The sequence below is a fragment of the Mustela putorius genome, unplaced genomic scaffold, assembly GCF_011764305.1.
Source record: "Mustela putorius furo isolate JIRA1106 unplaced genomic scaffold, ASM1176430v1.1 tig00003901_pilon_pilon_pilon, whole genome shotgun sequence".
Lineage (NCBI taxonomy): Eukaryota > Metazoa > Chordata > Mammalia > Carnivora > Mustelidae > Mustela > Mustela putorius.
The window spans coordinates 17,951,560-18,063,174 of NW_025422049.1; the positions used below are offsets into that span (position 1 = coordinate 17,951,560).

The 111,615-nt window shown below is 42.7% G+C and overlaps 1 protein-coding gene across 5 annotated transcripts; it reads right to left on the bottom strand.

The window, feature by feature from the left end:
• Positions 1–2,128: 2,128 nt before the first annotated feature.
• Positions 2,129–101,125, bottom strand: MID2 (midline 2). Of its 5 annotated transcripts, none has more exons than XM_004769017.3 (10): positions 100,823–101,125; positions 86,979–87,694; positions 73,604–73,699; positions 30,668–30,775; positions 29,118–29,266; positions 17,200–17,327; positions 16,148–16,381; positions 9,138–9,299; positions 7,434–7,641; positions 2,129–7,059 (listed from the first exon to the last, which is right to left on the bottom strand). In XM_004769017.3, exons 2-10 carry the CDS (start codon positions 87,636–87,638, stop codon positions 6,657–6,659), a joined length of 2,148 nt encoding a protein of 715 aa, XP_004769074.1. In that variant the 5' UTR covers positions 87,639–87,694; positions 100,823–101,125; the 3' UTR covers positions 2,129–6,656. The 5 variants fall into 5 exon arrangements, with proteins under 5 accessions (XP_004769074.1, XP_004769076.1, XP_044924170.1 ...); XM_004769019.3 differs by lacking the exon at positions 100,823–101,125 and adding an exon at positions 100,677–100,776; XM_045068235.1 differs by lacking the exon at positions 100,823–101,125 and adding an exon at positions 100,201–100,670 and having other exon boundaries at positions 16,238–16,381.
• Between the last annotated feature and the right edge of the window lie 10,490 nt (positions 101,126–111,615).

A 111,615-nucleotide genomic window follows, 5' to 3' on the forward strand; every position in this document is an offset into this window, starting at 1 on the left:
CTCCTGGGATCTGAGGAGATGAGAAACTTCCTGACTCATCCCTCTCAGAATAAAGCTACATACTATAAACCCACTTAGCTGCAGTATAAAATTGGCTTCTTAGCAAAGGGATGTCCCACAACTACCACTGCAGTCCTCTGGCCCCTTTTTCAGTGTCATCCTTTTTGGTGTTTGGGACAAGGACCACTAGGAGTGGGAACCTTTGACTACTTTTTCTTTCGTTGTGTAAATAATAAACTTAGAATTTTTTTTTTTTAATGATCCATTGTACCTGCTGAATAAGTCAGGCCTTGGATTTGTGTGCTTGACAGCTGCTTGCTGTGAATTTCACATTTCTGGCATAACACAACACCCTCCCTTATCACCAAGGGAGTTAAGCTGGGCCAAAAAATGTGTAGATCATAATGGCTTTTTCCTACCACTGGACATGAAAGAGAAACCAGCCCAAATTCAATTTTCTGGGACTCTAATCTGGCTGGAGAAGTAGCAGATCCTCTGCATCCTGTGGACAAGGCTAACCCAACAGGAAGTAAGCATCTATATTCCATTATTTGAAAGACACCTCTTGGCCCCAAATATGTCCCAAACAAGCCTGCCAGAGCATTACTGGCTGACCTTTTCAAACCTGTTAAGTCTATAGCTTGCCCCCCCCACTTGTCAAACCCCCAGGTTGGACAACTAAAGTACTGTCTCTAGGAGGTTATTGCTCACATTTTCTTGTTTTCTGAGAAGAAAGGAAGAGGTAGAGTGAGGAGCTGGAAGAGGTTTGAATTTTCCCCATCCTCCTCCATTAGCACATTAACGATGGCTAATCTATTAATTATTCTAATTATTCCCTTTGAAGAAGACCAGCCTTAAAGAACAGTTGCCTGTTACAAAGAGGCAGTTGTGGGAATGCTGGACCAGAGATATGTGCCTGAGAGGGATTACACAAGTGGTGCTGTGAAGTTCACCTAAGACAAAATTACAGTGTACAAGGTGGCCTGTTTGTCATTCTGTTTATCAGGTTCTATTTCTCTTCAATCAGCATTTACTATGTATGTCCTATGTCCAAGTCTGGTAAGAGCTTCTACTCTCACCCCCTGTGTCTTCTGTAAAGGCTTCCTTTTTTCAGCTACCTGAGTACTCTTGAGTTTAGAGGTTAAAAACTATCTGGGGATGAATTATTGAATTGGATGCCCCACTAGATTATAAATGTTAGGAATACTATTTTCATCTTAGTATGCCCCCCAGAGAAATGAGAGGAATACTGGGAACACAATGAATGCCTTGTGAATGACCCATCCAGGCCAGTCACAATTGTAATTTGCATATTGTGCCCAACAGTTACAGGAAGTCCACCTTGATCCTCCACCCCTGAAAATTCACAGTGGAGGAGAGCCATTCTCATTAGCTATCATGCTGTATACACTTCCATTGTCCATGTAACAACCCACTTGGCAGATTCTGTTACTCCTAATCTTTATAAACCTCACCCCCAGTTACAGGCTCACTTTCATTGAGACTCCAGGAGCAACCCTATTCCCAGGTAGGAGAACATGAAGAACCCCATATCTTCTCTGGCCTGGCCTATCAAATAGAGTCAGACTTTCCAAACGTCACATCCCAAAACACACACAATCTTACCTGTGGGTAATAGCCCCATATTTGGCCTTTGCCTAGGTTGCTCTCCAGGTAGACCAGTAAGCCCCTGATATTCCAAATTTGTCTCTCTTATATTTTAATCTTCTTGTGTTGTGGCCATCATTTCTATAGGCCCTTGGTCTGACAATCTGTTTCAAGTCACTTCTGGCCCTACTGTGACCTTAACCAATAAGTTCCAGCAATGGGATTTTCTTTGTTCTTCCTTAATTCCCTCCTTCTGCCTCAATCCCTGAAACATAATGTGCATGTCTTCTTGGGTCTTACACCTTCATTTCTTTAGTCTTCCTGACTATTGCCTGTTCCTGAAACCAGTCTCCGTGATTGGATCCCGATTTCTAGACTCCCTGGATCTTCTCTGCCCAAATCTCTACCTTTTAAATGATAACTTATTTCCCCCAAGTCATTTAGACAACTCTGGTAACCTACAGCCGTCTTCCTTTTCAGTTTCCCCCAATTTAAACTCCAGTGAGAGACAATCGAGAACTCATGAATACATATATATTTATTTAATTCATAATATAGCATTTTGGATGGCTGGGATATTTTAGAAGGATGAGGCTGTGTAATCCACAGATGCTCAGATTTCCGTCACTAGGAGAGACACTATTGGTCCAGAGCTCTCAGTACAAACAAGTCTGGGATAAAATATTTGATAAAAAATAGTCCGACAATAGTCTAATAAATATTCTAGCCAACAACAATAACACAGTATATGTCTGAAGCTGGCAGACCAGACCGTAAAAGGCAGTTTCACCTGCCCTGATGGCAGTCAACCTGGCCAACCTGTAATACACAGCCAAATACAGCCAATGGCTCCAAGGCTGCAACTGGCTTCAGGAATGGAAATAAGCATGGGAGTGGTTCTTATCTGTCAGCCTCACATTCTCCATTCTGTAGAGGAAATGGTATCAAATATTTGAGCTTATCAAAAAGTCCATCCATGGATTGCTCCATCCAGGTAGTCATATATAAATATGTAAACCATGGAAGCTTAGAAAATTCACCTAGTGTATTTAAGCTGAAAAGAACACATAAGTGATGTTGCTGGAATCTGAATTTCACTGCATCCAAAGTTACACAATGGAATTACATGATAAAAACACATACAGATGCAGCAATTCTTACTTACAAGTAGTCACAACTCTGACGTGGCATTAAAATTTCTTTCATATTCTCAAAACAGTTTTAACTCTATTTTGATTAGTTTTGTGCTTTCTTCAATAAGACAATATAAAAAAGTGGAAACAAGCATAAATTGCAGACAGAAAGAATAATTTGCTAGCAGAAAGGATCGTAGGAGAATAGATTGAGTAGGGCAACAACAATGAAAACTGAGAGCGTCGCCTTCCTTGAAGATGTTAAATACAGGTCTTATTCCCTTTGTCCAACTGGGTTTATCTAGCTAGAGCCAGTCAATGGCTTCACTTAAGGTCTCTGGGGTTGCCACTATAGAGAAAGCCTTGAAGTCTCCGGGACTAACCACACCGCCACAGGAGAGTACTTTGCCACCATGTTGTTTCGTGGAAAGCACTTTTCATTATTTGGCTGAGAGACGTCACTGTTTACCCCAAACCCAATTTAATTTCCTACATTATTCAGTAGATTAAACTATGAGCAATTTTTGGCTGTAGCCCAAACTTAAATTCACCTTCAGAGGACAAAGTTTGAAAAGATTGGAAAGTTCTTGAAAAGAATAGTGCCACATGCTCTAGACAATTCCCCAAGTTAACTTCCAAAGAGCTTCTGAGGCAGACAATAGTCATTTATATGTATGAGTCCTGGGACATCTGAAAAATAATATTAACACAGCCCAAATGAAGAAGTAACCAAGCTTTCCTGCCCAGGAAATAACAAACACCGGTATGGATATCAGAGTACAACAGGGAAACTTTGCTTATTCATTCATTCATTCATACATCCGTTCAATAAACATTAGTCAGGCAACTACTCTCTTCCACGCACCATGCCAAGTATTAAAAAGTACAACAACAAAAGACACAGTCCCTGCCCTCAAGGTATTCACAGTCTAGTAGGGAAGATGATTATTATACATTAAACTTTTGTGTGCATCAGAATTACCCGGGAACTTGTTCAAAATGTAAAATTCCACTTATGTGCCCAGATAGTCCAATTAAGTACATCAGGAGTGGGGTCTAAGATCATTGTTTTTACAAACACCAAAGGTGACTCTACCAGGCGGTCTGAGGACCACACTTTGAGAAAAACACTGCTATACAAGGTGATTATTGCTGAGAAGGGGGTGGGGGGAACTCTCAGGGTGCCATGAGAGCTCAGAAGAGAACATACCCCAGTCTAGGGGGTGGTCAGGAGTTAATCTGGTTGAGAGGGTGGGGGTGGGGAAAGGTAGTCTAGGCTAGGCTCAAATGTAAGGTGGGGAAATTGAAGCTTTGTCCCAGGCCACTAAAAGGTAAAGGGCAGAAAAAAATGAATAGCTGCGGAGACCCAAAGATAAGGTAAAAGGAATTGGACTGGGGTGGAGGGGGCGTGTTCTGCATTTATAGCATTTTCACACTATTCCCTCAATGCAAGAACAATTCCTGTCCCCTCTGGGCATCAGAACTGTTAGTAATGTCTCTATTCCAGGACCAAAGAACAACTTGTATGAAGAGTTGACCTTGTCTCACGCGACAAGTGGAAGGAGGAAAGTGGCAAAAGCTGAAGCTGGGAAAGCTAACAAGGGTCCTGAAAAGCCAAACCCAAAGTAAATGGGACCTTCTACTGAACGCTATGGGAGCCAGTGAGAGGTTTTCTGAAGGGGGAGTGGGGAAATTTTTTTTTTTTTAACTGAGGGCCGACCCCTAGAGGAGAGACCAGAGTAACTGAGAAATGAAAGGCATCCATTTTAAAGCACCACTACACTGTACTGGGGCTGGGGCCGGGAGGGGGGGGTGAATGTTTCTTGTGCACTTCACTACGTGCCAGGTGCTGTGCTAGGCAGTTTACATGTGCTATCTTTTGAAATCTTTACAACAGCCTTGTGAGGTAGGTATTCTTTTACAGAAGAGGAAACAGAGGCTCAGAGAAGTGAAGTGCTTACCCTAGGTCACACCACTAGGAAATGGCAGAAGAACTAGGATTTAGTCCAAAGACTACGAGCTGTCCATGGCAGCAAGCTAGCTCCCCGCACCGCTCGATCTGACTGAGGTTGCTCCTTTCCTAATTAGCAGAAATGACATACGGTTTATTTCAACCAAAAAGCCGATGTTGCTGCTAGATAACTTAAGTCTGAGCCTGCCATCTGTGTGCGCATCAGTCCTGCTTTCCCTGTTAAGTGAATAAACAATACAAAGCTGTTATTTAGGGGATTTTTATAGCTACTTTGTCTCTCCTACAGAATAGTAAGGCATTTGACAGCAAGGGACTGTGTTTTTATCAATACATCAGCAGCAGAATGGTACCCAGCATCTAGTAGTTTGTTGAATGAATGAATGAATGAATGAAAGAACAAACGAATGAACATACGTCCACTGAGGCTGTCGGAAGGAAGAGGGGAGACATTTTGGCATTGTTCCAAGTCTCCAGTCTGGTGGCTTGTAACAGCTACCACTTTGTACAGAAATAATATTTTTGCAACTCCCAAGAAGTAGAGTCCTCAAGGCGGACTTAATCTCTCCTGGGAAGGAGAAAGCTCTGGTTCTGACAACCTGAGTCCCTGCAGCGAGACTGACAAAAATCACAGACCATAAAACTTGATGCCCTTCAACAACAGTGAGGAAGACTGGGATGAAAGTTACATTTGCACTTGCCACGGAAGGGTCCGATAAGCAGATGACTAGTGTAAACAAGATCGCAAGAGGAACAATTCTTTAACCTGTTTAGGCAGACTGTTCTCGGGCACTCTGAAGCACTTCAGAAGTGTTTTATCTGAAAACACAAGTACATTTATATGCAAATTGTTGTTGCATCTAGAAAACTCCATTCTTACTGATTAAGTAAATAAAGTTCCTAAAGAACATCCATTATGCAACTCTTTTTTTCTTTTCTTTTTTTTAAGCCTAATTCTAGTAACTGTGCGTACTTGAGAGTAATGAAACGTTATTTCTTTGGGACATCCCGTGATGGAATTTTTAACAATTCAAATGAACCTCCTCCATTAGGCAGCCTCAGTGAAACTGTGCTTCTACTTGGATCAATTTTCTATCCGGCAATAGCATCTCTTGTGCAGTCTTGTCCCCCAATCTCTCCTAATCCAATTTAGAGCTCTTCCCAGCATCTATGTCATTATTGCACATGTACCTGTGTGTGTGACAGGAGGGAGAATGGGAGGGATGAATGGAGTGGGGGAAGAAATGTTGCCTGATTTTGATGATGTTCCCTTTAGGGGACAAAAATGGATGATATAACTCATTTTCCCTTCCAGTACATTTCTCACTCAAATGAGCAAATCAAAAAATTTATTAGGTATATATAATTATAAAATGAATATATAACATATATTATTTATTCATTTTATATATATATTATATATACACATACATGTTCTTTGTATAATAAATCCTCGATTGTAGGCTTTTTATCAAAAACTACATATAATATGTGATCCTTTGACTCCTCAAAATTCTACTTGGCCAAACTGGCCAGTGCTAGGAAAGGCTGACACCCCCACCCACGCACACCTTTCCGGCTGGCTAGCCCCTTGTTCAGAGCATCTTTCTACATTATTTACTTAGAATTATCCTAATTCCTTCCAATATCATTTATACTCCTAAATCACTGGGAATTTTTAATTCTCCAATGATAAGAGAGGTATTCTCTAAATTTCTCCTCCAATGGCTTGAACCCAGACTACTCAGATAATTCATTCTGAGAGACTCAATACATTAATTCAAATACAAGCGTTAATGCACAGAAATTAAATCTATAGTATCTAGTTATTTTGGATACTTCAGATGAACTTTATTTTGTATTTTGTATATTGGACACTAACTGAGGTTTAGGAGGGGAAGACCTGCTGGACTGGAGAGCCAGTGAATTATAGGCTCTCTGAAAACTTAATGGCAAGCTTTCATCCCAGAAACATAAGGGGATTCTTGAGGCCTGCAGTTGCATTCCTGCCGCTCAGGGTAATCAATAAAATCTGGGGCAGGCAAGCCAGACAGGATCATTAGGGATTTGTTCCAGATTGTGAATGTTGGACAAACTGGAAGAATGAAGGTCACGTCAAAAGTATGAAGATGGAGAGAGTTAGCTGGGTCATAGAAAGACAGCATGTTGTTGTCATAATCCAGAAGGACACCCAGACGTTTCAACTGTGGGGGCACATCCACCAGCATTTCCTTGTTGTTATGTCTCACTACAAAGTTACTATTGCATCGAGAGAAGACCCATGAGGAGGCGTTCTTGCCAATCCATTCATTCTTGGGCGCTGATTTGTAAGCGATACCAATTGCATACCTGTGAGACAGTGGAAAGGAGAGAGAAATAAACATGCATTAATGATCTCAGTGGTGCCAGGCACCATATGGGATATATAAGAAATCTAAAGCATGCCTTGTCCTTTACTAAATAGTATACTTTTATACCCATAATGTTAATAGCACAAGAGTTTTAGGAAGTCAGCAATTAGAGTGCTGCAGTAATTTCCAACCCCTAGCTCAGGGTATTTCCCAAGATTTTATATTTTTGCTTTTGTAAAAGCTGGCCAATTTTTCTAGGAGTGGTTTTCCTCACATGCCTTTTAACCTTGACTTACTGGTACTATGTTCAGGCTATGGAACTGAATCTCGCAGAAAAAAGGAAGAGAAAAACTACAAGTGGGATCCACTCACCAGGTGGAGGAACCCATGACCACTTCCCAGTAGTGGCAGCCACTGTCAATGAATATATTCCCTGCTGCCCCGTAGCACCCAGCTCCGCTAAACCTCTCCGGGGTATGGCTCTTCTTCAGAGAGCTTTCATCCTTCTCCATCTGCAACCCGTCATTGGAGATCTTCAACTTCTTGTGAGTCATTTTGGGATCCAGTTTAAAGGGTTGGCCTGAAAAACAAAAGAAAGAAAAAACAAAACGCATGATAAAGTATTTAAGAATGCCATCCCTGTCCTCCAGGACTATCGCTACCAGGGGATTCTTTATAGGATGATCTTTCTTGGGCCAGTGCAAGTTGGCTGCTATTTTGATTATATTAAGAAAGTAGGGCCGGAAGCCACCATTTTCAATAAAAGAAGCAGCAGCTGCCCCCTGGATAGGTTATCAAATTACAAGGAGGCTCTCAGGCTCTCTTGCTTTCAGATACGTTTTGTACTCTGCTTTATTTCAGTGGGTAGCTTGGGATTTGAGTAGGTCCTAGGGGAAGGAGTGTTTGAGGTGAGACAACGTGAGGGGAGCTGATGAGTTAATTGCTGGTTGGTGGCAGAACAAAAAAAAATGTAAGAAGAACTCAGTGAAGACCATCTTTCTACCCTCTTACTATGGGGATGTAAAGAACATATGATTAGGTACATTCATTAGAGTGACAGATGCATCAGGAATGATCAGAGATGGAATTTGTTGTGTAGGACCATTCACAACCTAGAATTTCTTATAACCATATGATAAAACAAATGACTAGAAGCCAATTGCTGGGTACGGCAAGAGCTGTGTTATACAAAATGGGTCTGTGACAGACACTGTTGGCAAACATAACGCCCCTTCCCTACTTTTTTCTCTTTTCCCCATTTTCACCACAGAGGGCAGAAGAGCTAAATATTCCAGCTCCAAGCCTCTCTTGCTGCTAGGGGTGGCTAATAAGATGGAAGTAGATGGAAACAGAAGTCAGACAGGGTTGGGGACACTTCTAGAAACGTGCCAGGCTTTCTCAATAGAAGAGACAGCCATCCTATGCACCGACTCTCTCCCCCTCTTCCTATCTTAAAAAAGGAAATATGACATCTGGAAGCCACAAGGGCCGTATTGTGGCCATATGACAATAAGTCACTATGCAAGGGGAGAAGAAGCTTAGGTCTTTTACAACATCACAGAACTAGCTGTTGCACTAGCCCTATCCCGAACTGCCTACCTTCAATCTTCGTGCTATGGGAGACAGAGAAAAAACTGTTTTAGCTACTCACAAATACTATTTGTTAAGCTGAGTTAGCTGGAAGTCTGGGAAGTCCCCTTAGGTCAGAAGCATTCCTAAAAGGTATTGCTTCTCTGCAGAAGGATTCTACCAGATTATCCCAAATAGTCGTATCTTACAAAACTGTTCCCCTAGCACGGGATGGGGTGCAGAGAAAAACCCTTTACTAACACCCTCCCCAAACACCAGCTACTACTACATGCACTTTGCATGTATCTCTGGGTTCATATATTTCCCAAGGGCACCAGTAAACCCTGTGCCCAAAGCATAAACTATTAAAGCTATATAAAACTATTAAAGCCCCTCTCCTCAGTGCCTCCACTATGTTGCACTACTGTGGTTCCCCGCTCAGGCTAAAGGTATTCCCTGGCACAGAGGGAAAAACGGAGCTCTCCTTTTGGAATCACCACAACGTACTATTTGTTTTTAGTCGGGTGGGTTCACTGTTCCGGCTGCCTGCCTGGTTTATGGCTTTAACAATGAAGATGTAGCGGGTCCCGCTCTGAAGTCCGTGTACTGTGTAATGGTTCTGTTTAATATTGGGCACAATCATCCAGCTATCCACTGAATTGTACAGGCCTGTAAGGGGGGGAAAGAAAGGACATTAACCAGCAGGTAATACAAACAGGATGAGAAGCACACTGAAAATTCATCAAAAGCTCACCCCTCCCCCAACCTGCTACCACCAAAAAAAAAAAAAAAAAAAAAAAAAAGAAAGAAAGAAAGAAAGAAAAAAGAAAAAAGAAAAAAGAAAAAAAAAGAATTTCATCTTGTTTTCTTTTGAGTCCCAGGAGACAGAGTGAGATATCTTCTGCCTCTTTTCTCCCATGGAGCTAGGCTCATGCCAGGCTCCTTATGGCCACTCTACAAAAGTCATAGAATCATCCCTATTTTATGGAATCCCTGGATCTTGACACCCAAGGCCCAGTCCTCTGACAGCTGAGCCTGGCCTGGTATGGATGGAGTGGCACTGGGCAGAGCACAGGAACATAGAATCTCAGAGCCAACAGGACACCCACACATCCTATTTCCCTCATTTTACAAAAGGGAAACTAAGACTGAGAGAAAAAAAGTGACTTGCCCAAGGCCACAGACAGATGGTGATGTGCTGAGTGTAACCCTCGTCTCTCACCCTAGTCCTGTTCTCTCCACTGTGTGACAATGCATGAGGTGGACAGCAATGTGGCTTTGTCCCTGCAAGGTAGCGAAGCTGTCAGGGCTAATGGCTCATCTCTCCCACCCCCTCCCCACCCTTCCTCTCAAAACTAACTGCGCTCCGAGGTAGCATATAGGGAAGCCAAGGAGATGGCATGCAAATCAAAGCAAACATTACCATCTCCTCACTTGACACTACCCATTTTTTGCTCCTTCTAATACCCATTCTAAAACCCATTTGAAGTTGGGTGGTCCAGGAACACATTGTGGCCTGGAACCTTCTTCCCTCCCAAGCTCAGAGATCTAGGTTTTTGCTTTTGAAACTCTTTGGATCATAAACACTGACTTAAACAGAGAAAAATGTGCATAATCAAAAACATGTATTTGGCTAACTGTGAGTAAAAGAGGGGTTGACATTCTGGTTTGTGAATTATCGAGGCTCCTCTCTTCTGTTATCTGCTTTTCAATCCGTTTATTGCTTTTTAATCACCATTCTACCAAAGAGTGCGAAGGAATGAGCAAGGAAAACGAGCAGTAAATGTCGTCCCTTCTATGCAGCACTTGTAAAGGATTTAGTGAGGCTGAAAATTAAAAATAAGCATGAGTGTTTTAGAAAAAAAATAATCATGGGTGTTTTGAAACAGATCTGAGCATGAGGGCTTTATAATGAATTTGGTAGGAAGTTGAAAAAGTCTCAAATAAAACCAGAAAAAGAAGCACAATGGAGGGCAAACAGAGATGTTCGAGAAAGAATAACTGGTGAAGATGCTCAGTCGTGCTCATGAAAAGAGAAGGATATAATATAATATAATAATTCCAGGAATAATGTTGGAGGGCTTGGTTATCCACATACCAATTCACAGTATGAATCATAAATTGCACTTTGAATTTTAATACAAAGAGGGAAATAAATGGTCTTCCAGATATTCTTCTAACAATACAAAACAAAAAACTGAACTTCATAATGAAGTACTATGTAGCTATGAAAAAGAATGAGGAAGATCTCTATTAACCAATATGGAGTGATTTTCAGGGTATACTGTTAGCTGAAGAAAGCAAATTGCAAAAGAGCATGGATAGTACGCTAATTTTTTTTTGCAAGAAATAAAGGCAAATAAGAGAACAATACATATGTTTGAAGTCAGCAGGTAAAGGGCTAGGGATAGGATTAAAAAAGGGATAGGGATAGGCATGGGATTAAAAAGACATGGGAAAGAAAGACACTTCTCTGAATACACCTTTTTTGTCTTGTTTTTCCTTTTGGAAACACATTGTCTTACAAATTCAGAAAAGCACAATTAAATCAATACGAATGAAAAAGTGGGGACAAAAACTGAAGACAAGCTGAAACAAATGAACCCTACTGCATTTCAGATGAAAAACAACACACCAAAGGGAAGGGGGCAGGAGGAGGACTGAATCTGTTCGATACATTACAGGATTAAGCAAATGAGCACATGTGTTGATGTCATTGGGAGCCAGGGTTCTCACTATGGAGGTTGGTACGTACAAATATGGAGTGGGGGAAGGCAAGAAAGAACCTGTGGGGATGGACTGGGATTGGAGGTACTGGTATGAACTCGTGATTTCTATTCGTGTGTGTGTGTGCGTGCACGCGTGTGCACACACACGTGCATCCATATACACACGTATGTTAGGTATGTGTCTCTGTATATTATGCGTGTGCATAGGTATATGTACATGGGTATATGGGTATGTTCCTAGTACCCAGATCTTGTTCTCCAATAACATCCTCCCATTAAAACAAACCAGGGTTCCTTAGAAAAATGACTGATTTCAAGGCTGGGGCAGGATAAGGTCAGTATGAGCCTAGAATCTTCTGTTCTGCTAGAAATAAAGAAGTCCTCAGAAAATGATGGGAAAATGTAAGAACCCAGGAGTCAGCTTAAATGGCCCTTACTGGCTAAATCTGGACAATCTGAGCATCAAAATAAGCAAGGGCAGTGAAGAATTATAAACGACTGAAGAAAGAGAATTCACGAGTCTACACTGAGAAGTAGATAAATAAACAGAAGGTGGGGCTTTTGCTTATAGTAGAATGCAGAGTGCCAACTAGTAAATGGGGGAAGGAGTGTTCATTTGGAAAATCATCATTCTGCAATCATCAGGGTAAAGACTGGAACATGCAAGAATTTTTGACTGATGCTAAAACAGGAGTGGGGTGTGATGAGTTTGATGAGGAAGCAGGACATTTTCATTGTCTCAAAGTATCACCACAGGGATTGCTTATTAGTTGCAAAAAGAAAAATAGTAACTATATGGTGAAGAAATCCGGCAATGTCTTTGACCAGCTGAACAAAATTAGTATCACCAACGAAGGGCAAGTGGACATCACATGCCTCCAGATGTGATGTCCTCAGGAGGACACAACATCTCCAATGCAGTATTCCAGCCATGAATGCATAATTTGAATGTAAATTGTGAGGAAACATCAGAGGAACCCAAAAATAAGGGACAGTATAATAAAGAAATAAAAGGGCATTTTTAAAAAGAGGTCAATGTCGTTAAAGACAAAGAAAGGCTGAGGAAGCGTTCTAGATTAAAGGGGACTAGGGATAATGACAATTGAATGCAATACCTGATCCTTGACTCTAAGGGACAATATCAGGTCCTTTATATGTTAGAAAGGAGGTTATTGGGTCAACTGTCAAAACTGGAATATGAATGGTGGGATCAGAAGAAAAGTATTATATTAAATCTCTTCAAGTTGATAACCACACTGTCGTTATATAAGAGTTTCCTTATTAAAAAACCTACGTTGAAGAATTTAGTGGTCAGAGGTGATGATGTATGCAAGTTACTCTCAAATGGTTCAGAAATAGATGGGGAATGCTAGCAAATGATAAAGGAAATGGGACAAAAATATTAACAACAGATGAATCTGGGTAAAGAGTATACGGGCATTCTTGTGCTACTCTTACAACTTTTTTGTGACTTTGAAACCATTTCTAAATTTCGAAAAGGCAACTATAGAATTCTCTAGGTGTCACTGAGACTTGGCGAGATGGGGTTAACGAGTGAATTCTGGTAATGGAAGTATACACCTGGCTCAAATGGGAAAGACCACAACATGGAAATCCATGAACCTGAGTGTAAATGTGTGGTGGAGAACATTTGCATGGAAATAAAAAGGAGAGGAAATAGAAGTTTTATGTTTGTGGCAGTATGTTATTGTCGGCCTGCTCAGACAGAAGGTATGGCCAGTGCTTGCATAATGCAAAACACAAAATTGAAATAGACTAAAGATAGACAGTAATGGGGAAGACAATTGGCCAAACATCCGTTTGAATCCAGCTAATAGCATCATCGGAAACACTATTGGCTTGTGACCATTTCAAATCTTAGATGAGGTGGGGAGATAGTTACAGATGAAGAATAGAAAAGGGAAAAGGAAAAGGAAAAGAGAGAAAGAAAGAAAAGCAAAAAGACTAAGGGGAAAAGGAAAGCAACTCTCAGAGCCAAGGTTCAATCAACAGTGGCAGAACAGAGGTAGGCCAGACCAATGAAAAGATTAGGCCCTTGAATTTTCATGAATATGTATTCCCAATAAAATAGTTTCATCTTTTTCAAGATTTTATTTATTTATTTACTGAGGGGGAGAGGTGGGACAAACAGATTTCCTGGTGAGGAGAGAGCCCAACATGGGACTCGATCACAGGACCCTGAGATCATGATGTGAGCCACAGTCAAGGGTTGGAGGCTCAATCTACTGAGCCACCCAGGCACCCCCTAAAATATTTTCGTCTCATCTGCCCATTGCCAGGCAGAATTTTGCTCAGGGCTCTTCTCCTGTCACTGTCCTATTCCACTAGACTGGAAGATGACATGGAAGACAGGCTGGGAGGACAGAAACTGGATTTGAAAGGATTTGGGCAAGCTAGAATGTGAAGTCAAAGCTAACCAGACAAAATGGAAGCGGGATGAATTTAAGGTGTTGCATTTCAGTTTATACAATCAAGAACTTGAAAGACCTAGGGATTTCAAGTGACTACATGCTCAGTAATCAACACTCAGTAGTCAGTGTGACTACTCGAATAAAGAGGTTCAGGGCTAGGGGGGGTCAGACCACTTTTGTAGTACTGTATTCACTTTTTTGAGAGCACTTTTTGAAAAGATGTTATGCATTTATTTTAGAGAGAGAGTGAGCACAAGCGGAAGAGGGAGAGGGTGAGAGACTCTCAGACTCCATGATGAGTGCAGAGCCCGATGCGGAACTCGATCCCGGGCCCCTGAGATCACGATCTGAGCCATAACCAAGAGTCAAGTGCTTAACCAACTGAGCCACCCAGGCACCCCTAGACAGTGCATTTTATAATGCACTTTGACACACAGCAGTGTGTTCCTGAAAAGGATACCATGACAGTAAGGGGCCTGAAACCATCTCACATGAGGAGCGATTCAAAGAATTAAGGGCGTTTAGCCTGGAAAAGAGAAAATTTAGAAGGGATGTACATGAGAGCTACCTAAAATTATCTGAAGAACTGTCATGGGAGAGATGGATCAGGTTTGTTAGTGAGGCACAAAAGGCTAGGATGAGGACTAATTAGTAGCTGTGGGTTTCATTCAAGAAACATTAAACTTGAAGTCTGACAGGCTTGTGTTCAAACCTTGACTCCATCAGTTTGTATCTCTGTGACTTTGGGCAACTCATTTCACATGAACCTCAGCTTCTTCATCCATAAAACAGAATTAGTATCATCTATGCCATAAGGCTAGGGAAGAAGCCATGAGGACTCAGCGTGATGATCAATGTGGGAGCGTTTATAAATGACAAAGTGGAATGCACGTTATCAATTCCTATCGTCATTGTTATTTACTAGGAGGAAGGGTTAGGCCCTCCGTATGGAAGCCCTGACAATTATTTACAACAACAACAGAATGAGTTATTTTGTTAGAAGTGAGCTACCTATCACCAGAACTGGAAATGTTCCAGTAGAGGCAGGACAATCATCCACTGGGTATCTAGTAGAAGGGAAGAAGATTAGCCTAAAGGACTTCTAAGGTTCCTTCCAATCTGAAGGCGCTATGATCCTATCGCCATTAAGAATCATCTAAGTTCTTCTTTACAAAGGGCTATATATCTTTGAAAATGGAGAGCAGAGCCTTCAGATCTTTGTCGCTTGGACTTATGGCTCAGCTCCCAGCAGACCTCTGCTCTATCCCTCTCAGGAAGGAGAAGCTCAGTTGCTGGCTTTAAGACTCACCAGAGCAAGGGAGAGAGAGACAAGTGCAGGAAAGCATGTCAGGGAGGCCTCAGGGTTTGTGACTCCTCAAGCTGAATAAAACACCTAGGAGCACAGCTACCCAGGCCAGGTGGCTTAGGTGGGAGCTGCACGAGGCAAGTGTTTTTCGAGTGTGACCCACAATGTCCTGTCACCTCCCCAGCCCACCATGTGGCCCAGCATGGGCACCAAACAGGAAAAGGAAGCCTATTGGGCTGGTGTCATGGGGAAAATTCCTCTCATGTGGGCCTGTGTGCGAAGTGAGACACAGATGCACACACACGTACAAAGGTAAAAGAAAATACTAATTTGCAGCTCTGCGGACTAGGGCGAGAGCCCCAGGGTGAACCTTAGGGTGGGAATCAGCTCTGGTCTTGAATCCAGTTTTAATTCTGCTTTCCAGTTCTCCCCGGCACAGGGAGGGGAACTCGCAACTGGGTCTCTCTCATCTGGCCATCGATGAGTCAAGTTTCTATTCTGCCTGGTCTTGCTCTAATTCACCAGAAGGTGAAACCATAACATGTGAGCTCAGTGACTGCTTTTTAAACATCTTTCATTTCATGGCCCACTGCCACATTTTTGTATTTGGTGTCATTCTCAGAGGAGGGGGAGAAGGGGGACAGTGACAGAGGCAGAAGGCTTATCACTATCATCGCAGACACAAATAGGTCCGGGAAAGGAAGCAGTTGTCCTCCAATGTGATGTATTTTATCATGTTAATGAAGTGGAAGAAGAGCCGAGGAGAGAGATGTTCACACACACAGAATCAGCAATGACAGTGGCGTGGCTGCCCAGGAATGAATCCTGCACTGGGTTCTGACTCAGGATGAGCAGAATGACATGGATTAACTGAGGAAAGGCTAGGGATTACAAAAACAAATGGGAGTGGTCCCCATGACTCCCCCAGCAAGGAAATACACACCTTGCTTGTCCACCCAGCAATACGGTCTTTGCAATGCCCTGGGGGAGCTTACACTGTCTACGAGAAACACTATACTCAACAACCTAACATGTCTTACAAACACTTGCCTCGTGGCGCCCCGGCCAATCTTGAGCAGCTTACTGCTTCCTTACATTTCCTTATCTCTGGCCACAGGCCCCAACTACACCATGACTTACTGATGAAGTTAGCCTGGCCAGTGAATATGGTGTACTGAAGCTCATAGGAGCTGATGCTGAACTCATCATCTGAGATCCAGTGGACTGTAATGGTGTCGTGGGAAGCAGTACAGAGCTCCTCTCGGATAGATGGTGGGTTTGGGGCTGTAAGGAAAGGTGGAAAAGAAGGTGAGGAAGGCACACTCTCTCTGTTCTGGAATTTTAGCAGTTGTCACTCTTGCTTCCCAACTCAACACCACGTGGCAAGGAGGTTCTCTTCATCAACGAGATGCATTCGATGGAAGCCAAGTGCCAAGACCTCCAGTGGTCATGTGGTTTTCTTATTGCATGACCTTCGACCTGTTTCTTTTTATTTTAAAATAAGTTTTATCATATATTCTGGGCAGGATGTCCAAGAGCCAATTATACGAGTTTTCTTATCTATGAAATAAGGGATGACCAATACCTGACAGATTTGTGGTAGATACTTACACTACAAAATGAATACACAGTGTCTGGCACAAAGTAGTTGTTCAGTAAATGACAGTTATTTTAATATGTTAACAAAAATAATGACCAGTGACAAATTATTGTACGTGTGTATTTTTCTCGGGAAGTGGCCATTCAATAATCCTGAAGGTAACAAGAATTTTCACAGGCTGGATGCATCCCTCATTTCCTAAAATTGTCTGCAAGCCAGACAGTTCTTACATTTTTTCATCCTAATCTGCTAGTTTCTCAAATTTCCTTAAAATCATTTGAACAGTACGCATATCCAAGCGGGACATGCCTTAATATTCCATAACTGCCACCTGAGTTCTAACCCCTTTAACAACAAGCAACAATATATTACTGACATGTATTATCTTAAAAGTTATAAAAGCATTTTCATTGCAAATATGGTCCTTTTCTGATTACCTTAAAGTAAGAGAACACCAAAAGACAAGCATTAAAATGGGAAGGAAACCAGAGTATTTTCACACCTGTTAAATAATCTAGCCCCTCCAGCAGTTTCTTTTCTCTGGAAAAATCTAAAGCAAAGTTTTCAAAGGCATCATTAAAATTGATGTCTGGAATCAGAACTTGAGAAGATGCTGTTGCCATAGCGACCCTGGAAAAGAGAAAAAGTGCATCAATATACATCAAAATTAGTTTGCAACTTTTATCCAATGTTTGATTCCTGGTTCAACAAGGCAAAAATATATGAGTCGGGGGGCTTGATTCATTAAATGGAAAATATCATATCTGTGATTTTCCAATGGAAACCAGTTAAAATTTTATCATCAGGAACAAATTAAGAGATATACCATATTTATTCACATATGTTCACCCCGCAAACACACTCCCCCATCCTGTCTTAATTTTGAGAAGTAAATACAGGATTTTTTCCCCTCTGCATCATTTTCCATCTGGCAGGCAGCATCAAAACTAGACCTCTGAAGGCTTGGTTAGAGCAGTTTGAGAGATATTTTTTCTTCCCCTCTATTTTTTTTATGCTAATCAACAAGCCAGCATGCTGGGGCTGAGCTGAGTTCAAGCCTTCACCTAAATACTGTACTTGATTTGTTCTTTTATAACATTTGCATTTAATTTTATTACTATTTACCATGATTATATAATGCTCTGCTACTTTTACCTCCCCTGTTAGTTCTAAGTATCTCAAGAGCAGGTTTTGTATTTTGTACCTCTCATAGCTTCCATGGTCCGAAACACAGTGTTGGACACATGGCGAATAAAAAATTGTTAAATGAATAATGAATGACTAAAAACAACACAGCTGCTAACATTTATTGAGCATTTAGTAGACAGAAGAGACCACGCATGCACTTTACATTCATGATTTAATTTACCTCTTGCCATAATCCTGTGTAGTAGATGTTATTTCCATTTTGTAAATGACGATAAGATATAACATAAACAAGAAATGATACATAGAAAGCTTAAGTAACTTGCCTAAGGTCACACAACCAGTAAGGGTCAGAAAAAAAAAGTCTATGAATCTATGTTCATTAGATTCTAAGCTCTATACCCTGAACCAATTTAGATAGCTCTTTAAAAAAATTAAGGTAAATTCTTCTGTGCTTCAGCAATTCTTAACCATAACACATCAGAATTCTCTTGGGCAGTTTTGACCAAAGCACACATGTTGAGGCCCTATGACAGACCTCTGAATCACAGCCAATGAAGATCCTTGAACATGCAAATGACAGAATGGAAAAAAAAACATTAATCTGGCAAAAATACACAGGTAGAATAAGGGGAAGAGGCACTGAATGTAGAAGACTAGAGAGGAAACTTCTAAGGTGAATTAGTTGTAAGGGGTTGAGAAGTTAACAAACATTCACCCACGTAAACCCAGCTACACATCCACCAACAAGAGCTCTTGGCTGTTTGTGAAAATAGAGATGACTTAGGAATAAGCTGTAGGCCAGGATAAACATATGAAAGACTAACACTATAATCTTCAGGTCTTACATAGAATGGCCAGTCTTCAGGATTCAATGAGTAAGAAGACAACAACCCCTATAGGGCAAGAGTTAAGGCAGAAAATTGGCTCATAAAATTTCTTCCTGGCCTCCCCAATCTTCTTTCTTCCATTCATCCACCCATCTGTCCATCAGCCCATCCATACATCTATCCATCCACCCATCCAATACTCACCGAGCACAAATAATGTGCCAGGCATTGTGCCAGGCACACTGGAGACACACAGTTGTGGTCTTTGCCCTCACAAAATTCAATTTGTGGAGGAGAAAGATATTAAATAGGCAATAAAAATGCCACTACAAAGGGACTGTACCATACACAAGACCCCCCTGGCAGGGACTTGGGCACTAAGGGAAATCTCCCGGGAGGAAGTTCATTTTACGCAGTGACCTACACAATGCGTAGGAGTTAGGTAAGCTGAGACTATGTGGCTCTGTGTGTTCTCTCTAGCCTGAAGGTTGCAGAATTAGCAAAACCACACAGGGCCTTGTGGGCCACGTTACAAGGTTTGCACTTTATCCAAAGAGCAGTGAAGGCCACCGAACCGAGGAGTGATGCTCAAATTTATGTTTTAGGAAGCGTGTTCTGCCTGTACGGATGGGCTGGAAGGGGTCAAAATTGGAGGCAAAACAGATTTTAAGGTGTCTACACATGAGCAAAAAGGAAGGTAGTGACAGGAACATAGACAAATAAAACAAAATTAATTCACACAACATGAAAACAAATAGGCAACAAATATATTTCAAAGCCCAGGGTGCCTGGGTGGCTCAGTCAGTAAAGCATCTGCCTTTGGCTCAGGTCATGATCCCAGCATCCTGGGATCAGGATCCCTACTCAGCGGGGAGCCTGCTTCTCTCTCTCTCTCTTTCTCTCTCTCCTTCTGCCTCTCCCCGGGCTTGTGCTCTCTCTCTCTCTCTCTCTCTCACTCACTCTCTCTCGCAAACAAATAAATAAAATATTAAAAAATATATTTAAAAGCCAACTATATGAGGAATCAAATAAATGTAAATTAAAGTGAGTTTGCATTGAAGATTATAAATAATGACAATTATAGGAGCTTTTTATGCTGGTATGAGATAATGTCTACATATTTTATTAGGACTGAAACTGATAACGAACTTTGGGGATAAGTTTGGCATTAAATACCAACATAGATTAAAATGCAAATATTCTTTGACATCACAGTTCTATTTCATAAATTTATTGCTAAGGAAACAACTGAGGTGTAAGAGCATTCAACATACCATATGTACCCTAACTCTCTAACCATGGGGACTGAGCTAAGTAAATGTAATACATCAAAAGATGAAAATCAGTTCAATGACAGGGACAAGTTCATGATATATTGCTAAGTTTCAAACATAGGGTATAATGAAGTATATACAGCATGACCCTCTGTTTGTGAAATATTTATTAAATCTAGAGGTGCCCAGGCAGCTGAGTCAGGTAAGCATCTGACTCTTGGTTTCAGCTCAGGTCATGATCTCATGGTTGTGGGATCGAGCCCCACCGCGGGCTCCATGCTCAATGGGGAGTCTGCTTGAGATTCCTTCTCCTTTCCCCTCTGCCCCTCTCCAGTCACACACTGTCTTTATCTCTCTTAAATAAATAAAAATCTTATAAAAAATAAAAATCTAAATATTGGGATACTATATTCCCAAATGTTAGCAGTGGCTGAAAGTTAAGGATGAGTAAAAATGGCATTGGGGTATATGTAAGTGTGTGTGTGTGTGTGTGTGTCTATGTTTAATATGTTTAAGCAAAACAACATTAGTTATCTCTCAAGGACAATATGATAAGTGTCATTTGTAAGGGGGGAAGGAATACTCTCCCAGCTAGAATTTCATTTTAACCGAGGTCTTGGCCCATAATAGATTATTACAATTATTATTGGTGGGGAAGAATTTCAGACCCTGTGAGAAACCACTGATGAAGATATTGAGGTTGGGCAGATGATTCTCAAGAGAAAAGAGAATAGCCTAAAACAGAATCATAAAGACAAGAGCTTTAAAGGAATAGGTCAAAGGTGATGTGCTCCCAAAGGCAAAAAGAAAATCAGTAGGTAGGAAGAAAAGCAGAAGTGTTCACCGAAGCTAAGGGCAGAGAAATTTCAAGTACGAATCATTGTCAGTAGGAACAAAGGTTATCGAGTGATTTTTTAAAAAAGATTTTATTAATTTATTTATTTGACAGAGACACAGCAAGAGAGGGAACAGAGCAGAGGGAGTAGGAGAGGGAGAAGCAGGCTTTCCTCGGAGGAGGGAGCATGATGTGGGGCTCCATCCCAGGACCCTGGGATCATGACCTGAGCGGAAGGCAGACGTTTAAGGACTGAGCCACCCAGGCGCCCCTATTGAGTGATTAAGGAAGACAAAACAGTAAGATAAAACAAAGGAGGGTATGTGCTATGGTGAGTGCTGTGAAGTGTGTAAACCTGGCGATTCACAGACCCGTACCCCTGGGGATAAAAATATATATTTATAAAAAATTAAAAAATATGGGGCGCCTGGGTGGCTCAGTGGGTTAAGCTGCTGCCTTCGGCTCAGGTCATGATCTCAGGGTCCTGGGATCGAGTCCTGCATCGGGCTCTCTGCTCAGCAGGGAGCCTGCTTCCCTCTCTCTCTCTCTCTACCTGCCTCTCCATCTACTTGTGATCTCTCTCTGTCAAATAAATAAATAAAATCTTTAAAAAAAAAATTAAAAATAATAAAAAATCTTTAAAAAAAATAAACAAAAAACAAAGGAACGTCTATTAGATTTGGCAACAGGGTATCCATTTGGTGACCTCAGAAAGAACACTGGGAATAGTGTGGTAGAGGCAGAAGACATTTCAGAGACTTGAGTGAGTGGGGAGGATTGAATAATGTGGTTTAAATTTATGTTTTATCTCTGCTCTCATGAAATACCATTGAAATGACAGTCAAAGAATAAAATGTCATAAACCCACAAAGACAAAGAGAATGGAAAAAGACATGCCGGCAAGTAAGAGATTGTCAGCAAATGTTTGGAAGCTAGAAAGGGATGCATGAGCGGTAACCAACAACAGACCAGAGAAAGCTGGGTCAGGAAGCCAACAACGTCAAGCTGATTTTGTGCCGCCGACAGTTGAAAGTTTATAGGAAGAACAGCTAGACCCCAGATCCACTCGACCAGAGAGACTACTCCTCCCTCGTCCTGGCAGGAGATGTGAGGTTCAGTTTCTGCAGAGCTTTGACGCTGCATCAAAAGCAGTCTTTTTTTTTTTTTTTAAAGATTTTTATTTATTTATTTGATAGACAGAGAGAGATCATAAGTAGGCAGAGAGGCAGACGGGGGGGGGGGGAGCAGGCTCCCCACTGAGCAGAGAGCCCAATGTGGGGCTCAATCCCAGGACCCTGAGATCATGACCTGAGCTGAAGGCAGAGGCTTAAACCACTGAGCCACCCAGGCGCCCCGCATCAAAAGCAGTCTTAAAACCCTCAGCCACCTTTTCTTGCTTGGATCCCAGAATCGTGGCAGCCAGCCTAGTCCCCCTCATCCCCCATCAGAAGCAGGAGATTGGTAGATTCTTTCTAGGGGAAACTGACTGAAGAGAAAACACCTACATAACTGACATTTGGGTCCCCTCAGTTAAAATCTGGCATTCCACCTTATCCTATAGTGACATTCCCCAAGGAACAAACTGTTCCCATCACCTCAGATCTTCCAGTCACCCTCTAGTGGTCAATTCAAACAGTCAGCTGAAAGCTTACCAAACATGTAGGGGAAGATAGCAACTTAAACAAATGAATGGAGAAAAGGAACTTGGAGGAGACCAAAACAATGCAGAGCTTAGAAGTTTTTAAATCATCGTCCAGATCTTCAAGAAGATAAACAAATAGTTTGTATCCACAAAGCAAGGACAGAATGCTAAAAAAAAATAAAAGCAAAGATCAAGAAAGAGCTCTTATAAATAAAAATAAGAATGCTGAAATTAAAATTTTAATAGAAGGACTGGATAAAAACTTAAGGAAACATCTCAGATAACAGAACAAGTAGACAGTGTCATGAAAACTAGGAAATGAAAGATTTTAAACATCAGAGAGAAAATCTAGAATGTTCAACCTCTGACTAATTAGCGTCCTGGAAAGAGAGAAGAGGGGAAATAAATGGGAGGAAATTATTAGTGAAAAATATAAGAGAACTTCCCAGAATGAAAAGTCACTAGCCTCCAGATTGGAAAGACCTACTTAGTGCCCAACAAAAATGAATGATAAAAGACCCATACCAAGGCATATCTTGGGAAATTTTAAGAAAAATGGGATTAAAGATAAGACCTTAAAACCTTCAAATGTTAAAATATAGGTCACATTCAAAAGATCAGGGATCAAAATAGCAGTGGGCTTCTCAGCCCAACACTAGAAGTCAGGAGAAGTCTAGGAGACTAGAAGTCAGAGCCATGCTTTCAAAATTATAAGGGAAATCTATTTCCAACTTACCAAATGTGAAAATAAATTTCAAATATTTTTTAAACAAAAAGTTTTTGAAAATTTACTTCCCATGCATTCTTTCTTGGAAGACCACGGGAAAAATTGTTCCAACAAAATTAAGAGAGTGAAATAGTACATGAAGGGAAAATCAGGCAGATCTTGATGATGTCTCTAATTAAGAACACTGAGACTCTAAGAGACTAAGTTGGCTGGAGTTCACAAGGCAGAGTATCAGAGAGAAGGCTGCACAGAGAGAATTCTGGAGACCTCTGGAAGGTTCCCCTCTAAGTATTCAAGAAAATACTGATCAATACATACATGTGAGGAAACTGCCCAAGGCCAAGAAAAGAGCTCCCTTAAAAGATGAGAGGAAAGTGTGCGTGGGTGGCTCAGTTGGTTAAAAGTCTGCCTTAGGCTCAGGTCATGTCCCCAGGGTCCCAGGATCAAGCCCCATGCCAGGCTCCCTGCTCAGCAATGGAGTCTGCTTCTTGCTTTTCCCTCTCCCTTTGACCCTCTCCCACTGCTTGTGCTCTCGCTCTCTTTCAAATCAATAAATTTCAAAAAGTTTTTTAAAAACGGTTGAGAGGGAAAAAATCCCTGGTCCTCACAAAGGGCCAGGAATAGAGTCTGTTCCCAAAAGCCAGACTGGAATAAGTCTCATCTCATGATGCATAGAGCACCTAGGAGAGTACTCAGAAATGTCTTGCCTCGCTAGTACAGAAAATGTGACTCAGACTAAACACTGCTCTGATTCCACCTGACATGTCTTAAAAACAAGACCCAAAAGGATCAAGTTATTTTCAAGAAACCAAACCATGTCCTAGAACAAAGCTTAAGAATATTTATAGAAATACAAAAATATACAGCACCCAATAAGATAAATTTCATTATGTCTGACATCCAGGAAAAAAAAAAAGATCAGATATGCAAAGAAGGAAAAAAAAAACACAACCCATAATGAGGAGAAAAAGCAATCAATTAAAACTGACCCAGAACTGACACAGATGTTAGAATTAGACATTCTGACAATTTTGATAACTGTATGCCATGCTCTGCCCAAGATCTGATTTTAATTTTCTTTTGAGTATAGTTGACATACAATGTTACATGAGTTTGAGGTATACAACACAATGATTCCACAAGTCTGTATGTTATGCTCTGCTCACCGCATGTGTAACTACCATCTGCCACCATTCAACCCGATTACACTACCATTGACTATATTCCCTATACTGTACCTATTATTCCCATGACTTATTCATTCCATATCTGGAAGCCTGTATTTCCCTCTGCCCATCACCCATTTTTCCCATCACCCACCCACTTTCCCTTGGCAACAATCAGTGTGTTCTCCATATTTGTAGGTCTGATTTTGCTTTTTGTTTGTTCATTTGTTTTGGTTTTGTTTGTTTTGTTTTGATTTAGATTCCATATGAGTGAAATCATACAGTATTTGTCTTTCTCAGTCTGCCTTATTTCACTTTGCATGGTCCATCCATGGTGTTGCAAATGGCAAGATTGCATCCTTTTTTATGGATGTGTAATATTCCTCTCTCTGTGTGTGTGTGTGTGTGTGTGTGTGTGTGTCTGTGATCTTCTTTTTTTAATATTTTATTTATTTATTTGACAGAGAGAGATCACAGGTAGGTAGAGAGGCTGGCAGAGAGAGAGAGAGAGAGAGAGGGAAGCAGGCTCCCCACGGAGCAGAGAGCCCGATGCGGGACTCGATCCCAGGACCCTGAGATCACGACCTGAGCCGAAGGCATCAGCTTAACCCACTGAGCCACCCAGGCGCCCTGTGTCTGTGATCTTCTTTATCCATTCATCTATCAAAGGACATGTAGGTTTCTTGGCTATTATACATAATGCAATAAAAATAGGGGTACATACATCTTTTTTGAATTAGTGTTGCGTGCCATATATTCAAAAGCTAGAGGAAAGGCTAAATATGTTTAAGTAGAAATATGGATATTATAGAAATAACTAAACTGAACTTCTAGAGATGAAAACTACAATGTCTGAGATGAAAAATACACTGGAGAGATTAATGGCAGAGTAGACATTACAGAAGAAAAGGTTAGTGAATGCCAAGATATATTAGAAACTATCAAAATGAGGGGCAGGTGAGTGATTCAGTCTATTAAGCATCTGCCTTTGGCTCAGATCATGATCTCTGAGTCCCGGGATCGAGCTTGGGGTCAGGCTGCCTGCTCAGTGGGGAGTCTGCTTCTCCCTCTGCCCCTCCTCCGTTCTGTCTCTCTGTCTCTCTCTTTCTCTTTCTCTCTCTCTCTCAAATAAATAAAATCTTTAAAAAAAAAAAAGAAAAGAATATTATGGCTCCATCAGAAAGGATGAATACCCAACTTTTGCATCAACATGGACAGGACTGGAGGAGATTATGCTGAGTGAACTAAGTCAAGCAGAGAGAGTCAATTATATGGTTTCACTTACTTGTGGACCATAAGGAATAACACAGAGGACATTGGGATTTGGAGAGGAGAAGTGAGTTGGGGGACATTGGAGGGGGAGATGAACCATGAGAGACTATGGACTCTGAGACACAAACTGAGGGTTTTAGAGGGAAGGAAGGTGGGGGGTTGGGTGAGCCTGGTGGTGGGTATTAAGGAGGGCACGGATTGCATGGGACACTGGGTGTGGTGCATAAATGAGCCTTGGAACATTGAAAAAAATTAAATTTAAAAAACATACCATTTTATGTGTCAATTATATCTCACAAAGATAATTTTTTTAAAAAAGAAAAAAAAAGTAGTTCAGAAACTACTGAAATGAAACACACAGAGAAAAAATAGCTAAAAAAGGAACAGAGCATCAGAGGGCTGAGACAAACTTCAATGAGCGTAACATACATGTAATAGGAGTCTACATAAGAAGGGAAGGAGGTGGCGTAAAGAATACTCAAGGGGGTGCGTCTGGGCAGCTCAGTCAATTAAGCATCCAGCTCTTGGTTTCAGCTCAGATCAGGATTTCAGGGTGGTGAGATCAAGCTCCGCATCAGGCTCGGTGCTCAGTGCACAGTCTGCTTGAGATTCTCTCCCTCCCTCTGCCCCTCACCCTGCATGGGTGCGCTTGCTCTCTCGCACGCTCTCTCTCTCTCTCTCATAAAGAAAAATTCTAAAAACTATTTGAGGAAATGATGGCTAAAAAATTTCCAGGTTTGTAGAAGTCAATTGTTAATGTCTAAAATGGCGGGGGGGATAGCAATATAAGAATGTTATTTAGAAATGTAAAGGCCATGCCAACAGAAATACCTAATAGAGCTGAAACTTCGTGGCTTTGCTAGGAAGGTGTAGACTGTGGCACTAAACTCCCTAGGTTTGATTCCTGTCTCTATCCTTTACTAGTTGGGTCATGTTAGGCAAGTCACATAAACTCTCTGAGCCTCATTCTCTCACTTGTAAAATGGGGATAATAATAGCATCTATCTCATAAGGGGTTTTTCTTGTGAGGATTAAATGAGTTAACACTTGCAGGGGCTTAGACTAATGCTCAACACAGAATCAATGCTCAGTATTATTCTTATTGGAGAACAGAAACCAGCAGTGAGGAGATTGCTCTTTCTTATAATATGACTATTAGTAATATTTGATTTTTTAAACTATGCACAAGTATTACTTTAGTATAAATAACTTCTAATGTTGGAGAAGAGTAATTCAGAGGTGAGGACATGGCACTGTCTTTGAAAAAGTTTGCTATGCGGGAAAGAGATGGATACAGCAATAGCCAGAGGGGGTGTAAGATTAGAGAAAGTTGTGGGTGTTATATTTTTTAGATAGGAGAGACATGAGTGGGTTTAAAGGTGGATATGAAGTCAACTAGAGAAATGGAAAAACTGAAGCTATGGGAAAAAAGAGAAGCATGTGGCCAAAACACAAATAATACAATGTAATCAAAAGGGAGGGGTGCCTAGGTGGCCCAGTCGGTTCATTGTCAGACTCTTAATTTCAGCAGGTCTTGATCTCAGGATTGTGAGTTCAAGCCCCACCTTGGGCTCCACAATGGGCATGGAGCCTACTTTAAAAAAAAAGGGGGGGGGAGTGGGGAGGCAAAAGTGATGGATTTGGATGTAAATATGCCCAGCAGTTTGGTTTGAGAAGCTGAGAACTTTGTCCTTTGTCCTTTCATACCTGCCACTCTTTAAAAAAGGATGTGAAGTCATTTGCTGAGCATGAGGGGGAAGGTGGCAGGGTTGGAATTTTTTAGTTGAATGCAGAACACTTGAAATAGTCTTTAGGGAGACAAAGCAAAAAGAAAGCTGATCAAGGTGACGCAGAAGGATTTCAGGGCCCCAGTGAGATTAGAAGCCATAAATGTGTACTGTGATAATACCAACCTCTTTGGTTATGTGGTTTTCTCTAGCTGGGTTCTGCAACTCAAATACAGACATGGAAAAGGTGGGAAGAGGGGGACCTGGGTGGCTCAGTCAGTTAAGCATCTGTCTTCAGCTTAGGTCATGATTCCCGGGTCCTGGGATTGAGTCCTGCATTGAGCTCCCTGCTCAGTGGGAAGCCCCTCTCCTCCCTGCTCATGCTCTCTCTCACTATCTGTGTCTCCCAAATAAATAAATAAAATATTTTAAAAAAGAAAACAGAAAGAACTGGGCTGGTTCGGGGTTGGGGATTCGATCAGGTTGGTGTGATAAAAAGACCAGGGAAGTGGGTACATTGCAACAAGAGTGAGCAGCTGACATGAGAAATCACAGAGCCTCAACAGACCAAAGAAAGAAGTAAAGACAGTAGGTAGCTGGTAGGTAGCAGTCGGGTCTTAGGGATCCCGATGAAGTTGAAGAATAGAGACTCTGGAAGAAAACCAATCAACTTTAAGTATAGCGGTTGTAGCTAGAACAGAGCGGGGATGTTAATTTATGATTTCAGTGTAATTCTGACTGATGGCAAGGTTCAGCATGGGAGCCATGGAAGCAGGTAGATAAAGGGGAGCAGAGGTGAGGGTCACTGGAGGAGGGGATGGCAAGGAGCCATGTGGAAGCCAGGGTCACCCGGAATGCTGGCAGAAGCAGGAAGAAGGAATACTGTGTACGTGGAGCCAAAGCCTTAGTAAATGGGAGACAGAGAAGGAGGCCAAGTTTGCCTAATACGTCTCTGTAGCCCCTTAAAGCCTCTGTGAATCTACTGAGCAATGTGCCACTTTAGACTTCAGATTCTTTGCACATGGTGTATAGATGGCCTTCAAAGGACCCATGAGTCCTCTAGAATCACATGCAAAATTCTACATGTACGCATCTAACATGCATTTCCCCCTCAGGAGAAGGCTCAGGACATTCATCACATTTTCAAGGGGATGACTGATTAAAAACAAAAGCCCAAGAATTACTGCTCTATCCATCTGTGTGAGAGATAACTAAATGAAAGGAATAAAAATTGCACAAAGACTCAGAGAGGGCACACACCTGTCCCTGTGGCCAAAAGTCTCTCTGCCCCTATGCTAACACCAACCTAGAAAGCCCCAGCACATTGGGACACCTGGGTGGCTCAGTCAGTTGGGCATCTGCCTTTGGCTCAGGTCATGATCCCAGGGTCCTGGGATCGAGCTCTGCATGGGATCCCTGCTCAGTGGGGAGTCTGCTTCTCCCCTTGCCTCTTCCCCTGCCTGTGTTCCCTCCCCCACCCCTTCTCTCTGACAAGGAAATAAAATCTTTAAAAAAAAACCCAAAATCAAAACAAAAAAAGAAAACTCCAACACTGAATGGGCAGCAGAGAGCTGGGGCAGAGCCCTAGCTAGTTCCCTAGTTCCCTAGGGAATGTGGCTTGCTGTGCACTGGCAGAAGGGGTGAAGCTACCTAGAGGTTACCACTGAGTCTTTAGTAAAAAAGTATCTGGTAAGATCTTCGGGCAGCAGCTGCTATGTAGGTGCCCAAACAGAATTCAGTGACTTCCAGCTGCACCCTTTTCCTAAGAGCAGGCCTAGAGAAAAGAAGAGAAGTTGCTCACCTCTCGGCAATATTTTTTGCAGACTGGAGAAACCGGGCCTGGTCATTTTCTTTCAGGATATGTTCAGCCTGGTTGATGAGGACTGTTGAGCGCTCAAGACACTGACGGCAATTAGCAACCTGCTGTGCCAACTTTCTCAGTTTCATAACCTTAAAGGAATGAGCAGAAGAAAAATGAGCTTCAACATCCAGGGCTTAATTAAAAACGATAAAACAACACGAAGGAGATCTGCTGCAGCAATGCTAAAAATAAGGCCTATTAATATCCCATGGACCCCGTACTAACCACTCACCTTCTCACCCCACCGTCTCTGTCTTGCCAGCCCCTCCTCCCACCTACAGCCCGCTTACTTAGGCTGCAACGCACTCATTCATACACTCTCAGTCATCTGCCTCCTCTTTTTCATGGACAAAAACGTTAATTTTTCTGATTAGAACAAGAGTGCATGCTCACAGTTGAGTATTTAGAAAATAAAAAGTATCAAAGGAAGCCCTGCCACCCAGGGATCTCCATCGACCCATTTTTATGGTTGATATATTTTCAGAGCCGAGTTTAATAAAAAGTACTTCCTTGTTCTTTATGGCACTCTACCTTCCAACGAGTATCTTTCTCTCTGTATTCTTATGAGCACCTGCACATTCACAGATCTGTGTTCTCGGGAATTTCAGTTCCTGCATTGGCTGGAACCACCCAGCATGGCACAAAGTATTGATCATCACCTCAGACTCTCATAATCCTCACACTGTATACCTGGCATGAACTTATTATCACTATGCTGACTGGCTGACCAATATGCCTACAACCATATGGATGCATGGAGGCTCACACCTGACCTTGACCCTACTTCTTCAGTTCCTAGGCTAAAAACCTGGAAATCTTCTCTTTCCCTTCATCTTTTACAGTGGAGCAGTCGAGGATTCCCATCATTTCCTTTCTAGTAATTCCTGTTCTGTCCTTTCCTTCCACTTGTGCTGACATTTCCCCTGTGTAGGTCTTCATCGACTCCTATCAAGAATCATTCCATAAGCCTCTTAGATTGCTTCCCTGACTTCAGTGTCATCCTGTTCAGATACACCCTGGTTACTTCTGCCATATCGATCACTCTCTCCCTTCCTAAGAAACTAGGATGGCTTCCCAATGCCTTTGTGGGTGAGCCCAAAGTCCTCATAATAGCACGCATGGTCCTTCCGTAATTCTGGCCCACATTTCTACCATCACTTTTTTTTCTTTTTGGATTGACTTATAAGATACCTACAGTAAAGCACCCACCTCTGAGTGGACAACTCAATGACTTTTTTTTTTTTGCATATACATACACCGATGTAACCATCAACCCAGTCAAGGTATAGAGCATTTCCAATACCCCAGAAATCATCATTTCTACCAGGTTTATAGCACTAGGCCAAACATCGCTTCTTCTTTGCCTCCCTCCCTCTAACCCCATTTCTTCTTACTTTCACGATCCAAGTTCAAACTGGAATCATCAGGATGAAACTCTGACATTTGTAAAGTCAACTCTGCCTTGGCCTCACTGAAGCTCCATGCTTTACCTTTGTCTCTTTGATTTTGACAGCGATCATTTGCTTCCTCTGCTGGATGATCTCTACCAGCTCGTCACATTCTTCCATGAGTTTTGCCTCATGCATAGCAGTATTCACCTGCCAAGAAAGTCCAGAATATTACACAGTGATTGCTGCCTTTTTCCCTTGCTGGTTCTCAAAGGTTGGGATTGACGCTAAGCATGCAGAACTTCTTCCATACCTCCCTCATTAGATCCACTCCTAGAAGAAGGGTAGAGATGATGATATTAATGATGCAAGGGCATTGAAGCACCACAGACAGGAAGCTCTCCGGCCTCTGGTAGATCATGATGGTTAATGGAAGGCTGGGCAGAAGGACAGATGAGATGGGGGCATGTTATTTCCACTGTATAATTCCCTTTACTCCAGGACCCTTTCCTCCTGTTGTTCTTTTGAAAAGAGGGTAAGGAGAATTAAGTATGTCAGGAAAAGAGGATCCCTCTCCACAGGCACAACAATATTAAGGTAACATTACAACAATCTAGTTCTACCATGCTAAAAATGAAATGTTTTCAATTTTCCTAGTTCCCGTCTCATCCTAAAACATACGAATGCACAGCCATGAGTTCAGAGTAAATATACACATGCGTAGATACATTTTCGTAGAGTTGTCACGATGTCTTAGCAGATACTTCTCACCTTCAGCCATCCAGAATCTGAATACCTTTCCCATTTGGGAATACTGGCTACATCAAAATATCTTTACCACAAAGTCAGATTTGGGGGGACAGGAGTTGAAAAAAGAGCCACCATTTTTCACCGTCTTTCCATATACTGATTTCTCCTTCTTCCCATCTCTACTACTCTGGACATTAGACAGGAGGAAGCCCCCAGAAGGGCTAAAATGAGAGCAGGGATCTTTGGGTGACCTAAGTATAAAGGCAAAAGAAGGGAGATGAACTTACAACTCTTAAGCACTCAGTGTTCCAAGCGCTTTCTAGATAAATTCTTTCATGTAATTACCATAAGCCCTTCATAATAGAGGAGCCATTTTTGTTCCCGTTTCACAGATGGAGAAACTGAAGCTCAGACAATTTGAGTGACTCACTCAAGATCACACAGCTATTGGTGGTAAGCCCAGCATTCACACCCAGTTCTGTCAAGTGAAACCCCAGGGCCAGCTGTGTGGGTGGACGGGGTTCAGTTCCATTTTGCAGTCACACGGGGAAGTACAATCATTCCAAGAGTCTATTCCAGGAGTGCTGGAGCAGAGCTCTAGAAAGCCGAGGAAGAGACAATGGGTTCCTTGAGAGCATCCAAACTCCTGGGGTGAGATAGGCTTCATTAGCAAGGTAGGTCTGCATTTCCGATTGCTAGCCCCTTTCAGAGGATTCCTTTACATATTCTGAGCCAAGCAAAGTACTCCTCACTGGACCCTGCTGCCTGTTCGCTCATCCTCTGCCGGCCAATTTTCTGTTTCTTACTCAACTGAAATAAAATACGCGTGTGGTGTCACTGCCTGATTTCGTTTGATTTCCACTTGCTGGAGGGAATACCATAATGAGAGCTCCCATTTATTGTGAGTCAACAGTCCCACTCTGGCCATTAGAGTTTTCCCCCACTGAGGCTGTTCACACTTTTCCTAAATTGGATCTACATTTCTAAGGCAGAGAACCTCACCCTCTCTAGAAACTCCCACTCCTGTGAGAAGAAATTCACCTAGTGTTCCCTGAATGTGTGCTTAGAGTATCTGGAGACTTGGTTCCCGTAGTTTCCTTTTGAAGCTGTGGATGGTGTAGTACACAATGGTGTAGTGGTCTGTTTCTTGCCATTTCGCCCTTGGGCTGACCTTTACATATCCTCACTATATGCCAGGCAGGACCCTAATCAGTTTACACATAGCCCTCTCAACCATCAAAGCAATCCTACGAGGCAGGTACCATCAACCCCATTTTACAGATGGGAAAACTGAGCACAGAGGGACTAATGGATTCACTCAGAACTAGTAAGTGGCAGAGATGGGATTTTGACCCGGGAGTCTGACACTGGCGTCTACACCTCTAACCATTGCACTAAACCGCCTCCACAGGCTAGTGTAACAAAGTTCCTCCAGTCTCCGACACCAGTTACTTCTTTTGCTCCATCCATCTTTATTCTGTCATCCCATTCTCTTTAGTCATTTCAGATCACTAGAATGCCCCACACTTCTGTGACCTGTGCCTTGGCTTGAGACTTCTTTCACTTGGAAAGCCATTTCCCTATTTGTTTATTGAACAAACGTCTACTTTTTCTTTCCAGGCCTTGCTCAAAACTCTTCACTTCTGTAACTTTTTCTCACCCACTCGGATGCAATTTGTCCCCTATTTATACCTTCACTGCACTTTCAATTTCATATTCAATTTCATATTTCAATTATACCATTTACTACCTTATGCCAGAGGAATTTACTAGTCTGTCTTCCCCACTCAAACATGAGTTCTGGAGGACAGGGCTTGTGTCGTCTTTGACTGTCTCTCCAACATGGTGACTGGCATATGGCAGATGTTCAGTAAATATTTGTTGCATGGAATTGAATAGAGGTAGAGAGTATCTCACTGCTTGCTACACGTGTCCACTTGGTTACTCAAGTTACCCTAAACTCAGTATATCTGAAAACAAACTCACTGGGCACCTGGGTGGCTCAGAGAGTTAAGCGCCTGCCTTTGGCTCAGGTCATGATCCCAGGGTCCTGGGATCGAATCCCACATTGGGCTCTGTGCTCTGTGGGGAGCCTCCTTCTCCCTCTGCCTGCTGCTCCCCCTGCTTGTGCTTGTTCTGTGTGTGTGTGTGTGTGTGTGTGTGTGAGAGAGAGAGAGAGAGAGAGATACAAATAAAAATCTTTTTAAAAACTTAAATCATCATCTCCCCTCTAAATCTGGTTTCCACCTCTGATTTCCTTTTTCTTTCTTTCTTTTCTTCTTTGTTTTGTTTTGGCTAATGCTACTATCATTATTGAAGTTACTCAGGTTCAGTTACTTCTGATTGCTACCTCTCTCTCATTCTCCACATAAATTCACAGCAGTCCCAAAGTCCTGCCCCTCCTTTTCTTTTCAAACTCACTAAAACTCTGGCAATACAACAAGGCTCCCAGCCAAGGAATCAGTAAGTTGAAGTCCTTATCCCTTTAGGACTGTGACTGTAAAAGCCTTATTAATTCATTCCCCTCCCTCCAGAATCTTTCCTTAGCCACTCATCCTTAGAACCCATCCTATACATACCCTGAAATCAGGAAAAATCATCCCCGTCTTCATCATCAAACATGTATTAAGCATCTTTTGTGTGTAATGCATTATGCTCAGGCCCTGCTCTCCATAAATCTGCAATCTGAATGGGGAAAAGCCACATGCATACAAAACAAACTAGTCAAGGCAGCATACCAATGAGTGAGGTAGAACATAATCTCCAGAAATCGAAGGGAGAGATCGCTCTTGGTGGGGAAGTGAAGAAAAGATGCCTGAATGAAGTGGGCCTTGAGCCATAAAGATGGGCAGGACTTTGATTTTAAAGGTAAAAGGGAGGGAACTTTCGAACCAAGCCAACGAAATTGAGCTTTATTCATTAGGCAATATGGCATCTTTGAAAATATTTTTTGGAGAGTAGGATGGTGAGAGAATGAACTTTTAAAATAAATATATATTTTTATTTGAGTATAGCTGACACAATGTTGCATTAGTTTGAGGTGTACAATGCAGTGGTTCAACAATTTTATGCTGTGCTCACAAGTGTAGCTACCATCTGTCATCACTCAATGCTGTTACAATGCCACTGACTATATTCCCTATCCTGTACCCCTCATTCCCTGTGACTTATCCATTCCACAACTGGAAGTCTGTACCTCCCATTCCCTTTCACCCATGTACTCATTCTCCCACACCCTCCCCGCGCTTCTGGCAACCATCAAGTTAACTTCATTTTTTTAAAGAGTTGAACTGGGATTGATATGATTGGGCGTAATGGTAAGCTGGGGAGGGGGGGTGGCTATGATTTAGGAAATTCTCGTGATGTCAACAGGACCTAGCCGAAGAGAGTAACAGGAATCCAATGGAAAGGTCAAATATGAGATACACTCCCTGGCTGGAAAATCTTCAATTCACAGCAAGGTCCTTGAAGAAAGTTTTTATGTCACTTTGTTTCTCCTGCTGTAACAGGCACAATGCCTTACACACAACAAATATTTACTGACTGATTTAGTAAAATGAAAAAGCACAAAAAGAATGACAAACATTACAAAATGGACTATAGTAAAGGCATTTTGTGGAGAAAATGTGGACGGAAGCGAGGGAGCTAGGGAGGGGTTTGGACAGCGAAATCAAACAGCGAGGCACAAGTAGTAGAGCAGAAATTGGGCTGAAGAGGCAAAATCCCAAACTAAAGGTAAAGCAGTGACATTAAAATGTTTCCATGTCAAGAAGCAGCCCAAGAGAGCAGGTTCCTTGAGTAGTTTCTGAAAAGGAAATACTCCAGGGTAAAACTGTCTTCATGATGTGAATAAAACATCTCAAATTGCTTGGAAGGTACTTGAAAGCCCTGGTATTTTCCTTTTCTGCAGTTTTCCTTGAAAATGCACTGGCGTATTTCACTTGCTTATTAACCCTTAGTTGAAAACAACTGGGCTTATCTTGATAAGCATTTTTGGTTGGTTGGTTGGTTGGTTGGTTGGCAAAAGATTCCAGATCTTTTTTCGGCCTTTGCTCTTTGGTTTGGGCTGGTGGGTTTGACAAGAAGGCTTTTTATCTGTGGAAAAATCTACCCTCTCCAAAAATTACCAGTAGAGTAATCTTGGCGGCCTACTTGTATAAATCTCTCTGTCCCCTAAACAGGGCAATTTTTGCATGGGCGGGAAGCAGTTTCTGATGTCAAAGACTGAGTCTCAGCACAAGGTTTCCAAGACCTATGCACTAGGGAGCCTCTCTTGTCAGGTCTCCAGGTCCTCTTCTCTGCTCTGTGCTCTTTTCTTTCTTCCCAAAGGCAGCCAGAATTTGCTTTGCACTTTTTTCTCCAACCGCCCACCCTACCATATCCCAAAGTTCCTTCCGACCTTCCAGTTCAAAAATTACACCTACAGTCAGACCTATTCTTCCCCTAATTTCCTCCCTTCCCTGACACTGACACACATATCCCATTAGAAGGATTTTACTGATGGTTTTTAACAAGGAAATAAATACGTGGGAGTTCACAAAAGCCACAAGTTGCAAAGGCTTAAGAGGCCACAAAAAAAAGTTGTATTTAGGTAATTGTTTCTGTTCTCTATTGAAATGTAAATGGACCAGACCTTTTTACCCTCAGCTGCCTTCCCAGAGCTTATTTGATAGTTTCTTGGGGGATCTCCCACATGCCCATTCTATAGGTCTTTTATTCTTGGGTTTAAAGTGCATCAGTCTTCCCTCCAACTCAACTGCATGAGAAACTTCCTCACTCATACCCTCCTCTTGGCTCAGTCCCATCCATCAGCCCTTCGGAGGAGCACTGCCCAGGAGTTCAGAAGGAACTGAGATCTCCTGGTCAGGTGGGACAATATTAATGAAGTTGTGGATGAGCTCTACAGCCAGAGTCAGGTGACATTCATTTATGTGGTAATGGACAGAACACTTCGTAGGCATCTCCATCTCGGTGTCCTCCACTGTATGGTCAATGCCAGCCTGGCTCATTCCCAGAGATCTTCTGTCTGAAGATCTCCTCCCCTGCCACAGAAGATTTTGAAATGCCAGCATTAAAGATCAGTTGGGGGAGTTGTTATCAGCAAGCATTAATCTAGGGCCTACCCTATGTACTACTAGGGTCTACGGGGGTTCACTGTGTGGGACAGAATGATGAAAAAGACTTAGCTTCTGCTTTTGAGGCACTTAGTCTAGTGGAGGAGATGAGTGTGAATGAACTCAGCTAATTACAATTCACGGTAGAGCAGAACAAGTAATGTAACAGAACACAAACAAAGCTCCATGAGGGCACAGAGAAGAGAAAACAAATTTCGCCTGTGGCATAGGGCAATCGGGGGATCAGGGAAGGTTTCAGGTAGTGGAGCTGGTCTTCAAAGATGAGCAAGACTTGGGCACACAGAAATGGGGTTTAAAGGGAGAGAATTCTAGGCAGAGAGAATTCTGTGAAGAGCATGAACCAACGCACAGCCAGGAAAGTAGAGGATGTTTGGATAAAGCACATCAGCCCGGCAGGTGCAAGGGAGGGAAATAAGGCTAGAAACAGAGGTCGCAGATACATTACGGAGAGCTGAGCTGTCATTTTGAGACTTTGCATGTACCTAGATAAAATGTCAGGATCTTAAAACTAGAGTAACACCTTAACCATTGTTAGTTAACACCCTTGTTGAAAACAAGGGGGAGAGGAAAAGCCAGCACAGTACTCAGAGAAATGGGAAAATCACTCTCTGTGCAAAGGAGATGAGAAGGGAAAGTGGGAGGTAAATTGGACATCTGATGGATTATCAACGAGTTGTTATGAACAGCTTTGTCACCTTACGAGGCTGCAAAGAATTCATTACTCTCTTAAAACGGTGCGTTCAAGAAAATGCAATGTTCTCTCTGTTTCCATGAGTTCAGCTTTGATAGATTCCTTGATTATGGTTAACAAGACTGTGTTGTATGCTTGAAAATTGCTAAGAGAGAGGTGCTAAATGTTCTCACTACACAGACCTAAAAGGTAACTATGTGAGGTGGTGAACATGTTAACTAACCTTATCGTGGTAATCATTTTGTAATATACATGTAGATCAAAGCATCGCACTGTGCACCTTAACTTATGCCACGTTTTATGTCAACTAAATCTCAATAAGCCTGGGGCGGGGGGACTAAGAATCCACAATGTTTATGAAGCCAATGTAGCACCGACTACAGCAGCGTCTAAGCTAAGGTATTCATCCAGATCACACTAGGGGGATATCACACACACATACAGAAACAGAAACACACCCACACACAAGCTACCATCACCACCACCACAGCCTTTTGTAGGAGGAAGGTTCAAATGTATGAAAGGAAGAGGAAGATGAGACAATCTTCTTTTTTCATTTTCTAAAGCAAAACAATGTAACATTTCAAAGATGTTCCTGCCGGCTTTACATAATAGCTAAATGAAGGGGGGTGCTGTTTTTCAAATGGATTTTATCTGTTTCTTTAGATTTGAAAAGACGATTATCACTTAAAGGCCTAGCGGATATGCAAAATTATTTTTTCCTCTCTTTTTATTTAATTCAATTTATGCAAAATTATTAATAGGATTTTTAGTCCCCTGGACTGGAGTAACTACAGCTTAGGGGGCAAAAGAAATTACTGAGGCAGAATTAAGCAAGCTACTGCCTCAGTGCCTGAGTTAATTTTTTTTGGCAGAGGAGTGGGTGAGGGGTACTAGCAGGTAGAGGTGGGTGGGGAATGGGACTGTGGCAGCTGGAAAAGCCCTGTGGATGGGGTGGTGGCAGCCGGGCCATTTCGAGAAGTGACAGACACAGACATCGACTGACAGACACACTTCCCGCAATGCAGTAGGAACTATTCAAATTGCTTCATATATTTTAACTCATTTACATCTTATTAACCCTCTGAAGTTGGCGCTATTAATATCATTGCCATCCCACAGAGGAAACTGAGAGACACAGAGGTTATGTCACTTGCCCAAGATCATATAACCAGCACCTGGCAGAGTCAGGATTCGCACCCAGGCTGTCTGGCTCTTGTTCCATGATTTTAACCAGTGTGCGTGTGCGTGTCTGTGTGTGTGCGAGAGAGAGAGAGAGAGAGAGAGAAGCAGAAAGACAGACTATGCTCACACAAGTGCTTCTCTGACTCTCAGAATTGCCTCTCAAGATAATCACATCCCTCAGACAACTTCAGTAACCTCAGACTTGAAAATACTTTGTGTAATTACCTCCTGACTTTTGAAAATAAATATACAATATAAGAATGCATATATTGTAACATTTACAAAATATACATAACGCACATACATATATATGGACAACACACACACACACACACACACACATTCCATGTTTATTTTACCCTGAGTCTAACTAATAAAAGTACTGGCAACAGAAAGAGGACAATTTGGGCACCTGGGTGGCTCAGTGGGTTGGGCTGCTGCCTTCGGCTCAGGTCATGATCTCGGGGTCCTGGGATCGAGTCCCACATCGGGCTCTCTGCTCAGCAGGGAGCCTGCTTCCTCCTCTCTCTCTGCCTGCCTCTCTGCCTACTTGTGATCTCTCTGTGTCAAATAAATAAATAAATAATCTTAAAAAAAAAAAAAGAAAGAGGACAATTTGCTCTATATATGTGACTTAGGAATGACCCTGTGCCATGTGGCAATTCTATGTAAGTTTAAAGGGAGAGAAGGCAAAGGACTTGAATAGGCATTTAGAGTCCGTTCACCTCAGAGCTCAGACTTCCAAGCCTTTGTCACATTAAGATTAGTTCCTTTTATCCCCATATTCTCTTTCCGCACAAGGTAACTATTTCAAACATGCTAGAAAAAAGTGGGAGAGGTATAATCTAGGCTTGTAGCTGGTATTCTATGTGTATGGCTAAAAATCCCATATGAAATGAGGTAGAAACCTCCTTTCTTTCTCTTCAGAACCACAGAACTGTTAGATGTAGAAAAGACTAAAGAAGAGCATCTTGGTGGGGGGGCTCAGTTGGCTCTTGATTTCGGTTCAGGTCATGATCTCAAGGTCATGAGATCAAGCCCCATGTTGGGCTCTGTGCTGGGTGTGGAGCCTGATTACGATTCTCTATCTCCCTCTCCCTTTGCCCCTCTATCCCATCTCCCTCCCAAAAAAAAAAAAAAAAAAAGAAAGAAAGAAAGAGACTAAAGAAATCATAGGTTCCTAGCCTCTCATTTTACAGATAGAAATTGAGTCCTAGAGAGAAGGGCTTACCTAACATCATACTACTGATCAATGACAAAGCAAGGCTGAAGCCGTATCTTTTGTGTTCCCTCCACTCTACTGCTCATTCTGTGAAACACAACACTTGCTTATAAACCCCTCTAAAGACACAAGACTCTAGGGCCGCCTGGGTGGCTCAGACGGTTGGGCGACTGCATTCAACTCAGGTCATGATCCTGCAGTCCCAAGATCGAGTCCCGCACTGGGCTTCCTGCTCGTCAGAGAGTCTGCTTCTCCCTCTGGTCTTCCCCCCTCTCGTGCTCCCCCTCTCTTTCTCTCTCACACATAACTAAATAAAACCTTTAAGAAAAAAGACATAAGACTCCAGATTTCACCACAGAAATATGAACATTCATGTCTACACAAAAAAACATACATGAATGTTCACAACACCTTTACATGTATTAGCCAAGAACTGGAAAAAGCTGAAATGCTCTTCAGTGGGGGCGTGGATACACAAATTGTGCAACATCAGCAATAAAATTTAAAAAAACTATTGATAAACACAACAATGTGAACGGATCTCGGGGCATTCTGATGAGTGACACAAGCAAATTATAATATGTCAATCATAATATGCTACATAATGTATGTCATCATGTACATAACACTCCAGAAATTATAAAATTATCAGTGATGAAAAACAGATCAGTGGTTGCCAGGGGGACAGATGTGACTATACAGAGGTAGCAAAAATGAGTTTCTTGAAGTTGTAATGCTCTAATTATGATGGTGATTACACACATCTATACCTGCGACAAAATTCATGGAATGATGGAACCTCCCCTGTCCCCCAAAAGTTAAGGGCATGTGACAACTGGTGGAATTTGAATGAGGCCTATAGTTCACTTAGCAGAATATTCTACTGGTGATAATTTCCTGGTTGTGGTAGTTGTGTCATTGTGTAAGATGTTAACACTGGGGATGAGTAGGTGAATCATATGTGGGAACTCTTTCTGTGTTATTTTAGCAACTTCTACGTCATATTAAACTTCTTTCAAAATCTAAAAGAAAAAAAAGAAAGAAAATTCCAAAAGTCCCATAGTGTTTTGGGCAGGTCTGGTGAACCAACATTTATATAGTTCTCTGAAATTATAACTAGTATGTATTTAGGCCTTTGCTCAAGTTGTATCTCATCTCACACTCTATTCTGTACCTTAGTTTATTTCTCCCAGTTTCACTGAGAAATAATTGACAGACATCACTGTGAAAGTTTAAGGCATACAAGTATGACATTCTGGTTTACATATATTGTGAAATATATGTAATTGCCTCAACAGTTTCAGCCAACATCCATCTTCTCATTTAGGTAGAATAACAAGAAAAGAAAAAAGGGGGGGGAAACCTTTCTCTTTGTGATGAAAACTCATAGGATTTACTCTATTTTCCTATGCATCATACAGCAACATCAGCTCTAGTCATCACGAGGTACATTATATCCCTAGTATTATTTATCACGTAACTGTACGTTTGTATTTTTTCTCTTTTTTTTCTCCTTAAACTTTTTTTTAATATTTTATTTATTTGACAGAAATCACAACTAGGCAGAGAGGCAGGAGGAAGTAGGCTCCCTGCAGAGCAGAGAGCCCGACGTGGGGCTCGATCCCAGGACCCTGGGATCATGACCTGAGCCAAAGGCAGAGGCCCCAGCCCACTGAGCCACCCAGGCACCCCTTAAACTTTTGTTTTAATGGGTCTCAAAATTCTGTGACAGATTTTTGGTCAAGTTGTTTCCATTAAAAAGTACTGATTTTAAAAACTAATAACTTAAAACTGCCACATACACACAAAAACAAATAGTCCACAAATCATTCTCCTTTCCTTCTGAAGGTTTTAAGATGCATTGTTATCATTAGCTAGTCTTTTACTATTATACTTAAATGGACTAATTGACACAAACAGTTCAAGTTTGTACTTTTTGACCACCTTCCTCCAATTTCCCCTGCCCCCATCCCCTGGCTCTGGTAAGCACAATTTGGATCTCTTTTTCAATGAGTTTGGTGGTTTGGGGGGGATTCCATGTATAAGTGAGATTATATAGTGTTTCTTTTTCTCTGACTTACTTCACTTAGCATAATGCCTTCAAGGTCCATCTGTGTTATCAAGAATAATAGGATTTCCTCGTTTTTTTAATGGCTGAATGATATTCTATTGCATTATATACCACAACTTTTCTACCCATTCATCCATTGATGGGCTCTTAAGTTGTTTCCATGTCTTGGCTGTTGTCAATAGCGCTCTTAGGAACATGGGGGTGCAGATCTCTTTTTGAGCTAGGGTTTTCATTCCCTTTGGATATATTTCCAGAATATATCTGAATCATATGGTAGCTAATTCTACTTTTAATTTTTTGAGGATCCTCCTTACTGTTTTCCAAAGTGGCTGTACCGATTTATAATCCCACCAACAGCACACAGAGGGCTCCCTTATCTCCACATCCACACCAGCATTTGCTACCTCATCTTTTTGATGACGGTTATTCTAATAGTCATGAGGTGATATCTCACTGTGGTTTTAATTTATATTCCCCTAGTGACTAGTGATGCAGAGTGTCTTTTCACGTGGTAGCTGGCCTTTTGTATATCTTCTCTGGGGAAATGTCTATTCAGATCCTTTGCCCATTATCTAATTAGGTTATTTGGTTTTCTGCTGATGGAGTTGGATGAGTTCTTTATATATTTTGGATATTAACACCTTACCAGATACATGTTTTGCAATTTTTTCCCCATTCTGTAGGTTGTTTTTCACTTTGTTGATAGTTTATTTTGTTATGTAAAACATTTTAGTTTGATGCAGTCCCATTTATCTATCTATTTATTTATTTATTTTGCTGTGCTTTAGATGTCATATCCAAAAAAGTCGCAAATATACATAACAAGGGGCTTCCTGGGTGGCTCAGTCATTAAGTGTCTGCCTTTGGCTCCGATCATGTTCTCAGGGTCCTAGGATCCAGCCCTGCATCTGGTTCCCTGCTCAGTGGGAAGCCCGCTTCTCCCTCTCCCTCTGCCTGCTGCTCCCCCTGCTTGTGCTCTCTTCACTATGTATCTCTCTGTCAAGTAAATAAATAAAATATTTTTTAAAAAGTCACACATAAACATATCAAGGACTTTTATTCCTGTGTTTTCTTCCAGGAGTTTTATGCTTTTAGGTCTTATGTTTAAGTCTTTAATCTATTTGGAGGTATTTTTTTTTTTTTAGAGAGGGAGGGGTGAGGGGCAGAAGAAGAGGGAGAGAGAGAATCTTAAGCAGGGTCCAAGTGCAGCATGAAGCTAGACATGGGACTTGATCTCACAACCCTGAGATCATGACCTGATCTGAAATCAAGAGTCCGACGCTTAACCGACTGAGCCCTCCCAGGTGCCCTTATTCAGAGTTAATTTTTATGAGTGATAGAAGATAGGATCCACTTCCATTCCTTTACACTTGAATATCCAATTATCTTAGCACCATTTATTGAAAACACTGTCTTTCCTCCGTTGAGTATTCTTGGCTCTCGCTAAGTATTAGCTGACTATATATGCTTGGGTTTGTATCTGGGCTCTCGAGTCTGTTCCAATGGTCTATTTGTCTGTTTTTATGCCAGTACCATACTGTTTTGATGACTATGAATTTATAATTTAACTTCAAATCAGGACATGTGATGCCTCCTATTTTGTTCTTTCTCACAATTTCTTTGGCTATTTGGGGGTCTCTTGTAATTCCATATAAATTTTAGGAGCGTTTTTTTCTACTTTGGTAAAAAATGCCATTGGAATTTTTTTTTAAGATTTTATTTATTTATTTGACAGACAGAGACCACAAGTAGGCAGAAAAGCAGAGAGAGAGGGGGAAGCAGGCTCCCTGCTGAGCAGAGAGCCTGATGCGGGGCTCGATCCCAGGACCCTGAGATCATGACCTGAGCTGAAGGCAGAGGCTTAACCCACTGAGCCACCTAGGCGCCCCAATGCCATTGGAATCTTGATAGGAATTGCATTGAATCTATATATGGCTTTTGGTATATTGACATTTTAACAATATTAATTCTTCCAATCCATGAAATGTGGGATACTTTTAAATTTATTTGTTTACTTATATTTCTTTCATCAAGGTTTTATAGTTTTCAGAGTGGAGTTCATTTTCCTTAGTTAAATTTATTCATAAGTATTTTATTGTTTTTGGTGCTATTATAAATGGCATCAACTTATTTTTCAGAAAATTCACTGTTTTTTTGGTTTTTTTTAAAGATTTTATTTATTCATTTGACACAGAGAGATCACAAGTAGGCAGAGAGGCAGGCAGAGAGATAGAGAGGAGGAAGCAGGCTCCCCACGGAGCAGAGAACCCGATGCGGGACTCGATCCCAGGACCCTGAGATCATGACCTGAGCCGAAGGCAGCGGCTTAACCCACTGAGCCACCCAGGCGCCCAGTTCACTGTTAATGTATAGAAATGCTCCTACAATTTATATGCTATTTTTGTATCCTGTAACTTTACTGAATCCATTAATTAGATCCAACAGTTTTTTGGCTAAGACTTTAGAATTTTCTATATATGAACTCATGTCACCTGCAAATACAATTTTACTTCCTTTCCAATTATTATACCTTTCCTTTTTCTTGCCTGATTGCTCTAGCTAGGACTTCTAGTAATATGTTGCATAGGAGTGCTAAGAGTGGGCACCCTTGTCGTAGCCCTAATCTTAAAGGAAAAGCTTTCAAATATTCACCACTGGATGTGATGTTAGCTGTGGTCTGGTCATATATAGCCTTTCTTATGTTGAGATATGTTCCTTCTATATATATAATTGACTGATCTGCAAATGTTGAACTATCCTTACATCCTGGGATGAATCCCAATTGATCATGGTGTATGATCCTTTTAATATGCTGCTGAATTTGGTGTGCTAGTACTTTATTGAGAATTTTTGCATCTATATTCATCAAGGATATTGGCCTGTAGTTTTCCTTTCTGGTTTTGGTAGCTGGATAATGCTTGCCTTGTAAAATAATTTTGGAAGTATTCCCTCCTCTTGAAATTTTTAGAAGAATTTGGGAATAAGCACTAATTCTTCTTTAAATATTTAGTAAAATTCACCAGTGAAGCCATCTGGTCCTGAGTTTTTCTTTGTTAGGAGATTTTAAATTATTGATTCAATCTCCTTACTAGTAATTGGTCTGTTCAGATTTCTTTCTGATTCAGTCTCGGTAAATTGTATGTCTCTAAAATTTTCTTTATCTCTTCCATGTTGTCCAGTTTGTTGGCATATAGTTGCTCACGGTAGGCTCCTGGGATCCTTCAAATTTCTGTAATATCAGTTGTAATGTCTCCTTTTTCATTTATACTTTTGTTGATTTGGGCCCTTTCTCTTTTTTCCTTGTTTAGTCTAGCTAAAGGTTTGTTAGTTTTGTTTATCCTTTCAAAGAACAAATGCTTAGTTTGGCTAATCTTTTCTATTGTTTTTCTGTTCTCTATTTCATTGATTTCTGCACCAATATTTATTATTTAGTTTCTTCTGCTAACTCTGGGCTCAATTTGTCCCTTTTTTTCTAGTCATTTAAGGTGCAGAGTCAGGTTCTTTTTTTTTTTTTTAAGATTTTACTTATTTATTTATTTGACAGAGATCACAAATAGGCAGAGAGGCAGGCAGAGAGAGGTGGGGTGAAGCAGGCTCCCTGCTGAGCAGAGAGCCTGATGCTGGGCTTGATCCCAGGACACTGAGATCATGACCTGAGCAGAGGCTTAACCCCCTGAGACACCCAGGCACCAAGAGTGAGGTTCTTTATTTGGGATCATTTTTGCTTCTTAAATGCAGACATTTAATGCTCTGAACTTCCCCCTTAGAACTGTTTTTATTTTATCCTATACATTTTGGTATGTTTTATTTCCATTTTGCTTGGCTCAAGCAACTTTTATTTTCCCTTTTAATTTCTTCTTTGATCCACTGGTTGTTCAGGAGAGCATTGTTTAATTTCTATGTGCTCATGAATTTTCCAGTTTTCCTCTTTTTGTTGATTTTCATTTTCATGCCATCATGGTTAGAGAAGATACCTGGTATGATTTCAGTCTTCTTGAATTTTCTAAGACTTGTTTTGTGGCCCAACATGTGGTCTATCCAAAAAAAAAAAAATGTTCCCTGTGCACTTGAGAAGAATGCGTATTCTGCTGCTGTGGATAGAGTGTTCTGTATATGTCTATTAGGTCCATTTGGTCTATAATCTTGTTCAAATCTGCTGTTTCTTTATTGATTCTCTGTCTGAATGATCTATCCTTTGTTGAGAGAGGGGAATTAGAGTCCCCAACTATTATTGTATTACTGTTCATTTCTCCTTTTAGCTCTGTCAGTTTTTGCTGTATATGTTCATGTGCTCTGATGTTGGGCACATAAATATTTGTAAGTATTATATCTTCTTTATATAGTGATCATTATATAATGACCTTCTTTGTCTCTTTTTCCCATTTTTAGTTCAAAGTCTATATTGTCTGATATAATTACAGCTACACTTGCTTTTTTGGGGAATGTGTTTTTCCATCCTTTCACTCTCACTCTATGTGTGTCTTTAAGGCTAAAGTGAGTCTTTCCTATAGGAAGATGTTTTTAATTTTTTTTAATCCATTCAGCTAATTTTTGTCTTTTAACTGAAGAATGAATCCATTTGTATTTCAAGTAATTATTTACAGGTAAGGGCTTACTACTGCCATTTTAAAAAATTATTTTCTGGTTGTTTCACAGATCACCTTTCCTTTGTTTCTTATCCTGCTGTCTTTCTGTGTGTTTTGATGTCTTTTAGGTATCAGTATGATTTGACTTCGCTATAGTGTTCTTTTGTTTAATTACTACAGGATTTTCCCTTGTGGTTAACCTGAGGCTAACATAAAATATCTTAAATTTACAATACTTGTAAACTGATATAATCTTAACTTCAATAAAAGTTGTAAGCTTTATACTTTTACCTCTCCTCACGTCACATTTTAGGTTACTAATGTTACAATATACACTTTTTTAATATTGTGTAACTAATAACAGATTATTGTAGTTATGGTTATTTTTACTATGTTCTTTTTTTAAACTTTTAAATTAGAGTTGTAAGTATTATTATATACTACTATTATTATGTAAGTATTGCACATACCTAAGTTCTATGTAAGTAGTATTATACACCACAGTTAAACACTACTACTACCATATTGCAGAATCTAACATGATGCTATATCTACCATCACTAGTGAGATTTATGGTAACTTTTTATGTTTTTATTATGTTAATTAGCATAGCTTGACTTCCAGTCAAAGAACTCCCTTTAGCATTTTCTGTGAGGCAGCTCTGTGGTAATTAACTCCCTCACTTTTGTTTGTTTGAGAAAGTCTTTATCTTGTCTTTTTTTCTGAAGAACAACAGCTTTGTTGGGTTTGGGATTCTTGGTTGAGAGTTATTTTTTTCCATTATTTTGAATATGTCACTCCCTTCTCTCCTGGCCTAAAAAGTTTCTGTTGAGAAATCAACCAATCATATGGAGGGCTCAGTCATATGTAGTGTTTCTCTTTTTTCTCACTGTTTTTAAAATTCTTTATTTTGACTTTTGACAATTTAATCATGTGTCTTTGTGTAGTCCTACTTGGATTCAACCTATTTGGTATCCTTTGAGCCTCATAGATCTGTATGTCCATTGCTTCTCGGATTTTGGAAATTTTCAGCCATTATTGTTTTAAATATACTTTCTTTCCTTTCTCTTTCTTTTCTCCTCCTGGAATTCCCATAATGTGAATATTGTTTCTTTTCATATTATCCCATAATTCACCATAATGTGACAATTGTTTCTTTTCATTTTGTCCCATAATTCCCATAGGTTTTCCTCACTTTCTCGTATTTTTTTTCTCTCTTCTGACTGCGAAATTTACAATGTCCTATCCTCTAGGTCACTGATTATTTCCTCTATATGGTCAAGCTGACTTTTGAAGCTCTCTATTGGATTCTTAGGTTTAATTATGACATTTTTCAACTTTAACATTTCTGTTTGGGGGTTTTTTGATGGTTGCTATTTCTTCATCAAAATTCTCATTTTGTTCATGCATTGTTTTTCTAATTTCATTTAGTTGTCTGTGTTTCCTTGTAGTTGCTCACTAAGCTTCCTTAATAGGATTATTCTGAATGCATTGCCCAATAGTTCATAATCTCCACTTTTAAGGGTCAGTAATTACTGCTTTATTAGTTTCCTTTGGTAATGTCGTATTGACCTACTTTTTCATGATCCCTGATATGTTACATTTGTATCTGTGCATTTAAGTAATTGAGCTTCTCTTCCAAACTTTACAGATTTGCTTTGGCAGAGATAGTTCTTCACCAGTCAGCTCACTTCAGGTTTTCTGGGCATCTGCTCTTAATGTCCTTGGGCAGAAGGGATTGCTATTATGGATTATTTTTGGATGAAGCAATAGCGTGAGCTCCAAGGATAGGAGGGGCGGGGGGTGCCACTGGCTGGGAATAGCTAGATAGAACTGCTGGTTTCGTTCCCTACCCAAGTGAGGCTAAAGATTGGGTTCCACTGTCACCTGGATTATCTGGTCAGAATTACTAGATAGTTGGGACTGGGTACTATATTCACTAAAGGATGTGGATATGAATTAGCTTCCCTTCCCTGGCAAGGAAGCAGCCCAGGGTCTGTACAGCTTATTGTTTGGGGGCCAGAATCAGGCATAAGTGTGCACTGGATTCCCTTGTCAGGTGAGGCCCTGATTTTGCTCTGCAGAAGGGGAAACTCACCAGCTGTGCTCTCTATTTAAGTGCCACTGTATAGAGAGCTGTTGAATGGACTATGCAGCTTCCCATGTCCTCTGGTTAGGTTCCCTGGCCAGACAATCTGAAGGTTTTATTCAGTGATGAACAAGGCTATGAGTTAGATCCCCTCACTGGGCACAGCAGGAGAAGCAGCTCTAAAGCCAGGAAAGCTCTTTGTTGTTTTAACTCAAGCCAACCCACACCCCAACTTCCCCGACTGAACAGGGCCACCGGCTTTATTCAGAAAATGACCGGTTCCACTCACTTGCCTTTCTGCTTGAGTGCTGCTGGACTGCACAGCTTTCAGGAGTTGCCTCCAGCACTTCTGGCTAGAAAGGGCCAGAAGATGCTCTTCATGGTGGGTGGGGCTATGTCTCAGCTCCCTTGCCTGGGAGAGAGTGGGAGAGGCTGTTCCAAGTCACTCTCAATTTCCCCATCTCTCCCATTGGTTGAGCCAGGAGCTACCCTCAGCCTTAGCTATTAATTAATACCCCTGCCCTTACATACAGAATGCTTTGTGTCCAGGACTAGCTTTGTCCTGGGGGTGATCAGTTCTGCCTGCTCACCTCTCTGCTCAAGTGTCACTGGGCTGCGCTGCTTCCAGGCATTGTCACCAGCCCTTCTTGTCAGATGGGGCTGGAAAACACTCTCCACAGCGCATGGGACTGTGATTCAGCTCCTTGCTTGCACATGGACAAACTGGGCTCTAGGGCTGTCAAAACTCCTTGTTTGAGGATCCAAATCTAGATCTGCACCCGACAATGTACTTTGGTTATTAGAGTGTTTCTCCAACTTGATTCTGTAGATAAGCAGTGCTGCTCTTGGGATTACTATCTGGGCCAAGATCCATACGTGTTAGTTGTTGCAATCCACTCCATCTTCTCCATCATTGTCAGATCCCCAGTGGTTGAGGCCCAAAGATACTCCTGCAATCCCCATGGTGTGAAATCAGAGTAGGGGTTCTCACAAAGTGAACCACAATGTCAGGGGGAGATGGGCATCCCCACTGGGTTGTTTGGTTTTTTTTTTTTTTCCCCACTGGAGGAACTGGAGGCTCAGGGGAGACCTCTGCTTAGTGCTGCACTAGGGCTGAAGGATGCACAATGTGCTCAATGTTTAGCCACTTCTCGCCCTTCTAATGCAGTTTATCTGGATCTCTGTGGAGCAAAAGTGTGCTTCAGCTTCTCCGCCATATTCTAGGATTGTCTCAATGGGGTCCTGTTCATGAATTGATGTTAGTTGTTTGTGAGGGGAAGATTGAGAGGGGAAGCAAAGTCAGGAGCAACCTGGGTCACCATCTTTCTCCTAGTTTATCTTTCTCCACAGAATATATAACCCTTAATAAAAATATATTTGCTGGGTGCCTGGGTGGCTCAGTTGGTTAAGCAACTGCCTTCAACTCAGGTCATGATCACAGAGTCCCAGGATTGAGCCCCACATCGGGCTCCCAGCTCCATGGGGAGTCTGCTTCTCCCTCCAACCTTCTCCCTTCTCATGCTCTCTCTCTCTCTCTCAAATAAATAAATAAAATCATATATATGTATATATGTTTATATACATATATATGTATATACATACATATACACACACTATTGTGTGCCTCCCCCAGCCAAAAAGTAAGCTTAAGGTTAAGGACTTCGTTTCATTCATTACTCTATCGCCAACACCTAGAATAGCGCCTGGCACCGTACAGGTACTCAACAAGTGTTTATTAACTGAATGAGTGAATGTGAGTGTGTAGGCCCTGAAATAAAGATATAATGAAAAATTGTAGAGCAGGTTACATTTCTTCATTGCATGAGACAAATTTCCCTTATATTTTCTTCTTACCCAATTACTCAAAATGGTCATTTTGTTCCATCATTTACATATTATTTGTTGCATCACGAAAGACTTAGAAAGATGTTGGGACAACAACCTAGGTCCTAGGAGACCACACATTCTAAAATAGTTCCTCAGCTAATCATAAAGAAAAACTGACCACTTTTGGGTAATTGCCAATGGTCTACCCATTTGTATAATGCATAAAAGGTGGTACTTATAACAGCTAGCCACCAGAGGGTACTGTTTATTCATTTATCTCTTCTCAATATCTACTGTGTTTCAAGCCATGTGCTGGGTATAAAAAAGTGGACAGGACACAGTTTCCACTCTCAGAGTTTACAATCTGGTAGTGAGACCAATTGGTACACAGAAGTGCTATGACAGAAGTGTGCATAGGGCACTCCAGGTACACAAGGGAGAAACACCTGAACCCTATTAGGGAGCTAGGGAAAAAGGTATAGGACATGAGTGATTGCTTTCTAGAGAAGGTGATGCCTGAAGTGAATCTTAAAGGACAAGCAGCAGTTAGCCAGCAGGAAAGAGGAGTGTAAGTACTGTGAGGACAGGTGCCATGTCTACACTGTGTCCCCAGTGCTTGGCCCAAGGCAGAAATACACTTAAGTGTTTGTGGAATGAACACAGGATAAAGGGCAGGTGGTAAAAGGGCATGCCAGAGACACAGGCAAGGTCCAGATCATGATGGGTCTTCTTTATCTTAATGGTGATGAGGAACAACTGAAGGGTTTATGGTGGGTAGGGGGTGACATGCAGGCTTTGTATTTTAGAAAGCTCATGCTCACAGCAGTGTGGAAAATGGGTTAGAAGGGGCCAGAATGGGTCAGGGAGACTAGTTAGGACCTGAAGTTTCTGTAGTGAATGTGGACGGTCATGGCCATTGCCTTCAAGAAGCCAAGAGGCCAACAAGGAAATAAGCTGTCATCAGGTCACTGCAATACAGCAGAGTAGGCTGTGTAAAGGGTATGTGCAGGTTGCTCTGCCCAAGTTCATGTAGCTACCGGGTGCCAGAGTCAGTAGTGGAACCCAGGCTTCCTCATTTCTAGTCCAGGGCTTTCCCCCAAGCCCTCCTTGTCACCACCTTTCACCACTACAGAATTATGTAAGGGAAGGAGAACAGGGCCAAGCGATTGAAAGATTATGTCTTCTCTATCCCCAGACTAAACTGTGGGGAGCATTTAGCCCCTCTTTGTACTCAAGTCTGACATAAGCATCCCTCCCCAAGACCTCTGTTTCTGGGAGATGGCCTCAGCACCCTGATACTCCCTGTATACACAGAACTGAGAATCTCTAACCCAGAGGGCCAGGGACATGCACACTCTGATAGCTAAGATCCGGGAGGGCATATTCGGAGAAAGAAATCATTCTTTCTGAGACAGGAGACTTTGGATGACAAAAGGAAAAAAAAAAGAAAAACCTGGTTCCATGTTCAGAAAAAGCAGATGGTCACTAGAAGAAGCAAGAGCCCGAGTGGACGAGTACAAGTAACTCAAACAAGGCCTATATTGCTTTCAAGCTGAAAGGGAAGAGTGGAGTGGAAGAGTGGGGGATAGCGGAAAAAGATGGAGAAAAACCAGGAATGAGCCCCAAGACAAGGAGGAGATCTCTGCACAATACTCAACTCCATGACTAGGTAACAAAGATGTCTTGAGGACATATGTCCAGTGGTCCCAAGTACTTCATGAGTCAGGACAGAGACTAGAGCTAAGGGGTCCGTATGGTGAAAAGCCCAAGGGGCCCAGGGAATCCTGAGGAGAGCTCTTGGTTAGGTTATCTTGGGAGGGATGGGAAGAGAGAGAGAGAAAGAGAAAAAGAGACAAAATGGAGGGGGTAGGGGTTCTCTGGGAAGGGCCCTGGGAGTTCAGGGGTGGGGGGTTATCTTTACTGAACCAAAGCCAAAATTAGAACTGGCGATCATTAGAAGAATGGGCTTTCAAGTCAGACAGCCTAACATTAGTCTCTTGGCTCTGCTGCTTTACCAGCCACCTGTTTGGTCTTGAGTGGGTGGGCCAAGTTTCCCCTTCTGTGACCGAGGACAGTACTAGCAATAGCCTCAAAGGATTTTGCATATGTTTATTAAATGAAATCACAGGTGTCAAGCACCGAATACATTTTCTGATACGTGATAGCTAGTCAAACTGTCGTTTCTGTTTGGTTCAGTTTTGACAACTATGATCGTGATGATGACGACTGGGACTGCTCTTGCTATAACGACTATAGCTTCTGGGGTTTTCTGATAATGAACAGGTTAGCACTGTTTCACCATCTGGTTTTTTATCCTGTTTCTGTGTCTACTTTTGCTTTCTGGAACATACTGGGTCACGATTTGCTTGTCCCTGAGATTGCCATGTCCCTTCTCCTATTCTCCTCACACTTTAAGCACCTAGACCTCCTCCCCAAATGCGGTTACCTCCACACTGCTGGACAGGGTCTGCCCAGTCTCAGAAGATAATATGGTCTCTCTTCCTCCCAGGAACCAGACCATCATCTACTCCCTCCGTTGAGAGCAGGGGCTGATGCCAGGAAGGAGGTCAAATGTTGATTTCTGACAAAGCACCAATTCCATTTCACACCCTTGGCTGGGAAGAAATTTGGCTGCCCCCTGCTTGTTATTCTCTGTTTTTCTGCTCTGGGTTCCCCCATAATTAACACAATGCCCCAGGCTCAGAGCCCAAAAGATATTAGGTTGAGTCGAGAAGAAATAGGTATGTAAGCAAGAAAGCTACCTAACACATTCCCTCGTGTATAAAAATATAATGCTGTAATTACGTTCCATTTTAGTCTCCTCTGCGGTGCTCCCTGAAGGAGAGGAACCCATGCGTCCTGCACTCTCAGCTCCAAGCACAGTACAGCTCGACACTTTGGGGGCTCATTAAAATGCTTGTTATTGCACTGATGACTAGGCACCTTCCCACATCCAATCCCCGCTCTCCAGAGCAGGGAACCCACCAGTCAACCTGCCTGTGTACTGACGAGGAAGGATGAGAGACAGTTGTCAAAACTATGAACAGAGTATGGCGCTGTGAAAGTATATGGCCCTAAGCTCCACTGGCCCATCCAGGGATTCCAGCCTGATGGATGCTGTCTTATGGTGAGAAGTCCAGAGGTTTCTCTCTCTCTCTCTCTCTCTCTCTCTCTCTCTGTGTGTGTGTGTGTGTGTGTGTGTGTGTGTTTCTGTGTATATAATGCCTATAATTCACAATCTCTCTTCACCGCCACTAGGACAAAGCAGACAGATCTGTGTGCCCATCATCACACTTGCTCAGACAAAAGGCTACACTCACCTATATATAAACGGTGAGGGTCTAGGGGGGCACAGAGTGCAATTTACTCTGGGTCTCTACTTTCTCCCTAGGGCTCCGGGCTCAGTTCCTCATTTGGGGAAATCCATCAGCTTCGAGAGAAAATACAAAGCAAAGGACAAGGAACCTCAACTTGCTGGGAAATTCCAAAGAGCTTAATCCGTTGTTACCGTTAATCAAAGAAATCAGTAACTACAAGTAGTGGAGTTGTTACAGCTGTGCAGGTTGTTGTGGTTTAGCCTAGAGAGCGCTTTCCGATAGGTCTGATCTCTGTATTTGATCTCTGTAACAACCTTATGAGATAGATAGGACAGGCATTACTGTCTGCATGTTATGAATGAGGAAACCATGTTATGAATGAGGACCCAGAGAGGTAAAAGTAAATTATCCAAGTCATAAAAGCTATCAAGTAATGGAGTTACAACCCAAACCAGTTTTTCTAATCCCAAGGCCAGGGCTCCTTCAGATTCCTTATTCCATTCTAACCATCAAAGTTAGCCTGCCCTTTGATCACTCTTTTTTGTAACTGTAACTGGTTTTGTGTGTGTGTGTGTGTGTGTGTGTGTGTGTTTTAAGGGGGGGGGGAACCACTTTCCTTTTTTTTCTTTTTGAGGATTTTCATGTTCTAAGTTTCCATTTCTTCTCAGCACCTTTTTCTCCCAGAAGGCAGCAAAGTAGAGTGGAAAGCTCTGGATTTGAATTCAAGCAGACCTGAGCCTGAATTCCAGCTTTGACACTTACAAGCTGAGTGACCTCAAACAAGTCAATGACATCTCTGAGCCGCCCCCACTTCTGATGAGTGAAACAGAAATAATTATTACCCATCTTGCAGGTTGTTGTAAGAATCAAATAGAAAATAGAGATAAAGGTCTTAGCACGAACCTGGACCATAGTTAGTAGTTAAGTAATATGGATGCCCTTCCTCACTCCACCACCTCAACTTGATGCTCTAGTCTGTAAATACGCAGTTCTTATTTGCCAGAAAGTGGAGGTTCAGGCTTTGATTTATGTGTGCATTTACTTCTCTGACTGTAAAATAGGTTGGCTGGCATTTCAACTCTTGATGATTTACTGTTTACAATAGAAATTTCCATAATCATTTATCGGTTAATTGAGACAGTTTGGGAACTTGTGACTTGTAAGCGTGTGTGCACACACGACTCTAAGTCACGTGAAGGCTGAAGTTATTACTCAGAAATTACTTCTATTCTATAAATCATTCTTCTTCATTTCATCTAGAACCAAAAGGGCTGAGGTGGCCTTACTTGACTAGCGAGCTAATTTCATCGACCCTGTTCTGAACATGAATATTCTGCAGGGATTTGGGCTTATGATCTCTTCGAGTTCAGATCGCACATCTCCAGCACCAGATTCCAAATGCATTTTCTAAGGAAGGATGGGTTGATCAGCAGCCAATTTCCTGTGCCTTTGGACAGTAGTGTGGTTTCGTTCTCACACCTGGCTCTTTCCCTGTCATCACATTTTCTTCCCCAAGGAGCTTCAAGCAATGTGACTCTGAGAGAAATGGATTTGGTAGACAAAAAATAAGCCAGGCCATACCCAATTTCGACGGAGAGAGGATAGGGAAAACTTAAAGATGTTTTCTTTATACATTTTAGCATTTTTTTTTACTGGCTGTGGTGATGGCGGTTGTTATCATTTTAAACATTTTTATTATGAAATTTTCTAAGCATATTCAAAACCAGAGAATATGAGGAAATGCCTTGTAGCCACCCCCGCCTTGTTTTGCTGGAGTATTTTAAAGCAAATGCAAAACACTGTATATCATTTCACCCCTAAATACTTCAGTTTATGCCTCAAAAATAAAAGGATGTTTTGTTGCATAATCACAGTGAATAAATAATTCCTTAATAACATTCCTCTAAGGCATGCCCCATATTTAAATTTTCTGAATTATATTTAAAAATGTGCTTTTACAGTTGACTTGTTTGACTCAGATAATTTATGAAGAGGAATTTAATACTGAGTTTTCAAAGGCCATGCATATTTCTAAAGAATAATTAAATACCACTGTTATACAATGGGAAAAAAAGAAGACTCCATCATTACCATGCACTGCCTCCACTTGAATTTTTGACCCTTAAAATTCTACTGTCAGAATGTATGTCCTTTGTGAAAATACAGATCTCTGTACAGAAGTTTTCCTTCATTCGTGAAGCATCAGGAATTTCAGTGTCCAAGAAAACAAGTTTTAAAAGAAATATTAGAAAAATCAATCAGGGCCCCCTGGGTGGCTCAGTCAGTTATGCATCCGCCTTTGGCTCAGGCCATGATCCCAGAGTCCTGGGATAAAGACCTGCACCCAGCTCCCTTCTCAGCGGGGAGTCGGCTTCTCCCTCTCCCTCTGCCTGCTGCTCCCCTGCTCCTGCGCTCTTGCTCACTCTCTCTCTGACAAATAAATAAATAAAATCTTTAAAAAAAAAAGAAGTCAGTTATTGGACAGGACAAAGACAGTCATAGTCTCAGGGATTCAGGTGTGGGGGCAGCAAGAACTATAGAGGGAGCTACTTAAAGACCAACATAAGGCTATTTATTTTAAGATTTTATTTATTTCTTTATTTGAGAGAGAGAGAGAGAGAGAGAGAGAGAGATTGCATGAGCACTGGGAGGGGCAGAGGGAGAAGCAGACTCCCCACGGAGCAGGGAACCAGACATGGAACTCCATCCCAGGACCCTGGGATCATGACCTGAGCCGATGGCAGATGCTTCACTGACTGAGCCACCCAGGCGCCCCCAACATGGGGATATTTAACTGCTTAATCAAAACCACTGATTTCTCTGACCTCTTTCTGGATTGAGGCAACCTGAACCCTAAAGACTCAATGGTTTTATTTGCTATAGGAATACAAGGCCTACCAGATGACATCCATGAGTTCTGTTGACCCTAACCCTAATCCAGTGGGAGCTCCAGCTCTCAACTACTGCCTGGCATCCAAGAATTTTTCTCTTAGAGAGAGGACAAAAAAAAAAAAAAAGGCAAATGTAGGTGACTGAATTCAGTAGCATTCCTCAACAGCATGGCAGAGGAAAACTTAGGAAAGCCCCATCTGCTCCCTTGTACATTTCTGGTGGGAGTATAAATTGCCTTGGTGAGCAGAGATTGTTGACAATATGTATTAATAACTTTAAAAATGTGCCTTTGCTTTAAACTGTCAGTTGTACTTCTAGGAAATAAATATTCTTAAAAATAGAGAAAGGGTAAGATTAAAAAAATACAGTGTGAAATCAACAGATGAAGTAAGTAGGTTTCACACTGAAAAAATAAGCAAGGATAGAGAGCATTTTTTTTGTAATCTGCAAATAAAACAATGTAAAAGTCATCTAGAACTTTGTATCCTATAGAAAATATACCTTATTCTCTTCTATTCATGGAACTTTGACCACTGATCATATACTTAGCCACAAAGAACAATATAACACAGATTTTTAAAAGTAGAGATTTTATAGTCTACCTTCTCTGATCAGAATCTTGTAAAATAAAAAAATAACAAAAATATAGACCCTTAAATCCGAAATCACTGGGAAATTAAGACACACACCCCTATGTAATTTTAGAATCAAAGAGGAAATCAAACCTGAAATTCTTTATTTTATAGAAAATAATGAAAAAACACACTTAATAAGATATCGACAGGATACAGTTAAAGCTCTACTCAGGAAAATGTATAAAGATTGAAAATAAATGAGTTAATTTTTCAACTTAGGAGAAACTTGAAAATAATGAAATAAATGAAAATGAAATAAATGAAAAGAAATCAGAAGAGAGGATTTCATTTTTAAAAAGCTGAAATTAATAGAATCAAATTGAAACTATCATACAAAGAATAATTAAAATCAAGAGCAGTTTCTTTGAAAATCCTGATTATGGGAAAAGAAAAAGGAAAACAAAACAAAAAACACAATACTGACAATGGAAAGGGGATATACTCATAGACAACAGTGTGCTGGTCATTTAATAATTCACTCTCAAAAAAAGCCACTATTTGTAGTGCTTGCTGATTTCCATGGTGCAAAGACTCCCACCATGGTGACTTTTAAGCAGCCAATCCAAATAAAAACTCTACCTAAATCATAACTTTTAAATATGCTAAAAAATACCAAAACATCATACTAGATGGGGAAAATGCTAAAGTCCTTCTCAGATCATGAATAAGGCAAGGATGCTGAAATTACCACTATCATTCGGCAGTGTTTTAATGTTTCAGCTGAGGCAAAAGAAAATGAGAAAATTAAATAACTGGTATAAATATTGGCTTAAAAGAGAAATAAGTACTTCAGATAAGCCTTAGAGACTCTAGGTTTGTTTGGTGGTTTTTTGTTTTTTTTTTGTTGTTGTGGTTTTTTTTTTTTGTTTTTTTTTTTTTTTTTTTTGTTAAGAGACTTAATTTGGTAAGATTGTTGTATATAAAAAAATACATAAAATCAAGAGCTTTTCTCCATATGCTGTTTTAAATGGAAATAGAAAAGCAACCCATTCACAACAGGAACAAAAGTCAATCAGAGGAAGACAATTATCTTATGATCTCTCTGATATGAGGAATTTGAGAGGCAAGGCGGTGGGGGCGGGGGTGAAGGGAGGGAGATAAACCATAAGAGACTCTTAATCTCAGGAAACAAACTGAGGGGTGCTGGTGGGAGTTGGGGGGGATAGGAAATCGGGGTGATGGACATTGGGGAGGGTATGTGCTATGGGGAGTGCTGTGAATTGTGTAAGACTGATGATTCACAGACCTGTACCCCTGAAACAAATAATACATTATCTGTTAATTTTTTTAAAAAAGATCATAAAATGCCTAAGGATCAATTTAGTAAGAAAGCTATTATACCTATTTGAGGAAAACAATAAAATATTCAGAAGAAGTTCCCCAAAATAAAACTTACAAAAAATGCAGAGATATACCATGATTCTGATTGGGAAAATTTATCATCATTTCTTCCAAAACTTAATAACTGTAATACAGTGATAATCACAACCCAAATGGAGTATATTTTGTAGCTGGATAAAATTATTTTAAAGTTCATGCATAGAATGAGAACAAAATATCCAAGAATAGCAAGAAAATTATGACAAAGAAGTAGTGGATATCACCAAATATTAAAAGTTACCATAAATCCACTATAATGAAAATAGAAGGTATTGGCATATGAACATCAAGTTAAATGAGTGGAACAGAGTAGAATCTAGAATAGGTCCAAGTACATATGGAAACCCAATATAAGGCAATGGTGGCAAATCCACTGAGTGGGATAAGGACTGTCATATGAATAAATGGTCTTGGTATAGTAGCTATTTATCTGGAGGAAAACAAAACTCAATATCCTACAATAAGCTGCAAAACCTTATATCCTAAAATAAACTCCAGATCTATTAAAGCCATGAAATACAAAAAAAAAGAAAGTCACTAAAAATATGAGAAGAAATTTAGGGAGGAAAGACCTTCCTCCACAAGCCAGAAGAAAAAAAAAAATACAAAAGCTATACAAGCAAATAAATGGCAAACAAAAAAAAAAATCACAACACAGGTGACATAAAAGGTTTGTATCACTAATATAATGATACATTAGATAGATGATAGATGATAGATAGATAGATAGATAGATCGCTAGTCGCCCCTCACCTAAGCAGCATACTCTCCCTGGGCATTTTCATTTTCATGGTTTTAAGTGTGACCTATATGCTGATCACACAAGCATAGACTGATTCCCCTTTAAATTCACAGTGCCCAGGGGCACCTGTGGGGCTCAGTCAGTTAAGCACCCAACCTTTGATTTAGGCTCAGGTCATGACCTCAGGGTCATGAGCTCAAGCCCCGCATCGGGCTCTGTGCTGTGTGTGGAGCCTGCTTAAGATTCTCCCTCTCCCTCTGCTCCTCCCCTCTCCCCGCCCCCCATTCATGCTCTTTCTCAAAAAAAAAAAAAATATAAAACAAGCAAACAAATAAATCAGTTCATAGTGTTCAGCTTCAAATGGGCTCCCAATGTTTCCTACTGATCCTGTTATTTCTCTTAATAGCTCTCTCTTGATCCATGCAGTGGATTCGACTCTTACAGTCCTCCAAGTTCCATCCTCACCACCTCCTCTCTCACTTATAGTAAAAACACAGCAAATGATTTTACATTTTTCTTCACAAAGAAAAAAGAATTCACCCTAGAGAATTCCCTCCAATTCTCACAACAAACAAATAAACATATCCGCCTCCTAAACCATCTTTCCCTCCTGTCTGTTACAAAGAAGCGAGATCTCTCATCCCCTACTAGAAAGTTCATTCCTCTGCCTGTGCTCTGCATCCCATCCTCTCCCAGTCCTTGCTTGATTCATCTTCGCCTCTCTTTCCTCCATTCAACCTCTCCCTGTCAAATGGCTCCTTCCCACTGGCAGTTAAAGATATTTATGTCCCTTCTCTCATTAAAACAAAAAAGATCATTCATTTACTTCTTCTGTAAATATTATACTCTCTTCCCTCAGGTTCCATGGCCCTAATTCTGTTAGCTGTCCTTTGGTCACTCTAGCTCTTTTGCCTGTGCTTTTAAGATGCCAGTATTCTGAGAGTTCTAATACACAAACTCTCTTATGGGATCTCACCCACTTCTAAGGCTTCAATACCATCTATATGATGTTTATCTTTTATTTTTTATTGTTTATCTTTTATTTTTTAATTTTTAAAATCTTTGTTTAGATACCATTTACATACCACAAAGTGCACCCATTTTAAGGGGACGATTCAATGATTTTGGGGAATTTTACAGAATCATGTAATCACTACCCCAATCCAACTTTAGGATAATTCTGTCACCCCCAAAAGATTCCTTTTCACCTTGCTTATCCTTATTTCCATCCTAAACTCCTTCCCATATCCTTCTCCTTTAGATGCGATTCTTCTCTAATGTCCTTTAAATGAATGAATGGCACAGCTGGCCCCTCAGAAATCCTGGACATCATTCTTTTTTTTTTTTTTAAGATTTTATTTATTTATTTGACAGAGAGAGATTACAAGTAGGCAGAGAGGCAGGCAGAGAGAGAGAAGAGGAAGCAGGCTCCTTGCTGAGCAGAGAACCCGATGTGGGACTCGATCCCAGGACCCTGAGATCATGACCTGAGCCGAAGGCAGCGGCTTAACCCACTGAGCCACCCAGGTGCCCACCTGGACATCATTCTTAACTCCCCTTTCTCATCCCCTATATCCAGTGAAGGATCATTGGATCATAACATACATTTTACTTCTGTAATGTAAGTCAAATCTGTCCCTTTCTATCCTTTATTGTTACTTCACTTGTTCTGTCCTCTAAAATCTCCTCCTTAAATTACTCCCATCCATCCACCTAACTACTCATCCACCCAACAAACGTGCACCGAGCACCTACTATATATACACCAGGCACTGTGCTATGACAGCCACCTACCTGGTCCCTCCGTCTTCGAACTTGAATCTTCTCAATGTGGTCTTAACCCAGCAGCCAGGCAGCATAATCTCTTTAAAGACACGCTATTTCCATGCTTGAAATGGCTTCACACTAACTTTTAACTGGCTTTCCTCTGACCTTGGGATTAATTCCAAATTTCTTAACAGGAGCCTTAAGGTCTTTTGTGATCAGGTCTCTCCCTGCCTCTCTAAATCTCACGTGCCATCACATCCCTTGCATAAGTCACTTAGTTATCTGCATTTCCTCATCTGAAATAAGTGGGGATAATGACAGTGCCTATCTCAGAGGGAACTGAGAGGATGAAATGAGATAATGTCTGTGAAGCACATAGCACAAGAGCACATACTATGCATCAGGGAATGGTAGCTACTGATGATATAGGGATTATCATGTTAGCATTCCTCAGCCTCCCGCTCCTCTGAACACTTTTTTTTTTAAGATTATTCATTTATTTATTTATTTGACAGACAGAGAACACAAGTAGGCAGAGAGGCAGGCAGAGAGAGAGGGGGAAGCAGGCTCCCCACTGAGCAGAGAGTCCAACGCAGGGCTCAATCCCAGGACCCCAGGATCATGACCTGAGCCGAAGGCAGAGGCTCAACCCACTGAACCACCCAGGTGCCCCTCCTCTGAACTCTTAACAGCACGTTCAGTTGGTATCACACAATTTCACACCCAATAATGTCCTTGAAGACAAAGACAGTGACTTACGTACCTGCTCTAGTCCCCAGAGCACTTCAAACTAACTAAGCACTCAGTGGAGTTTAATAAATACCTTCTGATCAAGGTTCACAGAGGAAAAAGTGACGTAGGGCTTACTGACTCTCTATAAGGGTAGCTGCTATTTAAAAGACCTTAAATAATAAACACCAAAACCCAGGGCAGGTCATTTGCTTTCACCTACTGAGCTAACGACACATTACTGGGTTAGCAACTGTACAGTGGGTTAGCATTAAACATGGACTTACTGGAGGTCAGTGGTTTTCTTCACATGGTTTGCTGCCAATAACCCTGTTTTTGACAGAAATGGAGTATGAAAGCATGAAGATGTTTAATTCTACTCCCTGGCGTGCAGACAATATACAATTTGCCTACTCATGTGTGAGATCAGATTTTTTTTCTTTTTTGCTTCTTAAATATAAATGTTCTCTCTGTGCTACCAATATAACATAGATCCCATTTCATTCGAAAGCCAATGGAATCCTCTTAAAATAGTTCATATTTCTTGGCTGATGGCTGGGTGGCAATCAGAATCCCAGAATAGCCCCCAGGAAGCTAGAAAATTCGGAGCTCTTCGGATGCTAGAACACCCCACAGATTTGGCAAGAATTCCATTGTGTGTGCACTCGGTAGTAAACTGGCACACTGTGATTGTTTTCCCCTTCGTTTTCAAATACTTTCTGACTACCTCCCATTTGTGATCCTCTCCTGCCTTGTCCTCTCATCTTCTCTAATCGCCCTCGTGTCCTGTGACTGCCTCTCCACCTGACATGTTTCTAGGAAGACATCTTTGTGAGCTCCTCCACCCTCTGATCTGTGCCAGTGCGCAATTACCCGGATATAGAGTGGGCGTGGAGGAGCTAAAGGTGGAACTCTGGGGCTCTATAGGACATGGACTCCCATTGGTCCAATGCAATTTTGTAGCTAAAGCTTTACTGGTTTAGAAATTATTCCAAAGCCAGTGATTGTCTCGTGCCTTTGATGTTGCTAAGGAGAAGCTGGAAATCGGCATGGGATATAAAGGAGATGAGAGGAGAAACCTGCTCTGAACACAAGAGACAACACTTCCAGTTGGGGGAAACAAAAGGCAGTCTCCTCCAGCTGTGTCCAGGTTTCTCCTTCTTTATGTGGAAAATACCAAGGGTTTGTGAAGAACCCTCTGAGGGAAAAAATGACAACCACCACCAGAGGTCAAATAGGACCTCATGGCCCAGTTTAAACACCAATTCTCTCACTGGACATACGTTCTTCTTTCCACATATGCCCTCTTAACAGTATCATCCCAAAACACACACACACACATACAAACACACACACACAGACATGAGATGAACACCAGGCTGCCATCTGCAAAACAGACAGATGCATATAGCAAGTACAAAGGCATATAAGATCATGGGCATGCTCTATGAAAGCGTATCACCACAAAGAAAGGCACACCCAGGGCGCCTGGGTGGCTTAGTCAGTTAAGCATCTGTCTTCGGCTCAGGTCAGGATCCCAGGGTTCTGGGATAGTGCCCCACATCGGGCTCCTAGTTCAGCGGGAAGCCTGTTTTTCCCTCTGCCTCTGCCCTCCCCTGACTCATACTCTTTCTCTCTCTTTCTCTCTCTCTCTCTCAAATAAATTAATAATTTTTTAAAAAAGGCACACCCACATACTGCTCCAGATACACAGCAGGCCATTCCCACATGGACCCACACTCACATAACACACCAAGACTGGTTATGCAGATAGACATCTATCCTTACCCTGACCTTAAGCACAATAATCAGCAATGTGCAAAAGGCGGTACATAGAGCCACTGACTGACAAATCTTGTCAGCTTTTTTGCTTCACTTTCAATACAGCATGTTGTTATAAGAGCGGGGACTCCAGAGTCTGGCTGGATGCCAACCCTCCCTCTGCCACTTATCTGTGACTTTCTGCAAATTAGTTATCTGCCCCGCGTCTCAGTTTGTCCAGCTGCAAACTGAGAATTGTAACGGTACTTTCCACACCAGGTAATTGTGAGGATTAAATGAGCTAATGCACACCAAGCCCTTGGCAGGAATGAGAACTTCCAGAACTGCCTGAGAATGGGGTATACTTGGATGGGAGATACAATCGGAGAGGAGTAGTGGGCAGGGGTTGAGGTGTGGCACAAAGAGTTGATTCCCTGGGCGTACGTGCACTTCTCAATAATTTCCACCAAAGGACAGGGGTCCATCATTAAAAATGACAATAGACCCACTCTTTTTTCTGAGGAAATCTGTGTATTTGCAGGTTTGGGGTATTGTACTTATGCGCTGGCTGTTTCAATGTGATAACACTGAGTCCGCTTTTGAGAGTACATCTTTGCTGTCTACCTCTTCTGTAACTATTAAGGGGAGCATGTGTGGTGTGGAGACTTCTTCCACCTGGCAACACGCTCATGCATGAGCCTTGAAGGAGGACCCCACCAAGCCACCTCGGGAAGGAAGTACATGTCCCACAGTAAACTGCCCGTGTGACTTGGAGCTGTATCAGTAACCTATAGCTGCCCGCTCTATTTTCAGCCCTCACTTGGGTCTCACAGCACAAAAATAATCAGAGCAAGTACAAGTGCCTTGACAGTGGACACTCCTGCTTCCCTCTGCCAACTCCAGAGGCAATCCTCCCTCTGCTTCCCTGTGAAGGGCTGTGAGGACAGAGCTGCTCCGGACTCAGAGATCCGTCCCTGAGAGGCTTGCCATGGACCAAGCCTCCAACGAGATCACTGATGCCTCTAGAGCTGTTTAATGAAGGGAGAAAAAAAAAATTTCTAACTTCTCGCATCCTTGGGTTTTTCATCCGTAAAACAAGAGTGCCACCAGTGGTACCACAGGGTTGTGGGATCAGGGACAAGAATGCCTCTAGTATGGAGCATTAGGATGCTTTCCCACTCCCAAACCCTGCTCACCCTTATCACACAGCTAGAATTCTCTAGACAGGCGGGGGCAGAAAGAGCATTTCTTTTTTTTTTTTTTTAAGATTTTATTTATTACAGAAAGAGAGCATACACGAGTAGTGGGGAGGGGCAGAAGCAGAGGGAGAAGCAGGCTCCCCGCTGGGCATGAAGCCCCGACTTGGAGCTCGATCCCAGGACCCTGAGATCCTGACCTAAGCAGAAGGCAGATGCCCAACCGACTGAGCCACACAGGCACCCCCAGAAAGGGTATCTCAATGGCTATGTGCATGTCTGTCATCATGGTGTTGGCTTTTTGTCTTTGTTTTGGTTTGGTTTGGTTTGGTTTTGAGGGGGTTACATCGAGGCAAGAAAGATTGGAGGTAGGTAGGGGTAGAACTGGAAACATTTAAAGGTACAGAGTGGGCTTGAAAGGACTTTGCCTTGAATTCTTAGAATTCCACCAACTTTCCAAGGGAATGCTAGAAATGGGGAACCTGGATGGGCTGGGCAAAGAGCGGAGCCAAGAGGGGATCCAAAATGAGGCAGGTGTTCTGGTCATTCAGTGAGTAACCTGGAATTTGCACACTTGAGAAACGGGAACTGGAGGAGGAAGCAGCAGATGGGAAATGGCGCTATAAAATGAGCTTCACTGCACCAAAGAAAATGCAAAAACAGAACGAGAGTGCGTGCCTCTATGAACTGTTTTGACTATGAAAACATGATTCCACCAGACAGCTTATATGTCCTACAGATGTGGGGCAGGAGGAGAGGAAAAACAATATTAATCTAACCCTTTTAGCCTTACAACCTGCCATGTGTCCATACTCTCCAAATATTTCAAACGCAGCAGTTCACGTCCTTGAATTTTTTATTCTGCTGGAATTTAGCAAGAATTGTCAAAAAGTATGGTTGAAAAAGAATGGAACGCTTTAGATGACTGAAAAATTATAAAGCACTGGCTTTCCTAGTATAAAAATAGGTTCTGCCCACACCTTGGATTCTGCAGTTGATTTAAGTTTTTCATCTATATTAAATGTCAATTACCATATACTTAATAGGATTCAACATAATACAGTGAATTAATCATTTCAGTGGTATAAATGAATGGACTGACTAGGTCACTATGCACTTATTTTTCATTGTTCATGGAAATCATTTTTTCCATCTATAATTCCACATTGGTTTCAAAATAGCTATTTTATTCTCACCAGGTGCTAGTAGCCCAAATCTTCCTCGGGAGCTGTTAAGTAGGCTCGACTTGCTCTGTGATCTCTCACAAAAATCCAGAACGTTTTGGCTACTAAACCTTTTAAAAATCCCAAAGAACTCTCTTGTTTTAAAACCAAGAGAAATGAAAGTATGTGTCCCCTCCCTAAAACTTTTTTTTTCTTTTTGTCTTTGCTTAGAGGCAGTAATCGAGAGGGATCTGGGCAGGATAATAGGTGAGTTTACTTAAGTATCAAATTAAGGACTCCCTTCAATATTCTTGCTTTAGGGCAGGGGACTTTTTCCCCACTAGGTAAAACTTAATTTGGTAACTGAAAATGAGCAGCTTATGGAGCGCAAGACCCCTTTCTACTGGGCCACGTTTGCAGAGATGCGGATGGGTCATTGAATAGGGTCATATGGCTGAGGTCGCCGACATTTTTAGTGCTGCAATTCGCTACACCGCCCTTCCTGAGGAGCGTTCTAGTTCATGCACATTAAATTTGAAATTGATGAGCATTCGGGAATCACTGTCCTCCCCACCCTCAGAAATAAAGATAAATACCTCTAGAAGTCTGGAGGTCTGGGAGAGGAATCTCTGGCAAAGGAGTGGTGCCCAGAAATACCACTTAGTACTACAACAGCTGACAGCTGCTCCGACTATTACTTCTACTCCTCTCACCACAACAGAATTACTACGACCGTTTATTGAGTCTTGACTATCCCAGGCACCTTGGCAGGGGCTTTGCATGTAGTACATTTCCCTTTAAGGTAGGATTAGTCTAGGTTCTACAGATAATGAAACCGAACACGGAGTAGTTACATGCCCAAGGTTACAACAGCGAGCAGGACCCCCATTCGTCCAGTTCCAAAGCTACCAGGGCGTGCTGCATCCAAGAACCTACGTACCATTTCTGGAAGGACAGAATTGTAGAAACTGGGGCTTTGGAGCTAGGCAAGAGGGCCCTGGGTTGGAAAGGTGGCTGGAAGCCAAGTGAGAAAGGGAAATGAGGCATGTGTTCTATGAGTCAGAGTGGACGTGGTGACTCCTGCTAGCAGCTACCCGGTCACAGAATAAACGACTAGAGCTTACATGTGTGTTTGTGAGTCAGATTGTCCTGCACTTCAAGAGGTAGATAACCACCACTCTACTTCTCTTTTTCACGTTCATCATCAAACTCGTGGTGGTCTGCATTTCCTTACAACTTAACTTTCTCCTTGACCCTCGGAGTCTGTCTTCCAGCCTCGCCTTTCCGCTTAGCCTTCTCTCTTAGAGGTCACTAATGATATCTTCCCGTATGATGTTGCCACTACTGCAGGGGCCTCTATCAAACCCTCCACACCTTGAAGGCTTCTCTTCCTTTGCTGTTTTGCCAATGCTCTTCCTCCCTTCTGTTTTTCATTTCTCTTTTGCTCTCCTCTGGTGTTCCCATACCTCACTCACACCCCTTACTCACTCCAAACCATCCTCACAATGGGCCAGGAACCACTGGGGATAGACAAGAAACATCAAGCAGTGTGTGCCTTGGCTTTATCAAAGGAAGCACAGCGGGGTGGTCAGAGACCCAGGCTCTGGAGCTAAAGCACCTGGATTCAGACCCCCACTCGGTTACCTCCTAGCAGCATGACCTTGTTAAATCACTTCGATCCCCCTATATCTCAATGTTTTACCTGTAAAGCAGGAGTAATAATAGTGTTTACCTCATTGAGTTGTTGGAAGGATGAAATAAGTTTCCATATATAAAGCACTTACTTGGAACATAGGAAATCTTCATTAAATGTTATTTATTATAGTCTGTACAAAGGCAATTTCTAAAATGTTGATTATTTCCACAAATGAATTATTTACTTCTGATATTTAAAATTTTTTAAGATTTTCTTTATTTGAGAGAGAGACAGAGTGAGCATGAGCATGAGACTAGCAGAAGGGCAGAAGGAGAGGGAGAAACAGACTCCCCCTTGAGCAGGGAGCCTGATGTGAGGGTTCCATCCCAGGACCCCAGGATCATGACCTGAGCTGAAGGCAGATGCTAAGCCAACTGAGCCTCAGGTGACCCTTAAATTTTTTTTAAAGATTTAGTTATTTTGAAAAAGGGAGAGCACACAGGTGGGAGGGGCAGCGTGATAGGGAGAGAGAAACTCAAGCAGATTCCTTGCTGAATGTAGAGCCTGGCATGGGGCTCGATCTTATGACCCTGATATCACAACCTAAGCCAAAACCAGGAGTCAGATATATAACCAACTGAGCCACCCAACTGCCCCTCTGATATTTAAATTTTTAAAAGGTACACCATTCGTCAGTAATCTCATAAAAAGTTCCACACTCTCTACTTATCTCGGGAAGGTCAGCTTGTTGTTGAGCTGATCTGTCCTGGGCCTCCTTGTTCTCAACTTTCTCCATGGCTTTATGTGCCACTTAGGTTCTGATGAGTCCTAAGTCTTTCTCACTTCCCCAGACCTCTCTCCTGACCTCCAGATCCAGCCAGCCAGCTGCCTACTGAGCATTTCTTCCCTATCCAGCTCACAGTGCGACAAACCTCTTGTGTCTAGAAAGACCTCCAATTGTACTTCCTGACTTACTTAAAAGGCCACACATCCATTCAGCAACCCAAGCCAGAAACCTGGGGATCAGCCTACTATTCTCTCACCCTTTCACCCATCACATCTAACTGATCACCAAGTAATCCTGATACAGGAATGTTTTAAATGTATCCTCTCCTCCCTAACGCTACTACCACACTACCTTAGGTTGGGCCTCAGTCCCTCCCTGCATCAGTAAAAGCCATGTAACTGGTCACTTTGCCATCATCACTTTTGATCTTTGACCCCTGTTCCACTGGGTGGGTGGGGGGGGGGGTGCTACAGCCAGAGCAATCCTGAAATGCAGGTCTTATCTGGTTATTCCCCTGCTTTAAATCCTTCCATGGCTCCCCAGAGTCTTCAGGACCAGGTTCAAATACCTACACAAAGCCAACAAGACCCTTCATCATTATGTAGGCCCTAGCAACTTCTTCACCTCTTGCAATGAATGAGTCTCCCCTCTCACATTCTAGCTTCACCAAGATGTGCCTTACACAGCTCTGTGTTCTTGACCCTTCCGTGTGCTTCCATGGGGGGTCCCCTTCACCACCTAACCTCACTCTCGTTGGCAAAATTCTACCCTTATTTCAAGACAACTCTTTTTTTTTTTTTAAATTTCCATTCTGCTGTCTTTCCTAAGTCCCTTGGACAGAGTGGGTGTTTCTTTCTCCATGCTAGCCTGTCATCTCGCACTTAGCTTCGTTGCAATAATTACCACTTCACATTGTATTTGACATTTTACCTGTCAGGTAAGTTCCCTCGAGTTGAGGACAGGGACTGTTTCCTATTTATCTCTACTCACCCAGTGTCCGCCCAGGGCACAGCATACCATTTTCGCCCATACGGCAGGCTCCTTTATACCTCTCTGCTCTCTGTCTCCATGGAGCGAGTCATTTATCTTTCCTCCCTAAACATTTGGCTAAAATGCATTTTATCTGTGAGATTTTCCCTGATTACACTGACTTCCCTCTCCTCACTCCTTCATTTCATCATGTCCTCAGGGCTTAGAGAAGACTCTTCCAACAAACAGATTTGTGCTTTAATGCTTTCCGATTCAATTCTTGCTCCTAGCTCGACCACTCTAAAAGGTTTAGGAAGCATCTGCTGAAATCATCCACAGAAGTGTGGTTTTAAAAATTAATTTCCGTTCAAACACCTATTTTTTTTTTAATGCCTGGAGAAGCAGTCAGGCTTCTTGCCTTTCCCAAACCAAATACCCTGTCAGCGCACGATATGGGCAGAAAGGACAGAGAACACCGAGTCATCTACAGTGAGACTTCTGAAAGCAAATGAGGCGAAGACTGAACTAAGGGAAGCCACCCAGCTCCTTAAAAGGCTTCAGAAGGACCAGAAAGAAATTAATCTGCCCATGGGACTTCTAGAATGGACTGCTGAAAACAGATGCCACACAAAATATCCAAGAAGATGCTTTCGTCAGCTCGGTGCCCTGAAACTTACCCAGGAGACTAAAGAAGTAAAAATGGAAAGGCCACACTCCCTACACTGCGCGCTGCTTCCTAAATACTCCTCTTTTTTACTAGAAACTGTATTTTCCCCGAGCTAGACTCCAAAGTTCTTAGAGGCCAGTAACAGCATATGTTTCTTTTATAGTTCCCAAGTTGCCCACCCCACTAAGTACGTAGTGTTGGCTCAAGAAATGCTTTGTTGTCCACTCACCCATCCCCAAGTACTTAACTATTTTTCTTCCCCTCAATATTTTCAGGAATGCTTGTTATTCACAAAAGAGCACAGTCTTGGAAGCCAAGAGGAAATATTCATCTGTTGGTATACATTTTCCCTTGGCTATGCATTAAACAGAGATTTCCTTTGGAAATGTAAACAAAGGATGCCTGATGAGAAAGGACAAAGAACTATATATAGAGATCAAGTGGCCAGAGTCTGGGGCGGGGGGGGGGGGGGGGTCAAAGCATGGCCCTCCCTTAACCAATTTAAAGGAGTCTTCCTTCTGCTCCTGCCTCCTTCCCATGCTCTCTAGCCCCAACCAAAAAATAGTTTCCAACTGCCTATCCCCTGAATTCTGGAAGCTGAGCAGCAACTGGAACAGGCTGATTTACTAAGGAATTCAGCTAAAAAATCTGTGGTGATCTTAATCTCTGTTTCTGTAATAATAGGAAGACTGCAGCTTTGTTTACTTTCTGGGGAGAATAGAGAACAAGAAGAAAGAACCAGGAGAGAGGCAGTATTTACAGCCCCTTTATGAAAAGTCAATCTAAGACAAAAACATTTGCAGACAATAAGGAAGGGGAACAGGTTTGGCAGGAAAATAGCCTATTCCAGTTTTCTCAGAAGTGCCTTAGCTGGTCTCCTCCACCCCCGCCCAACGTGAAAGGCCTGGTTCACACTGTGAATAGAGTCTTTCCCTATAGACAAAGCTGGATTCGATAGAACGCCAAACACATAAACGCGCGCCCGCGCGCGCGCGCGCACACACACACACACACACACATTCACATCACCCTTTAGTGTCTGGTTCTCATGACAGCCTGTCTCCTACTATTTATTTCATTGTGTAAAGTATTTAGAAGCATTTATGAAGTCTCAATTCACTTCTTTAACTGCATTTTTAATCCCGGGGCTTGTTCCAAAGCCTTCTGGACACACAGGCTCTGTGCTGAATGAGTATAATAAGTACCCTGGACTCACCCTATTATTATGGGGAAGTTTAGGGCACATCCCTAACCTTTCAGAAGGGATGATGTCATAGAACACAGCCATGCTCTTCCATAAACCATGTTGTGGGCTTCCTGTCAAAGACAGAATCCTAAACTGGAGGGCCTATGGAGTTAACTCCCCAAATACTCTCACCCTTGACGTTTAACATCGGATCTCGTGGTTCTTTGGCAACCGTCGGTTACCAATTTTATGCCATTGTCTCTATTGCCCGCACGTGTATATTCGTAGTGGGGTGGATTTGTACAGCATATAAGCCATCCAAAGGCAGATATCGTGCCCGCCCGTGCTATTTTCTTTGTACCTGGTACAAAGCCGTGCGTAAGCAAGTATTGGCAAAAGGTGACCTTTTGTGTGGCAGAGCAGACAGCGGCCTACGCAATGGATTTAACAAGCATCTCTAAAGGAGCCTCTTAAGCCCCTCCTTGGCTGGTTCATCGCAGGACTGCTCTTCCCTCCCATTTGGTTTGTACCTGGCAGCACTGCTGTCATCTCCTGCAAGGCTCGAGCCAGAGGACCGAGACATCCCCTGTTACCTAGAGGGCCAGAATGAGTGCTCCTCTATTAACACAAGGATGCACTGTTTTATGAGACTAGCTCCTCCTTGCTGCTTGAAAAGAGTGGGGCCCTGAATACAAAGATCTGGTGGGTGCAGTGGGCGGGGAAGGGCTCTGTCTGGGTGAGGCTGGTCAGAGTGATCAACTTCCGGGGGGCAGGGGGGTGATAATACGTCAGAGAGGTCTCAGGGCAAATAAGCAATGAAAACAAACTGTTTACTTTGCTAATTTGACTACGACTTACACTATACTTAATAGTCTTTTTGATGAGAATGAGGAAGGTGATAATTATAATTTCTAACAACGTTTTATTCACTATTAGCTGTTACCCCACCCTCAGCCATGAGAATTCTAAGCCAAGGGATCCCTTATCTTGTCTCCGGCTTACAATACTTCCTTGTCTCTCCACCAGTGTGGGTTTCTTATACTGTAATCTGACAGCATAATCAGAAGCTTTGATAGAGTGGAACAGAGAGGGAGTCTGAGTAGCTAAAAAGCACTCTAAAATGCCTTCTGTTTTGTTTCTCCCCACACAGTAAAGGATAAAATCAAAGACCAAAGAAGAGAATAAAAAATGTAGCTCACAGAATCATGACCCGTGAAATTTGGAAGACACACAGAAGGTCAGGGAGTCAGTTGAATCCCTTATTTTCACAGGTAAGGACCCTGAAGCAGAGTTGCTGGGTGACTTACTCAAATTCATATCACTGGTTAATGGCAGTGTCAAGACTGGAACCGTATTTTGTAACTTACATTCCAGAGTTCTTTCTTTCCATTCATTGGGCTTCTTCCTAACTGTCCTGCTACATTTCCACAATCTCGCCCCTGGTTTAACAGTGTCCTCTACCCCCTCCATATAGCAGCACTCTCCTCCACAAATGGAGTGTCCAGCAGGGATTAAATTGTTATGGTGCGCTCATCATCCAAGTACACCCTCCTTTAAGAAATGCAAGACCTGGGTATTGCACTGAGGAGGGCACGTGCTCTGATACGCACTGGGTATTATACTTAACTAATGAATCATTGAACACTGCATCAAGGACTAATTATGTACTATACAGTGGCTAACTGAGCAGAATTTTAAAAAATTAAAATTAATTAATTAATTTTTAAAAAAGAAATGCAAGACCTGAAGACCTCCAGTTAGGAGTGCTTACTTGTATAAGACAATTCTTTTTCTTACTAGAAGATTCTCACACTCCCTTAAGTAGAAATCCCTAGGTAGGATTTACCTTGAACCACCACATTTATCCATCATACAAGGAAGCTTAGAACTAGACCATGAGGTTGTAAATAGAATTAGAAATCTTTTCATCCAGGGGTGCCTGGGTGGCTCAGTGGGTTAAGCCGCTGCCTTCAGCTCGGGTCATGATCTCAGGGTCCTGGGATCGAGTCCCGCATCGGGCTCTCTGCTCAGCAGGGAGCCTGCTTCCTCCTCTCTCTCTGCCTGCCTCTCTGCCTACTTGTGATCTCTCTCTGTCAAATAAATAAATAAAATCTTAAAAAAAAAAAAGAAAGAAAGAAAGAAATCTTTTCATCCAATCACTGCCCAGGAAGAATGCTGTAACATTTTATCCGACCTGCTTTAGACTTGAAGCCTTACGGTTACCTCTTTAACAAAACCAACACAAAACCAAATGCTATAGCTGAGATCCCGTGCTCTTGAGAAAGAGAGAGAAATAACACCTTTCTTTCATTACATCCACTGAACTGATGAAAAGACTGACTCCTCTTGTAAGCTCTGCTCTTTGATGTCGCCCTGACGTAGGTAACAGGTTTCGAAAACCTTAGACTGGTATGACACTTTACAATTCACAGACAGCTTGAACAGAGAGAGCATTTGTTGATGACAAGAGCAAGTGGGATGGTGATGAGTGAGGACCAAGTAAGGTCCCATTCCTAAGGGAATGAGACTTCCCAGAACTATCATTGAGCCCTTCACTCCAAATGGCTGAGCTACACTCTTGAAAAAACTCAAGTATACCCCAAGGATCACCTGATCTGGTCCCCTGAAAGAATCACAAAAGTTTCCATTACATACCTCAACTTGCTGGCAGATCTGTATTAGTTTGGCCATTTGATTTTCTAGTTCACTGTTGCGCTTAACCAGGTTGGTGAGGTTCATCTCCAGAGTTTGCTGCCATCGATGAGAGTAGGAAGCCAGAGGGAAACAGGGAAGAGGGGAAAAAATAGGAAACGTTCAGTGAGCTTGAGAACCAATATTAATGTGGAGATCATTCAGTCGGTTGACAAAGAGTCAACCGACTCATTTCAAAGAGACACTGAGCACTTGCTGTGGGCCAAGCACTCTCCTAGGTGCTAATTCATAACACTGTGCATTTGCTCCAGGCTCTCGTTATTACAGGAAAGATAACATTGATGACTTCGTGGATGTAGGAATTTAATGATATTAAGACAACTTTATGTTTTCTACAAGATTTTTACCTTTTTAAAGTATTTCATAGTATTTCATTTTGCCTTTACAGTAACCCAGGGGCATAAGGAGAAGAGGTATTATCCTCTCTTTTACAGATGAGGAGACTAAGGGAACTCTGTTGAACAAACAGTACTTGCAAACACTATGCTAGGCAATTTCATCTAATAACAATAACAGTCCATGAGGTAGGATACATTAGCATTGAGGACTGAGCTTCAGAATGGGGGCAAAGTGTTCTTTGCTGTCCTGTAATTAGTAGATGACAAAGCTGGGACTAGAACCCAGTTCTCTAGCCTTGGTCACGGCTTTGTCCCAGTATTCATGACTTTTTTCTTATTTTTTTTTTCTTGGAAACATTTGAGATTTATCAGTAGGTTCCTTCAGGAAAAAAAAAAAAGATGGTATTTTAACAGTGAGATTCATCAAAATCGAACATTGTATCTCACAGCTTCCCTCCTTTGGCCCTAAGGAATAGCCCCTGGAGATGACAGACTTCAAAACTTGATGCCTGGTGTATCAAGGTAGGACACCCATTGCTTAGGATTGCTTACTGGGACATAGATCCTTTCACTATATTCCAAGCACTTTGCAAATCTCTTTCAAATAACAGAAGTACAACAGTACTCAGAACTCTTAGTGTATTTTCCGTTGAGCAAGCTACTCCCTCCCATTCCTTATGTGGAAAAAAAAAAAAAAAACAACAACAACAGAATGTTAGTCACTCTAGGTTGATAATGGGCTTTTATATTCCTTCTCATTCCCAAGTCTTCGGCTCTGGTGGCTGCTTCTCCTCTAGAACCAGTCCCCAAATCCACTTCTCTCTTACTCACCACCCCAACACCCCCACAAAGTCTGTTCCAAATGTAATACCCCATCTTCTTGGCCCTTATTCTGCGAACATTCCGTCCCTCAGTTGTGTACACTGCTTTGTTGCTGTCTCCGTAGCGCAAAGTCCATGTTTTTTGATAGGAGGGAATGGAGGGGGGGGCAAGGGGAAGTGGGGGAACAGGGAGAGGACTCGTGTACTTGGCCCCTTTCTTGTCCACTAAGTAGCTGTGTGTGGCTCCTCAGTATTCTTGGCACTGGCCCATGAGTCCATCCCAGACAATGTATTCCCATAGACATATGTATTTCTAAGATGGGCGGTCTGATCTCCCTTGTTCTCAAACTGGATTATGAGAACCAGCTTAATCTTTGCTTCCCTTCTTGCCAGATCTCCCTTGGTCTCTTTGGCTTTATTCCCATGGAAGTGATTTTTCCCCATTTATTCCACTGTTCTTGGCTTGGGCACAGGGTCTCCCCTGGCTTCTTTAACTCCCCAACCATCTCCAACCGTGGCCTTCTCCTTAGCAAGGTTAAGCCAAGTGAAGAAGGGAGAAAGAAGGGCAGCGACTGTTGATTTGGACACACTCTCTAAGCTAAGGAGATGTCATGAGATAAAAAAAAAAAAAAAAAGAAATGGCAGAAGTTCAGAGATTGAATACAACAAAAGGTAATGAGCACCTGCTCTGGTGAGGGGGCAGGGAATTCCAAGAGAAAGAGGAGGGGAAGCAAAGGTGGGTCTTGAAGGACAAGGGGGGTTTTAACAAACAGAGATAGAGGAGGACGGAATGTTCTATGCACAAGGAATAACCTGAGTGAAAGAGAATAAAGTATAAAGACGGGCTCAGGGAAGAGAAGTTGAATTTGGCTAGAACAGAGGGTACAAGCGAGAGGGGAGCAAGGCTGGAAATGCAGCTGGAGGTCCCGTTTTGAAGGTCTCAAACGCCTAGGTAGGGAGTTTATACCTATTTTTATTTTCTAGCAGTGGGGACTTGCCAAAGCCTTTGGAGCAAGACAATGGCATAATCTGGGCCACATTTATGAACTCAACCTACCAGCAATAATGTGGGGCAGACTGAAACAGGAGAGCCTAGGGGCAGGGACACTGGCTAAGAGGAAGCTGTCATGTTCAAGGCAGTTGGTACTGCAGGTCTGGGCCAAGCTGAGAGGATGATCGAGAGAAACACGTTTCGAGAAAGGACTTGTCACTGTCCACTACGCAGAGGACAAGAAATAGGAGGACGAAGTAAAAGCAGTTGGATTTGGTAATTACAAGTCACCAGTGACCCCTGAAAAAGGCGTTTCAGTGGGGTTTGGAAGCAAATGCTAAAAGGAACAGAGGCAGGGAGTCCCTCAGTAGTGACGACGTGGAGGTGGCAAGTGTGGACTTCTCTTCAAAAATCTGGCTGCGGGGGGGCACCTGGGTGGCTCAGTGGGTTAAAGCCTCTGCCTTCAGCTCAGGTCATGGTCTTGGGGTCCTGGGATTGGGCCCCACGTTGGGCTCTCTGCTCGGCGGGGAGCCTGCTTCCCCTTCTCTCTATGCCTGCCTCTCTGCCTACTTGTGATCTCTCTTTGTCAAAATAGATAAATAAAATTTTTTTTGAAAATCTGGCTGGGGCTGGGTGGGGTGTTAAGACAGATCTACATAGTTCAATAAAATGATCCAGCTTAGGATAGACAATGGGCATTGGCAATGGGCCCCATGAGTTTAAGACTTCTACTAGCACAAAGGTCCAGATTCCCAGATCAGTGGAAACCCCATGTCTCACCATTGACGATATGGACAGAGAAGGTAGAGGTGATGTAGGCTGATAAACTCTGAGTAGACACAGCATTAGAAATCTGCGTTTCAAACTGTAATGCATTTCCATTCAAGCACAGGATTCCATGGGGAAAATGTTTTCTAACAAGTCCATGCAACCTGTTGCAACACTTGTCGTGAAACTAATAGCCTATACATAATTCATAGCGCTGAGCAGGACTAAAGGTCCCTGCTGTGTGTTCCTCATTTATGGCCCAGCACCAAGACTCGCAGCTTCTGTAAAGCCACCGAAAATGAAAATTAGGGCTGAACCCATAATTTGGGGTCTGGTTTGACTATGGACCTTGGGGTTACCGTCACAATATGGCAAATGCTTCTTTTGCTCGGGTCCCCTAGCAATTTGCAGAAAGCCAGCCCATTTTAACACGGCAGAACGAGAACTGACAAGATGACTCTAATTTCAACCTTACTTCATTAATATGAAAATGCTTGGAAAAATAAATCTCTGGCTAATGAAAACACCATCTGTTGATGGCTTTTTGCCACTGTTTTCTTACATTACGAGACATAATTTGAGGAAAACCCCGAACATTTACTTACTCACTTCCTCTTCATTTGCAAGGAATGAAAGCCTCCTCTCAAACTGGAATTGATTCTCAATAATGAACATATGCAAAGGGAAGCGGAGAATTGCTGCAATTATGCATTCCGTTTCCTCACTCTTCCTTATCATGCCTGGCACTGGCGAATCATTTAGAACTAGAAATTCGGGGCCACTGTAGGCTCGAACGATTGCATTGATTTGGCCAAGTAATTCTCTTGCCTGTACTCTGGCTAAGTAGACCAAGAGAACACATGTACGTATGTGTCTGTGTGTCAGTGTGTGTGTGTGTGTGTGTGTACACAGTCTGCTTATGGAAAATTAAACGCATCTTTTTGTTGTTGTGTTGCTGTGGTTTGGTTCTGAAACACGGGTTTGTTTTGTTCTTCTCTTGCGTCGTCCAGTGAATCCCTGGGCCAGGGTCCCTCTGTCCAAGCCTCATTAGCGTAGCTTTCTCAGAACAGCTGAAAACAGGACAAAGAGACAGCCAGAGTGGCAGGGGAGATTGGAATAGAGATATATGCCCGGAGGAAACAGGGAGGAGGGGATAGGGGTGGGGGTGGGGGAACTGGAGGTTGGCAGGGAAGCAGGATGAAGCTCCCATTTCCTGCCTCAGGAGGTTACCTCTGGGTCCTTCTGTGCTTCCCCTGTGTGAGGGTCAGAGAAGCCATTTGCACCGTGACACTGAGACCCTAGTCACCTCCAGATGACAACACCGTTACAGCTTCCATGGAATTGTACACGGGTCCTAGCAATGTAACCAAGGTTTTAAAAGGCCCAAGAGAGCTAAACTGATGGTCCACACCCATTCCGGTTTTTCATCCGAGTTCCATGCAGTTGTATCAGGTAGACTTGGCCTGTTTGGGCTCAGTTCTACCCTTCACAAAAAGGAGAATGCTGGCCATTTCTGAGATACCAGGCATGGCCTAGTCTTCCAGACAGCATCCCATAAAAAGAAATGGCTTCTTTAACCCTCTCAAATAATTGCTGGTGTGTTTGTTTTTTAAGATTTTTTAATTTATTCATCTGAGAGAGAGAGAGAGAGAAAGCAAGAGCACAAACATGGGGGAGGGGCAGAGGGAGAAGCAGATTCCCCGCTGAGCAGGGAGCCCCATGCAGGGATTCAATCCCCAGACCCCAGGGACTGTGACCTGAACAAAAGGCAGAGGTTTTGCCAACTGAGCCACCCAGGTGCCCCAATTGCTGGTTTTTATTATTTTTTTCCATGTCTCTAGACACAGGTGGTTTCAGATAACTTTCTCATTGGCTCCCTCAAGAAACCAAGCTATCCGTCAAAACATTGCCTCGTCATTAAAGCTAGAGGTTCCCCTGACGGCACACGCTCTCGACCACTATTGCCACCTCTCATGCTCCATGAAGGCACGTGTATTCACACATAGGTGAGCACACTGACACACCCCTACCTGACACCACTCGTCTTAAAGCCTAAAAAGGGGTGACGTCTGCCTGTACTATTTAAACCTGTCAAAGTGCCACCAAATGCATGCAAACTCTTTTGCTCTCTAAAAAGCACTAGAGAGCAGTATTTAAATCTACACAAGTTCCCAATTGTTTTGATGTGGGAATTGACCTTTGGGGGATTCAGGAAGAGAAGAGAAGGGAAGAAAGGCCAATATACCCCAAACCTTGAGCCTTCCCAACTCACAGAAGACAGCTTCATCTTTAAAAATGATCTGAGCCAGTGACCCCATTACTATTTCTCGACATGCTCTTTTTTTCTGACATGCTGTCTGCTCACTGATGTTCCTAGCTCTTCCAAAAGCCAGTAACCAAAAATCTTAGCACACTTTTGGGGTCACATTCTGCTTTCCTTTTTTAACTGCTTCTCTTAAAATACTTACTTTGCTTTTGCTTCAGTCTGTCACTTTATGTATCAATTACATATGGCCTTTCAACAGCAGAACACACCATCTGGTCTAACAACTGAAGCCCACACCCTTCTGCCAGAATGCGTTCCTTCCCCAAACATTTATTTGCTGTTGTATAGACACGGGCTATGTCCCAAAATGAGATACAGGTGATATACTGGATCCACAAGGTCTACGCTACTTGAAGTTCATTAGAGAATAGCCAGACTGGTCCTCAAGCCAGGTGAGCCAGGTGGCCATCTCTCTTCTTTCCGGAATGTTCTGACACCATTCCACAAACACCCATGCCTCCCCTAGTGCCCTTATCAGGAATACTACACAAACCATCCTGTGTTTTTTTTGTGTGTTTTTGTTTTCCCCTCTCCTCAGGGGCATTGCATGGTTAAGTCTCTAGCTTAAATGTGTAAATTTTTATTTGGACCTTCTAAAAAAAACCTGTATTAAAAACCTAAATCCAGGGACGCCTGGGTGGCTCAGTTCGTTAAGCAGCTGCCTCCGGCTCAGGTCATGATCCCAGCGTCCTGGGATCGAGTCCCACATCGGGCTCCTTGCTCAGCAGGGAGCCTGCTTCTCCCTCTGCCTCTGCCTGCCATTCTGTCTGCCTGTGCTCGCTCTCTTCCCCCCTCTCTCTCTGATAAATAAATAAAATTAAAAAAAAAAAACCTAAATCCAGTTGTATTATTTGGGTAACAGAATAGTGAGCCAAAGCCGACTCTCCTTTTCTGGAGTCCTCAATGTTGTATTTTACTTGAGCTATTCCTCTTCAGTTCCCGCCTCTTGCGCACACCCTCTCCTTCCTCTTTCACACACTCTTCCTTCGTGTCTCCATTCTAGACCCTGACTGTGCCACAAGGCTCAATCCTGGGCCCTCACTCAGCTCACCACTGAATGACTCTGCCTCCACGCTGAAGGCACTCAGTCTACATCTCTAGCCCTGATCTTTCAACCACCACAAAGGCCTGAATTTCAACTCCTTCTAGAACATTTGCCCTTGCAGTTCTGAGAGTACCATGTTTTCCCTCCTCCAGATATTTGAGCAAACTATTTTCTTTCTGCTAGAGCACTTCCTGCCCCTTACTCCATCCCTGTTCCCCAACTGGGCATCCAAAAACCCTCCCAAAGCCTCTTCTGACGGATGTCCCTCCCATGCAGATTTCTCTCAATCCCTTGTGCTTCCATTGTCATAGAACCCACCACAGTGTCTTGTAACTGTGTCCTTGACTATCATTCTCCCCACACTGAGCTGAAAACTCCACCAGGGTTGGGACTGAGCTCTTTTATCAATATAACCCCAACATCCCTTCTGGTACTTGGCATCTAATAGGTGTTCAGTAAACGTTTGATGAATGAATAAATGCTAAATGACCCATGATTATAACAAACTCAAGGCTAAAGTCAAATCATCCCACCCAAACTGTTAGCCCCTTCCAAATTTCCCTACTTCTATCCCCAGTACCACTACTCTTCAAGTCATCTCCTATTCCAAAATCATTTTTTAATTCTTTCTCTCCAACATCTGTAACCATAGAGTCAACCATTCACCAAGTCCCGTCCATCGTTCTTCACAGTCTCCAGTTTGACCCTTCTCTCTAACAAACTCATTCATGATTCCCTGCTTTGAGCTCCATGACTCCCTTTCCCTGAGTCCCTTTGCACTTCCTACCGTCCTGCACACACCTCTGTCATGGCACTTACCATACTGCTTTGGAATGTTTGATATACTTATCTGTCTCTCTTACCAAGTTCAAAACTCTGCAGGGCAGTGACTGTGCCTGATTTCCTGTGTCCCCAGCTCCTACTGCTATGACTTGACCAGTGTTCAGTAAACAAAGTGAGTGCTCATGAATTGTTTGTTAAATGAATGAATGACTCCTTGGCCTTGATCCCTGGTGCTACAGTTTAAGCTACTATCTGTCCTGTCTTCAGGGGAGATAAAGAACAAGACATTACCTCATTACATCAACCATTCGAGAACTTGCGTGTCATTATCACATTTCCCCCCTTTCAACTTTGCTTCTTTGGGCTTAGTAATTCTTCTTTCCTTCATCTTTCCTCACCTATATTATACTTCTGGAATATGTTCCTTTTCCCAATAAGAATAGACAGGATTTTCATCCACCTAGGAAGCAATCTCTAAGTCAACATTTTGTAAATTGTGCTCGGACTGACAACTATTAGCTCCTTGCAGATAGTGGTGAGGAGAAGACTTGGAACAAGAGAAACGACAAAAACAGAGAGATGGCAGCACAGATAATAGGAGTACCCACTTGCTAAGCCTGCTTTCAAACCAATTTTTTAAAAAAAATAGAAAACATCTTCTGACACATTAATACTATGTGAGAACACAGCCAGAGACTCCATATAATTATTCGATGGAAAAAAAAACAGGAGTTCAGATAAGTCTTAGCACACAGTTCGAGCAGAGATGGAATAAAAAGCATTTTACCTCCCACCCCCACAAAATGAGTAGAGATTTGATACATATTAAAGTAGTGGGGAGCACGTTGTAGAAAGAGCACAGAGAAGCCAGATCCAGAAGCAAGAGTGATCCTATGATCATGAGCTGAAGGCTAGTTTAGCTAGTTTAGAAACTGCATGCCAGATATTAATTACCCTCAACCCCATACTTATGTGTCCACCACCATATCATAGAGAGTGCCAATCTGGACCCAAACACTTCGTTTATATGATATTTTGCTACTGTGGTTCAATACCTAAGCGGGTGAAATGGAGAAGTAACTTTTTCTGCTCCCTCACCTATAGTAACCCAGCCTGGCTTCACTGAAGCTTCTCATCATGAGAATTTATGACATGGCTCATTTATTATGGAGATCTTAGTCTCAGGATAGATTATACTGAGGCCATGACCCTTCCTAGGAAGACCATGCTCACGGCCTTATGCTCATGGCATCCTCATACCCAACCTCTCTATAGATACGCCCACAGAAGATGAACACAGATGCTCTCTCCTCCTCACACACAGTGAAACACATAGACAAACAAACAGAGGCATTCTCAGCTGCTTAGCCACGCAGAAATACACACACTCATATATGGTGACACATACCTATGTATGCAAATATACTTCCTCTCAACCCAGGCTTTCATAAAGAGCTTTCTTTCTTTCTCTCATATTAATAGTCATGCTGGTTCTGAAACAGTCAAATGCCCAGTGGTAGATAAGTTGAGAGGGTATCTGTCTTGGCAGACAGAAGTGGGTGTCGAGTGGGTGAGCAGACAAATGACTGGGAGAAGGTGGTGGCTGAGTGAGAATGGGTGGGTGGATGACAGAGTGACTGAGTAGGAAGAAAGGCAAGTAATCAACTCTGATAAGATTCTAGAATATCATATTTTCCAACCTTTTAACTCTTGTTGTGACTTTCCTTTGAACATTCTCCAAGTCTCATATCTCCCTTCTCTTTGTCTAGCGATCTTTAGCTCTCTCTGTCTCAGCCTCTCTTTCTGTGTGGATGGGGGGGGTGAGTGTGTGTGTGTGTGTGTGTGCACGTGCACACACACACGCGTGCACACCTTACTTTCCCATAACAAAAAGCTTACTCTGGTGCCAAGTAATATTTTATAACAACAAGATCCCTGATATGTAAATGTAACTGCATTTAAGAATTATTTGTAGTAATGAATTTGTGGAAATGTAATGAAAAAAAGAAAATGTGCTTGTTTATTCCTTTCAGGAAATTCCTCTATTCCCTCTGGTTTTCATCAGCTATATTTTTGGCAGGGTATGGACATGGAAATGTGAAGACATCACTCTCAAAGAGAATTATAATAATCGCATCTGATTTATACAGATGTCACCATAGGGTTAGGCAGTTGGAAAATCCAGCAATCCAAATGAATAGGCACTTAAAATAAGGACATGCCATACATTTGCAAACACTCAGTTTTTTTTTAACATTATCAGTAGTCCATGGGAGATTTTTTTTCCAGACCTCTGAAGTAGTCACAATGGCAAGACAGATTGATATGTTACAAGATGAGAGCTAAAGCAAGCGATAGACGCCAGTGGTATACTTCCCGCAGATCTGTTATAAAGATTCCATTCACTTGGATGCCTTGAGCATATACTGTGTATGCAAGGCACGAAGGAGGATACTGAAGAAATAAAAGACATTGTGCCTGGCCTCAAAGAATTCATGGGATAGTTGGGGTGTTTTAGAGTGGACCTTATGGGGTTTTAGCTGGGGACTAAAGAATGAGTAGGACTCCTAAGAGGGTCAAGAAAAGAGCACGGGTCAAAGTTAGGAGTCACCCAAAAGAAGGAGTGGTGTGTTCAGGAGACGGTTAGGAGGCTAGTCTGGGCAGATGAAGGTAGCATGTCTGAGAGTGGTAGCAGGGTAAGACAGATGGGCAGCACACGAATCAAGTCGTACAGGATTTAGAATGTGGAGTTGAGCTCTGTCATCAATACAGATCATTGAAATGTGACCTCTTTTTATAAAGCCAACACTTATGAATGCAACAGTATCGATCTCTTTGAAGGAGAGAAACTCGTGGGCAGATGAAAACTCTTTAACATGTGAAGCATTTTTATAGAAATGCAGCAAAATATCACAAGTTAAGAATATATATTGGGATCGGGGCGCCTGGGTGGCTCAGTGGGTTAAGCCTCTGCTTTGGGCTCAGGTCAGATCTCAGGGTCCTGAGATCAAGCCCGCCTCGCCTTGGGCTCTCTGCTCGGCAGGGAGCCTGCTTCCTCCCCCCCCCACCCCACCCCACCCCCGCCCGCCTCCTCTCCGCCTACTTGTGCTCTCTTTCTGTCAAATAAATAAATTAAATCTTTTTTAAAAAAGAATATATATTGGGACTAGCTCATGGAAAGAGAAGGGACAGAGGAAATAATGACTCTGATAGGCCTTTCTACTGTGAAGAAAATTATTCTTTGGAATTGAAGAATTAATTGAACCACTAGTGGCCTTCGGAAAGACATGTAGTTAGAATGGACAACTAAATAGGGATAATAAACCATAGTAAGTATCCCAAACCCTGTCATCCAGTTTGAGCACATGTTAAGAAGATAGGCTGGCTTCTGGTTATTCTGACCTTTCATCTTATAACATACCAGTGTGTTTATTCTTTATTGAACAAATAAATACTAGAAACCACTAATCCTACTCAGGGAGGTTAGTACAGAAAGGGTAGTTATCAAGGTCAACGGGGAAGTTCCAGAACCGAAAAGAACAAATAAACACCATTTCACTCACTGGTCGGAAAGTAAAACCCGTAAGTATATGTAGTATCCTCCTTCCCCTTCTCCTGTAGGACTGTCATGCTCTCTCAGGGCCAATGGAGTAAAAGCCCCAGGCCATCTCCCCCATAGCTTCTGACAATCCGTTTTCCCCTTTCTCCCTGGGGAAGAATCTGGCAGGTTAAGGGGATAATCCTAAATGCTTTTAAATTTAAATGAACCCAAAGAAGTAAGAATACTGAGACACTAAAAGTCAGACCTCCTCTCTGCTTCATGTGGAGAACTCATAGCCTTTACACCAAAGTGATTCCCCACACATCCAACACACACACGCACGCACACACATACACTCACACACACTCTCTCCCGCCCCAAAGTCCAAGATGTTCCAGACAACATAACAAACCACGCGGTTGGGAATGATTCATATGTTTCCACTCTCGGTCCAAAAATGAGCCAAAAAAAAGTTTCCACTTAATTTATAATCAGAATTTTCTGCACGTTTCCTAAAAAAATTAAAGGGGAACAATTCAAAAATCTGGCCTTTCTTTCTCCAAAGATTACTGATTAGTTACAGACCAAAGTATCTTTTGGTAAAATACTTTTGTGCTCCAACCAGCCCCGGAGACTAGGGCTATGGCTGTGTGGTGCCAAATAGCTAATCAATCATCCAGTGTTTTCGTGTTTTCGGATGTTTTCAAAAAGCTGGTGTTCTGCAGATACAGGCTTATTCTATCCAGTCTTTTGTTATCTCCATCGTACATATGGATACAGAGTTTTCTGTTTGGAGTGTTTCTCAAGGCCAATGCCTTATTATAGTTCCAACACCTGCAAATATTTGGCAGAAACTGCTCCATCCTCTCCATATCCCCCCCTTCCTGCAGCCCCACCCCCACCTCTTGCAATTACGAAGCTGTACGTTTCTACAGTATGTCCTTTCCTTGATGCTGATAATCGTTTATCAGTGACCCATGAAATGTGCAATTGCCAGAGCATAAAGTTAAGTTGCAAATCACATTTCATGGGCAAAACTTAGGTCCAAAACAAAACGGCGGCAGGCCACAGCAGAAAGGATACTTAACGTGGGGTCTAAAAGCCGAGTTCCCATTCCAATTCTGTGACTCTGACCGAATCACTTAACCTCGCCAGGTCTTAGTTCATACCACGTTACAGTGTGAGGCTTCAGCTAGAACAAGTGCAGGGCCTAGCGTGTTAGGCATCTAAGAACTGAAATCAATGAGCTTATTCCTCGCTATAGTTTGGAAGGGAATGAGAATATCACCCTTGAGTGAAATCCACAGAAAAGTGCTGAATTTCATACAAATTTGTAAATATTTGGTATAAATAAAAATCGAAGGTGGCACAAACCATTGTCAGCGTGACTACTTCTCAATACTGCTTGCAACAAGTTACGGGAAAGGAAAATATATCCTATTCAGAGTATTGCTTCCATCGCCAACCATGAAACTTTTAGGTAAGTTACCAGGACTTGTTCAGGACATGGCAAAAGGGTCTATCTGGGTCTTCCTTCCAGCTTGGCTTCTATATCCAGGCCCTGTTTGGGGGTGGTCATCTTGTCAGTCATTTAAACATTTATTTTTCCTGGAATTTCTGCTAAATAGCTCCCTTCGTAAGAGCAGTTAAGCCACACAGCGGGCAGGCAACGGGAAGAAAACAATTTGCCGGAGCTGACATGTGTTAACATCAAAGTGAGGCAATAGGGTTTTATAAAATAGGCACTTAGTCTTGTGCATAAATACTATGCGGCATGACAACTTCGGAAAACTCTGTCCACGGAACACAAATTAAAGACTGGGAACTTCCAAGGCAGGGACTGCGACCAAGGGCTTCAGTCTGCAACCCACAAAAACGAGCACAGGCACAAAATCGGATACTGGATTCAAGATTTATTGCCTTCAGTTTAAAGTTTTAGTTCAGACATTGGATTATCCCTCCTGACTTCTGGTAAACTAAAATTCCTTTTTTAAATTTTTGGTCCGCTGTTCTGCTCTGGGTTTGGTTTTTGGTTTTTTTTTTTTTTTTTTTTTTTTGGTTTTGTTTTGTTTTGTTTTGCTTTTTAAGGCAGGCTTAGAATGAGCCCCAGTTAAGGGCTTGAGGGCAATTAGTAGCAGGCAGCCAATGCCAGGCCTTTGTTTCTTTAGCGCACTGAGCGGGCTAACACAGACTCTACTGTCCTCCACACAAATCTCCCGCCTACATAGAGACACACTCAGACACCTCCACAGAGACACGCCCAGCTTTCCCATTGCTCTCCCCATAGCTGTGCATATCAGCACATATGCTAATTATAGTACACCTACACAGGTACTCACATACTTAAAAGAAGAGGTGGAAAGATCATGACAAAGATATGTAGTGTGCCATGTATCACTGACAGAGGAGAGAGGGACTCGTTTCCCTGGATGGGCTACTGGAGTGGCACATAGGGCCAAGGGCTTAACTCATCCAGACCAGAACTGGCCAGAGGTGAAGGAATGAAAGCAGGTTTATGCAACTGACAAAACAGGTTCCAGTGAGAGCTTGCAAGTGGGTAGGCTATTCCTCACGAGAGCACCTTGGGAGTTAATGGACTTGTCACCTAGGTAAGGTGGCCCTAGCTTTGTTAGGGAAGTCACTAACTGTACGGCTACGTATAAAAGAGACCAAGCTGTGTAAGGGATATTTCCCAGATCCCTTACCTTGAGTTTCTCAAATCGGTCATTCAGGGACGCGACCTGATGGTCTCGGTGACGTCCCACCAGTTTGCATAAGGCACAAATCAATTGGTCATCGGACACACAATACATGTTCACTTTCTCATTCTCATGGTCCAAGCAGGTGATCCCTCGGAGATGCGTGTCGGGCACTGGTTCCACCAGGCGGTGGCTGGTGAAAGGTTTCTTGTTGGGGTGTGTGGCCCGCAGGCAACGGTCACAGTAGGAGACCTCACAGGTGATGCATGTTTTCACTGCATCCCTTGGCGGGTCCTGCTCGCAGAACTGGCAAGCAATTCGCTCACTCGACATGGCCGTGCTGGGCCTATAAGTCCTCTCCCGGCGGCTCTCACTTGGGGAATTGGGCCCACTGACGGAAGCCTTCTGGAAGCGATCGATGATGTTCTGCAAAGTCACATTCCTCTTGAGGCCATCCAGGCCCCGGTGGTTCAGCGAGATAACATACCTGCACGTAGGACACTGGAAAGCAGTAATGGGTTCAATGGATTCACCAGAGCTGCAGCTCGAGACCAGGATGCGGTGGGCACAGCTGAAGCAGAGGCTGTGGGCACAGGGGAGCAGCAGGGGGTCCTCGAACAACTCCAGGCAGATTGGACAGGTCAATTCGGACTCCAGTGTTTCCATCTTTAGTGAAAATAATCCTGCTGGGGCATTAAGAACCACAGAGGCTGGGCTTTCACCTGCAAGGAATACAAAGCAGGAGTCACTAAGCGTCTCCAAAGGAAACGTGGATAGAGCGTTGGTTCCACGCTCACCAGCGGTGACTCGGCGCGCTGGATTCCCCGAGCGATGCTGGAGCAAGAGGAAAGCCAGCTGGAAATTAATCAAAAAGCCTTTTGCCCCCTGCTTCAAGCATTGCTTTCGACAAATGCCCGAGTTTAGGCTTCTGTGCTAATAAATAGAACTGTGTGGCCACCTCTGAATCCTGGTTGACTGGTTAAGACTACTTTCCAGCTCACAATAACGGCGCGGGGCCATCCCTCACATATCATCCACTGGCATCTCTGGTCCTGGACTATGATGAGCCTGAGGCCTTGCGAAATTCTCCATCCCCATTTTCCAGTACCGTTTTGTATTTTATGTCAAGCAAGCTTTGCACCCTGTCAAGCTCAATGAGAAGGGACTGTGACTTTGCAACTTACTCATCAGTAGCTGCGGATCAATAATGAAGATGCATTATCTTGTGGTTTTGGCTGGGTTTTATTAGTACACACCCACTGAGCGGGCACAGGCCTGCTACAAAGTGCACCTCCCTATGTGTGTTTTCAGACATCCTAAAACGTAACAAGATGCAAACCAACACCCAGATACAAATTAGCAAGGCGAGGGGCCAGAAATTTTCAGATCTGGTAACTTTCACTTTGGTAGGTGCCACCAGAGAGTAAAAGAAGTCACCCAATTAACATGAAACTAATCTCTTGGTCAATCTCTCTCTTCTTCCACAGACATTCCTGAGCTGAACATAATAGATACTGCCAGGGGTCCTCCGTTAATTAAAATCAACACACAGAAATGTTCTAAGCTAGACCTAACTGGGGAAAAATATGTCTTAACAACAGAAAATGTTAATCCTATTTATAGAAAAGAGAAAAAGCTGTCTTTGGCTTTTGAATAACTTTTGTTCATCAGCTCACTATCATTGGAGACCTTCACCAAGGCCTAAAATTTCAATTCTGCCACTAAGTATAACAGATCCATCTTTAAAAGCTGTTTCTAAATCAAACCTTTAAGCGTGCACTAAACTAACTAGCTATCTAATGGAAATCTATAGGAAAGCAGGCTGTAAAAGTAGAGTCTTTTTTCTTTTTTTATTCTTTTTTTTAAAGATTTTATTTATTTATTTGATAGAGAGAGATAACAAGTAAGCAGAGAGGCAGGCAGAGAGAGAGAGAGAGGAGGAAGCAGGCTCCCGGCTGAGCAGAGAGCCCGATGCGGGACTCGATCCCAGGACCCTGAGATCATCACCTGAGCCGAAGGCAGCGGCATAACCCACTGAGCCACCCAGGCACCCCAAGAGTCTTTTTTCTAAAACAGCCACTCTCAGTTTGGTAAGTTCAGACGTTTGTATGACCACTTTCGTTCAAACATGAGACATGTGGTCAGTCTTAGTTTATGATTTACAAGGGATTCTAAATTGTTGGCTGGCCGTATGTGACTTATAGTCTCTATCAGCACTCACCTATAGAGAGGAAAAGGTAAAACAATTACAATATGCATATATCACAGAATCCTAAAATTGGAAGAGACTCTGGAGTTGATGGATTCCAACTTTTGCTCCAGGCAGGAATATACCCTTTGATAGCTCCACTGCTCAAATTCAACATGTCCATAAATGGACTTGCTATTTATGTGACCCCTCCACCCACCCCTCCATCCCCACCACAAAAACCCCAAACACTTGCTCTTCTTCCAGTCTTCCCTATCAGGTGAATATCAGCATCCATGCCTACAAACCTAGGAGTTCGCGCATTGACATGTTTATCGCCACAGCCATTGGTGGCTTCCAGAACATTCTCTTTTATTTCCTTTACAGATCTGTGTCTCCAGCTAACTCTCCCTGCTCCTTGAGGGCATCAACTATTTCATATTTTTATTCTGAGCATGGTGCCTCAGACATATATAGGTATTCAGTAATTATTAAACGAAGGATCCCTTAAAGTAGAAGTCGGAAGAAGGGACCTAGCATTTATTGAGCACCTCCGGTATTCTGAGTACTGTTAAGCCCTTTACACACATCACTTCAATAAATTCTGTCAGGAAGCCTGTGAGGAAGGAACTACCATACCCATATTACAGTTAGGAAACTGGGGCTCAGGATTGCTAGTAAATCAACCAGGAACATACATACCCAGCACACTGGGTCAGTCTGATGCCAGTGCCTGTGCTCTTTCCCCTACACCTTTCTTTCAACCATCTCACCTCCTTCACTGAAGTTCATCTTGACTATTTGCAAGTGGGTTTCTAAACAGCATGTCTCTGCTTCTATTTTTGTCTTTCTGTGTTCTCCTGAGTTTCTCTGAAACCTCCTCTCATTCCGAGTCCCTTCCAGGATCCTATCTTTTTCTTCTAGGCCCAACTCCACCTCACACTGCATTTATTTACTCTCTCTTCCAGAGCTAGAAGTCTGCATTCTTCAATGTCTTTGTTGGGAGCTACCTGGGAGAGCTGAGGAAAGCTTCCCTCCAAAATGACAGATGGTCAGGAGCATTGCTCAAAGACCTTTACGTGTGAAACCTGTAGAAAAACAATTAGAGCATTTGTGGTACTCTTCTAAATCTTAGGAGCGCGCCATACAAATTCTTCCGTACAAGAGGAAAAGCTCTCCCAAGTTTCCCTGAAACCATAAATACTGTTCTGCAGTAAGTGGGACACTTGAACCTCGCTATGAAATTAAGCTTGGCAAAGTTTGCTATAGGTCAGCATTGCCTCAAATAAGGTCAAGAGAGGCCTTTTAACCATGGATTTCTGAACCTCCTAGAACTGTCTGAAGAATGTCGTGTGTTTGTCATATATGCATTCTCATGGGAAGATGTTGTCCACAGCATTCAAAATGTTCTCAGAAGAGTCCTTGACAGAAAAAAGTCAAACATCAGTGCTCTGAAATAATCCACCTTAACTGATTTCAGCTCTATAAAGAATAATATAAGATGGTTACAATCTGTTGCTCATGGTAAGTCACTTTTCTATACTATTTCTATTCTGTTCTGTTTCATCATCATCTAGCAATGGCGGTAGCTGAGACTGGGGAACTGAATCTTTTTTTTCAGCTTCTTCAAACATCTGTTCATCTCATCTCCCATTTATGAGGCCACCTTGTTCTGGCCACTCCTAATATTTCAACATCCTTTCAACTATTTCCCTTTTACGCTACTTCCCTGATTATTGAAGCACTTTTCCCCTTTCAAATTTATCTGACATGTACTCTGTGCCAGGTCCTAAATAATATCCTTTACGGGCATTATCTCATTTCATTTTCACAACGACCCTCTAAAAGGTAGGTAGTATAATTACCCCCCCAAATAATAATAACCTGTCCCAGATCACATTTATTTGCAAGTAGCAGAGCTAAGATTCAAACCCAGAATAAGACTGAGAGTCCAGAAATAAACTGATATACACATATGTTTATGGGCAAGTAAGTTTTTTTTTTTTTTTTAAGATTTCGTTCATTCATTTGACAGAGAGATCACAAGCAGGCAGAGAGGCAGGCAGAGAGAGAGGGGGAAGCAGGCTCCCCGCTGAGCAGAGAACCCGATGCGGAACTCGATCCCAGGATCCCAAGATCATGATCCGAGCCGAATGCAGAGGCCTAACCCACTGAGCCACCCAGGCGCCCCGGGCAAGTAAGTTTTGACAAGGATTCCAAGTCCACTCAGTGAGGAAAGAACAATCTTTTCAACAAATGGTATTACAACTGCATATCTACACACACAAAAAAGAAAAAGGTGATGAAGTTAGACACCCCCCCCACATACCATATACAAAAAATTGTCTCAAAATAAATCAACAACTTAAGTGAAAGTGCAAAAACTACAAAATCTCGGAAGGGAACATAGGTGTAAATCTTTGTGAACTTAGATTAGACAAGTGTTTCTTTTCCTTCTTTTTAAAAGAACACAAGCAGGGGGAGTGGGATAGGGAAAAGCAGGCTTCCTGCTGAGCAGGGAACCTGATGCAAGTCTTGATCCCAGGACACTGGGATCATGACCCAAACCGAAGGCAGACTTAATGACTGAGCCACCCAGGTGCTTGTAGGCAAGGGTTTCTTACATTGCACTAAATGCACAAGCAACCAAAGAAAAAATAGATAAACTGAACTTCATCAAAATTTAAAACTTTGTGCTTCAAATGACATCAAGAAAGTGAAAAGACTACTTACAGAATGGGAAAAAATAATTTCAAGTCACAGATATGATACAGGTCCAGTATCTAGAAATACACAGAACTCTTAAAAATCCACAGTAAAAAAGACCCCCCCCAAAAAAAATGGGCAAAGGATCTGAAGAGACATTTCTCCAAAGATGATATACAAATAAAGGATCAGTAAGCATATGAAAAGATACACAACACCATTAGCCATTAAGGAAAGCCAAATCAAAACCACACTGAAACACCACTTCGTACTCACTGGGATGGCTATATTACTACTTCACACCTACTAGGATGACTGTAATTTTAAAAAATAGCAAATATCAGCGAGGATCTGGAAAAACTGGAATCCTCAGACACTGCTGGTGGGAATGTAACATGGTGCATTTGCCTTAGGAAATAATCTGGCAATTCCTCGGATGGTTAAATGTGGAGTTAGCTTATGATCCAGAAGAACTGAAGATGTGCTCACTCAAAAACTTGTACACAGATGTTCATAGCAGCATCATTCATAATAGCCAAAGGGTAGGAATAACCCAAATGTCTGTCAACTGATGGATAAACAAATATGGTACATCCATCCAATGGAATATTATTCATCAAGAGAAACTAATAAAGTATTGATCTATACCACAACATGGAAGGAGCCAGTCACAGAAGGCCAAAAGTTGTATGATTCTTTTAATATGAAATGCTCAGAATAGGCAAAACCATAAGAACATAAAGTAGATTAGTGGTTGCCAAGGGTTGGGGAGAGGGAGGGAAAGGTGGTGACTCCTAATGGGTACAGAGTTTCTTTGGGGGATGACAAAGAAAATGTTCAGGAATCAGTGTGATTGTTGCACAGCTTTGTGAATATACTAAAATCCACCAAATTGTACACTTTAAAACAGTGACTATTATGATACATGAATTACATCTGAATTTTTTTTAAAAGACTCAAACCCAGGTCTGACCCTGGAGTGTAAACAATTCACCACTATACTATACTGCCATCTATGTAACTATGTAGTCATTCTAAACCTTACTGGATTACTTCTTTCTATTGTTTTTCTAGGTCAGTGAGTCCCTGTCTAGATTTTCCAACACCCTAGAATACCTCTAATGATCAATGGTTGTCAGAAAGTTCTCAGTTGCCAATTTGTATTCATTTAAAAACCACAAAGCTTGCCTGGGGTGGCTCAATCAGTTGGGCATCTGACTCTTGGTTTCAGCTTGGGTCATGATCTCAGGGTCCTGGCCTCCAGCCCCTAGTAGGGCTCTGCTCTCGGTGCAGAGTCTGCTTGGGATTCTCTCTCTCTCTCCCTCTCCCTCTGCCCCTTCCCTTGATATCGCTTTCTCTCTCTCTCTAAAACAAATAAAATCTCTAAAAGTGAAATAAAATAAAAACCACAAGACTCCTTAAAAAAAAAAATGCCTGGCTCCTATATCACTAAATACTTTTAGGAGAGATAGAGGGAAGCAGTATGACAAAAATGAAACAGTGGCAAAGTGTCGCAACTTCCAGAAGTCTGTGAATCACTGATCTCTGCAAAATTAGAGTGTGCTAAAGATAAAGACACGATGTGAAACCGATAGAGTGCCACCCGATAACAGGTAATCAGGAAGCTTTTGCCAGAAAACACTATGGTTTGTCACAAAAATGCACTGATGAAATGCCTGGGAGGGCAGACCAATTGCCATGTTAAGAAACAAATGCCCACATCTGAAGACACTGATCTGTTCCCTTCTTTATCATTTAGTATGTTTATGCATTTGCCCTTGCTGGACTTTATAACTGTTTCTGCCTGCCTTATCTTCACTTTGCACCCCCTTCAGGTGGAGACCCCTAAAAAACAGAGGTTGATGAGACAGAACGATAAGAAGCTATCGGAAGGCTGTGTGAGTGAGTGGAAATACAAAAGAGGAGCTTCCATGCAGGTGGTTAAGATAAAAATAATGCATTCTACACCTACAAAATGAAAGATTGATTTCACCATTGCCCTCCAAATCCAGCATGCCGTCAACTCCGATCACCGAGAAAGGCTATGATCTGCACTTGCCAGAATTCTATTATTTCAAATGTTATTTGAACATAATTAAATGCTCCTGTATTTCAGCAGTTTAGATTCAGTCTAGTTTTCATCTCCCAGGTCTGCAGAGCGTGGCCCTGGGCTCTCACTACCTCCCTAAGGAGCCATGGTTCCCTCCCACCCCACAAACACACATCCCCTTCTTCTTCACAGAAAAACCCGAGAGTGTGAAACCAAGCCTGACCTCTGGGCTGTAGAATGAGAATTGAGCTGAGCTGCAGAACTTGTTTTAAAAACAAATTAATGGAAAATAAACATTCTTCAGGATATTAACATGAATGTCCCATGAGCTTTTCCTTAAAACACTACAAACCCCTCTCCCTGCCTTGGGGGATGAGAGAATGAGTCCCAGCTTAATGTGATGTTTCCCTAACTGTAAATGTCATACAAGTTGAACTAGAATCACCACACAATCTCTTTAAGATGCTTTCCAGTTCTGATATCCGATTACTACAGAGCTCTTGCTCTCTGTCCCCACATAGGAATGACACGGAGGCTTTATTGAACACTAGCTGCTCAAAACACAAATCTTATTTATTGGTGTGACAAGAAAGGCTGACCAGTGAAGGGCATCATCGTGAAAGGAACAAAATGCTTTACTTTCCTGTGGCTACACCCAGATGCTGAAGGACAGTGGCTGGTTTTGCCCGTTGTACCTCAAGGAACATATAATGGGTGTTCCTAGAGGACAAAAGAGGGGGAGAGGAGTACAGGGGTGGGGCGGGGGAGTACAAACGAACGAGAACACCTTTTGGAACTGAAAAGGAAGACAACCAAATCCTGGAATGCTCTTAGTAGGAAAGGACCCCCCTGAAGCTGGGGGTGGGGGGAAGGAGCATTTGGGATCACAAAAGGCAACAAATGCATAGAATTCTCACCCTAAAAGGACATGGACTAAAAACAGAAACCCAGGAAAAAAGAGGCTAGGTGGTCAGTAAGCATAACTAATAATAGCCATCTTACATTTGTGTACCATGTGATAGTTTCAAAATGGTTCCAAAGCCATTATCTCACTGGATCCTCAAAACAGGGCCTGGTTATAGCCTGACTCTAAGCTGAATTAGCTGAGTGATCCTAGGTAATACATTTAAAGTGACTGGGCCACAGCCTCCTTATCTGTAGATTGAAAAACACTGGCCTTTCCCCAGCTCACAGGCTCTTATGAGGAGCGCATGAAGATAAAATAAAATTATTAACTTGCTTTACAAATAGGGAGACATTCTCATCATTCACTCACAGACGGACAGATACAAAGCGAGTTATTGAGGAAAGCAGCAAATGTTTGGAAATTCGTTCCCAAACATTTGGAAATTTGTTCCCAAACATGCGGTTTGTATGACGGAGAAGTGTCACACTGCCCTGAAAGTTTTCTGGAGGACCATGTGTCTGTGGTCTTTCTTATGCTCATATGTCTCCCATGTTAGACTGGAGTCTCCCCAAAGGGAAGAACTGTCTGTCTTTTTTTCAGCTTTTATCACGCACAAGTAGAGCTGAGAACTGGAGGTTGATGACTGACTGACAGAGAGCACCAGTGCTAGTTTCTGTCCAAAAGATCATTAAAGCCTACTTAATATTTTATAGCATGTGGATTTAACGGTGTTTTCCTTACAATAGTTAGCTCCTAAAGCCAACCATTGGCTATTTTGTATAATAGAGTCACCATAAACATTCCAGTGAATATCACAATAGCAGAACAGAAAGTCCTATGTTGGCTACAAAGGCAAAAGACTAATCTCAGGAACCAAGAGGAGTATTTGCCAAGGTAACCCAGGAAAACTGACAGGAGTCATAAGTACAATTCATAACACCTTTATCTTCATGCAGAACACACCAGCAGTCACAATGTTGAACAAATGGAGAACCAACTTAATCTACCTCATGCTAGCAGTCCAGCTTTCCATCTGTTCTAGGACTGCTTTTCCCAAGCTCTCTTACCCCGAGCAATGTCTGTAAATGTTTAAATGTTCAGGGACACACCTGGACGGGCAGCCCTCCCCACTCCTACAGAATAAAATTGGCAATATATGTATGTAGGACATACTGTTGAATGTAAGGCTGAGAGCACCCCAAGTTCAGGTCAGAGACAAGGGACAGAGAACAGAAGCCTATTTGAAATCAAGCTTCTGCTCCCTGGGGAATCACATGGAGCCTAGCAACACCAAACAAAGGGCTATAGACAAAGCAATTGAGGATTCTGGACTGTAAACCATTTTTCTATCTCTAGGCTGTATACATTCACACATGTCACCGTCCTACATTAGCATCGTCTCCCAGGCCAGACATCATGCTCCTAACCGGGCAAATTGTAAATCCTGCGATTTTTGGTTTCAGGAGGATTTGAGTTTACATAATGAGTTTGTTACCAGATCATTTGGTCTCTGTTAGAGAAAAGATCCAAAGACTGGAGGCGCTGTTCATCAACCAGAGGAGTCTCACCTGCAGGAAAGAGGCTGAGACAAAGCTCGAGGTCAACCAGTCAGAGCTCTGCGGGGAGACAAGAACCCAGGTAGGACACGTCTTACTAATGATACTTCGCTAACCCACTTAGACTGAACCAACACCCTAGCGTGCACTCAGGTGAACCCTGCGTGAAGAAGGGAGTGGCGGGGTGTTGGAACATTGCTCAAAACCCCTCCACCACCCACACTGTAACCCATCTAGCAGCCTGAGCAGCTCACAGGATTTCTAAGGGAAATGCAGGAGCTGGGAGATGGACTATTGAAAAGATTATGTCTGCCTATGGTCATGGAGAAGGGAAAGATGGAAAAAGAGAAACGCTGGGAAAAGCCACCAACCTCTGGGGCCGACAGAAGACTTTGAGCAGAGTTTTCATTCATGGAAATGGAAAAACATATTGATCCTTGGGAGAGAGGGGAAATGAAAAGGGGACCAGCAAGCAGTCTGCACAGGGAGGATAACAGGAGCTGGAATTTCTCGTCTCAGCACCACTCATCCAGTCTTCTCACTTGTTAGCATGATCCATTGTGCCAGCTGAGAAACACTTTTCTAGTCTCTGCTCTATACTGGGCGGTGATGAACCCAGTGGCTTTTGAGAGACCTGAAGTACAGAGATTACAGTAATGCCACCTGGGTACCAGTGTTGCAGTCATCAAAAATTGGACAACGGGCAACTCTCCTGAACTGTCGTACATCCAGGATCGACCCGTTCCCCATCCTATTTTGACGATGCAATGCTCTAAGTCAAGATCGCCAGCTGAAGTAAGGAGGCCTTTCACAAACACAGTGCCTCGTTTTCCCCTTTGCACAGAAAGACCCAAACAAACAAACAAACGCTGAATGGAAATGGAGCACCCCCTGGCCTCTTCTAGCAGTGGAGTCACATAGCCTTACAGCTAGGGAGTTGCCAAGATCCATAAAGACTGGATGACAGACTCGCAAGAGGCCAAGCAGGTGCCTCTGGAAATGGCCATTCAAGACACATTCTGTGCCTCAGCCCTGCCCTCACATCCTGTTTAGGGCTCTGTACCCTGGCTGGGAAAGACAGAATCTGAGTGCTAAGAGACAGAATGCGAAGAGGACATTCTTTCCTCTTCACCAAGCCAATGAGGTTTGCTGAGTGGTAAAGACCTACTCCTTCTGCAGTTTTCTTCTCAACTGTCATGGTGTCAGCAGGTTATGGGAGGAGGGATGAGGGAAGAGACGGACACACTACGTAGAGCAATTTTTGGATGCAATTATGAGACTCCAGTGGCTTTAGGATCTGCAAGTTGGAGCAAGTTGCCCTGCACTTAGAGGAGGGATTAACTAAACCAATTTCATCTAAATCAATTTGCACTGTTCAGATGATATATTCATGAAGCAACCCAGTCACCCTGATTTGTTGCAGTGCTTCCCAAGGGTGACCTTGCAAGGTAGAACATGCTAGATGACAAGTCTAGTGGTCATGAAAGAGGGAGGGAAACAATCGCCCCTTCATGTCCCTAGCCTCTCCCCCTGCCTTGCTCCTCCCTGTCCTACTCCTGGAGCTGCAAGTAAGGAAGCAGGCCTCAAATAAGCAGGAGGGCCAAAATTCTAGGCCAAGACTGGGGCCTCAGCCCACACAGCAGGGAACTCTGCACATTGTAGGTGCTTAATAAATATTGTTGACTCACGTTGCTAGATGCTAATCATGCTTATATTGCCATGCCTAAAATTATTTGTGCTGCTTTTCAGTAGAAATTAACTAACTGCCCCCATATAGCCTAAAAATGGGTGAGGTTATGTTTTCAAATGAGTCTGACTCAGACTGTTAGGTTAGAGTACATTAGATATGATCCGAGTCTCAACTTAAAATAATCACTCTGCATGCCTAGTTTTATGCATGTTTTCATTCAGTTGTACAGGCATTAGGAGCAACGACAACAAAAAAGGAGTCCTGAGTATGGTGACAGATTTGGCTCCTGGGGGGGGGGGGCTAATAATGGAAAGTTAAGTTTTCCAGTAAACTAGGGTTCCTCCTTACATCCAGTCAATCTATTATCCCAATAAAAGGTAAATTAAGTAATTTATTTGAAAAGCATAATGCTAAGGGTTTATAGAACCCTTTCATCTTCAAAGGACCAAGCCAAGACTCACAATACCCAGCACACAATATCATGCCTTTTACACAAGTGCATCAACTATGAAAGAAAGGTCATAGGGATGTCCTAAGGCCATAAAGCCAATGTAACATCAGATTTGGGATAAATTCTCTTATCGTCCTGACTCCTAGACCTGTATTTCAACCACATAAATCAAGTTGTGAGGAACAACCAGGAAAAATCTAATTCACATTATATATCTGTATTAAGTTAATCGATTGGGCAGGAATATATAAAAATAGCCAAGACTGTCTCCCCCTTAGGGCAATTAGTATGAGTGGAAAGGGGTGAAAAGGGGGACCTGAGGGTTGGGGTAATCAGCTGGGGTTAAGCCAGAAGGAGGGGAGGGAAGCTCCCTATTCCGCATTCCCCTTCTATTGGAACATGGCCAGAGAAGTGATTAGAGTACTGGGAGGGAACAGAATAGGGTTAAAGGCAGTCCTTTATGGCCCAACTCCAGAACCCAAGGAATCAACCCACACACATTACTTGTCTATTTACACAGTCTCCATATATTCCTGTATAGGGCTCCTCCTCGCCGACACACAACCATCACTATCCACTAGCCCCACACTCAGAAATCGTCAAAAAGGCAAACGGGTTGAGAAGCAAGAGGCTGCAGAGCTGGGCGGCAGGCAGAGTGCACAGGTTGGTGGAGGGCAATACGGGGGACAGATGGGTTCTGGTGGGCCATCTGGGTGGGCAGGTAGGTGTGTGACGACTCAGGAAGAAGGCAAGTAAGCTGAGCGCGAAGGCGGGTAGGGGAGTGTGCAAGAGAGAAAGTGAAGAAACTAAGGACACCAGGATCCCAATTTCCTGCTCTGCGAAACCAAAACACACACACATACACACAACAACAACAACAACAACAACGCCTCTAAGAAATAACGCTCTACAAAGTACGAAGTAACCTAAACCTTATCGTCGCTAAAAATGTTTCTGTAAATCCAGTCCGCCGTTATTTACTTAATTCTTTCGAGCCAGGAATGGAAAAACCCCACCTCTGCCCTGTTCAGTCGCAGTCTGTCCACCGGACATATGTAAGTTTTCCCTCTCCCCCACCGGGCTGCTTTCACAGCTAGGCCAGAAATAAGGAACCACCCAGACTGAGACTGGAGGATCGCTTCCCTGGCAGAAAAGGGATTAAGTTTCTTCGGGCCTCCCCGCTGGCAGGGTGTCCACAGCATCTCCGGGCTGCTGCAGCGGCCGCCGCGGGGCGGAGGGCCGGCGGAGGGGCACCGCCCGGGCCGCGGAGGCTGCGGGCCGCCGGAGCGTGGGAAGGCGGCGGTGCCCTTTCCCAGACTCGCGCCCCGGCGCCGGGGGAGCGGCCCCACTGCCCTGCGCCGGGCCGGTCGGGGCTCGGGAGGCCTCGGGCCGCCCCCGCCCCGCACCCCGGAGTGCAAACTCTGTCCCAAGAGGGCAGCGACCGGCGCCCGGGCCAGGCCGGAGATAGCCCCCGCGGCCCCCGCCCCGCCGCCGCCGCCGACAACACCTGGAGCCTCGCGGGCCCCGTCACCCCGCCCCTCCGAGCCCCGGAGCCCTTGGCCCGCGCCCGGCCCCGGCGGCACCTGAGAGGCGGCCAGAGCTGAAGCCGGAGCCCGGGCCGTGCCTCACGCGGGCAGTGGCGCTCTGCTCCCGCGGCCGCGACGAGGGGGCGCGTTTTACCCATAGCGTTCTGGGGTGCCAGCCATCTCCTCAGCGCGCCCGAGGACGCCCGGCGCTCGCCTGCCTCCGCCGGGAGCTGGCTCGGGCTCCGGCGCCAGCTCCTGGGGCCGCCGCGCCGCCGCCGCTGCTGCTCTAGGCCGCCGCCCGCCTTCGCCGCCGCCGCCGCGCAGCAGCCGGGATCCGCCCGCCCGCGCGCCCCGCCAGGGACAGCACGGCGGCTGCGACGCTACCGCAGCTGGGTCTCCCGAGCCAAACTTAAAGAGTTTTCGCCCTTTAGTCCAGGGGCAGCACCATGACACCGCGGCAGCACCACACTGTCATTTCCGCCGCCGCAGAGGAAAAAAAAAAAAAAAAAAAAAAAGGCGATCCCTACGAAAAGGGGGGTGGGGGGCAAACAGGACTGGAGCTGGCGCCCCGAGGGACCACTGGGAAGGGTCTCCGGCAACAGGGGCGCTCGGCCACCTTCCCGGGCTCACCTTCCGCCGCCCCCGCGGCTCCCAGCTCCCCCAGCCCCTCCCGCGGAGGCGCGTTTACATGTTTTCTCCCTTGGCTGGAGTGACCGGAGAAACCTGAGCAAGCAAAGGCAGCGGGTGGGTGGGGTTCGGGTTACTACTGTACCTACCAGCTGATTCCAGCAGCCTTTTCTCCAGCGCCCTGTCATCTTGAAGGAAGACACGCCGAAAGGGGCCCGAGCTGGCGTGTGTGTGCGCGCAAAAGAGAGAGAGAGCGAGAGAGCGAGATCGAGCGAGCGCAGAATGTGTGTGAAATGCTGAAGGAAGACTATGGCCAAACTCTTCTCCCACCCGCCAGCCCCCTGGTCCCACAAGCCACCAGGCTAGAACAAGGAAAAGGCCGTTGCAACCGGCAATGAGAAGAGAGTGCCTGGGTCCACCACACTGGTCCTCAGATGAAGCTTCTTTAATGCAAAGTTAACTACAGAGTAAAACAAAAATAGTGGAGGAGACAGAAAAGGGCAGACAATTGAAGGAAACCCAACCCCTCTTTCTTTTTACAAAGGGAGAATGCCTGTGCTTTATTGGCCTTGGGCAGAAGTTGTGGGGATGGATTAAAGCCACCAAAATTAAAAAAAAAAAAGAAAAAAGAAAAGAAAGAAAAAGAAAAGAAACACAAGAAAGTAGTGTTTCGTTTGCATATTCAAATCCTTGATAGGCAAAACAAGAAGGTGCTTAAAGAGGACAAAGGGGCAGATGCCAGCTATCCAGGTATGATGTCCCTAATAAGCTAATTGGTCCATCCGGAACCCAGAAGCCTCATTGGTCTGGAGTCAGCCTGTCAGCTGACCTGTCATTGGCTCAGAGACCACCACTCCACTCACAAAGAGGATGGGAGACGAAAGAAGGACGATGCCCCCGAGGAGATTCCGCACCTAACATGGAATAAAGGGGGGAGATGAAGGGGGAAAACGAGAGAAAATGAAGGAAACACCTCCCCTCACCACCACACACACACATAAGCCTCCCATTACTGTATATGGGAAGGAGTCCAAAAAATTAAGGTAGCTCTGGGAGTAACCCATCAGGGAACCAATAGTAATTAGCCAACACCCCTGTTAAACAATGTGCTAGAGAGCACTGAGGTGGAAACGAAGACAAAAATCACAACCAGGCTATCCTGATGAAAGTCTGACCCTAAAAGAAATAAAAGTTAATGAGTCACACAAAAACACAGGCAAATGAAAGCAGAAATAGACAAGTAGGACTACATCAAACTTAAAAACTTCTGCATGGCAGAAAAATTAACCATGAAAAGATGCAAATGGGGAGAGACTGTTGGCAAACCATATGTCTGATAAGAGGTTAGTATCCAAAATATATAAAGAGCTCTCACAACCCAATAACAAAACAAATTACCCAACCAAAAAACAGGCAAAGGACTTGAATAGACATTTCTTCCAAGGAGATAGACAAATGGCCAAGCATTTGAAAAGATGTGAAATATCATTAATCATCAGCAAATTGCCAATCAGAACCACAATGAGGTATCACCTCACACCAGTTAGGATGGCTATTATTTTAAAAACAACCCAACAAACAGAAAGAAAAAGTGTTGGCGAGGATCTAGAGAAACTGGAGCCCTTGTACACTGTTGCTGGGAGTGTGAAATGGTACAACTGCTCCGGAAAACAGTATGGAAGTTCCTCAAAAAATTAAAAATAGACCTACCATATGATCCAGCAATCCCTCTTCTGGAACTATAGCCAAAAGAGTTGAAAGCAAAATCTCAAAGACAGATTTGCACCCTCACCTTCATTGCAGCACTCCTAACATGAGACACAAGGTCAGAGCAACCTACATGCCCGGGAGCAGATTAAAGTATAAAGAAAATGAGGCATATACATCCAGTACAACGAGGCATGTACATGTCAGCCTTGGAAAAGGAAGGAAATCTTGGCATATTCTAGGACATGGATGAACCTCGAGGATCATATGCCGAGTGAAACAAGCCAGTCACAGGAGGACAAATACTGCATGATTCCACTTATAGGAGGTATCTAAAATAGTAGAACTCATAGACACAGAAAGTCGAATGGTGGGTGCAGTGGGGAGGTGTTGTTCTATGGATGTGGAGTTTCCGTCATGTAGGACTGGGGTGTAGGTGTGGCGGGGCGGGGTGGGGGTAGATTTCCGGGGAATCCATTGCACAACAATGTGCACATGGCTGACAGTATTGCACTGCACACTAAGAAACGGTGGAGAGGGTAAATTTTATGTCATGTGGTTTTTTGCCACAAGAAAAAAACTAATTTTTCAAAAGCTGAGTCAGAAGGAAACTGATCTTAGCATAACAGAGAAGTGAATAAAGACAAATTATATATGTGTCTTATACCTATCTCTCTCAAGGGTTGTTAAATGAAAACAGCAAGTGGTGTATGGTTTGCTACAACTGTGAAAAGCTGATTACATTGGTTGCCTGAGGGTCAAGCATAGGAGGAAGTATTCAACATCGTATATGCCCTTCTGTACTGCTTGCATTTTTTATAATGTCCCTGTATTACCTTTTCAAAAACAATTTTAAAAGAACAAGGAGCATAGAGACAGAAAATAGAACAGAGGATAACAGGGACTGAAGGGAGGGGAGAATAAGGAGTTAACTGTTCAGTGGCTACAGAGTTTCTGTTTGGAATGATGACAAAGTGCTAGAACTAGATAGTGGTAGGACTTACGCAACCTTGTGAATATACTGATTGCCACTCAAAAATGGTTAGAATGGCAAATTTGATGTGATGTCTATTTTACCATAACGAAATTTCTTTTTTAAATTAAAAGAACAAGGACATATACAGAAATTTTTGTGTAAGAAAACAAATATACAGTTGACCTTGAACCACGTGGGTCCCCTTATGCACAGATATTTTTTATAGTACAGTACTGTAACATATTTTCCTCATGATTTCCTTAATTACATTTTCTTTTCTCTAGCTTACTCTAAGAATACAGCTATATTGTCAGGGTGCCTGGGTGGCTCAGTTGGTTTAGTGTCAGGCTCTTGATTTCTGCTTGGGTCATGATCTCAGCATCATGAGATCGAGCCCCATGACCAGGCTCTGTGCTCAGTGGGGAGTCTGCTTGAGATTCTTTCCCTTTCCCTCTGCTCCTCCCACCTCCACTAGTGCTCTTATCTCTCAAATAAATACTCTTTAAGAAATCCAGCTTTATTGTACACCTGAAACTAATATAACACTGTTTTTTAACTATACTGGAATTAAAAGAAAAACTTAATAAAAATGTAGAACAAAAAAAAGAATACGGTATATAATGCATATAACATACAAAATACATGTTAAACAACTGTTTGTGTTATCAGTAAGACTTCTGGTCAATGGTAGGCTATTGGTTACATTTTTAGGGAGTCAGAATTCATACATGGATTTTCAAGTGCACAGGGGTTTGGACCTCTAACCTCTGTGTTGTTCAACCACTGACCTATGTAAATGCACAGAAAAAAATGTGGGAGTACATCAAAAAATAGTGGGAGCCTAGAATTATGGTGGGTATTGAGAGGATTTTTTGGGTTTGAGTCTATATATTTTATAACTGTTTGAATATACTGCAATGAGAATTTCTTTTGTAGTTAAACATTGTTTCAAGTTGTCTCAAAAAAACCCAAGTTGAATCAGAAGTCAATTGATCCCTTAGAATTCTTTAACCTCACTGGATATGATCTCTGCAGAGAGCTGGAGAATTTTCTAAAACATGAAAAAGTGACCACTTTGGTCACGGACACCCGAGCCAAGCTTGCTAGCTCTTGGCAGCACAGTCCTTTAGAGGACATTTGCTTTTAAAGGTCTTTACCATCCTTCAGAAACCACACTCTCCTTCACTTTTTAGCAGTCTTTCCTCCACCTGAGTTTTTAAAAAAGATTTTATTTATCAGAGAGAGAGAGAGAGGCAGGCAGAGGCAGAAGCAGACTCCCCATTGAGCAGGGAGACTCCATCCTAGAACTCTGGGATCTGGGATCATGACCTGAGCCGAAGGCAGACACTCAACCAACTGAGCCATCCAGGCATCCCTATCCTCCACCAGAGTTTCCAGTGCTTTCAAGCTCGTCCCTGGGCAGAGTCCCATGCAGAGTGCTGGAACCCCACCTTCCCTCCCCAGACACCAGCCCATATTCGGGACCTTTCCTTTCCCTCAACAAAACTTAAAACTGCTTCTGGGTCCGTTTCACAAAAGACCTTACTAATTAAGGATTTCAGTCAACTAATTTGAGCAAAATGTTAATAGCTCCATTTGTCTCTTTATTAGTAGATAATGTTTTAATTTTAACAAAGGCCTTCAATGTATTAACTCAAAGGAATGACTAATAGTGTGTGTGGGTGGGGATTGGGGGGTGGGGGGGATTTTGCTAATCATATCACATAAGCAGCGGCTTTGAAAATATCCCCATGTTCAGTGGTTTTATGCAAATTATCGCTGTAAATGTATGAAAGTAAATGTTTCCTATCTGGCAAGGAGATGCAAAATGGGCTGGAAGTATGTGATGAAATTATTTGTTTATAATTATTTAATGATTACCTTTGTATAGAACATGTGTTGATCCTATTATTAAAATAAAATCAGATCCATGGGGGAAAAAAGATGTTTGACACATTCTGCTTGAGGTGTTGAATTGAATTAATCCGAAGCCGACTCACCACACCACTGTCCTAGAGCATGAAAGGGACAGCTCATGGGCTCTTTTTTTTTTCCAGCTAAGAATTAGAGAGGAGGAAAGGGGGAAGGACTCCAGATACTTTCTACAGAGAGAAGCACAGAGCCCCGTCTGTTTCAGAAGGAAAAAATCACAGAAGGGAGATTTTGTTGCAGAAGAGAATTGTCGCTTCTGCAGAAGGGAACCTTCATACTGCTCTCAAAAGAAACAGCTAGTTGTCTGAAATCCAGAGGTTTGCCAAAGGCTTTTCTAACCAGGGGGCTCTTAACAGGATGGTGAGAAGAAAGGTACTTTGGCATAGGCTCATCAATAGGACATTGTTCTAAATCTATTTATGAACCAGCCATTTCATGGCTTAAGAGACAGTGGTTCAAAATAAATATGTTCCCAGCATGGAGAAATGGCACGTTCCTGATATTTTCTTATCCTCCTTTGATCTATATTTTGGTACTGCTTTTTATTAATTTTGTAATTTATCCGAATTGTTGTTCGTTACAAGGCCTGCATATTCTTTGATATTTATATTACATTGGTAAATAGTTTCCTGGAATTTTTAAAAGATTATTTATTTATTTGAGAGAGAGAGAGCACTCAGGAGCAGGAGGGAATGGCAAAAGCAGACTCCCTGCTGAGCAGGGAGCCGGAGGTGGGGCTTGATCCCGTGTCACTGGGATCATGTCCTGAGCCTAAGGGAGACACTTAACCGACTGAGCCACCCAGATGCCCCTTTCCTGGAGTTCTAATTAGTCTTCAGGCCTGAGCCTAAACGTTCCTACTGGCCATGCCTTCTTAACCAGTGCCCCAGGTCACTTAGCTTCTGACCTCTGATACCACATTCTCCATAGTTTTTCTACCATCTCACCGCCTGTTCCTCAGGTTCTGTTGTTTCCTCCTCCTGCTCTTCTGTCTCCAAAGGTTGGTGTGTCCCAAGACTCAGTCCTTGGCTCTGTTCTCCATCTCCACTCACTCCTTCCCTGGGTGACCTTCTCCAATCCCACGGCTTTAGGTACAATCTCCATTTTATCCCTCCAGCTCAGATCTCTCTCCCCTGAGTCCCTATGTGCATAGCCACCTGGCTATTTTACATTTCCATCTGGAGGCCTCACAGACGGCTGTAACTTAATGTGACTGAAGGAGAGCTCTTGGTTTCCACTCTTCCCCATCTCATTAAACGGCACCACCTGGCTGTTCAAAACAGGCACCAGGATGTCATCCTTGCCACCCTCTCCTCTCCCCAACATCCAACGTTCAACCCATCGAGTCTTATTTGGGTCTCACTGCTTACACTTTTGACCCTTTGTAGTCAGTACTGTGGCCAGAGCAATCTTTGATTTATTTTTATGTATATATTTTTTGGAGAGAGAGAGAGAGATAGAAAGAGCACACAAGCAAGGGGGGAGGGGCAGAGGGAGAGGGAGAAAGAGAATCTGAAGTAGGCTCCACACTCAGCTCAGAGCCCGAGGTGGGGCTCAATCTCACCACCCTGAGATCATGCCCTGAGCTGAAATCAAGAGTCAGATGCATAACCAACTGAGCCCCCCAGGGACCCCCAAAGTGATCTTTTTAAAATGGAAATCCGATATTTTACTCCTTCTTCTCACTGCCATTAGCATCAAATTCAAATTGCTTAATGCACTCTATTAAGACATGGTATTAGCTGGCCCCTGCCTACCTCTCCAGCCTTATCCTGTTCTGTTTTCGCTCTTATTCGCTGCAATCCATACAGTGGCCTTCTGGCATGCCTTAAAACACAAGCTCTTGGCAACCCCAGGGACTTTGCATGTTCCCTTCCGTCTGCTAGATACTCCTTCTACTCACCACATGGCTGTCTAGATGGTTCTCTTAGGTCCTTAGAGAAGCCTTCCCTGACTACTTTATCTAAAGTAACCCTTTCACATTATTCTCTAACACAACACACTATTTCTTTCCTTCAGGACACTTATCATTAGCTAAAATTACCGTCTGTGTCTATTATATGTCCTCTTCCATACACGAACACACGAGCACATATTTTCCACAAGAACAAGAACCTTGTCTGTCTCTATCACTCGTGTGGTATCTCCAACCCCTGGAACAGAAGCTGGCTCATGGTAAGTACTAATGTTTGCTGGATGAATGGCAGTAACCAAGAAAGATGGTGCTCCGGAGACCACCCTTACATGCCCAACACAGATTTACCCCAGTCTTCAATCTGCAGTGAGAATATCACACATGGAAAGACCTTTTGGCAGAATTAGTGCATTTGTAGCAGATTCATGCTGGGAGGCCAGACACATTACTCAGGGCCTCGACTACCTACTCGCCAGCAATTTTCAAACTGACTCAAGAAACACTAGTGCCCCTCAAGATATTAACTGGCGTTCTAAGAAAAAAAAATTGAGCAAAGAAGTTTAGGAAATCCTACAGCAGTGAACAGCACCCATTAGCCTATCAAGGCTTTAAGAATTCCTGCCAGACATAAAAACCTATCTTAGCTTTATTTAGCATTTCCCAAATATGTTTGACCATGGAACTTTTATTAATATCTAGTAGGACACTAACATCTCTCAAGATGTGGTTTTGGAAATATCATCGGTGTAGATATATAGGCATCGATATTTGGTCTATAGATATGTACAGTGTCCCCTGCTCCCCAAAATCACAGCACTCCTATAAAACCTTTCTTAACCTAAAATGGCAATGGCAAACAAGAGGCAATGGCAAAGAAACAATGACCATGAAATTATATGGAAAATTTTTAGAGGCCCCCAAAATAACCTCTCTTAAGCGTTTCTGATACCCTAGGACACATCTTGCTAACAGACACATGAAATAAGTCAAGATAAATCACAGATGTTCACCGACATGATTCAAAGTTATGGTGGCTTGGCGCTAAGATGCTGAGGGTTGGTCCAGGGGAAGGAGCTGGGTGGTGTCCCTCTTGCTGTGTGGGATGTGTGCTGCCTCTATAAGGGCTCGTTTTGAAACACTGAGCATTATTTTCTTATTTTTAAGATTGTATTGATTTATTTGACAGAAAGTACGAGCACAAACAGGGGGAGCAGCAAAGAGAGGGAGAGAGGAAGAAGCAGGCTCCCTGTGGAGCACGGAGCCCCATGCAGGGCTTGATTCCAGGATCCTGGAATCATGACCTGAGCTGAAGGCCGACGCCCAACCGACTGAGCCACCTAGGTTTGTTTGTTTTTGGTTTTGGTTTTGGTTTTTTTGGCTAGTGAAAACAGAGGCTAATGTAGGTCTTTCATGAATGCAAAATAGGGTACTTTCAAAAACCAGGAATAACCTGTATAATAGACATGAATGAGAGTTCACTTAAGATCCATGACCATAAATTCCAACTCAAAGATATCCGTGAAATGAGGTTGAGTGGGATTCAAATTTTATTTTTATTTTTTTAAAGACTTTATTTATTTATTTATTTATTTATTTAAGAGAGAGAGCACAAGCAGGGAGGAGGGGGAGAAGCAGGCTCCCTGCTCAGCAGGATGCCCAACGTGGGGCTAGATCCCAGGACCCTGGAATCATGACCTGAGCCTGAGGTGGACGCTTAACCAACTGAGCCACCCAGGTGCTCCTGGGATTCAAATGTTAAACAAGGCATTGATGGGGGTAGTGTCTTCTGTTGATATAGACCTATTAGGAAGGCACTGGCCTGTGAGGGGTTGAGAGTGCTGCTCTAAAGTAGTTCAAACCTTCTGGCCTGACTGAGTAACTCCCTGAGGCTACTGAGAACTTGCAACTAAGATCAATGAACTACTATCACCAGAAATCATCGGACACACAGGAGAAGTGCCAGTACCAGATCCTCCAAGACTAAAGATGAACTACTTTCAAATGGAGCAAGAAAGTAGATTTTGCAAATTACAGACAAGATTCATATCACTCTTCTTCCTCTTACCTGTTTCCTCTCACCTATGCATCTTTCTGTCTACGGCTTTTGCATTGGCTGTTTTCTCTGCCTAAAAAGCTCAGGTGGGCAAACTTTTTCTGTCGAGACAAATACTAAATATTTTAGGCTTTGTCTGGCCATCTGGTCTCTGACACAACGGCTCAGGTCCCTGCAAAAGCAGCCATAGACAATGCATAAACAGTAAAACTTTATTTACAAAAACAGGCTGTGGGCCGGATTTGGCCCAAGGTGGTCAATGTGGAGTGTATTTTGCCAGGACTGTTAACATAGCTAACAGAATACAGAATTCAGCTCAGATATCATTGTCTCCCAGTAAATGGTTCAAATCAAAGTAACTATAAATTTACTTGCTTTCAAATTGCCCTATTTTAATTTTTTCCATTGCACTTATCACTAACATATTTTCTTGTGTTGACTTGTCTCCCCACACCTACACATACCAGGATAATAACAGACACTTTCTTTTTGAGCTCTTACTGTGCACCTGACACTGTTCAAAGCATTTTACATGTATTAGCTATTTTAGTTTTAATAATAACCTCCTGAAAATAATCCTTCATGTCCCCATTTTATAGATGAAGAAACTAAGGCTGAAATTAAGTCATTTGCCCAGGTGGTCACATTGTTTAGCAGGTAGTGATTCCAGGATCTAGAACCAGCTCATAAGAATTATGCTATTGGGATACTGGGATTTAATATAAGAAATAAATATTTGGTCTTTGTCCCTGTGTCCAGCACAGAGCTTCTAAAACTGTTTGGAATTTCCGAAGTGATGGGAGCAGGAAAATATGTCTTTTGTTATGTTAATGAGATGACTTTTGGACCACACCTAAAGATGGGGGCTGCTTGCCAAGAGAGACAGCCCTGTGATTAGAGGGCTGGAACTTTCCATTCCTCCTCCCCGACCCCTGACCTCCTGGGAGGGAAAGGGCTGGAGGTTGAATCAATCAACAACGGGCAGTTATTTAATCAATCATGGCTATGTACGAAGGCAAAAGGACCAGGCTGGAGAGCTTCCAGGCTGGTGATCACATGCTGATGCTGGGAGATTGGGCTATGGGAGAGGGCATAGAAATTCTGTGCTGCTTCCCCTATACTTTGTCCTATGCTTCTCTTCCATCTAGCTATGCCTAAATTGTATCTTCTTTAAAAAGATTTATTATTTATTTTAGAGAAAGAGAGAGTGCATGCACAATGTGAGCAGGAGGAGGGACAGAGGGAGAGAAACTCCAGCAGACTCCATGCTGAGCACAGAACCCAACATGGGGCTCAATCCCACAACCCCAAGATCGTGAACTGAGCTGAAATCAAGAGTCATATGCTTAACTGACTGGGTCATCGAGGCATCCCCCCCCCCCAAATTACATATTTTTATAATAAACTGGTAATCTAGTAAGTAAAATGTTTCTCTGAGTTCTGAGCAAATGAACCAAAGAAGGGGGGTTCCTGGAACCCTCCATCTCTAGCCATAGGTCAGAAGCTCAGGAGACAACCTGGACTTGTGATTGGCATCTGAAGTGCAGAAGAGGGCAGTCTTGTAGGAATGAGCCCTTAACCAGTAGATTCTGACACTATGTCCAGGTAAACAGTGTCAGAATTGCATTGAATTGTAGGATACGCAGCTACTGTCAAAGAATCACTAGGTGGTGTGGGGGAAAGCTGCAGTTCCCATTGGAACTGGAGTCAGAATCATAGCTATGGTGCATCTCAATTATAAGCTCCATGAGAGCAGCAATTTTTGTCTGTCTCGTTTACCAGTGATAAACCTGGAACAGAGTCTAGAACAATGCCTGGTGTACAGCAAATGCTCCATAAGTATTTGCTTAATGAACATTCTGGAATGCTCAGATTATCAAAGGGAGGCAGTTGTCACTAAGAATGAGTCAACTGAACCTGATTTCCTTCTTTGATGAGGCTAATCAGTAGAGAGAACAAGGAAATGGGAATAGAACTTTGCATTTCTTTCATTTTTAGAAAAGCATTAAACAAGGTCTTTCCTGGAACCCTTACTTTACTCAGTCCTTTAGTGTCATTTAACATTGATGTTCTCTTCTTTCTTTTTTGGGTTTCCATGACACCACACTTTCCTAGTTCCCTTCACACCTCTATAACTATTCTTACTTTGTCTTTGGCATGATCCTCCTTCTCCATCAACATGTAGGTGTTGACCAGTATCTCATACTCGGTCCTTGGTTCTTCCCACTTTCCACTTTCTCGCTGATGGCCCCATCCATTCCCATTGTTTCTATTTTTATCTTTGTTCTGATGACACCCAAATCTACATCTCTAGGACAGAACTTACCCTGAGTCTTAAAAATATCCCACAGGTACCTCA

Bases quoted from the DNA above. Each gene is read 5' to 3' on its own strand.
- MID2 (XM_045068233.1), bottom strand. The intron at 73,700-86,978 runs GTAAGGGATCTG...CATCGATGGCAG, and splicing joins ACCGATTTGAGAAACTCAAG to CAAACTCTGGAGATGAACCT. The intron at 29,267-30,667 runs GTAAAGCATGGA...CATTCCTTTAAG, and splicing joins TCAAAATCAAAGAGACAAAG to GTTATGAAACTGAGAAAGTT.